General features: G+C 40.8%; 1 protein-coding gene across 4 annotated transcripts; it reads right to left on the bottom strand.

The window, feature by feature from the left end:
• Positions 1–20,576: 20,576 nt before the first annotated feature.
• Positions 20,577–121,114, bottom strand: LOC110493827 (CSC1-like protein 2). Of its 4 annotated transcripts, none has more exons than XM_021568328.2 (24): positions 120,771–121,114; positions 89,970–90,204; positions 83,702–83,781; positions 77,203–77,241; positions 72,844–72,934; positions 71,697–71,734; positions 67,597–67,739; positions 65,047–65,098; positions 64,701–64,809; positions 64,440–64,510; positions 57,896–57,976; positions 52,255–52,378; positions 52,013–52,146; positions 51,686–51,823; positions 35,244–35,397; positions 34,123–34,229; positions 30,224–30,310; positions 29,262–29,327; positions 28,816–28,978; positions 28,627–28,732; positions 26,997–27,164; positions 26,583–26,719; positions 26,357–26,443; positions 20,577–24,164 (listed from the first exon to the last, which is right to left on the bottom strand). In XM_021568328.2, the coding sequence occupies exons 2-24, from the start codon at positions 90,141–90,143 to the stop codon at positions 23,982–23,984; spliced, it is 2,532 nt and encodes an 843-aa protein (XP_021424003.1). In that variant the 5' UTR covers positions 90,144–90,204; positions 120,771–121,114; the 3' UTR covers positions 20,577–23,981. The 4 variants fall into 4 exon arrangements, with proteins under 4 accessions (XP_021424003.1, XP_021424004.1, XP_036805698.1 ...); XM_021568329.2 differs by having other exon boundaries at positions 26,604–26,719; XM_036949803.1 differs by having other exon boundaries at positions 121,051–121,094.
• Between the last annotated feature and the right edge of the window lie 2,521 nt (positions 121,115–123,635).

Raw genomic sequence — 123,635 nt, 5'->3', positions numbered from 1 at the left:
AGTTTCTAGGCAACTTTTGAAATGTTTTGTAGTGACGTTGTGTTTTGGAAAGCTGTTTTTTTCCGGATCAAACCTGCTTTATAAATGGACATTTTGGCTATACATGGACTGAATTAATCGAAAAAAAGGACCAATTGTGATATTTATGGGACATATTGGAGTGCCAACAAAGAAGCTCGTCAAAGGTAATGCATGTTTTATATTTTATTTCAGCGCTTGGTGTAGCGCCTGCTAACGCTAGTTCTTTTTTTTACAACTGGTTCAGCTGGTTCAGGGGGGTGCATGTTATCAGATAATAGCTTCTCATGCTTTCGCCGAAAAGCATTTTTAATATCTGACATGTTGGCTGGATTCACAACGAGTGTAGCTTTAATTGAGTACCCTGCATGTGTGATTTAATGAAAGTTTGAGTTTTATCGCGTTTTATTTGAATTTGGCGCTATGCATTTCCCGAGGCTATTGGCCACTTGAGACGCTAGCGTCTCACTATCCCCAAGAGTTAACAGAGATGGGAAAGGGGCGGAGCCCAGGTAAAGTTGGAATGGACTGGACCAAAAGTAACTGGCTGGGAGAGAGAAGCTGACAGATGTAATACCAACCACAGTTGCAGTCGGCCGGCAGCCCACTCGCCTGGACCAGTCATACACACAGGACTTGGTCATTTTTATTTAGCGGGGGCGGGGGTTATTTATATTTTGCGTGGCATCGGTCCCAATTGTCAAGCGGCCCACTGGGAAAACTCCCGGGGGATCCAGATAGCCTGTCCGTCAGTAGTATACACACCACCATCCCCAACACATCCCACCACCCTGTCGTGTCTTTGGCTATGCTGGATTAAGTATTATGACATGCTATTCTATAAAAATCCTTTCTCTGTAATTAACTAGAAAGTCAGGGCACCACATAATAATATTTATAGAGCTTTTATCTTCCGAATAAACTCTTAAAGACCTAGTAATATTTCACATCAATAGTAGTCAATCGTCACCTTATTTCAGTCTCATCTGAAAGTTGTAAATTCTTGGTTATCTTCACGAACCCTGGCTATCAAGTTGAATCAGCAATGCAAAATTGGGTTTAATTATTTATTTACTAAATACCTAACTAATCACACAGAATTACATATGCACAGAATGAATCATACCTTCATCACAAATTAGGTCATAAAGGAAAACGTCCCTAGCGGGTGGAACAGATATGACAGCTGGTTACGCAAAGAAAATGGGCTGGGTTTGAGTGAAAGAGCGGGACGACTGAGGAACAAAGGGAGAAGTGATGTCTCTATCGTTAATACAGTATCTTATGCATTGTAATTACCGCCCATTTGGAAAAGGAAAAATGCAATAAATATTTACTTCGGTAGGTTGGTGGTAGATGTAGGGTCTTGTTGCCCAACCAAGTCCTTTGAAGAATGTTTCTGGTGGTAAATTGGATACGTTGTAGTAACGTTGCTGTGTGGTAGACGGGATACTCTGTCTGTTCTTTCCTAGCCCACGTTTGCAGCTGCTGTTGCTAACTCAACGGCAATGAGGTACCACTTCTGTAGTGAATAAGAGTTCAAAGTTCATACCATTCGCAACCAAAGCTCACGCTGAGGTTGGCTTAGTTCTGTAGTTGACATGTTAGTCCTTTTAACGTATGGACCGTCGTCCTCACATCGTCGGAACAGGAGGTTACATTTTCGTCAAGGCTTTATATAGTGGAGCGAGAAGGGTGTGTTTAAAAAGTTTTATAACGCTTGTCTCTTCACAGGGGCGGGCCACTGATTGAGCAGAGCCCTAACCTTATGAAAACCCAAATCTCTCATTTGGAAGCTAAAATTACATTTAATCTTTTCACCAATAATTTTATATTCAACCATTTAAATTGAACAACAGTTCAATGTGAATCCGATAACTACAATGTGCAGACTTTCCACTGTAGACTTTATGTCATCCTATCATTGATGAGAATGTCTCAGATGACAACCGAACTGAAATGTCACATCAGTAGGGTAGAGAGAGGAAAAAGGGGGGTAGAGGTATTTATGACTGTCATAAACCTACCCCGAAGCCAACGTCATGACAACCCCTTCCCACTACTTTGGCCCTAACAGATTCTACTGCAGACCATCGGACTTGGAGGCTAGAATCCCTTCTCTCAAAACCCACTGTTGTTCTTCTGCACTTAAAATCTCTGATACCCAAATACATCTCTGCTGCTGATAATCCTCAACTTCAGCCGATCCACCTCAACACGCCACCCAAGTTATCGCTCCTTTCAGAGGTGCTGTGCTCCGGAGAGCAAAGCAGGACACAGATCTCGTCCCGATTTGTAAAACACGTAGCCCCCTCTCCCTTTGAGCAGCAGACACAAAAAAAAAATCAGCAAGTCTGCTTCTGGATACTTTTACCGAATTGACAGAGCCCAATGCTTCCCTTCCTTTTCACCCAGCCTGATACCACAAATGGATCTGCCAAAAGGCATGGATCCACTATCTCCAAGAATCATACTCCCACTAGGCCAGAGATATCTCTGGCATTTTCCTGATCATTGGGGTGAGGCTCAGAAGCCTTCACCTCACCTATTGGCACAGGTTCTTCCTCTTCACTTGTCAGGTAACATTTCTGAGAGTTCACTATCTGTCGACTGCTCAGGGTTTTCAGGAGCGTAACATGTAATTACAGTATCCGTCCTGAATTTGACTCAAAGGAGAAAGTACTCAACTTGATTCCGCAGATGTCGGTTTGGGTTTGAACCTCGTGCTCTTCTTTCTGCCTCTCTTCATTTCGCCATCCACCGTCTTCCTTGCCCGGACCTTCGACATTAATTCCATCTTCCCTATGCTAACCTAACCAGATGACAGTGATTATTTCCTGTAACAAATTCCACATCAGCTTATCAAAGATCTTAAACTTTGTATCCACCAACCAATGGTATTTCTTAAAATAGATCAACTTGGCCATCAGAGGGATATTTTAAACCTCCAAATTCAAGGTTTAATTTTGTTCCACTAGGTCCCAATACTGGATGATGCATCTTTGACTAGGCTACTAGCTACTAACGTTAAGACAAAATTCAAAAGGAACGTTTTCTCAAATATGACAAAAACCTAAAATGCTGCCTATCTGTTTCACACACTGTGATAAAGATGTAGAAGGAATATACAACGTGTACGTTTATATTTTTTACATATCTTAAACAAAAAAAGTTTAAGATACTCGTGGTCATGTGAAATAGCTGTAGTTTACCTCTTACTGTTAACCGTAATTGGTGGCGTAATCCACTAAGAAGTGGCGAGATATGACGGCCGTCAGTTTCAAGCCCGCGTCGAGGCAAGGTTCAAAAGTCAAATAACGCATATGTGACCAAGAAGATTAATATAAGAATTCTGATAAAACGTTGCAGGCTTACATTTAGGTGTGCACGTCCATGTAACAGCCTATGCAATATGACTGAGGCCATAGCAGTGTGTTTGTCCGCAAGGCTGAAGGAAGACGTAGCTCCTTATTAAATTCAGTCTTAATCTTCATTTTCAAGCTGTTGGCAGCACTTCACTACTCAACATACAAACACAATAAATGCAATTCTACATTTCAAAGAAAGAAACAAAATTATGTGGGATTTGTCGCACAAACTGCAACAAATACAAGGTAGGCACTCTACACTTTGAGCTATACAAATCCCATTGACACACTATTGAGTCAATAGGATCCAATCTAAATAACATAGTTTAAAAATCCCCATAAAAATCTGTCAGTTTAAGATCTGTTTTTTTTGTTGCATGGGCTGAGTCTCAAAACACCGCATTCACCTATGTCGCCCTTCTGCATCTGCGGTGGTGCATCGCGCAGACAGAAACAAACATCTTTCTGGTAAGAAGAGGGGCGGGGGCGTATGCCTTATGGCTAACGTGACATGGTGTGATGAAAGAAACATACAGGAACTCAAATCCTTCTGTTCAACTGATTTAGAATTCCTCACAATCAAATGTAGACCGCATTATCTACCAAGAGAATTATCTTCGATCATAATCACAGCCGTATATATCCCCCCCCAAGCAGACACATCGATGGCTCTGAATGAACTTTATTTGACTCTTTGCAAACTGGAAACCATTTATCCGGAGGCTGCATTCATTGTAGCTGGGGATTTTAACAAGGCTAATCTGAAAACAAGACTCCCTAAATTTTATCAGCATATCGATTGCGCAACCAGGGGTGGAAAGACCTTGGATCATTGTTACTCTAACTTCCGCGACGCATATAAGGCCCTGCCTCGCCCCCCTTTCGGAAAAGCTGACCACGACTCCATTTTGTTGATCCCTGCCTACAGACAGAAACTAAAACAAGAGGCTCCCACGCTGAGGTCTGTCCAACGCTGGTCCGACCAAGCTGACTCCACACTCCAAGACTGCTTCCATCACGTGGACTGGGACATGTTTCGTATTGCGTCAGACAACAACATTGACGAATACGCTGATTCGGTGTGCGAGTTCATTAGAACGTGCGTTGAAGATGTCGTTCCCATAGCAACGATTAAAACATTCCCTAACCAGAAACCGTGGATTGATGGCAGCATTTGCGTGAAACTGAAAGCGCGAACCACTGCTTTTAATCAGGGCAAGGTGTCTGGTAACATGACCGAATACAAACAGTGCAGCTATTCCCTCCGCAAGGCTATCAAACAAGCTAAGCGTCAGTACAGAGACAAAGTAGAATCTCAATTCAACGGCTCAGACACAAGAGGCATGTGGCAGGGTCTACAGTCAATCACGGACTACAGGAAGAAATCCAGCCCAGTCACGGACCAGGATGTCCTGCTCCCAGGCAGACTAAATAACTTTTTTGCCCGCTTTGAGGACAATACAGTGCCACTGACACGGCCTGCAACGAAAACATGCGGTCTCTCCTTCACTGAAGCCGAGGTGAGTAAGACATTTAAACGTGTTAACCCTCGCAAGGCTGCAGGCCCAGACGGCATCCCCAGCCGCGCCCTCAGAGCATGCGCAGACCAGCTGGTCGGTGTGTTTACGGACATATTCAATCAATCCCTATACCAGTCTGCTGTTCCCACATGCTTCAAGAGGGCTACCATTGTTCCTGTTCCCAAGAAAGCTAAGGTAACGGAGCTAAACGACTACCGCCCCGTAGCACTCACTTCCGTCATCATGAAGTGCTTTGAGAGACTAGTCAAGGACCATATCACCTCCGCCCTACCTGACACCCTAGACCCACTCCAATTTGCTTACCGCCCAAATAGGTCCACAGACAATGCAATCTCAACCACACTGCACACTGCCCTAACCCATCTGGACAAGAGGAATACCTATGTGAGAATGCTGTTCATTGACTACAGCTCGGCATTCAACACCATAGTACCCTCCAAGCTCGTCATCAAGCTCGAGACCCTGGGTCTCGACCCCGCCCTGTGCAACTGGGTACTGGACTTCCTGACGGGCCGCCCCCAGGTGGTGAGGGTAGGCAACAACATCTCCTCCCCGCTGATCCTCAACACTGGGGCCCACAAGGGTGCGTTCTGAGCCCTCTCCTGTACTCCCTGTTCACCCACGACTGCGTGGCCACGCACGCCTCCAACTCAATCATCAAGTTTGCGGACGACACAACAGTGGTAGGCTTGATTACCAACAACGACGAGACGGCCTACAGGGAGGAGGTGAGGGCCCTCGGAGTGTGGTGTCAGGAAAATAAACTCACACTCAACGTCAACAAAACTAAGGAGATGATTGTGGACTTCAGGAAACAGCAGAGGGAACACCCCCCTATCCACATCGATGGAACAGTAGTGGAGAGGGTAGCAAGTTTTAAGTTCCTGGGCATACACATCACAGACAAACTGAATTGGTCCACTCACACAGACAGCATTGTGAAGAAGGCGCAGCAGCGCCTCTTCAACCTCAGGAGGCTGAAGAAATTCGGCTTGTCACCAAAAGCACTCACAAACTTCTACAGATGCACAATCGAGAGCATCCTGGCGGGCTGTATCACTGCCTGGTACGGCAACTGCTCCGCCCTCAACCGTAAGGCTCTCCAGAGGGTAGTGAGGTCTGCACAACGCATCACCGGGGGCAAACTACCTGCCCTCCAGGACACCTACACCACCCGATGTCACAAGAAGGCCATAAAGATCATCAAGGACATCAACCACCCGAGCCACTGCCTGTTCACCCCGCTATCATCCAGAAGGCGAGGTCAGTACAGGTGCATCAAAGCTGGGACCGAGAGACTGAAAAACAGCTTCTATCTCAAGGCCATCAGACTGTTAAACAGCCACCACTAACATTGAGTGGCTGCTGCCAACACACTGACACTGACTCAACTCCAGCCACTTTAATAATGGGAATTGATGGGAAATGATGTAAATATATCACTAGCCACTTTAAACAATGCTACCTTATATAATGTTACTTACCCTACATTATTCATCTCATATGCACACTGTACTCTATATCATCGACTGTATCCTTATGTAATACATGTATCACTAGCCACTTTAACTATGCCACTTTGTTTACATACTGTACTCGATACCATCTACTGTATCTTGCCTATGCTGCTCTGTACCATCACTCATTCATATATCCTTATGTACATATTCTTTATCCCCTTACACTGTGTACAAGACAGTAGTTTTGGAATTGTTAGTTAGATTACTTGTTGGTTATTACTGCATTGTCGGAACTAGAAGCACAAGCATTTCGCTACACTCGCATTAACATCTGCTAACCATGTGTATGTGACAAATAAAATTTGATTTGATTTGGAAAGTTGCAGAGCAACAGCACTGTTTGTCAGTCCAGGACACATCCCGAAAATGTCTCCTCTCACAAAAACGTCTGTAGCATCAGAATGTCTGTAGCATTGCACTCCATGGAAAGATGAGACTCTCACGATGTTGTTCTCCGTTTTTTGCTCTATGACGCCCACAAGTGTCACGGGACTCGTAACCCATACAAATGAATGGAAGTACAGAGGTCATTTTTGCCCCAAAAAATAAGGGTTTAAATATGTGTAAAAAATATATACAGTACCAGTCAAAAGTTTGGACACACCTGTTTCTATATTTTTACTATTTTACACATTGTAGAATAATAGTGAAGACTTCAAAAATATGAAATAACACATATGGAATCATATAGTAGCCAAAAAAGTGTTAAACAAATCAAACTATATTTTATATTTGAGATTCTTCATAGTAGTCACCATTTGCCTTGATGACAGCTTTGCACACTCTTGGCATTCTCTCAACCAGCTTCATGATGTAGTCACTTGGAAACCATTTCAATTCAAGTGTGCATTGTTAAAAGTTAATTTGTGGAATTTCTTTCCTTCTTAATGCGTTTGAGCCAATCAGTTGTGTTGTGACAAGGTAGAAGTGGTATACAGAAGATAACCCTATATGGTTAAAGACTAAGTACATATTATGGCAAGAACAGCTCAAATAAGCAAAGATAAACAACACTCCATCATTACTTTAAGACATGAAGGTCAGTCAATACAGAAAATGAAGAACTTTGAAATGTGAAATGTGGTCGCAAAAAAACATCAAGCCCTATGATGAAACTGTCTCTCATGAGGACTGCCACAGGAAAGGAAGACCCAGAGTTACCTCTGCTGCAGAGGATAAGTTCATTAGAATTACCAGCCTCAGAAATTGCAGCCAAAATAAATCATTTACGGAGTTCAAGTAACAGACACATCTCAACATCAACTGTTCAGAGGAGTATGCGTGAATCAGGCCTTCATGGTCGAATTGCTGCAAAGACATCACTACTAAAGCACACCAATGAGAAGAAGAGACTTGCTTGGGCCAAGAAACACAAGCAATGGATATTAGACAGGTGGAAATCTGTCCTTTGGTCTGATGAGTCAAATGTTGAGATATTTGGTTCCAATCGGCGTGTCTTTGTGAAATGCAGAGTAGGTGAACGGATGATCTCCGCATGTATGGTTCCCACCGTGAACTATGGAGGTGTGGGGTTGCTTTGCTGGTGACACTGTGATTTATTTAGAATTCAAGGCGCACTTAACCAGCATGGCTACCTCAGAATTCTGCATTGATATGTCATCCGTCTGGTTTGCATTTAGTGGAACTATCATTTGTTTTTCAACAGGACAATGACCCAACACAACTTCAGGCTGTGTAAGAGCTATTTGACTTAGAAGGAGAGTGATGTAGTGCTGCATCAGATGACCTCTCCTCCACAATCACCCAACCTCAACCCAATTGAGATGGTTTGGGATGAGTTGGACCACAGAGTGAAGGAAAAGCAGCCAACAAGTGCTCCGCATGTGGGAACTCCTTCAAGACCGTTGGAAAAGCATTCCATGTGAAGCTGGTTGACAGAATGCCAAGAGTATGCAAAGCTGTCATCGAGATTAAGGGTGGCTACTTTGAAGGATATAAAATCAAAAGTAGATTTGGATTTGTTTAACACTTTTTTGATTACTACATGATTCCATGTGTGTTACTTCATAGTTTTGATGTGTTCACTATTATTCTACAATGTAGAAAATAGTACAAATAAAGAAAAAGCCTTGAATGAGTAGGTGTCCAAACTTTTGGCTCATACTGTATATATTTCCTGAGCTTTCTTGCGTCTCCTAGATAACAGACATCTCATAACTTTATTCCTTTTGATTTACATTTTTTACTGTCTTTTTAACGTGTTATTCAATGCTTTTCTACAGGCTATAGTAGTAAAGGCCAAATTAAATATTTTATCAAATATCGGATAAAATGGCTTAGACGTTTAAGAAATAACCAACACATGTAATGTACAGTAGTTGCTTTGGTTAACAGAATGTGCCGTTGGACTTCTGTTAAATAACCTGTTAGTTCATCTGCCCTATGCCCGTGATATGTACGCCTAAAGGCCGAATAAATTCAACCACACCTTTGTTTCATCACAAAACCAGAGAGCAAGCTCTGTCCAGTAAACTCCACAAAGCTTATAAGCAAGTTAATGTTTCCAACATTTTCAGACCACTTAACAGCTATTGATTTAGAACCACGTAGAGGTACCGCAAGTCACAAAGAAAACAGGAGCTGCCTCCACTATACCAGCACCATTTCAATGTTATCAAATAACTTATGCCTAGTCTAATACAGTGACAACTAAAAGATACCAAAAACGATTTAGTCCAATCAACGTAAGATAAATATGATGTGGATGTCCATGGTTCTGATTTCTGAGTGTGTGTGTGTGCATGTGCATTCGTGCAAGTAGAAAAAACATGGAGACTCCCCCTATTGTAGAGAAACGCCAATGCCATCCTCATCTCTTTCCTGTTGACGAAACGGTCTATCACTACACACTTTTATTTTTTGTTGTCTTAGACTACCAGGCTCAAATGCTTGCTCGCTAGACTAACTTCCTTTCATGGGCAACGTTAGCTAGTTAACATTAGCCATCTACATCTAGCTATATATTGAACTTACATCCTCTCATGCACGGGGGCAAGCATTTATTATTTAACAGATTGGATCAGAATTGCCATTATAATCATTGGCCAGTAGGGAGAATTAATTAAAACTACTATTCCAAATCCTATATCTATCCATGGCTAATTTAGGAAAGGGACGATTTTAGCTAGCCACTGGAGGACAACAACACAATGAGATACAACAATTCAAGTTGCTTCACTTTACACTTTTTTTGTGGTGCGCCAGGACCATTCAGAGTTGAGCTCACTCAGTTTGGCTCAATGCTGATTGTCTATTTTATACTTCTTTTTTTAATCAATGAGGCCAAATGCTCACTTGCTTCCCTTGTAGTCAATGCTACGGGCTGCAACAATGTCATATTCTTTTCTTTTCTTTTTAGCGTATTGAAGGAAAATTATGAAACACAGCGAGACGAAAGTCATTTTTTTGGGGAGGCCTGACTTCCCTTCCACATATTCTTACGTTACAACCTTATTCTAAAATGGATTAAACCATTTTTCTCCTCATCAATCTACACACAACACCCCATAATGAGCAAAAACAGGTTCTTAGACATTTTTGCAAATGTATTAAAAATAAACAGATACCTTATTTACATAAGTATTCAGACCCTTTGCTATATGACTTAAAAATGAGCTCAGGTGCATCCTGTTTCCATTGATCATCCTTGAGATGTTTCTACAACTTCATTGGAGTCCACCAGTGGTAAATTCGATTGATTGGACATGATTTAGAAAGGCACACACTGTTGATAGTGCATGTCAGAGCAAAAACCAAGCTATGAGGTCAAAGGAATTGTCCGTCGAGCTCCGAGACAGGATTGTGTCGAGGCATAGATCTGGGGAAGGGTACCAAAACATTTCTGCAGCATTGAAGGTCCCCAAGAACACATTGGTCTCCATCGTTCTTAAATGGAAGAAGTTTGGAACCACCAAGACTCTTCCTAGAGCTGGCCGCCCGGCCAAACTGGGCATTCGGGGGAGAAAGGCCTTGGTCAGAGAGGTGACAAAGAACCCAATGGTCACTCTGACAGAGCTCCAGAGTTCCTCTGTGGAGATGGGAGAACCTTCCAGAAGGGCAACCATCTTTGCAGCACTCCAACAATGATGTCTTTATGGTAGAGTTGCCAGACAGTAACCACTCCTCAGTAAAAGGCATATGACAGCCCGCTTGGAGTTTGCAAAAATGCTTCTTGAGGACTCTCGGACCATGAGAAACAAGGTTCTCTGGTTTGATGAAACCAAGATTGAACTCTTTGACCATGCCAAACGTCACGTCTGGAGGAAACCTGGCACCATCCCTACGGTGATGCATGGTGGTGGCAACATGATGCCGTGGGAATGTTTTTCAATGGCAGGAACTGGGAGACTAGTCAGGATCGAGGCAAAGATGAACTGAGCAAAGTACAGAGAGATCTTTGATGAAAACCTGCTCCAGGGTGATCAGGACCTCAGACTGGGGCAAAGGTTCGCCTTTCAACGGGACAACGACCCTAAGCACACAGCCAATACAACGCAGGAGTGGCTTCAGGACAAGTCTCTGAATGTCCTTGAGTGGCCCAGCCAGAGCCCGGAATTGAACCCGATTGGACATCTCTGGAGAAATCTGAAAGAGGGGAGAAACTCCCCAAATACAGTGGAACCAAGCTTGTAGCGTCATACCAAAGAAGACTCAAGGCTGTAATCGCTGTCAAAGGTTCTTCAACAAAGTACTGAGTAAAGTGTCTGAATTCTCATGTAAATGTTATATTTCAGTTTAATTTTTTAATACATTTGCAAAAACAATGTTTTTGTTTTGTCATTATGGGGTATTGTGTGTAGATTGATGAGGGGAAAAAAACAATTTAATCTATTTTAGAATAAGGTTGTAAAGTAACAAATGTGGAAAAAGCCATTAGGTCTGAATATTTGTGGGTCCATACCTGCAAACATTAGAAAAATATACACTTTTTCGTTGTCTCAAAATGTGCATCAGCCAACTTAAGTCATTGATGTCGTTGCATGTGATGCAACGCTACATGTTAGCTGTTCCCAGTACATAACATGAAACATTTAGCCCTATGCTTACTTGACCATTTGGCAGTGATTATGTCTGGTTACAAATTCTGCATCAGGCAATTATAAATGTTGGTGTAGATGAACTTGATGGAACACTTTTCCATGAGAACGTCCTTAATTAACAGAAGTCAAATGACACGATCTGCTATTCACATAATTTCATCTGGACCAATAGCTCAGTAGTGAGCATTACTCCTAGTAATTTTCTCTGTTTGCGGCAAGTTCAAATCCCAGGTGAGATCGTTTTTGTAGAATTACATTTATTGTAATAGTGTGTTGTGAAGGGAAGTGCAACCAATACCTTGTAAATGAAGATTAAATATATTTGTAATGAGGAGCTTCTTGGAGTCCCTCTTGCAGACTGACACCTTTGATGCTTTCCATTGAGACTTTCCCCCACATTTTTTATTGTAAGCTCTAGTGTTATTGTGTCCTCTTTCATTTACTTGTTTCGACGTCTCACGAGTGGAATTCATCAGAATCCCCTGAGTAGCTTGAAGAACCAACCATACACGTCTGTCGGAGACAGAACGGTCGATTGGCGAATGAGGGAGCCCCTCACCTCACAAAAGAGCCACCCGCCTGCCCTCTGATCATTGTTGTGCCTCTTCCTCACAGACGAGTTATACTTAGCTCTCCTCAGTAGGACTTGATCTGTTTTCCTGTCTAACTGTTCACTGGTGTGCGGTCAAGATTACACCGCCAAGCGCAGGGTTTATCATCTTTTGTGTTGGGTGACTTTACCAAAAGGAAAAGTTTCCGCTTTGGGTAAGAATTAGCTTCACCGCTTTTCTCCCATTGTCTCCTTTTGTGGCTAGTGCCACACGGCTAGCTGCAGAGTCTTAGCTAGCTTAGCTGCAAGGCTTAACTAACCTGGCTATCACGCCACAAGGCTAGCTATCCTACCAACTGGTTATTCTACCTGGAAGGGTAGAATTACTAGTTCACTCTTATTTAGCTTTAACCACTACCGCCGTTGACTAGACCGACTGTCCTAGTGTCACTGCCTATCGGTCAGGAACCGCACTTTTGTTCGTCACAAGACCAACATAGCATTAGTTTCCTTTGGATAACTTTGTGCTAACTAGCTAGGCTATTAGCCCACGTGGTGAACGCTCACTATGTTCACATTGTTAAAGGACTAGCTGTTTTTTGGAGCCATAGAACCGGCTAGCTAGGCCCAGGGGGCAACAAGCTAGGCCCCGGCTTTTTGCTACTAACACATTGCGTCGGAGAGTACACAGAGCAGCCCAATGTGGTTTGTCGCCACGCTTAACTTGAGCCCTCGTGGACCGATGTCTTGTATGTCTAACCCGAGGACCTTCATCCACTTTTTCAGGGCTTGGCCCCAGAATAGTCATCATTGAGGACGATGGTAAGGGTATGTCCAACCTCCTCCAGGCTGCCAAGCAGGAAGAGGACGAGGAGGTGAAAACGGGGCATCAACGGTAGATAACAGAAATTTGCTCATTAACGACTTCAAACGGGCAGCGACCATACACAGAGTGGCCCGAACCCGTGGGGGGTGGCAACGCAGAAAGGGACTGGTACGACGGGGGAAGCTTCCCTTTTGCAACATCCCAGGCAGACAACTTCTCCCAGCCATCCCAGTTTACATGGTGGAAACCAAACTTTTTGTCAACATGAATGTCAAAGACATGGAGGAGCTGGCCAACCACCTCAACCCCAGTGCCTCGTCAATGACAGGCACTTCTCTCCCTGTTAAGGCAGACTACTTCTCCATGTCTATCACCCAAAAGGTGTACATGTCTCCTGCACATTCTGTATGGTTGTTGAACATTACGTCCCTACTACTGGCGTACCAGGCTGATTTGATGTTGGAGGTGCACAGTCTCCTATCGATTGGCAAGCCTAACCCAGACATTTGGCCTTTTTTTGCCTTTACCTCCCTTATCTCACCTCATTTGCTCACATCGTATATAGACTTGTTTATACTCTATTGTTGACTGTATGTTTGTTTTACTCCATGTGTAACTCTGTGTATTTGTATGTGTCAAACTGCTTTGCTTTATCTTGGCCAGGTCGCAATTGTAAATGAGAACTTGTTCTCAACTTGCCTACCTGGTTAAATAAAGGTGGGAAAAAAATGAAAAAGAAATTGGGATGAGATGTTTTGTCACAGACCTTAACCGCTGAGTCTCCAGAGGCACCATTGAAGGTTGTGGCCATGACATGAGCCTTGCAGTGGAAGGGGAGAGGGCCCTGTGGCTCAACCTGTCCAGCCTGTCAGACAGAGAAAGCAGATTTCCTTGACTCTCCTGTCGAGCTGAAGGAACTGTTTGGGCTGGCTGTCGCCGCCATGCAAACTTCAAAAGAAGAAGGGCGAAGCCTTCAACTTCTGTCTGACCCGTAGACCTGGAAATCATGGCTACCCAGCCTATCCAACCACAAGCCAGGGCTTCGTGGCAGGGATAGGCCAATTCGCGTGGGAGGCCTCCAGCGACAAAGTGGGCATCGAACCCACAGTTCGTACCCAGGGGTACGCCCCCTGTGGCAGAGAGGGGCAGCCAACAGTTTACTCCATGGCCTGCCTCCTCTCGGGTGGAGCACAGACTCTCCCCACCTAGGCTTAATGGTGAAATCACTCTTACACCAGGCGACACTCTTGGAAGACCGCATTGAGTTATTCCAACAGTGTCTCTCCCTCTTCCGTCTGGGGTGCTCGGTCACATTCAGGATGTGCCTACGAGTTCTGCGGTTGATGGTGTCCACATTCTCAGTAGTACCCCTTGGCCCACTGAGGATGAGAGACTTCCTGCGCGGGGTGTTTGTCCAACTCCTGTGTACACGGCATCGTCTCCATCGCCAGATAGAGGTAACTTCCGCACATCTCTCAGCTCTCCATTCTGGAAGAGTCCCTCAATCTTCATTCATGGCATTTCCCCGTGGGGTTAATGCCATTGCAGTTCACAAGGGAAATGCAATAAACAGAGTATGGATCCCACAACTCCGCATTGCTCACATAAATGACCTAGAATTTCTGACAGGGTTGCTTTGACTGAAACATTTTCTACCCCCCCTTTCGGAATTGTCACGTCTTCATCAGAATGGACAATACGACGGTAGTGCCAGGATGGCACTCGCTCCCTGCGCTTACACAGACTATACGTCAGGATTATTATGTGGAGCACACCTAGTGTCCATAAGCACGACTCAAGTCCTGGGCGTAATGAACGTAGGAGCGGACTTATTGTCCAGAGGAAATCCCCATCTTAGGGACTGGAGACTACTTCCCCAAGTGGAGAAACAGATCTGGGAGATATACTGTCTTCGCATAGCAAGAAAACGTGCGTCTGTTGTTCTTAGCACTAGCAGGAGATGCACCACTGTTGGTGGATGCGCTGGCACACCCTTGGCAGAAGATGTTGCTTTACGCTGTTCCTCCTCTCAGCCTCAAACTTCCCACTCTGGCCAGAGTGAGGGAGAAGGCTTATCCCTCATCTCTGGATATAGGATATCACTTTCCTGTTATACACCGAGCCTTGCTAACTCCTTGAGAGGTTAAATCTGGATGCGACTGGCTTGCCTCTTGGAGCCATTGAGACAATCCAGAGTGCTAGGGCCCGTTAACACGCTCACTGTATGAAAATAAGTGCTGCGTTTTTGAGAAGTGATGTGAACGAAAACAGATAATTCCATACCAATGATCTGAATCTGAGATGTTATGCTTCTTGCAGGATCTCTCGAACCGAGGGAAGGCTTTCTCCACTGTTAAGGTTTATGTAGAGCAATCTTGGCCTGTCATATAGGCTTTGACGAGAACACGGTGGGAAAACACCCCGTCATGAAGGGGGTACATTGCTTACTTCCAGTTGAAAAGCCTTTAACCACATCATAGGATTTGTCTATTGTGTTTGGGGCTAATTCACAGCAACCTTTGGAGATGAAAGCATGGAGATAAATAATCTCTCCCTTAAAACCGCTTTACTGTTTGCCCTTCCCTCTGCAAAATGTACAAGTGGCTACATGCACTGTCAGTTTACCATTCGTGCCTGCAGTTTGCCCAGGGCTTTTCCAAGGTCACCTTGTTGTCTAACCCCGCCTTAATGCACAAGATTAGTGTCAAATACAATTGACTCATCTTGGAGCTTGTGGCTTTTTCACCCACCACCTTTCTTTTCTATGGAAGAGGAGCGGTTACACCATTTGGGTTCGTTATGCGCGTAGTGCATATACATGGATAGGACGAGAGCATTGCACAAGAGCAACCAACTCTTTTGTGTCCTGGGCTCGTCCACAGTTATCACATTGGATTGTGGAAGCTATTATATCGGCATATAATAGCAATAGCCTACGGGCTCACTCCACCAGAGGTATGGCTACCTCTTGGGCACTCTTCAATGGCATGTCCTTGCAGGAGATTTGCAATGCAGCTTGTTGGGCATCGCCTCATACTTTTATGAGGTTCTACTGATGAGACGTCACTGTTCTTAGTGTCAGGACCTCCGAGGTTTGATATTAAGACTGCCTGGCTTCAGAGAGCGTGTGCGATACGGGAGTTGGCCATATCCCACTATTGAGAAGTCAAAATGAATCATTGAAAGAGAACTCAAGGTTACTTGCAAAAACCCGGTTCTCTGATTTTATGAGTGAGACATCAACACATTCCCGTACTCGCAAGACAATGAGGAAGTTCGGGCAGGCAATGGCTCTTTAGCATGAGGGGAGGGGCTCCCTTAAGTTTCCATCAGGAGTGTGACACTAAAGACTCGTGGCGAGCAGAATTAACCACCTTTGCATCATTCAAGACTTTTGCTTTGTGAGGTGTTAAGGTTAGCCATTGTTATGTAAATGAGTTAAGTAGTACACAGGGCCATGGCCCATGGCATGCATAGATGGACACAGTCTGAGCCTTTTGGGTAAAACACAGGTAAGGTCTTCAATGGAAATGCACCATATGCTACTGCTACATGGGGGTGTAGCAAAGATACTGGTAACGAGCTTCTATCTGTGGGTTAAGTGCTGCCGGATCAAAGTTTGGATCAAGCTGAATCAATGTCTCTCAAGATCACTTAATTTGTATTTTAAATAGGCTTAACATAATGAATATACATAGCATAAGGTTACCTTTAGACCAAAAATACCACTTAATTTCTTATGTAGGCTACACTTACTGTACATGTACAACCTTTTATTTGCATTATTATAATCATCCACTTTGTCACATATGCGTTATTTGAATCGAGCATCAGCACTGAAGTTTTTTCCGCAACAAAAAAGCTTGGCACGGTGCAAGCTTGAACCCGTGCTTAATGTGTTTTACGTCTTTTACGATGTACAATAAACTTGCACGCTGTAAGGACCTCATTTATATTTTTTCCTTAAAAACACTGATGTGTGAAACGGATAAGCAAAAATGTGGGATTTTGTCACATATATGAAAATGTGCCTTTTTGAATATTGCACTAGTAGCAAGTGACCTAGTAAAGGATGCATCATGCAATATTGGCAAACTACATTTCTTTACAAATTGGAACAAAAGTAAACCTTGAATTTGGAGGATAAAAATATCCCACTGGTGGCCAAATTGACCTATTTTAAGAAATGCCGTTGGTTGGTGGATATAAAGTCTAAGATCTTGATAGGAATTTGTTAGTCACTGGCCAACTCGTCAGGTTAGCTTAGGGCTAAATGTGCCAGGTGATCTTATGGGAACAGCTATACATGTAGCGTTATACCAAGTGCCACAACGTCTGATTTTAAAATGTCTGATGTGGATTTTGAGACAGAGAAAAATATTCAACTGGAGGCTCTATTCAATCGATCACTGAAGCGTTACAGATTGCGGAGCTCTTTGTGGGCTATACTCGGCCTTGTCTCAGGATGGTAAGTTGGTGGTTGAAGATATCCCTCTAGTGGTGTGGGGGCTGTGCTTTGGCAAAGTGGGTGGGGTTATATCCTGTCTGTTTGGCCCTGTCCGGGGGTATCATCGGATGGGGCCACAGTGTCTCCTGACCCCTCCCGTCTCAGCCTCCAGTATTTATGCTGCAGTAGTTTGTGTCGGGGGGCTAGGGTCAGTCTGTTATATCTGGAGTATTTCTCCTGTCTTATCCGGTGTCCTGTGTGAATTTAAGTATGCTCTCTCTAATTCTCTCTTTCTTTCTTTCTTTTTCTCAGAGGACCTAAGCCCTAGGACCATGCCTCAGGACTACCTGGCATGATGACTCCTTGCTGTCCCAAGTCCACCTGGCCGTGCTGCTGCTCCAGTTTCAACTGTTCTGCCTGCGGCTATGGAACCCTGACCTGTTCACCAGACGTGCTACCTGTCCCAGACCTGCTGTTTTCAGCTCTCTAGAGACAGCAGGAGCGGTAGAGATACTCTCAATGACATTTACTCCCGAGGGTGCTGACTTGTTGCACCCTCGACAACTACTGTGATTATTATTATTTGACCATGCTGGTCATTTATGAACATTTGAACATCTTGGCCATGTTCTGTTATAATCTCCACCCGGCACAGCCAGCAGAGGACTGGCCACCCCTCATAGCCTGGTTCTTCTCTAGGTTTCTTCCTAGGTTTTGGCCTTTCTAGGGAGTTTTTCCTAGCCACTGTGCTTCTACACCTGCATTGCTTGCGGTTTGGGGTTTTAGGCTGGGTTTCTGTACAGCACTTTGATATATCAGCTGATGTTAGAAGGGCCATATAAATACATTTGATTTGAATGGGAATCCAATCTCCTACAAAACCTAACTGGAACAGTATTATGTCAAAAGACATGGAATCTCTGCTACCACAGGGGATCGCTCCTCAATCATGTTCTTATAAACCAACATGAAGGATGAATGCCAATTTTATTGATCAAGGAACAGATAATGACAAATGCTTCACCATACAGACCATTGGACAAAAGTAAAAAATAAATAGTACACACAACCTGACAAATCTACAGCCTCAAATTAAACTTTCCTTAGTCGTCTTAGTGAAGGGAACCAGCATGAATGTTAGTAGAGACTGAAAAGCAAACAAACGTGTGACCATTTGCTGTGTTTATATGTAGCCCTACCCTTACTCATGTTTTATAGAAACTGTAGATTATGTACTTCATAACACTACCATAACTTAATAGGGAATTTATGGCTATTTACAAAAACATATCTACACTACCATTCAAAAGTTTGGGGTCACTTAGAAATGTCCTTGTTTTTAAAAGAAAAGTCAATTAAAATAACATCAAATTGATCAGAAATACAGTGTAGACATTGTTAATGACTATTGTAGCTAGAAACTGTAGATATTCCATTAAAAATCATCTTAGGCATACCAAGGTTCATTATCAGCAACCATGACTCCTGTTAGTGATAGAATCCTATCAAGGCATGTTTATTTTTCAGATCACATTCTTTTCATAACTTAAATCCTTAGCAACAATGATAAATAAATCCCAATACATGTAACGGCATCGTCACACATAATACATAATACAGTTCCTTTTGCGATTTACAAAAATATCTCAAAAGCCTTTTTTCGTCACTGTAGAATAGTGTTATTGTAAAGTAACTTCATTTCCATTGAGAAATAGACTGTCCTTTAGCAAGCAAGCCTCTTAAAATATTTATTATATCAGGAAAATGTACTTCCACTGGATAGTTGTTAGTCTTGTGTTAGCGTGCATACAATCATGAACAGAGTGTTAAGTGCACACCAACTTAAAAGGGAAACAGACGTTACAGAACAGCGTAGACACAGAAAAGCTACAATATCTCCAGCATGTAGCTGTGGTTTTTAAACAGGGACAAACCACAATACAATGGTAATTTCAGTGTGTCTACAGAGGAAACTGTGCTGCTAATAACAAGACAACCACGGTACATGTTTTTATTTTCCTACCTGATAGAATGTTACCAATAGCCACAGCTTTCATAGATTAGCTTCATCAACAGATCGAAATGCTTAAAGTTGCAAACTAATACAATGCAAAAAAAACAAACAGATGTACTTTTTAAAAAAAAACAAGTACACCTGAGACTTGAACATTTCCTTAAGTCACTGCTCTAGTTCTATTTCTTTGCTGCATGTCAGGCTTGCTACTGCATGTTCCTGATGCAAATTGGTAAAACATCCTTTTTTTGTTACAACAAATCATTTTGCACAGAGACGATTCGTCCCGTTCCAAAACATGATAATAATAGTAATACAAAAACACAGGTATACAGTGACCTCTAGCAGATCTTCACTATCAGTGCACCTCATTTGTTGGACTAGTCAGTGGAGCCATACGCTTGGGCCTGGTTAATTTTTGGTCCCTAGTCTTTTCCATTTGGACCCATCCCTATGGTGTTCACAGATCTGAAAGAACTGGCTAGGTTTATGAAGAAATACTTAGAATGCTCCACTTAAAAGTATTAGGGAGATATAGTCAATGAACGGTAGTGATGGCTCTTCTTACCCAGTGATTTTAGTTATCTATTTCTCCCTTTGTTCTGTTATCCACTTTTTTTCTGTTTTGGACTGGATTATTTCATGAAATTGTGTTAGCTAATCCAAGTTCCTCATTTTAAAAGGCTAATTGGTCATTTGAAAACCCTTTTGCAATTATGTTATTTTATCTTTATTTAACTAGGCAAGTCAGTTAAGATCAAATTCTTATTTTCAATGACAGCGTAGGAACAGTGGGTTAACTGCCTTGTTCAGGGGCAGAACGACAGATTTTTACCTTGTCAGCTCGGGGATTCGATCTTGCAACCTTTCGGTTACCAGTCCGCTCCGTTGGCACAGCTGAAAACGGTTGTCCTGATTAAGAAAGCAATAAAACGGGCCTTCTTTAGACTAGTTGAGTATCTGGAGCATCAGCAATTGTGGGTTCGATTAGTTTTATTGCTTCTTTAATAGGAAAAACAGTTTCCAGCTGTGCTAACATAATTGCAAAAGGGTTTTGTAATGATCAATTAGCCTTTTAAAATGATAAACTTGGATTAGTTAACAATATGCCATTGGAACACAGGAGTGATGGTTGCTGATAATGGGCCTACGCCTATGTAGATATTCCATAAAGAAATCTGCCGTTTCCAGCTACAATACTCATTTACAACATCAACACTGTCTACACAGTATTTCTGATCAATTTGATGTTATTTTAATGGACTTTTCTTTCAAAAACAAGGACATTTCTAAGTGACCCCAAACTTTTGAATGTTAGTGTATATAGAAATCTAATCATAAACTTTTAGCAAACCATTCCCGATCCCGAATCCTTCTATCAAGGCATGTTTATTTTCATAACTTAAATCCTTAGCAACAGTTATAAAATAAAAAGTCTGTTCATGATAAATAAAAAAATCACAATAAATGTAACGGCATCGTCACAGCTTTCAACATAATACATAATCGGTATCACATCTGGAATAGGCTGTATCACTGAAAACAGTTCCTCTTGCGATTTACAAAAATATCTCAAAGCCTTTTTTCGTCACTGTAGAATAGTGTTATTGTAAAGTAACTTCATTTCCATTGAGAAATACTGTCCTTTAGCAAGCAAGCCTCTTAAAATATTTATTATACTGTCAGGAAAATGTACTTCCACTGGATAGTTGTTAGTCTTGTGTTAGCGTGCATACAATCATGAACAGAGTGTTAAGTGCACACCAACTTAAAAGGGAAACAGACGTTACAGAACAGAGTAGACACAGAAAAGCTACAATATCTCCAGCATGTAGCTATGGTTTTTAAACAGGGACAAACCACAATACAATGGTAATTTCAGTGTCTACAGAGGAAACTGTACTGCTAATAACAAGACAACCACAGTACATGTTTTTATTTTCCTACCTGATAGAATGTTACCAATAGCCACAGCTTTCATAGATTAGCTTCATCAACAGATCGAAATGCTTAAAGTTGAAAACAACTATCACAATGTAAAAAAAACAGATGTAAACATTTTTTTTTTTTTTTTTTTTTTAAACAAGTACACCTGAGACTTGAACATTTCCTTAAGTCACTGCTCTAGTTCTATTTCTTTGCTGCATGTCAGGCTTGCTATTGCATGTTCCTGATGCAAATTGGTAAAACATCCTTTTTTTGTTACAACAAATCATTTTGCACAGAGACGATTCGTCTCGTTCCAAAACATGATAATAATAGTAATACAAAAACACAGGTATACAGTGACCTCTAGCAGATCTTCACTATCAGTGCACCTCATTTGTTGGACTAGTCAGTGGAGCCACACTCTTGGGCCTGGTACATTTTTTGGTCCATTTGGCCAAATCCCTATGGTGTTCACAGATCTGAAAGGACTGGCTAGGTTTATAAAGAAATACTTAGAATGCTCCACTTAAAAGTATTAGGGAGATAGAGCCATCACTACTGTATATTGACAATACTTACCCAGTGATTTAATACTTCAGGAAAGTTACATTTAATTCTGCCTAATGTACCGGTTATCCACTTTTTTTTTGTTTTGGACTGGATTATTTCAAATTCATGAAATTGTGGTAATTTAAGATATATATGAAATGATATACATAGTTGTGCGTTCATTTATTTCTACCCAGTGCCTTTTATGGAAGTATTTGATTGCGTTTTCATGTGTTTTGTGCTTGAAGTGCATTAAGAAAAGAACTTGCACACTGCCTTTGAAATGTCATCACAATTTCCCAGGGTACAACTGTGAACACCAAATGGGGAAGTTGCTATGCGGGCTGAGAAAAGAATCCGAGAGCCAATTTGCATCAGACAGACGACACCTGGCTGATTGCACTTCAAATCAGAGACACACACTGCACCCAAACTGATGTGACAAAAATAAATGGAAGCATCGCTATTCATTGGTGCTGTATATCTGAACAATTACCTTCCATAGGTATGACTCCTGAAGAGCAAAAATACTACATTTTTAATCTACACATCATTTCTATTCCTTCAGAGAAAGCATAGAAAAACAGCTAATGCATTGGGACTTGGCTTTTCCAGAGATGCATATATCGTACTTCTGACTGGAGGATTTTAAGGGTAGAGAGTACTTGAGGCAAGACCAGTTTCTTCATGTCTCCCAGCTTTTCCCTGGATCTACAACATAGGCTAAACTATTGTACTATTGTGTACATGTTGAAGTTCTCCAAGGTGAACGGAACCCAGTTAGAGTAGAAGTTGCCTATTTGAACTATGCACCGACAAGAAAATGTGCTTCCTATTTCAGGTGTATATGTTCATATGTTTAAGGTGGTAGAGGTAAAATAAAAAATAAAAAGACAAAATAAAAACTGTACAACGTTAGTGGCTGCAAGAGTCACCAAGCCATCCATGACTGACCCTTTGGAAACTGAGATGGACAGGATGGAGGGGAGCAGCAAGACCAGGTGACTGACAGGGCATCACAGGCAGGAGGACAGTAGACAAATGCCATGGCAACACAAGTCACACCAGAAACCCCACAATCCATCTGAGCGGAACCCTGGTCTGCTTGGCATGCCATGCCCACTGCCGCCTTTGGAATATCGATGACACAACAGAGGGCCGATGTGATGGCCCTGATATCCTCCAACAGTGCCCATTCAGTGACGTGAGACACATGAAGTAAAAAAAATAAAAATAATAATACACAAACTTGACAGTGACTGCATCATGTTTTTATACGTCATGTTAAGATGGTGTCTCCAACCACATGGCTAGGATGTTCAGTGGCAGAGTGAATATCTTAGGACGAACATAAGATATCAAAGAAAAAAGGGGCAAGCAAAGTCCTTTTGTTCATAAGCTATGAGAAAGAAGACCTAATGCAGGGTGCTTTGCACATTGACAAGAATGAACCAAGTTTAGTTTGAGTACGAGTCTGTAGACCCATAAAAGTGAAATGGGACCTGTGCTTAGAGCAGGATTTCATTAGAGGCTTTGTAGCCTAATTTTCATGACCTCTCCACCAGTCCTGAGCCACACTGATGGGGATTTAGTAAGGAAACATGGATGAAAAGAAACCCAAACCAGGCACAATTTTGACCCCCTCTTTCAAATAAGAGACACAAAAACAGTTGGCATATTTTGGGATATGTACAAAGTCTAGGCTATTGTATGGTTTCTTTCCTGGGACTCCATCTTTTTGGATTGGATGAAAACCAGTGTTGGACTTGTGCTCCATAGAAGCTCCATAAAAGTGTAGGACTCCAGTAGATAAATAAATAAAACAAGGGGCGTCAACACCCAGATTCATATCGCGCTGATAGGTGTTCAAAATACACAGAGGGGACTTTGAAGAATCCGCAGAGACAAGCTCCAAATTATACTTAACAAAACCATTCACAATTACACTGTGTGTGTGTGTGTGTGTGGTGATGTAACTGGCATTTTCTGGTAATGCCAATGTGCAGAGGCACAATTGAAAAAAAATGGGGGAGGAATGACTGCAAATTGTTTTAGAATCCAAAGTGAAGTTGGTGGTTTGTTGTTCGTGTCTGGGATTCATCCTCTCCAAAATCCCTCTCTCACCATCTTTCGCTCTTTCCCCTTCTCCGCTGGTAGTGTTACTGGTGGACCTCGTTGGCTATGAGGCTGTCTTCACCGGACTGGAAGTCAGCTTCATTGAGACTATTCCCAGTGTTGATCATCTCCTCATCCTGTGAGGACCCCCGATCTTCCTCCCCACTGCCTGTGCAAGCATCATCCATGATTGGGTCCTGTAAAACCTGGGCAATGTACGTTGGTTGCTAAGGAGAAAAGAAACAAACATTCAATGTTATGAAGGATCCTGCACGTCACCATTAATATGTTTATAAATGGCATTGTGAGAAGTTAAAGGTGTTTGAATTTGTACTGATAATTTCAACTTCCACTTGTTTTTGAAAGAATACTCCTTAGCTTTGTATTGCTTCATACTTCATCATAACACACACACACACACACACACACACACACACACACACACACACACACATACATACATACATACATACATACATACATACATACATACATACATACATACATACATACAATGGTTGAGTTCCTGCCTGACTACATTGCAGATCAATGCCAGCTCTTACAAGCCCTGGATAGGTATTTAACATATCAGTTAAACACATCATATGATATAGCAAAAGGATGCCTGACTGCGTAGTCGACAACCATTGGTTGATGCAATACAACGCCTGCGCATCTAGTCGGGCAGAAAATCGCCCATTCTATGCGAGAAATGTTCACATGTTCAACTGCCAAGAATGTGAACCAATAGTAAATCAGCAAGACACTGCTGTTTGTTTACATTGAATATGATCAGAATGACTAGTGAACAAGCAACTTCAAAGTTCTTTATCTTTCTCTTATTCTTTCTTCTCTCTTTTTCTCTATTACAGATATTATAATTGACATTAAGACCTATTTAAAAGGGCTGCTGACTCCAAACCATCACTGGGACAGGGAATACACAGGGAGCAAATTGTCAAAAGTCTATAATAATGATGGATTGGATTTGTATTGCCCCTTTCAACCAACTTCGGTACTCAAAGCGCTTTACATCATAAGGGGGAAACTCACCTCATCCACCACCAATGTGTGGCACCCACCTGGGTAATGCACAGCAACCATTTTGTGCCAGAACCCTCACCACACATCAGCTAGCATGGTGGAGAGGTGAAGAGTGAAATATGCCAATTAGGGGATGATTAGTTGGCCATGATGGAATTTAGCCAGGACACCCCTACTCTTGCGATAAGTGCTGTGGGACTTTTAACAACCACAGAGTTAGGACACCCATTTAAAGTCCCATCTGAAAGATGCAAGCCTAAGCAGTGCAATGTCCCCTTCACTGCCCTGGGGTATTGGGATTTGATCTTAAGACCCGAGGTGAAGTGTCCCATACTGGCCCTCCAACACCTCTTCCAGTAGCATCTAGTCTCCCATCCAATCCAGGGATCGACCAGGGCCGACCCTGCTTAGCTTCAGAAGCAAGACAGAAGTGGGATGCAGAGTGGTATGCTGCTGATGAAAAGCTGACAGGGAGATGGTACGTAGTTGCATTGACAAGGAGACAAACATTTATATACAGCCAAGTCGGGCATCAGAACCCGACTCGTCAGAATTTCTACTATAACACAAGCAATTTAGCACTTGCAAACATAGCGTGATAGCAGGTCGAGCTGGTGATTTTCATGTCATGTAAAATTAAAGGAACATTTCATATTCATCATTTTCAGCACCTCCCCAACATCAGCATATATAATAATATATTCTATTTAGCTGACGCTTTTATCCAAAGCAACTTAGTCATGTGTGCATACATTTCACGTACGTGTGCTCTTGGGAAACGAACCCACATGAAAATGGTGTGTATCTATGTTTCGTACTCAAAAAGATAAAGAGGAAGAAAAGTATTTCCGATGACATGATCCGAAAACACTTGACATGGGCCGCGTTCGGGAGCATCAAAACCGTGATGCATCATTGTGACTAACTGATCTACAAATAATATTGAGTAGTTATTCATGATGCAAGCTGATTTGTAGATCAGTCAACTTGCTTTTCAAAGTCGGCTGCAATGTCAAAGTACTGTATAGCTTCAAAAAAAATATTAAAGCTATAACTTTGATCTCACAGACGGTTTGTCCTTGCACCGATAGCTCGGTCTATGAATTTGAGTGGTTACATTTCTCCAGTCTCATCTTTTTTTCATTTTCCAAAACAATGGCGGGTGGCTGCTTTGTTGTTTTTTTGAATCCCAGATTTGGACCAAAGTCAGATTGTTTGTCAAGGGAGCAAACAAACACACGTTCGTTGGAACACTGGACAAAATTACGCATTGCGATAACGTTGGGCCAATCTCACTGTGCCATCTGGACAGTTCCATTCTAGTCCCCCACAATTCAACAGCTTGGAATACAAAAAAAAAAAATTATCTGCTTACCTGAGACTTATTAGAAGGAGAGGAGAAGGTGCGGACTGGAGGGCGGCCATTTTCAACCACGTCAACATCTGTTTCCTTGGTGTCAATCTGTTTAAGGCCAGAGGAGGGAAGAAAAGGGGGAAAGAAGGGGAAAGAGCTGTCAGAGAGTCTCCTCTATGGTACTACTTGGCCTAAGTCTGCTACCTGAATTGAAGGACTGGACACTTGGCGTGTTGGTGAGCCGTACCTTGAGCACAGTGACCCGTACCTTGTAGTTGTGAGCGCTGAGGTACTTGAAGTGGCCGAAGCAGACGTGCGACAGGCATACCACAATGGTGATGATTAGGACCACCAAAGTGAACATGGACGTGGGGGTTACAAAGCCTGGGTTTTAAAAAAGTGCAAAGAGATGGTAATTTACTTTAATTTACTGTAATTTAATTTGTTTGACTTCAGGACTCACCCTCTGAAAAAGGTACTAACACATTATCTCACATTGTATATAGACTTATTTTTCTATTGTATCATTGACTGTATGTTTGTTTTACTCCATGTGAAACTCTGTGTTGTTGTATGAATAAATACACATTTAAACAATCCAAATTACCACTAATTCAGGAAAGAAAAAGCCCCCCCCCCCCCCCCAGCCCCTTACCCTTACCTGTGCGCATGGTGGAAAAGAATAGCAGCCAAAAAAGACAGAGGATGGGAGCTGCCACCACCTGATTGACAGCCCCGGAGTGGATTTTCTTGTCCAGTTTCGAGGGAAGGTAAGCGTAATACATGTTGTATCTATCCACCAGGTGCTTCAGCAGCATGTACATCAGACCTAGAAAGAGGGAGAAATTGTTTTGTTTGAGAACTGTTGTTTAAACGGTATAACTACTGAACATATACCTCCCCCCACCCATTTTAAGTATTTGCTGGAGACAACTGACATCAAATCAAATTGTATTTGTCACATGCGCCGAAAACAACAGGTGTAGACCTTACAGTGAAATGCTTACTTACAAGCTTACCAACAATGCCGTTTTAAGAAAATACCTAATAAAAAAAGTAAGAGATAAGAAAAACAAATGAAATAGCTGTACTACAGTGTACAGTGTAGTTACTCCACAAAACTAACCTAATTGACAGAGTGAAAAGAAGGAAGCAATTCACTTTTTGCCATGAATACAAAGTGTTATGTTTGGGGCAAATCCAATACATTACCGAGTTCCAATCTCCATATTTACAAGCATAGTGGTGGCAGCGTCATGTTATGTGTATGCTTGTAATCATTAAGGACTGGAGTTTTTCAAGATAAAAAAGAAACGGGATGGAGCTCAGCACAGGGAAAATCTTAAAGGAAAAGCTGGTTCAGTCTGCTTTCCACCAGACAGTAGGAGATTAATTAACTTTCAGCAGGACAATAACCTAAAACACAAGGCGAAATCTACACTGGAGTTGTTAGCCAAAACGACAGTGAATGTTCCTGAGTGGCCGTGTTACAGTTTTGACTTAAATCTACTTGAAAATCTATGGCAAGACCTGAAAGCGGTAATATCTAACAACATATACCCAATACATACAAATCTAAGTAGGAAAGAATTAACTATATATGGACGAGCGATGTCAGAGCGGAACTGACTACAACCAATTTGACAGAGCTTGAAGAATTTTGAAAATAATAAATGGGCAAATGTTGCACAATCCAGGTGTTGAAAGCTCTTAGAGACTTACCCAGAAAGACTCACAGCTGTATTCACTGCCAAAGGTGCTTCTACAAACTACTGACTCAGGGGTGGGAATACTTATGTAAATTAGATATTTATCTATTTAATTTTCCATACATTTGCAAAAATGTTTAAAAACATGTTTTCACTTTGTCATCATGGTGTATTACGTGTAGATGGGTGAGAAAACACATATGTACTTAAACCATTTTGAATTCAGGCTGTAACAACAAAATGTGGAATAAGTCAAGGGTTATGAATAAGGGTATGTCTTAGTAAAGATGCATTGCATATTGTACCTATACAGTGCTTTAACATAGAGATGCACAGTAGTAATGTATTAATACTGTATGTACACACCAGGAGTGGGTCAGCCTGTTCTAGGCATAACGCAGAGTTTAGTTTTCCCTAATTTCCTTGGTGATTCATTCTGACGCATACAAAGAACTACCAATAGGTGACCCAAGAGAGGGGAGAGTAGTCCTCTCTCTCCCCAGTCTCTCTTCCCCTACTCAATCTCTCCCCACTCTCTCCCTCTTACCCCTTTCCTCTCTGGGGAGAGGCGGGCTGACTCACCAAAGGGGACGATGATTGGACAGGTGATGCTGTATGTCATAACTACAGTGAAGACGGACATCATCCAGGCGTAGGCCGCTCCAAACTGGAATTCAAACGCTTGATGCTGTAGACACGAAAACATTCAGCATTGAAAAGTCAATTGAACTTGAGCACGGCAGTGGCAATATATTCCTTAAGGACTCCTACCCTCTTTACGTTGCGCCTCTCTGCAGAGGAACGGGCCAGGGACAGTCGGATCATATACATGAGCAAGCCTGGAATCCGCAGCAGGTCCATGGCGTTACCGATAAACGCTGAGGCGATGACATAGTTGACAAAGAAGGCTCCGTTGTCAGGGAGGAAGACACACCTTATACAGGGGGAGGCACCACCAGTGTGATTAGATAGCATTTACCATAGTACTGTAAATACATTTCACTGGTATTTACGAGTAATGGCCTGACAAATCACACAGTAACTATGCTTTGGTTTCATTGAGAGAAACGCTGTTATGTACCAGGTAATTAGCAATTGTGTTGAAAGTACAGTACCAGGACGTCCTACATATTTTCCCCATAATACCAGGCAAATACCAGCTGTAACAGCAATGGATCTTAACTATATTCCTCTTCTATAAAAATAGAAATACTTACTCAAATCTGACAGTGGCGTCAGCAAGGAATTTCTTATCAAACAGCCAGCGGAAGAAGACATCCAAACTGTATTAAAAGCAACAATAACAAAAATGAAATCAAATTAGCTTTCCTGGGCAGGTCATAATTTGGTTGATATCTGTAGGCAGATATTGGTTGATTATTCATGTGCCATTTATTTGATAAACTAATTTGGCAAATACAGAGCAAAACCAATCTCTACAAGGCATTTGGGCCAGGGTGGACTTGCACAGCCAGGCACTGTAACTTCCTACCTAGGGCCAAGGGGAACTACTGTACTTCACCTGCTGATTTCTACAGCTAAACCTCAATCTCTTTCCAGGTGCCAGGCATAAGATATGCCCCTACATTTACGATTTCATGTAGTTATATTTCAAAAAGTCTTCTATGATGGCAAAATAAATATAGCAACAGCTTAGGTTTTTGGGGTTATTAATGACATTGTCCAGGACTTTTGCAAACTTTTTAGCCAGTAGTTCTGAAAGTAGCGCTCATGAGCCATAAATGGATCCCCGAAAATGGCGTACTATGTCACATAAGTGCAGATATGTGCACCATGTCATTGCGCTCTCTTGCTAGCTGTCACTCAAATGGCGAGGGGCTGAAACTCATTGGCAAAAGTCTAATTGCTAGGGGACTGACCCACGTGGGGGAAAATTTTGGGAAAATGGTGCAGCACAGTTTCCAGAAGAACAGTCACTTTCATACTGGGGATTTCGTGGCTAATTGAGGGAAGACAGTAATTCTGCTCATCGATTATGCATAAACTACACATTGACACATCCAAAGTGGTAGGTTTAAAAAATAAGTTCTAGAGCATGTCTTTAAGGGATTTCATAAGGGATATTAGTTAAAAAAGTACAGGGCATATTACCTTAGTTGAAATAACCAACGACCTGCAAGAAATGTTTTGCGACTTTAAAACACAGTTTAACAGGTACCTGCTAAGGCCCAGTGAAGGCAGCAAGAGGACCATGAAGATAAGGAAGGTGTAGCACTTGTGCATGGTGGTCCGGTTCTCCCCCGACCTGCCCATTAAAAAAAAAGAGAAAAAGGCCAATGTCACTGATGGAGCATTAAATCACTTACATGATGATAATGGTCTATTTCATTTAGTTTCACGTATACTATGGCAGTTAAAAGCTGAATTACAGTAACATATACAAGAAACACATTTAAATTAATAAGATGAGATACAACCAATTTCAAATCAAAATGTCAGGGAGTTGAGGCAAGAAGGAAGGTTGAATGGTCTGAGTGGTGGAGGGAGCATCTTGATCACAGTCACAGCCAGGGAGCTCAGTGGTTTTACCAAGAGTCAGAGACGGGTCCGCAGCCATCAGCACACCTCGCTGTCGCCGACGTCTTCAGCCTCTCCTTGTGGACTCTGTAGGTAGCTACTCCTCTTCACTACTAATTTGTAGCACCCACTTGGGTGATGCCGCGAGCGCCAGACAGCCATCGGTAATCAGAGTAGCTGTCCTCATCTCTACAATTATACTAATTTAAGTGTGTGTGATCTTTAGAAAACCCCAAATCAAGTGGAAATAACATAGGTCAACTGTAAGAAACCCCTCCCATAAAATGTTGGTGATTCCCCATTGTCAACATCACATCTGCACAAAGAGCTGTTGGAATTAAAGATCTCTCAGAACATAACTTTAATGGCCACATGTACTCTTAAAGGTCCAATGTGGTTGTTTTTATCTCAATACCAAATCATTTCTGGGGAACAGTTAAGTAACTTACTGTGATTGTTTAAAATAAAATGATCAAAAAGAAACAAAAAACAGCTTCTCTGCGGTCACAGATTTTTGAGCAATCATTACAAGATGAGGGGAAAGCAGCACAAGTATTTTGATCAACTATTTTGAACTGGAATAAATGCTGCACTATTATCAATTACCAACACAATTCCAGTCAAAATAGAATGTTGTAAGAAATACTGAAGCCTACCATTGCTATATCCAACCCAACTGTTTGTTGCCACTATCATCCCAGTGGTTTTCAAACTTTTTGACCCGCGACCCCCAAAAAGGAGTGGTGCATTCCCCCACGCACACACATGCATGCACACGTAAACATGCATCCACAATCGCGCCACAAGTGTAGCCCGTCATTACAGCCATAAACGGTGACGCATAAACTGCTCTTTACACCTGCATGGATCGGAAGGTCATTCATTTTAGTAGCCAATATCAACAAGGGATATATCATGTCACTACTCTGGAGTCAACGCAGTTGGCTTGTGGTTAGTGTCTGACCTGAGATTGGAAGGTTGTGAGTTCAATCCCTGGCTGAGTTAAACAAAATAGGGTAAAAAAAGGGACCTGATGCATCTCTGCTTGGCACTCAGCATTAAGATGCTGTAGATTGGGGGTAAGGCCCTGTGCTAGACTAGCGCCCTGTCCAGACTCGCGCTACAGAAACAGGAGTTTGGCTCCTACCCTATGAGCCGCTACGGCTCGCATAAGCTTGTGCAAGGCTACATCTGCATTGTTTGGGGTTTTAGGCTGGGTTTCTGTATAGCACTTTGTGACATCGGCTGATGTAAAAAGGGCTTTATAAATACATTTGATTGACTGATTACTTACTCTGGAGTCCAGACAGAGCAAGCTAAATGATATGGCCTACTGGAGGTCATTTGCAGGGCTCTGGCAGTGCTCCTCCTGCTCCTCCTTGCACAAAGGCGGAGGTAGCGATGCTGCTGCTGGGTTGTTGCCCTCCTACGGCCTCCTCCACGTCTCCTGATGTACTGGCCTGTCTCCTGGTAGCGCCTCCATGCTCTGGACACTACGCTGACAGACACAGCAAACCTTCTTGCCACAGCTCGCATTGATGTGCCATCCTGGATGAGCTGCACTACCTGAGCCACTTGTGTGGGTTGTAGAATCCGTCTCATGCTACCACTAGAGTGAAAGCACCGCCAGCATTCAAAAGTGACCAAAACATCAGCCAGGAAGCATAGGAACTGAGAAGTGGTCTGTGGTCACCACCTGCAGAACAACTCCTTTATTGGGGGTGTCTTGCTAATTGCCTATAATTTCCACCTGTTGTCTATTCCATTTGCACAACAGCATGTGACATTTATTGTCAATCAGTGTTGCTTCCTAAGTGGACAGTTTTATTTCACAGAAGTGTGATTGACTTGGAGTTACATTGTGTTGTTTAAGTGTTCCCTTTATTTTTTTGAGCAGTGTATGTGAAATTCTTCAAATAGCCACCCTTTGCCTTGACAGCTTTGCACACTCTTGGCATTCTCTTAACCAGCTTCACCTGGAATGCATTTCCAACAGTCTTGAAGGAGTTCCCACATATGCTGAGCACTTGTTGGCTGCTTTTTCTTCAGTCTGAGGTCCGACTCATCCCAAACCATCTCAATTTGGTTGAGGTCGAGGGATTGTGGAGGCCAGGTCATCTGATACAGCACTCCACCACTCTCCTTGTTGGTAAAATAGCCCTTACACAGCCTGGAGGCGTGTTGGGTCAGTGTTCTGTTGAAAAACAAATGATAGTCCCACTAAGCGCAAACCAGATGGGATGGCGTATCACTGCAGAATGCTGTGGTAGCCATGCTGGTTAAGTGTGCCTTGAATTCTAAATAAATCACAGACAGTGTCACCATAACACCTCCTCCTCCATGCTTTACAGTGGGAAATACATTGGTTCACCCACACCGCGTCTCACAAAGACACCGCAGTTGGAAACCAAAAATCTCCAATTTGGACTCCAGACCAAAGAACACATTTCCACCAGTCTAATGTCCATTGCTCGTGTTTCTTGGCCGAAGCAAGTCTCTTCTTCTCATTGGTGTCCTTTAGTAGTGGTTTCTTTGCAGCAATTTGAGCATGAAGGCCTGATTCACACAGTCTCCTCTGAACAGTTGATGTTGAGATGTGTCTGTTAGTTGAACTCTGTGAAGCATTTATTTGGGCTGCAATCTGAGGTGCAGTTAACTCTAATGAACTTAGCCTATGCAGCAGAGGTAACTCTGGGTCTTCCTTTCATGTGGCAGTCATCACGGGGCGGCAGGGTAGCCTAGTGGTTAGAGCGTTGGACTAGTAACCGGAAGGTTGTGAGTTCAAACCCCCGAGCTGACAAGGTACAAATCTGTCGTTCTGCCCCTGAACAGGCAGTTAACCCACTGTTCCCAGGCCGTCATTGAAAATAAGAATTTGTTCTTAACTGACTTGCCTGGTTAAATAAAGGTAAAAAAAATAAAAAAAAAAATAAAAAAAATAAATAAAAAAAATAAAAATAAAAAAAAATCACAGCCAGTTTCATCATAGCACTTGATGGCTTTTACGACTGTACTTTAAGAAACTTGAAAAGTTCTTGACCTTTTCTGGATTGACTGACCATGTCTTAAAGTAATGATGGACTGTCGTTCCTCTTTGCTCATTTGAGCTGTTCTTGCCATTATATGGACTTGGTATTTTACCAAATAGGGCTATATTCTGTATTCCCCCCTTACCTTGTCACAACACAATCGATTGGCTTAAACGCATTAAGAAAAGAAATTCCACAAGTTAACTTTTAACAAGGAACACCTGTTAATTGAAATGCATTCCAGGTGACTACCTCATGAAGCTGTTTGAGATACTGCCAAGAATGTGCAAAGCTGTCGTCAAGGCAATGGGTGGCTATTTGAAGGATCTCAAATATAAAACACTTTTTTGGTTACTACATGATTCCACATGTGTTATTTCATCGTTTTGATGTCTTCACTATTATTCTACAATGTAGAAAATAGTAAAAAAATAAACAAAAACCCTTGAATGAGTAGGTGTTCTAAAACTTTTGACCGGTAGTGTAGTTAGGATAGGAAAGTGAACAGTACCTCGTCCAGTGTTTCTCGAAGAAAGCAGAGTAGTAGACAATGGTGGGCAGCAGGGCAGAGAAAGCCCACAGGAGCAAAGTAGGGAAGAACTGGGTGATGATGGGGTTCTGGAGAAAAATTACAGGGGAACAGAAGACAGACATTTCCTTAAGTGTCAACAAAGCCTTGCTCCGCAAAGGCCCTCAGATTCAGCTCTGTACCAAAAAGCATTCGATTCTGGTCCAACTGCAATCTATAACGCCATGCTAAGAACAATGACTGAATTCTCACTGACCAAAGTACTAAGGCAGGGCAGGGTATGACTATTAAATTACGTCAGAAGCTTTGCTGGTTTTGATTTTTACCCTCTAATCAAGGACTGAATCAGACCTGGGAAAGCAGGGTTGTGTTCATTAAATGAATGAAATTAAATGGAAAGGGACTACCAAGAATTCACCAATAACAATAGTCATTTTCCATTTTCCTCTGCAAAACATTTAAAATGTTATTTTGTGGTCTACCCTAATAGTGTTTATTCAAACCTCTCCTCGGGGATCCCCAGACTTTTCAAAATCTTTGGATAATCCTGAACTAGCTCTCACCTAAATGACATAGTCAAAGGCTTGATGATTATTGACAAGTTGAATCAGGTTTGCAAGCTCTGGAATATATCAAATACATGGAACGGCTGGGGGTTTAAGAACCACTGCCCTAATAAACACAACCCAGATTAACTCTGGTCAATCAATGACATTCAATTAACGAACAAGTAGAAAAGAAAACTAGCAGTGATATGGCTTTCTAGGGCTGGAATAAATTGCCCTGTACAAGGGCGTACTAGCAAATTCACAGTGCATAATTTTCTTTCATTATGTCAACGTATAATCAATTTAAGTTTCAGTTGACGAAGCCTTTTTAAAAAAAATACATATTTTAAAGGTATTTTCAGATTGAACATATAGTGGGAGAGAACAACATTGGGGAAAGATAGAGAAAGGTTGTATCAAAGGGCAGAAGGCTGGATTCGAACCCATGCCGATACTGAGGACCTGTGTAGCAGAGGCTGCTAGACCAGCCAGGCCACAACAAAACCTTTGATATGTAGTGAAATACATTGGGGGGGATATTGAAGATGTCCTTACATTGAGATACTCCACAGGCTTGGTGACATTAAACTTGTCCATCGTGGAGATAATGATGGCGGGGGTGGTGAGAAAGAAGAGCAGGAGGAAAAGGATGCAGTTGATGATGAAGCAGCGAATCCACCAGGAAACCCCCCCCAACGATAAGTGCTCCCTGTCAGAGAGAAGTTGATATACACAGAGATCATTTGTAAATCATCCAACATTTAAACAAGTCATCCCAATCTGAACATTAAAGTGTTACCTTCATATCAGACTTAATACAATACCTTCTGATAAGGTAATATAAATATAAAAGAAAAATAGAACACTAGTTTTGGTGTTCATCACTTAAAAGATGTCAATACAATCATAAGATTTGTTGATATCAAATCTACGGATATCAAATTTATCGACCAAAATTCACACCTGTGTGCACACACACATACTATTATTCTGTTTTATGGGCCCTGACCAATTGTGCTATTATTATTATTATTAGATTTTTTTGCTGATTTTAACTTTTTGGTAGATGATGTTACCGCCATCGTTTCCTATGACCGAAAGAGCTTCTGGGTATCAGAACAACGATCCTCGATTTGGAGGAGGATTTCTACTTCAATGAGTCGCTGACGAAGGACCAAACCCCAGACATTCGAAAAAGGAAGAGGCCGCGTTAGAGACTGGCACGAGTGGATAAACCACCTCTACTCTCGGTTCTATTGGCGAATGTGCAATCACTGGAGAAAAAAAAAACTGGACAAGCTACGTTCGAGACGATCATATCAACATGATCTGAAGAAACCTAATATCCTATGTTTCTCCGAGTCGTGGATATTTTTTTCTATATAATCGTCAGGACATAACTGCAGTGTTGGGTAAATTCAAGGAGGGTGTTAACAGCTGATGCGCAATCTATATTATTAAGGAAGTTGAGGTTTTGCTCGCCTGAATGAGTATACCTCATGATAAGCTGTAGACCAGGTATTCCCAAACTGGAGAACGTCAAATAAAAACGTCAAATAAAAGAGATTTAAATAATTTAAAATACGTAATACACACACAAAAATTAGCCATTTTTTTATATTTTTCTTCCTTCACATTTTCAAACAGTGCATTTATATTTTCCAACGGGGAAATACATGAGTGAGGTGTTTTTCCCCCTCGCCTGAGTAGCCTCATTTCACTGCCAAAAATAAAAATAAACCATCTAGTGTTCAGCGAAATAACAAATGTGAAATAGAGGTAGCCTAGTCAAATAATTAACATTCAAATCACATTAACCCTTACTCTCTTGCGGGAATTGCATGTATGTAGCCAAACGTAGCTCCTGCTCATGTTATTATCTGTACTGATGGTGCAAAAGCCATAACAGGGAGACATAGTGAAGTAGTAACGCGCGTGCAAGCAGTTGCTCCTGACGCCACTTGGGTATACTACAGAATCCACCTACACTGCAGCATCCACCGAGAGACTCTTGCTGCTAAGGGAATGACTGACAGCTTGAAAGACGTTTTGGACACTACAGTGAAAAATGGTTAACTTTGTTAAAGCAATTTTCTGCACTATGCAATGATATGGGCAGCGTCCATGTAAAGCTTTTACAACATACATATGTGTGCTAGTTATCAAGGGGCAAAGTATTGACACTATTTTTTTAAATTGAGAAACGAGCTTAAAGTTGATTATACTGACCATCATTTTCACTTGTCTGACGGCTTTCAAGATTCTCACATGACTGGCCCATCTGGGTGATGTTTTTTCTCGCCTAAATGACCTGAATGTAGGATTACAAGGACTCTCTGCAACTATTTTCAATGTGCGGGACAAAACTGAGGCTATGATTAAGAAGTTGGAGCCCTTCTCTGTCTGCATTAACAAGGACGACACACAGGTCTTTCCATCATTGCATGATTTTTTGAGACTCATCGAAATTGTAACAAGCGGTTCTGTGAAAATTGAATTTAATCAGAAGCCACTGCAGGATTTCTGGATTGGGCTGCGCTCAAAGTATCCTGCCGTGGCAAATCGTGCTGTTAAGATACAGATGGCCTTTGCAACCACGTACCTATGTGAGAGTGGATTCTCGGCCCTCACTGGCATGAAAACTAAATACAGGCACAGACTGTGTGTGGAAAATGAATTAAAACAGACTCTCTCCAATACAACATTGCAGAGTTGTGTATCCTTTCAAGCATACCCTTCTTATTAACCTGTGGGGAGTTATTCACAATTTGATGAACAAATAAGGTTTATATGTAAGGATGGTTAAATAAAGAGCAAAATGATTGATGATTATTTGTGCCCTGGTCCTATAAAAGCACTTTGTCACTTCCCACAAGCCGGGTTGTGACAAAAACTCACTAATTCTTATGTTTAATAAATGTATTGTATAGTGTGTGTGCGTGGCAGGCTTACAATCATGTCAAAAAAACAAAATTTGAGAGTGTGCTGACCCTGGTGCTTAGACGGGGTATACAGCTGGAGGTTGAATGTTTGAAGGGGTACGGGACTATAAAAAGCTTGGGAACCACTTTTATGATCTATATATTTAGAATCTATTTACCACCACAAACTGATGCTGGCTGGCACTAAAACCACACTCAACGAGCTGTATAGGGCCATAAGCAAACAAGAAAATGCTCATCCAGAGGCGGCGCTCCTAGTGGCCGGTGATTTTAATGGAGGAATACTGAAATTAGTCTTACCTCATTTTTACCAGCAAGTCACCGGTTACTCCACACACAGAGACACATACAAAGCTCTCCCTCACCCTCCATTTGGCAAATCTATATCCTCCTGATTCCTGCTTACAAGCAAGACTTTAAATCAGGAAGTTCAGGTGAAGCACTTAATACAGAAGTGGTCTGATGAAGCAGATGCTAAGTTACAGGACTGTTTCACTAGCACACAGCGGAATATGTCCCGGGATTCTTTCGATGGCATTGAAGAGTTTACCACAGTCATCACCTTCATTAATAAGTGAATCTACAACGACATCCTCACCAGTGGAGGCTGGTGGGAGGAGCTATAGGAGGTCAGGGCTCATTGTAATGACTGGAATTAATGAATTGGAATGGAATCAAACAAATGCTTCTTGATACCGTTCCATTCCAGCCATTACAAGGAGCCGGTCCTCATTTAGCTCCTCCCACCAGCCTCCTCTGGTCCTCAGAGTGACCATGCGTACCTATCCCAATCAGAAGCCATGGATTTCAGCCAACATCCACACCGAGCTACAGGCAACAGTCGCCGCTTTCTAGGAGCGGGACACTAATCTGCACGTTTATAAGAAATCCTGCTACGCCCCCCTCCGTAGCCAATGCACTGGCCGTTTCACTGTCCATATCAGGGGATATCTTTAAATGACACATTTATATTCTAGAGAATAAAGACCATTTCCCAAGTATATTTTGAGTTTTGTGGATATGTACCATATCCTGAAAAAGTCTGAATCCAGATGTGGCTATTTGACACATGATATTGGGATTACGCTGCATATCACACATGGACATTTCCTATGGACTCATTCAATTTCCTGAAATATGTGACATCCTATTTTCTCTCTTCATTTTGACAAATACTGGCTGTATACATTGCATATCTGTTTTCTCAGCACATTCAAAATATGAAGATATATTGATTCCAGATATGCTTCTCTTGGCTGAGGTGATTTGATTTGCTACAGTATGATTTCTGATGCATTTGAGTTTTAAGCACATGCTCAATAATTTGATGAATATGAAATCCATATTTCTTTCACGCACAAATAATGTTTAGATTCCCTCCGGATATCATAAATGGTATGGCAGGATATTGACTCATTAGATATCCTGAGATAGGCCTGTGGATATCTTATTTTCTCTATATGATGACAAATATTGACAGTAGGCCTGCAAAGCATATTTTCTCAGTACATACAATGCATATGCTCTTGACTGAGGTCCATATCAGGATCTTGCTATGCATTTTACTATGCTAAATAAGGAACATTTCTGATGCATATTTGAGGACTTGCTCAATAATTGGACAAATATTAAACTATATCATTCTTTCAGAAACCAGCTATAATTTTGATATTGCCTCTTGATAAAGGCGCGTATAAACTGCAGGCTAAAAGCAATAACTGGTAGCCTAGCAACAAGTTCCAACTGTCATTTTGGAATTTGGGCACCACAAATAAGTGTGTTAACAGTGTGGTCAAACTGACAACTGGATAAATAAAGAAGTGAGAAGCTGTTCCAAAAATACCCCAAAGAAGTTAAAGCTAGTGAGTATCTAATTTAGGATGTTTTGTTATCTTAGTAACTAGAATCAGGAACGTTAGCTAAATTTGGCCAGCAGCAGTAGCTAGCTAGGCGGGAAATGTAAACTCACCCCATTCTGTACAAATGTGCGCAACCGCAACATTCAAACGAGGCTACAAGGAAAACTAATGGGACTGTAGCGACTGTGTTGACTTCAAAATCTGGGGTGTGAACTACGTTTCTATTCAAGCGTTGATCGACATGGTAATGGCTCTATAGTATTGGAGAAAAGTTGAAAAAAAACGGACCCTCCGTTACATCGTGACGTGTCATTCCATAACATACAGCACGCATAAAGCAACTATTTCTGTCTTACAATCTCTCTCCACCAGGTGTAGCACTTCTCTCATTTTAAAACAAGAAATGGACAGTGACGGGGGTAAAGGGGTGTACCTCATAATTTTTGGCGTCATCACTGCACGCAATCATTGTCAAATAGGTATGTAATGACACATTATATAAACTCTTTATAGTCTTTTATTTACTTTTTAGAGGCGATAAGGTGATAAGTTGGACAGATCGAGTGAAAAAAATCTATTTTCCCACACAACATCTCTCCTTCTCACTATAACGCATTAGTTTCGCTTCCCCACCCGCCATTTTTAAAAAGACCCGACGGGGCTCATTGCCTTCTTGAGTCATGCAGAAACGGGCAGCGTGGGGGTCATGTAATTGATTCTGTTGGAAAGGGGAGAAATGGTGCTTTACAACGGTATTGACAATACAGTTGATCTGGAAGTATTACGTTTTTGGGGCGCTAAAATAAGGTAAATTGTACGGACCAAGGTGATGTACAAAAGTGAGTGAGTTTACGTTAAAAGCTAACCGGTAGCCAAGCCAGCTAACAAATAACAAAATTGCCTTCCCTTCAGGGATTTTTTTTTATCCTCATCAAGCCTCAAGTTGACAGCTAACATTTTAAAATGTTTAGGCAGATTTTGTATTACAAAATAAGCTAGCAACTTGGCTAGTTAGCTTGTTCCAGTTAATCTTCTCGTAAAGAATGAAGCAGGTAAAGTAGCTACCTTGTGGTATGGTTATGTGAAAGGACAATATGTTCTTGCAACATTGACAATTTTGATTAATGATTTATGCATTGACAGTTTGGAGTTTGGAGTGGATTACAAACCAATACAACCACCATGTTGTGTCTGGACTTTGAGGGACCACAGCTGGTGACCCAATCTGCACCCATCGTCCATATCAAAACAGGGCAGGCAGGAGTATTGAGGGCGTTTTATTACTTACTTATTATTTACGTTTTAACAAACATTTAGCAAAGATTGGCCTACGTTTGCATCTTTCCAGAAAATACAATATGTGTTGTGATTGGAGCTCTGGATTTGCTATGCAGATTTTTTTTTTTTTTTACAGAAATAACAGAGATATGCTTTGGAAATAGCAACTTGGATGAAATATGACAATGTTTGCCTTTCTGTGTCTTGTATAGTCTACTACTGAATATGGTGCAAATGAATGCTCAGATATGTCACCTTCTTGTGAAGAACCACACTGATTTATAATTTGGGCGCTGGACATGTCATGAGGCGGATTTAGCCCAGGTTCGATACTAGGATGAATATTACATATTATGCAAGGAAATGTATTTAAATCGTTTTTTAAAATATAAATGGCAAGCAAATGATCTGGTAATGACTACAGATATTAGGCTTAGGCGATATCCAGATTGTCATACCTTCATACCGACCGTGTCCCATTATGGGTTATTATGTAATACTGGCACTGAACACAAGGGGCGCTATTGTAATCTAACGGTTAGCAATGCTAACAAGTACATGTAACATCCCATAGAGAATGCTAACTACATGCTAATGAGCGCTTTGCGGAAATTGTATCGTCTCTGACGTAAAGTTATTGTAGGACAGACATCTCAGCTCATGAAGTTACACAACTAACTAAAACATGCTACTCACAGTTTGCTGCATGCACAAAACAAATATCAGACTTCCAGGAGGGTAGGGGATTCTCTGTTACCAAGCTTAACTTGATTTTGAAAGAAGCTAACCACTTAGATCCCTAGATAGCTACTAAATTAGCAAACCAAATGCACAACTGCAGAACATTTAGCACATTTTAGACAGTTAATAGTTATAGGATATTTAACTTCTAACTTTTCAATTCCATACTGTTACTATACTGAACAAAAATATTAATGCAACATGTAAAATCTTGGTCCCATTTTTCATGAGCTGAAATAAAAGATCCCAGAAATGTTCCATATGCACAAAAAGGTTACTTCTCACAAATGTTGTGCACAGATGTGTTTACATCCTTGTTAGTGAGCCTTTTTCTTTTGCCTAAATAATTGGCCCAGCGTCGCTCAGGTTAGGGGAGGGTTTGGCCGGCAGGTATGTCTTTGTCTCCTCGTGGACTAGCGACTCCTGTGGCGGGCTGGGGGCAGTGCACACTGACACGGTCGCCAGATGTACAGTGTTTCCTTCCACACATTGGTGCAGCTGGAATCCGGGTTAAGCATTGTGTCAAGAAGCAGTGCGGCTTGTTTGGTTGTGTTTTGGAGGACACACGGCTCTCAACCTTCGCCTCTCCTGAGTCCATACGGGAGTTGCAGCGATGAGACAAGACTATAACTACCAATTGGATACCACAAATTGGAGAGGAGAAAAAGGGGTAAAAAAAATAATAGTAATAAGATTAGGTGCCTCATTTATTTCAATTAATTGATTTCCTTATATGAATTGTAACTCAGTAAAACCGTTGCATATTAAGTTCATATTTTTGTTAAGTATATATCACCTGGCATGTGCTGCACAACAGTGAGTGACCCACAAGGCTCAGGTCTGTCATAGTTGTAAACAACCGGGACTACCGGTAAACTTTATCATGCAAAATGATGTGATAGGTCAAATGAAGAATGCAATCTTTATCACCTAACTTATTTCACAAGATGACTCCAGGTATTTACTTCAAAAGTGGCAACAAATATTACTATTTTTTAAAAAACTAAGAAATTGTTTTGAAAAACCATCCTGTGGCTATTTCCAAATACCCCAATAAACGGTGTTAACGGTATACCGCCCAAGCCTAATAGATATGATACATTTCAGAAAATATGTGGATTCCTTCATGCCTTAGTATAAAGGCTTAGACACAGTATGTCAGTATGGTGACACATACCCTTTCCGGAGTATATTCTACAAGAGGATATTGCATGGAATTCTGGGGAAAGGCTGTTTGCTGATCAAGTTCTGTAACAATTTTGGCCTAAAATAAACTTCACGAGTTAAAAATACATATTTGACCTCAATCGGACTGACAACGAGTAAGGATAAATATTCAAGTGAAAACGGCATCGAAGAGAAGCTAAACACGGTGAACGTAGCAGATTAAGTCGCTCACCGAGCCCAACTCCACGAGGTGTTAGAGTTCGCCATCACAGCCGAAACAGAGATGGCCGGAGATTCATCTCTCATGGCAGAATTGAAGTTGTTTAGACGAGAAACAGCCACCTCCCTATGCAAAATGCAAATCTCTATCAATGGCATGAAGGCTACTCTAGAGAAAAATGATAAACGGGTAATACATTACCAGGCTATTAGCTACCTGATGGGCCAGTTAGGAATTAGAAAAGGAGACTTGTTGGAAAACTTTTTCGTCGTAATAATATTAGAACTTTTGGGGTCAAAACCAATGCAGAAAGGGGGCAGAAAATGTCTACAAGATGCTAAGGGAGGGTTTTGGACATCGATACTGCTACACCTTTGGTCATAGAGAGGACCCACAGAACTACACCTGCAGCCCAGAGCAGGCCCAGAGAGGAGACACAGAGGCCCAGCGCTATCACCGTGCGCCTTGTCAACTTCGAAAACAAAACAGGATATAATGTAGCTGTCGAGAACCAAGGGAGACCTATTCTACAAAGACAAACGCATATCTATCTTCAATGACTATTCTTCAGAGCTATTGCAAAAGAGAAAATATTACAACAGAATCAAGAGAGAATTGGCAGCCAAAAACATCACGTACTCTCTGATGTTCCCTGCGACGCTGCGCGTCACCCACATCTTTGATTCTGTGCCTGCCGAGTCCTTCCTGCACTCCATTGGGATTACACCACCTTCCAGAGCCGAGGACAGGGTCCGGAAAAATTTGCAGACTACGTGGCAAATGGTTGGGCCCAGAAGGAGTGAGAGAGAAGGACTCAAGGCCGAAGAAGTAGCCTAAATCTACCGCGGAACACTGTCCTGTCCACATTGACTACTGAAGCAACCCCTTCTTCTTAAGGACTTGAAACTACCTGGATTTATGCTCATAACTGGGATCATACTGCTGGACTAATTCATCAATCTTTGACCTACAGTTTGCTGGGATGGAGGTAATTATTCAATCTGGAATAAACAGAATAGCCTGATTTTCTCATTCCCACTTTCTCTTTTAATAGGCTAAAGAGTAAAGATTATCAATGTTTTACGTTGTTTATGGCAATTACATATAGGCTACCCAAGTATAGGTTAGTCAAAATATTAACAAAAAGTGCTAATCCTTTATTTATTTATTTATACAATGCTTTTGGATGCATTATTTGTTTTTTTCCAGCCTTTAACCCTTACTGTTTAGGAAAGCCTGCTTTGGAAGGAGAGACAGTCAGCCTGCCCACATTTGCTTGTATAATGTATTTATTATTTATTTTCTTAATGATTTATTTTTGCGTTTTCTTATCGACTAATATTATTTGAGTTGGGAAAACATTTAATAGGCTACGGGGCTATATTTCATAGTTTATAATGGAGTGCAGGCAATTTCTGTAAGCTGTCATTGTAAATAAGAATTTGTTCTTAACTGACTTGCCTAGTTAAGTAAAGGTAAAAAATAAATAAATGAGGGTTTGTTTATGGGCCCCTCCCCTTTTTTGTCCCCTTTTTTGCATCCAGGCTACTCTTAAATGGTAGGTCGCTGAAGTGAAATTGTCAAGTGATAAATATTAGGTCAGATATACTATAGGCCGAAATATCACATAGTTTCTACAATTGCCCCGGTACTGAGTCTCGTGAAGAACCCCCCTTGTTTAAAGAACACCACCAAGATCTGCAACCCAGGAATGTAGCAGTCTTATGTGTTCTACTTTTAATTTCACTGTTCAGGCTCCCTTCGCTCTAGTGGAGACACTGGTTTTTGTGTGGACGTTCTTGTTGTTTCTGTGTGTTTTGTATTGAAATTAAAAACAAGGGAACATTTCTTTCTACAAATATGGGTACAAGGAAAAGGTCAATTCAAATCAAGGTCTGTAGGTCTATATTGACACTTTATACTGACAATGAAGTCACTTAACATTTTGATTTATAACGCGAAGGGCTTAAACCATGTGATTAAACAGAAAAAAATATTGACACAGCTAAAACAAATGGATTGTGACATTGCCCTCCTCCAGGAGACACACTTATCAGATAAGGAGCACAAAAAGCTTAAACAGGAATGGGTAGGTCAGACTTTTTTCTCCTCTCACTCTTCCACAAAAATAATAGGTGTTTGTATTAGGGCTAGTCCCCTTTTTCTCAACTTCCTGCCTGAATGACGTGCCCAAAGTAAACTGCCTGTAGCTCAGGCCCTGAAGCCAGGATATGCATATAATTGGTACCATTGGAAAGAAAACACTTAAGTCTGAAGAAATGTTAAATAATGTAGGAGAATATAACAATAGATGGTAGGAGAAAATCCAAAAGAAAAAGCAACCTGATTTTATTTTTTGGAGAGAGACCATCCTCTTAGAAATGCAAGAGAAAGGTCATATTGTAAATTAAATCCCTGGATGCAATTCCTATGGCTTCCACATGGTGTCAGCAGTCTATGTTCAAGGTTTCAGGCTTGTAACTTCAAAAACGAATAAGAAATAACACTTTTAGTAGAGGGACACAGTCTTGGAAATTCGTGTTTGCGCAGAATAAAGTCATTAGCACCTACTAAAATCGGTTTCCTATTGAACATACTTCTTTCCAAAATAAATATTATAGTTTGATTACATTTTAGGTTATCTGAGGAGTAAATAGTAATGTATTTTGACTTGTTGAAACAAAGTTTAGGGGTAGATTTTCGGATTCCTTTCTCTGCAAGTTGAACGAGTGGATTACTCAAATCGATGGCACCAACTAAACAGACTTTAAGGGATATAAAGAAGGATTTTATCAAACAAAACGACACTACATGTTATAGCTGGGACCCTTTGGATGATAAATCAGAGGAAGATTTTCAAAAAGTAGGTGAATATTTAATTGTTATACGTGAATGTATGAAAACTGTGCCGGTGGAAAATTGTTTGTTGTAATAGCTACTGTAAATCGGACAGTGCCGTTAGATTAACAAGAATTTAAGCTTTCAGCCGATATAAGACACTTCTATTTACCTAAATGTTTAAAATCCATAATATTTATGATTATTTATTTGAATTGCATGCCCTCCAACCGATCCTTAATAAGAAGTTTAATAAGAGGCTGTCTTTTACAGTGAAAAATCAGGTAACTGGGTTCAGAGGGTAAGTTTGTTATTGTTCAGTGCCTATTATTTGGCATAAATGTTACTTTTGAAAATTTGTACACATCAACTTATGATTCCCCACAATTTATTAATAGATGTTTCTTAAAGATTGCTAAGCATTCAAATACACATTGTATAGTTGGAGGTGGCTTTAATTGCATATTATCTCCAAATTTGTAAAAGTCACAACCAGGTGGTCCCATATTAAACCATGTCTAGAGCAGTTCAATTTCACTGTGAAGATCAAGGGCTTATTGATATTTAGAGAAAGTTCAAACAACAAAAGATTGTACTTTCTTTTTAAATCCTCATGGCACTTACACTAGGATATACTTTCTTATCACTCAAACCTTAGCTCATCAGGTAGAACACTGTATTTTTAATAACATCACCATCTCAGATCATAGTCCGGTGTCCCTAAAACTAAAGTTCAAATACCGACAACCTGATACATACAGGTGGAGGATAAACACTTCTCTTCTTGGAGAAACTCATTTTCAAAAAGGTTATTCAAGCTGAACTTAATGTTTTTGGAATTTAACTCAACAGAAGGTGTCAGCCCAACTCTTTATAGGAGAGTGCTAAAGCATATCTTAGGGTTCAAATCATAACCTTTTCATCTCTGCAAAAAAAGTATGTATACAAAAACAAGAGAAGATGGAGAGAGAAATTAGAAGACAGACATAAGAAACAAGGGGATGGGGACACTAATTCTGTTGACTGCATTGAAAGGGGAGCTTAATACGCTTCTTACTTATAAAGCAGTGGGTTCTATACGATTTGCCCAAAATAAATACTATACTCAGGGAGAAAAAAAACTGGGAAACTTATTGCACTACAACTTAAAAAGGATGCAGCTGAATGTATTCTCATTATCAGAACTGTGCAGGGCAAAGTTACTTATTAGTGAGTACTACGAGACCCTATATAAGAAATCTAAAGATGTTTCCTCTCAAGAGGACTTTCTCACACACATTTGAAGCTGCCAGAACTATCGTGTGAAGATAGGGAAATGATAGACGCCCCCATTGACTCTGAGATTGAAGCAGCCATCAGATGCATGCAAAATGGGAAGTGCCCGGGTCCCGATGGGTTCCCCTGTGAGTTCTATAAAACTTTCAGTAAGGAAATAATACCGCTGATCAGAGGGGTTCTTCATGAGGTTAGAGTGAAATAAATATTCAGATACTTGGTGTGAAGCAAATCACCACCCTGTAAAGAAGCCAGGTAAAGACCCACTAGACTGTGGTTCCCATAGACCAGTACGTTTATTAGATTGTGACTAAAATTCTTACTAATATAAAAAAAACTGAATTGAGGTAGTAACAAAATGATTAATTCCAGATCAAACCGGGTTCATTAAAGGACGTCACTCAACGTTGAATATAAGATGACTTCTGAATATTACCAACTCAAACAAACAGTTATACTATCTCTCAATGCTGAAAATGCATTTGACCGCGTCGACTGGGTCTTTCTTTTAGCAACGTTAAAGAAATTTAGTTTTGGAAATGGATATAACTGATATATTCAAGTCCCAAATCATCTGTTAGAACTAATGGGAATATGTCGCATTCCTTTTCGCTTCAATGAGGAAATCATCAAGGAGAATGTCTCTCGCCAATTTGATTTGCCCTTAGTATAGAACCTCTGGCGGTAGCTATTTGAAATGCCATAAACATTCATGGTCTGCAGGTGGGACCAAATGAACCAAGATATCTCTGTATGCAGACGATGTCATCCTGTACATAACAGATGCTGAGACAACGATTCCAAACATATTCAAATGAATAGGTTAATATGGTTCTACATCAGCATATAACATTAACGTTGGTAAAACTATTGCTATGGTGACATTTAGTGATGCACCCTCAAGTATCAAAGACAACTACGCATTTAAGTGGACTGATACAAGCATGCATTACTTGGGCTTTCATATTTCGTCAGACTATGGGAAACTATATGCTTTGAACTACCCCCCCTGTGATTAGTCAAATCACTGAAGATCTAGACCATTGGATGCCCCTCCCTATATCTCTAGCAGGTCAGGTTGCTTCAGTGAAAATGAACGTCTTACCAAGACTGGTTTATCCGTTTTCAATGCATCCTGTTAAAATCCCTGCTAAAACCTTTACTTGACTAAATGCAGCAATAGGCACATTTTTAAGGGAAAATAAGGAGGCTAGTATTAGTTATAAAAAACTACAGCTGTTCAAAAACTGGGTGGGCTTGACCTTCCTAACATTAAATCATATTACTGGGCAGCGCAACTTAATCACATAGCATCATGGATTCAACAACCCATGGATTTGTCATGGATTGAAACTGAGAGTCAATATTGTGATATGCCTTTACATTGTCATCTCTTTATAGCAGACCCTATTTCTATTGACAGGATTAAACAAAACCCAATTATTACTCTTACATTGAGGACATGGAGAGTGGTTCAATGCCAATATAAACTGAGTAATGACATTTCTAGACACTCGCGAATATTCCACAACCCAGCCTTTCTTCCTGCTACCATGTCCCAAGGATTTAGGGAATGGGACGAGAGAGAGAGCTTTGTCGAGTCTCAACTATTCAAAGGCTCAATTTTTTAAAATCAATTCAAGAAATCCAGGTGGAATTCACAATATCCCCCAAAAAGTTTTATAGGTACCTTCAAGTAAGGCAATTCATTGTTAAAAAAAGGATTGTTACAAAAAATGACTGAGCCAATTACGCCTATTGACGAGATGATTGAATTACTTCATCAAGAGGAAAACATTGGAACCGTTTAACATTTTTATCACAATATACCTAACATGCAAATATAATCTTTAGATAATCTTAGGAACACGTGGTAGGTTGAATTACTGGTGCAGATATTAGTGGAAAGCTGGGAGAGCCACTACATGTAAACAAACAAGGGAGTTTCAATTCAAAGTACTACATTGTTATTTTTTTGAGACCTGATAAAAACTTAACGTGAAAAAATGAATATCCGCTAAGTGTTGGAGGCAGTGTGGACAAATAGGTACTTTCTCACATATATTTAGGCAAATGTCCAAAAATCCAGTATTTCTGGTCTGAAATTCTCCATGTTATTCAGGACATCATAGGTATTATTATTCAACCAGACCCATGTCATCTCCTTCGAGGTATTGTTCCTGTGGATATACTCCAATACTCTCAACTTAAATGTATAGATTATCTTTTAGCAGCAGCAAGGAAATGTGTAACAAAATGCTGGAAAAATGAACATTCACTCTCAAAAGATATGTGGTTAGGTCGATGCGGAGAACTTGCTGACATGGAAAGAATTACATCAATCTTGCAACATAGACAGCATAGGTATGAAGGTGTCTGGTCAGAGCTCCTGACATATTGTACAGGTCTTATTCTGTCATTTCTGGGCTTTTTGTTTGTTTCTGTTTTTGTGTGGCTTAATCCAACTTGTATACTTATTCAGACTTGAAATATTCGCTCTATACAGCCAAAATGTATCCTTTAGATGGGAATGTAATTACGCTCTTTAGTAAAGACAGCAAAGATAAGTTGTGTATGTATGGTACATGTTCTTTATGTGCTCTTGAATAAAAATGAATGTAAAATAAAATAAAAACAATAGAATATTCAACAAATATGTAAGCGGGTGCACAAGCATCAGGTGTGTGTCTTGAACGTTGGGATTGGATGATTGTAGAAACCTTCCCATTACGGAGGATATCCTAGCTCCGTATATGAACTGAAGAACATGCGTATGTGGAGCATGTCTACTCCTTATATCTAATAAAATGTCAGATACCTGGAAATATATAGATAAAGATATCCCCTGATGTGGACCCTTTTTGTCCAGTGACGTGAGTAAGACCCTGAAACAGGTTAACATACAAGGCCACAGGGCCAGACGGATTACCAGGACACATACTCAGAGAAGCTGACAAGTGTCTTCCCTGACATTTTCAACCTCTCCCTAACCCAGTCTGGAATACCAACATGTTTCAAGAAGACCACCATAATCCCTGTGCCCAAGAACGCCAAGATAACTCGTCTAAAAGACTATGTGTAGCCCTCACATCTGTAGCCATGATACACTTTGAAAGGCTGGTCATGGCTCACATCATCCCAGACACCCTGGACCCACTCCAATTTGCATATCGTCCCAACAGATTCACAGATTACTCAATCTCTATTGCGCTCCACACTGCCCTTTCCCACGTGGAGAATAGGAACACCTACGTGAAAATTGCTGTTCATTGACTACAGCTCAGCATTCAACACCCTAGTGCCCTCCAAGCTCGTCACTAAGCTAAGGAACATGCGACTGAACACCACCCACTGAAACTGGATCCTGGACTTCCTGACGGGCCACCCCCATGTGGTGAGGGTAGGCAACAACACATCCACCACACTGACCCTCAACACGGGGGCCTTTCAGGGGTGCGTGCTTAGTCTCCTCCTGTACTCCCTGTTCACCCACGGCCTTCGCAACAGCTAATGGGGATCCTAATAAAATACCAACATACAGTCTATGCACACTTACTGGACTCATGGACACATACTACACTAACATTCCAACACACACACATGCATATTGATGCCACACACACACTTTCACATACGCTACTGTTACGCTGTTTATTATCTATCCTGATTGCCTAGTCACTTTTACACCGACCTACATGTACATATTACCTCAACTACTTCAACTACCTCGTACCCCTGAACATTGACTCGGTAACAGTACTTCTTTTATATAACCTTGTACTTGTTATTTTATTGTGTCACCATTATTGTATTTTTTTGTAATTCGCAAAAAGTTCTTACTTTTAACTCCGCAATGTTGGGAAAGGGCTTGTAAGTAAGCATTTGGCCCATGTGACAAATAACGTTTGATTTCATTTGATGGGGAGCCAACTAAGCATGGGCGGAGACTGAGTGGGTTAAGTTATTGGCAAGCATTCAGTAAGCCGCAAAGCTACAAAGTCAGGGGTTTAGGAAAAGAGCTGACTGGAGGTCATGGGGGCCTGAGGATCACTAATGACAAATACCCGTCATCACCCCATCCCAACCATCCATAGCCACATTTTGTAATTGGGTGCAAAGGTGTGGAGTGCAGTCGCTCATGCAGGAAGGCCAAAAAGATCATCAAGGACCACAACCACCCGAACCACTGCCTGTTCACTCCGCTACCATCCAGAAGGCGAGTTCAGTACAGGTGCATCAAAGCTGGGACCGAGAGACTGAAAAACAGCTTCTATCTCAAGGCCATCAGACTGTTAAACAGCCATCACTAACACAGAGAGAATGTATCACTAGTCACTTTAATAATGTTTATATGTAATAATTCTTATTCAATTCCTTTATTTAGACTTGTGTGTATTAGGTAGTTGTTGAGGAATTATTAGATTACATGTTAGATATTGCTGCACTTGTCAGAACTAGAAGCACAAGCATTTCTCTTCATTCGCAATAAAATCTGCTAACCATGTGTATGCGACCAATAAAATTTGATTTGACGAGAGTCCATTTTAGCCTCTCTTGCTGCCCCCTTTGTTCTACCTCAACATCATAGTTGGTGTTAGCCACTTAGAAATATAATTAGTAGTTCTCTAAATTATATTTCTATGGCTGGCCCACCCTGCACAAGACACCGTCTCTTACCAGCGCACGTTTTGAGGGTCAGGAGCATAGCTCACACTCCAGTTGTAGATGTGGAGACTTTCACTGAACTGGGATGACTTGGGCTCTTGGCGACATGTGCAGCCATGGCATTGGCAGGCATTGAAGTCCTTTAGGATTCTATGAAAAGTGGTAAATGGTAGGGAAATTGAGCAAGCTAAAAAAGCTTTTATTACATATGGCATTTGGTGATGGCACTGATCTACTGAGGCGTTTTGAAAGACCATCCTGGTCAGATATAGCAGAGCATGCATGCACAAACAAATACATACACCACAAAAACATCAACTTATGTTGAGATCGACTCACATTGCAGTCATTGCCTCATTCTGGAAAGTGACGAACGCCATGCCAAGAGGTTTAGTGTTGACCTTCTCTTTCTCCTTTCTGTACTCCTCCTTCAATTTGGCCTCCCGCTTAGTATAGAAGCTCACCGCCTCTTCCTGAAATACAATGAACGATTATACTTTACATAACATAGCACAGAAGTCTAATTTGCAAATGCCTAAAGGCACAGCCTAATAAATGTGATGGTTTTCTGGGTGTCTAACCTGCTCACAGCCTTTGATGACACAGCAGCAGAGGTGGCCACAGGGTTTCGGGTTGACCATGGTGGGCATGTGCTCTTTGGCCATGAGATCTGTGAAGAACTTTAAACTGCGCTCTGTCTTCTTCCTGTGAGGCGACACACACACACACACACACAAATCATATTGAAAGCTCTACACATGGTGCACAAAACACACAATCCTGCACAAATGCATGGTGACATACAGTATGTCCACACAATCCCATCAGAGCAGTACATACACTCGCAAACAGGCATATACAGTTAAAGACAGAAGTTTACATACACCTTAGTCAAATACATTTAAACTCAGTTTTCACAATTCATGACATTTAATCCTAGTAAAAATTCAATCTCTTAGGTCAGTTAGGATCACCACTTTATTTTAAGAATGTGAAATGTCAGAATAATAGTAGAGAAAATTATTTATTTCAGCTTGTATTTCTTTCATCACATTCCCAGTGGGTCAGAAGTTTACATGCACTCACTTAGTATTTGGTAGCATTGCCTTTAAATTGTTTAACTTGGGTCACACATTTCTGGTACAGTTCCACAAGCTTCCCACAATAAGTTTGGTGAATTTTGGCCCATTCCTCCTGACAGAGCTGGTGGAACTGAGTCAGGTTTGTAGGCCTCCTTGCTCTCACACACTTTTCCAGTTCTGCCCACATATTTTCTATAGGAATGAGGTAGGGAATTTGTGATATCCACTCCAATACCTTGACTTTGTTGTCCTTAGGCCATTTTGCCACAACTTTGGAAGAATGTTTGGGGTCATTGTCCATTTGGAAGACCCATTTGCGACCAAGCTTTAACTTCCTGACTGATGTCTTGAGATGCTGCTTCAATATATCCACATAATTTTCCTCCCACGTGATGCCATCTATTTTGTGAAGTGCACCAGTCTTTCCTGCAGCAAAGCACCACCACAAAATGATGCTGCCACCCCCATGCTTCACGGTTGGGATGGTGTCTTTGGCTTGCAACCCTCCCCCTTTTTCCTCCAAACACAAGGATGGTCATTATGGCCAAAAAGGTTATATTTTTGTTTCATCAGACCAAATCAAATCGAATGTATTTATATAGCCCTTCGTACATCAGCTGATATCTCAAAGTGCTGTACAGAAACCCAGCCTAAAACCCCAAACAGCAAGCAATGCATGTGTAGAAGCACAGTGGCTAGGAAAAACTCCCTAGAAAGGCCAAAACCTAGGAAGAAACCTAGAGAATAACCAGGCTATGTGGGGTGGCCAGTCCTCTTCTGGCTGTGCCGGAGGACATATCTCCAAAAAGTATGATCTTTGTCCCCATGTGCAGTTGCAAACCATAGTCTGGCTTTTTTATGGCGGTTTTAAAGCAGTGGCTTCTTCCTTACTGAGCGGCCTTTCAGGTTATGTCGATATAGGACTCGTTTTATTGTGGATAAAGATGCTTTTGTACCTGTTTCCTCCAGCATCTTCACAAGGTCCTTTGCTGTTGTTCTGGGATTGATTTGCACTTTTCGCACCAAAGTACGTTCATCTCTAGGAGACAGAACACGTCTCCTTCCTGAGCGGTATGATGGCTGCGTGGTCCCATGGTGTTTATACTTGCATACTATTGTTTGTACAGATGAACGTGGTACCTTCAGGCGTTTGGAAATTGCTCCCAAGGATGAACCAGACCAGAATTTATTTTCGGAGGTCATGGCTGATTTCTTTTGATTTCCCCATGATGTCAAGCAAAGAGTCACTGAGTTTGAAGGTAGGCCTTGAAATACATCCACAGGTACACCTCCAATTGACTCAAATGTCAATTAGCCTATCAGAAGCTTCTAAAGCCATGACATCATTTTCGGGAATTTTCCAAGCTGTTTAAAGGCACAGTCAATGTAAACTTCTGACCCACTGGAATTGTGATACAGTGAATTATAAGGGAAATAATCTCCAAACAATTGTTGGAAAAATTACTTGTGGAAAAATTACATGCACAGAGTACATGTCCTAACCAATTTGCCAAACCTATAGTTTGTTAACAAGAAATTTGTGGAGTGGTTGAAAAAGAGTTTTAATGACTCCAACCTAAGTGTATGTAAACTTCCGACGTCAACTGTACACGCTCACACATACAGTACCAGTCAAAAGTTAGGAAACACCTACTCATTCAAGGGTTTTCTTTATTTGTACTAATTTCAACATTGTCGAATAATAGTAAAGACATCAAAACTATAAAATAACACATATGGAATCATGTAGTAACCAAAAAAAACATCCACCCTTTGCATTCTCTCAACCAGGTTCACCTGGAATGCTTTTCCAACAGTCCTAAAGGAGTTCCCACATAAGCTGAGCACTTGTTGACTGCTTTTCCTTCACTCTACGGTCCAACTCATACCAAACCATCTTGATTGGGTTGAGGTCGGGTGATTGTGGAGGCCAGGTCATCTGATGCAGCACTCCATCACTCTCCATGGTCAAATAGCCCTTACACAGCCTGGAAGTATGTTTTGGGCCATTGTCCTGTTGAAAAACAAATGATACTCCCACTAAGCCCAAACAAGAAGGGCTGGTGTATCACTGCAGAATGCTGTGGTAGCCATGCTAGTTATGTGTGCCTTGAATTCAAATTAAATCAGAGTGTCACCAGCAAAGCAGCCCCACACCATCACACCTCCTCCATGCTTCATGGTAGGAACTACACAAGTGGAGATCATCCATTCACCTACTCTGTGTTTCACAAAGACCAAAAATCTCAAATTTGGACTCATCAGACCAAAGGACAAGTTTCCACCGGTCAGAGGTCCATTGCTTGTGTTTCTTGGCCCAAGCAAGTCTCTTCTTATTGGTGTCCTTTAGTAGTGGTTTCTTTGCAGCAATTCGACCATGAAGGTCTGATTCATGCAGTCTCCTCTGAACAGTTGATGTTGAGATGTCTCTGTTACTTGAACTCTGTGAAAAAAATTGGGGTCTGCAATCTGAGGTGCAGTTAACTCTGGGTCTTCCTTTCCTGTGGCGGTCATCATAGACAGTTTCATCATAGCACTTGATGGCTTTTACGACTGCACTTTAAGAAACTTGAAATGTTCTTGACATTTTCCGGATTGACTGACCATGACTTAAAGTAATGATGGACTGTCATTTCTCTTTGCTTATTTGAGCTGTTCTTCCCATAATATGGACTTGGTCTTTTACCAAATAGGGCCATCTTCTGTATTCCCCCCTTACCTTGTCACAACACAATCGATTGGCTTAAACGCATTAAGAATGAAAGAAATTCCACAAGTTAATTTTTAACAAGGCACACCTGTTAATTGAAATGTATTCCAGGTGACTACCTCATGAAGCTGGTTGAGAGAATGCCAATACTGTGCAAAGGGTGGCTGATTTGAAGAATTAGTTTAACACTTTTTTGGTTACTACATGATTTCATGTGTGTTATTTCATAGTTTGTGTCTTCACTATTATTCTACAATGTAGAAAATAGTACAAATAAAGAAAACCCTGGAATGAGTAGGTCTGTCCAAACTTTTGACTGGTACTGTACAACACACAAAGTAAGGCTCAAGTCTTCGGGTAAGTGGATTCCGACCCATAAATTTGGCAATCAATTCCAGTAGCATGGAAGATTTCTCCAGCCACTGGAGATCAATAGTGTTTAGCTCCAGTGGGCGAGTAGGAGGAGATCAAGATGGCCACTGCTGAGTCATCAAGGGCTACTTCTGTCATCAGAACTCACGGACCTAAAAAACAAGGCCCTCTCCTGCGATATCGTATAGGTCACACAGATAACATGTCTTAGTCACAGTTATGGACACTTTTGCAAACTTTAAACAAAAGTGGTTCGTCTACAGGGTTGGGTAGGTTATTTTATCAACGTAATCATTTACAGTTACTAGTTACCTAACCAAAAATATAAATCAGTAAAGTAACTTTTGTGATTACTCAAACTCCGTAAAGTAATCTAAGTTTAGGCATTAACTCAGAATTCTTAAAGTTACGCATTAACTCTGAATGGTTAAGGTAATGGTTAGGAATATACTTAAAACAAAAATATCAAAAACAACTTTGTAATCGATGGATTCGAACATGCAACCTCTGGGACCAGAGACAGAAGCCCATCCACCATCCCCATTCACAACACCCTAGCAAAACCAAAGCCTACTTGATGGTAACAGCACTCACAGTTTCCCCTAGCTGCTGGTTTCCATGTTATCTCCCAACGTCCTCAGAAATGGATAGATGTTGAATACTGACTTGTAGTTGACATGTGATACCTTTTCAAGATATAGGATTTTCAAGAAGCAAAGCAAAACTTTCCACTTTTGGGTGTCAGGGAAAATGTATGAAGTAAAAAGTAATTTTAAGTATTTTTACACCACTATTTTACACCCCACTCTGAATGGTTATAGTAAGGGTTAAGGTTTAGTTACTCCCCATGTAGTTACTCCTCAACCCTGCGTCTCCATATCCAATTCAAACACTATTTTATGGACCTTAAACTTGCCTTGACCCATTTGTTGAGAGTGAGGAGGTAATGAGTTTAATTAATGTATTATCTCTATGTCTGGTCAACAACAAAAAAATATGGGGGGGGGGGGCTTTTCTTCCCTTCAAAAATGGCAGGAATAAATTCCACCTGGAGTTGTTCTGCAGTAACTACAGATCATCTTAGTTAGACCTGTATTGTCGCAGCAAAATAATCCTGCAGAAACAGGATTTGTCCATTTAGTCCATCATGTTGCTTGATCGCTGGTCAAAATGAGGCTACATGTAAAGTGGAATACTGATAATATAACCATGGGTTTTAAGTTAAATTATGTAAATCAATCATCTGCATTGCTGTGCAGGAAAATCTCAGCAACAAAAGAGTGATCAAATTAAAAGTGAAGTAATATTTAACATAGGCTATATAATAGATACCTCACATGTGACCCGTGATAAAACTATGTAATTAGCCTATTAAAATGTTATTGACTCCATAAAGATGATTTAACAATACTCAACAAATTATAGTTGAGTTACAGTAATAGGTTTTCAAGAAAGGTCTGAGTTGTCTATCAAAGGCAAAAATATGTAATATTATTGTAAAATAAATGATAAAATCATACAAGGCATAACCTTAAGATACAAGGCCTTATCCTAGGTATGATCAGACCGGGAACGAGAGAGAAGTCATGGCTTGTGCCATGTCCCATAGCTTTTGGGGGAGAGAGAGGTAGAAAGACTGTGTATATTTCACCAACGCAGGTCAGGAACAAAAGAGAAAGAGAATGAATCTAAGAGTTAAAAAAAAATAAGTATCTGACTTGTTTGGATTCCAAATCTGAGTTGTTGACCAATAGCATTACTGTTGAGTTAACTTCCCATCAGATATCAGACCCGCATGATATAAAGACGACAGAATGAGGGATGTGGAGAGCAACACAGAGAAGGCTGAATTCTTAAGACAACACAAAGGAAATGTTTGCATACAGTGTAAAGAGTCACTTCAGGGGCAGTCCTACAATCATACATCTGTACAATTTTGTCAAGCGATGCCATTTTATGTAGTGAGGGTTTGATATGTTGGGGGCTGAAATTGTGATGACGCATTCTAAAGGAAAGTGAGAATGAACATAATTGGTGAACAGCAGGTAAAGGTCTCACCTCTCAGCATTCAGGGACATGAGTTTGGCTACGTTGTAGCAGATTCGAGCATCAAGAACAGTGCAGTTCTCATAGGCTTGTCTGTGTGACAATGGAGAGAAAAGAAAACAATTACCATACTATAATGAGAGTTGATAAAGTCAGTGATCTTAAAATGGCAGTGCCATTTTTTATATTAAGAAAACCAGATGGCACGATTATCTTGTTTTTTTTATTTACAGATTGCCAGGGGAACACTCCCAACACTCAGACATCATTTACAAATGAAGCATTTGTGTTTAGTGAGTCTGCCAGATCAGAGGCGTAGAGATGGTCTCTTGATAAGTGTGTGAATTATATAATTTTCCTGTGTTAGGTTCTAAATAACAGGGTAAAAGCTGACAGACAACTATGAAAAGCTCAAACCAAGTTGATTCACCCAATGGGTCAGACAGCTGAACAGACAAAGACATTCACACAAGCACTGGTATGTAACTCTTCCTCCTATGCAGAGTCTCCTCCTTACATATCTGAACAGCCAATACACCTCTGTTGCTAGACAAAACTTGAGTGATCTGTTCTTCCTCACTTCATCTGACCACAGCCCAAATTCCTCACTCCTCCCTAACTCATAGCTGTCCTGTTGACTTGTACCAGACTGTGGCACTTCTCCTTTCCATAGGATCCCTGATGTCTAACAATAACATATTGTGACAATGTAAATGTTCTACATTCCTCTTTCTCTCTCAGTGACATGAAAAAGGATGTTTCATGTTTTCAAGTTTAGGAGTCAGAACCATTCAAAATGTAATAAGTACTTTTGGGTATCAGGGAAAATGTATGGAATAAAAAGTACACTATTTTATTTAGGAATGTAATGGAGTAAAAGTAGAAAAAAATATAAATAGTAAAGTACATACATTTGAAGTTGGAAGTTTACATACACCTTAGCCAAATACATTTCAACACAATTCCTGACAATTAATCCTAGTAAAAATTCCCGTCTTAGGTCAGTTAGGATCACCATTTCATTTTAAGAATGTGAAATGTCAGAATAATAGTAGAGAGAATTATTAATTTCAGCTTTTATTTCTTTCATCACATTCCCAGTGGGTCAGAAGTTTACATACACAATTAGTATTTGGTAGCATTGCCTTTAAATTGCTTAAGCTTGGCCAAACGTTTCAGGTAGCCTTCCATAAGCTTCCCACAATAAGTTGTGTGAATTTTGGCCCATTCCTCCTGACAGAGCTGGTGTAACTGAGTCAGGTTTGTAGGCCTCCTTGCTCGCACACGCCTTTTCAGTTCTAACCACAAATTTTCTATAGGATTGAGGTCAGGGCTTTGTGATAGCCACTCCAATACTTTGACTTTGTTGTCCTTAAACCATTTTGCCACAACTTGGATGTATGCTTGGGGTCAATGTCCCTTTTGCGACCAAGCTTTAACTTCCTGACTGATATCTTGAGATGTTGCTTCAATATATCCACATCATTTTCCTGCCTCATGATGCCATCTATTTTGTGAAGTGCACCAGTCCCTCCTGCAGCAAAGCACTCCCGCAACATGATGCTGCCACCCCGGTGCTTCACGGTTGGGATGGGGTTCTTCGGCTCGACAAAATGGTCATTATGGCCAAAAGGTTATATTTTTGTTTCATCAGACCAGAGGACATTTCTACAAAAAGTACGATCTTTGTCCCCATGTGCAGTTGCAAACCGTAGTCTGGCTTTTTTTAGGGCGGTTTTAAAGCAGTGGCTTCTTCCTTGCTGAGCGGCCATTCAGGTTATGTCGATATAGGACTCGTTTTACTGTGGATATAGATACTTTTGTACCCATTTCCTCCAGCATCTTCACAAGGTCCTTTGCTGTTGTTCTGGGATTGATTTGCACTTTTCACACCAAAGTACGTTCATCTCTAGGAGACAGAACGCGTCTCCTTCCTGAGCGGAATGGCAGATGCGTGGTCCCATGGTGTTTATCCTTGCGTACTATTTGTACAGATTCACGTGGCCCATCAGGTGTTTGGAAGTTGCTCCCAATGTTTAACCAGACTTGTGGAGGTCTACAATTTATTTTCGGAGGTCTTGGCTGATTTCTTTTGATTTCCCCATGATGTCAAGGCACCAAGTTTGAAGGTAGGCCATGAAATACATCCACAGGTACACCTCCAATTGACTCAAATTATGTCAATTAGCCTATCAGAAGCTTCTAAAGCCATGACATCATTTTCGGGAATTTTCCAAGCTGTTTAAAGAAACAGTCAATGTCGTGTATGTAAACTTCTGACACACTGGAATTGTGATAGTGAATAATAAGTGAAATAATCTGTCAGTAAACAATTGTTGGAAAAATTACTTGTGTCATGCACAAAGTAGATGTCCGAACTGACTTGCCAAAACTATAGTTGGTTTGTGGTTGAAAAACAAGTTTTATTGACTCCAACCTAAGTGTATGTAAACTTCCGACTTCAACTGTATACCCCAAAAAAACTACTTAAAACCTGTAGTACTTTAAAGTATTTTTACTTAAGTACTTTACATCACTGATCTTCACCCAATTCCCACATAGTGCCTTCAGAAAGTATTCATACCCCTTGGCTTATTCCACATGTTGTTGCATTACAGCCTGAATTCAAAATGGATTTAAAGAAAAATTCTCACCCATCTATCTACACACAATAATAACCCATAATGACAAAGTGAAAACAGGTTTGCAAATGTATTAATACATCTAATTTACATAAGAATTCACACCCGAGTCAATACTTTGTAGAAGCACCTTTGGCCATGACTACAGCTTTGAGTCGTCTTGTATCAGCTTTGCACATCTGGATTTGGGGATTTTCTCCCATTCTTCGTTGCATATTTTCTCAAGCTCCGATAAATCAGATGGGTAGCGGCATTGAACAGTAAAATGAAAGTATTTCCACAGATGTTCAATAGTATTCAAGTCTGGGCTTTGCCTGGGACACTCAAGGACGTTCACATTCTTGTTCTAAAGCCATTCCAGCATTGCTTTGGCTGTATGCTTGGGGTCATTGTCCTGTTGGAACGTAAATCTTCGCACCGGTTTTAATTCTCAAGCATTTGCATGTATTTGGTTCTATTCTTTGTTTCCTCTATCCTTACCAGTCTCACAGTCCCTGCCGCTATAACACATCCCCAAAGCAAGCTGCTGCCACCCTCATGCTTCCCAGTAGGGATGGTGTTAACCAGCCACAGCTAAACCCCTGTCTTTCTCCAGACATTGTGTTGTGCATTCAGGCCAAGTAGTTCAATTTTGGTCTCGTCAGACCACAGAATATTTTGCCTTATGCTTATGGACAGCCAGCTGGGTAGTTCCATATGATGGGAAATTGCTCTTGGGAACTTTCAACACTGTAGAAATTGTTTTCGATCTTTTGTAGTGGAAATGTTTAGCGTCCTCTGTGTCTGCAAATGTGTGACTACATGTAGCGTGTTGTTTCTTGTTATTGTGTTAGGATGTTCTGCTCTCAGGGAAGGGACTGATTGAAGAACAGAAAGAAGGGAACACATTGTTACTTTGGCCCAACGCCTAGAAACTGTGTGTGCAAGGTCATGATCAGCCTATTGCACCCTGAGAGCAGAGACGCCCAGTTTGTGCACGAGTATAAAGAGTGCTGAAGGGAGAGCATCCCTTCAGAGCGTCTGACAGACTTGTATTTTGAGTATTAAGTTTGTTGTAACCTCTCCGGCCGTGATAATACATCTGTTCATTAACTTTGAGTCCTTAGTGGGTAATTTCCTCGACACCTTCCCCAGATATACTGTATGCTTCATCACAATTCAATCTCATATCTACGGGCAGCTCCTTGGACATCATGGCATGATTTCTGCTCTGACATGCATTGTCAACTGTGGGACCTTATATAGTCAGGTGTGTTTCTATCTAAATTTGGTCCAAACAATTGAATCAGCCACAGGTGGACTCCAATCAGGTTGTAGTAACAGTTCAAGGATGACCGAAGGAAATTGGATGCGCCTGAGCTCAATTTGGAGCGTCATAGCAACGGGGTGTGAATACCTACGTTAATGAGATTTCAATACATTTGCAAATCTTTCTAAAAACATGTTCTCACTGTCAATTATGGGGTATTGTGTGTGGATGGGTGAGATTTATTTTATTTTAATCCATTTTGAATTAATACCATATCACAACAAAATGTGGAATAAGTCAAAGGGTATGAATACTTTCTGAAGGCACATTTAGTGGGGTCTGGAATTATTGACCCCCTTGATAAAGATGAGCAATAATGACTGTAGAAAATAAACAATAAAAAAAAACTGAGCTATATATTTTGCTAAAAAATGTGGGAAATTATGTTGTTATTTGTATTTATTAAGGATCCCCATTAGCTACTGCCAGGGCACCAGCTACTCTTCCTGGGGTCCAGCAACATTTAGGCAGTTATAGACAATTTAAAATATTACATGACATTACATTTCATAACACTTCACTCCATACATTTAGTGTGTTCCCTCAGGCCACTACTCCACTGTCACAATACAACATCCATGTGTACATGTTGTAGAGTGTGTGTCTTATGTGTATGTATGTCTGTGCCTGTGTGTGTGTCGCTTCACAGTCCCTGCTGTTCCATAAGGTGTATTTTTATTCTGTTTTTTTAATAATCTGATTCTACTGCTTGCATCAGTTACCTGATGTGGAATAGAGTTCCATAGAGCCATGGCTACATGTAGTTCTGTGCACCTCCCATAGTCTGTTCTTGACTTTGACATTGTGAAGAGACCTTTGGTGGCATGTCTTGTGGGGTATGCATGGGTGTCCGAGCTGTGGGCTAGTATTTTAAATAGACAGCTCGGTACCTTCAGCTTGTTAACACCTCTTACAAAAATAGGTAGTGATGAAGTCAATCGCTCTTCCACTTTGAGCCATGAGAGATTTACATGTACACTACCATTCAAAAAAGTTTGGGGTCACTTAGAAATGTCCTTGTTTTTGAAAGAAAAGTCAATTAAAATAACTTCAAATAGATCAGAAAAACAGGGTAGACATTGTTCATTTTGTAAATGACTATCGTAGCTGGAAACAGCAGATTTTTTATGGAATATCTACATAGGCATACAGAGAGCCATTATCAGCAACCATCACTCCTGTGTTCCAATGGCACGTTGTGTTAGCTAATCAAAGTTTATAATTTTAAAAGGCTAATTGTTCAATAGAAACCCCTTTTGCAATTATGTTAGCACAGCTGAAAACTGTTGTCCTGATGAAAGAAGGAATAAAACTGGCCTTTTTTAGACTAGTTGAGTATCTGGAGCATCAGCATTTGCGGGTTCGATTACAAGCTCAAAATGGCCAGAAACAAAGAACTTTCTTCTGAAACTCGTCAGTCTATTCTTATTCTGAGAAATAAAGGCTATTCCTAGCGAGAAATTGCCAAGAAACTGAAGATCTCGTACAACGCTGTGTACTACTCCCTTCACAAAACAGCGCAAACTGGCACTAACCAGAATAGAAAGAGGAGTGGGAGGCCCCAGTGCACAACTGAGCAACAGGACAAGTACATTTGTCTAGTTTGAAAAACAGACGCCTCACAAGTCCTCAACTGGCAGCTTCATTAAAATAGTACCCGCAAAACACGAGTCTCAACGTCAACAGTGAAGAGGCGACTCCGGGATGCTGGCCTTCTAGACAGAGTTCCTCTGTCCAGTGTCTGTTCTTTTGTCCATCTTAATCTTTTATTTTTATTGGTCAGTCTGAGATAAGGCTTTGTTGTAACTCTGCCTAGAAGGCCAGCATCCTGGAGTCGCCTCTTCACTGTTGACATTGAGACTGGTGTTTCGTTTTTTTGTGTTTAAGATTATTTTATGCCAAATATAAATGAAATGGTAAATTATGTACTGTGTCATTTTGGAGTCACTTTTATTGTAAATAAGAATATATTTTTCTAAACACTTCCACAATAATGTGGAAGCTAACGTGTTTACAGATAATCCTGAATGGATCGTGAATAATGATGAGTGAGAAAGTTTGAGGTTCAAAGATCATACCCCAAAGAAATGCTAACCTTCCCATTTAATGGTAATGTTTAGAAACATATGCTTAGAAACATCTATTCTTATTTACAATAAAAGTGACGACAAAATGACAATACATCACTTACCATTAATTTATATTGGGCACAACACAATCTGAAATGCATCCATAAAGTTGGTAGGGTCACAAGCTTGATGTAGTTCACTGCATGCTAGGAATATGGGATCACATACTAAACTTTTGACTAGCTTATTTATAAAATAGTCTTTATGGGTGTATATCATGTTGACCCCTTCCTTTTTTCAGCAAAAAAATATTGCTTGTTAATGCAATTGTTCAGAGAAAGAGATTTTGTTTAAGTATAATATAAGTTCCCATTTTTGTTTGCATACAGTATTTGAATGATTTATTTTACAGTCATTATTGTTCATCTTTATCAATGATGTCAATCAATTCTGACCCCCACAGTAGAATGTACCACACATGCAGGCGCAAGCCAATGCTGATGTCTGACAATAAATGAAACCAGAGAAATGCTTACTGAAAGTGTTGTTTTATGTGGACCTCTTCGGCATATTTGGAGATCCCATTGATAAATAAAGTACGTTTCACCTGGAAAAGAGCATATGCTTTGATTTATGACTGCTGAAAAAAACACATCTGTTAACCAGATGTTGCCATGTACTGTACTTCATAACTGTTACATTCCAAATGTTTCTATAGTAGCCCATGATTAAGTGGACATTGCAGTCATCTGAATTTGACGATGGATAAATAAATAAATAAATCCAATAAACTTTACCAGGTCGTCCTCCTTGTAATGCATCTTGGACGTGTGTCGTCTCATGCTGTACACAGTCAGAAGCAGGTATATGAATGCAAACGAAGTGTGGAGCCACAAGAGGTTAGTCCTGAGAAAACGCAGAAGAGATTTGATAAATATGTTGTTTAAAAGATGTCTAAAAACATTACAACCAGTATACAGTCATCTGATCATGATGTACCAAAATAATTAATAATAAAGTCATTGCAACCAGTTTTGCCTCCTGGGATTTTCCGTAACTACCCATCATTCCTTCTTTTCAAATAATGCCATTGGTTTAATATCCAACAAAATAACAAAAGCGTGTTATAAAAAATGTACCTACCCAGACTTCAGGTTTGCTATAGTGGTCCGCCCAAAGCTGTATGCATTATTTTCTGGTGACAAAAAGAGAACAATGTATATAGACATTGTCTTGTGACATTTCCTTTAAGTATTTATATTATCTGTACTTAGTCTGTTAGTCAACTTAAATAAACTTTATTGTAGCAATTTAGCTATGATAGTCAACTAAAATAAAGTAGTCTGCCTCAGAATACAACCTAACAGATTTCGTTCCAAAATCATGGGCATTAACATGGACTTCCTTTGCTGCTATAACAGCCTCCACTCTTCTGGAAAGGCTTTCCATTAGATGTTGGAACATTGTGTCGGGGACTTGCTTCCATTCAGCCACTGATGTTGGGCCATTAGGTCTGGCTCGCAGTCGGCGTTCCAATTTATCCCAAAGGTGTTTGATGGGTTTGAGGTCATGGCTCTGCAGGCCAGTCAAGTTATTCCACACCGATCACGACAAACCCTTTCTGTATGGACCTCGCTTTGTGCACGGGGGCATTATCATGCTGAAACAGGAAAGGGCCTTCCCCAAACTTTTGCCACAAAGTTGGAATGTAATTGTATGCTGTAGCGTTAAGATCTCCCTTCACTGGAACTAAGGGGCCTAGCCCGAACCATGAAAAAACACCCCAGACCATTATTCCTCATCCACCAAACTTAACAGTTGGCACTACGCATTTGGGCAGGTAGCGTTCTCCTGGCACCTGCCAAACACAGATTAGTCTGTCGGCCTGCCAGATGATGAAGCGTGATTCATTGCTCCAGAGAGCATGTTTTCACTGCTCCAGAGTCCAATGGCGGCGAGCTTTACATCACTCCAGCCGACGCTTGGCATTGTGCATGGTGATCTTAGGCTTGTGTGTCGGCTGCTCGGCTATGGAAACCCATTTCATGAAGCTCCCAACGAACAGTTATTGTACTGACATTGCTTCCAGAGGCAGTTTGGAACTCGGTAGCGACAACAAGAAGGAAACAGTACAGAATAAAAATATCACAAAACATGCATCCTGTTTGCAATAAGGAACTAAAGTAACACTGCAAAAAAATGTGGCAAAGAAATTAACTTTCGCAGTGCTGAGGTGTCACTACAGCCTTGGGTTCAATCCCAGGCTGTCATAGCCAGCCGTGACTGGGAGACCCATGAGGCAGCACGCAATTGGCCCAGCGTCGTCCGGGAATGGCCGGTCTGGATTTCCTTGTCTCATCGTGCTCTAGCGACTCCTTGTGGCGGGCTGGGCGCCTGCAAGCTGACTTTCGGTTGTCAGTTGTACGGTGTTTCCTCCGATAGATTGGTGCAGCTGGCAAGAAGCAGGGTGGCTTGGTAGGGTCGTGTTTCGGGGGATGCATGTTTCTTGACCTTCGCCTCTCCTGAGTCCATAGGGGAGTTGCAGCAATGAGACAAGACTAACTACCAATTGGATATCACGAAATTAGGGAGAAAAGGGGGTAAAAGGAAAACAATTGTTTTTTAAATAACTTCATGTACTGAATACAAAAGTGTTGCGTTGGGTAGAATTTGCCCCAAACATATCACTGATTACCACTTCATATTTCCAAGAATTGTGGTGGCTGCATCATGTTATGGGTATTTTTTTCATCAGCGAGGGAGTTTTTTTTATGATAAAAATAAACGTAATAGAGCTAAGCACCGATCAAATCCTAGAGAAAAACCTAGTTCAGTGCTTTCCAAAAGACACTGGGAGACAAATTCACCTTACAGTAGGACAATAACCTAAAACACAAGGCCAAATATATAATGGAATTGCTTACCAAGATGATGTTGAATGTTCCTCAGTGGCCTAGTTACAGTTTGGACTTTAATTGGCTTATGGCTATGGCAAGACTTGAAAATGGCCGACTAGCAAGGATCAACAATAAACTCGGGAGAGCTTGAAGAATTAAAAAAATGTGCAAATAATGTACAATACAACTGTGCAAAGCTCTTAGAGACGTACCCAGAAAGACTCACAGCTGTAATGGCTGCCAAATGTGATTCTAACATATATTGACTCAGGGGTGTGAATAATTCTGTATTTAATTTTCAATACATTAGAAAAATGTTTTAGAAAAATGTTTTACAGATATGTTTTCCCTTTTTCATTATGGGGTAGTGTGTATAGATGGGATTCCATTTTGAATTCAGGCTGTAACAACAAAATGTGAAGTAAGTCAAGGGGTATGAATACTTTTTGAAGGCACTGCAAATGCCTTAATGGGCCGTTTTGGCATATCAAAACCCAAAACAAGGACCGATTGGTCCATTGGTGTTTTTGTTGTCATAGGAGATTTTGTAAACGAACTGTACAATGGAGAGCAGATATGCTACTTCTATGTGCAAATCTGATGGAATACGTCTTCATGTTGTACCATTGTTTATTTCTTTGTTGAAGTCACATTAATTGGCAAAGTCTCACATGACCGACAACAAAAACAATGTAGTGTGTCTAACTTAAGGTGATCTCATAAAATAAGGGATTTATAAAGGTAAACAAGAGGTACATTTCATTAATAGAAATTAATGGAAATCTGGCATACTCACCCAAAAGGTCTCCAGAAAAGTTGACCGGCAGGACGATGCCCACAGACAGAACCCCAACAACCACCAGCTGGCCGATGATGTGGCGCTGGAAGGAAAGGTAGTGCACGGCGTCCTCACCACACTTCTCCCGGATCTCCTCGTCCCTAGGTGGGGTGAGGGCAGGAGAAGTGGGTTCACTTTTGGAATATAAGTTGAGACCCATTTACACAGAGACAAGAACCTTATTTTTAAACGTTTTGACCTTATTTTTGGTGAAAGGGGTAGGAGGTACATTTTTTACATTTTAATTAAAACCACTTAAAGCCCAGCATGAGACCTAGTTATGTGCAAACCTGGGATAACTAGTTTTAAACTATGCTTTGTGTAAAGTAACAATTTTTGGGAAGGAACAAATAGTTTGTTTGGCGGTGACAACAATAAATGGCATGGCTGTGTCTGGAACTGCATGTTGCAGATAGAAATATAATGAATAGAGCACACAATTTCTTATACTTTTCCACTATCCGACAGCAAATCATATTTGATCTACACAATTCATTATATGAAAATTCGGTAAAATGTCCATTCTTCGGAATGTCCATTGCCTCAGGTGTAGATAATCAAGTCAAACCAATTAACTAATAATATTTTTTTACAGATAAGTATAACCAAGTTGTGACGCTCAACTACTATGACTATCAACATGCCACTGAAAAGGTCGAAAGCTGCTGATTTTATGATACCTGAAAATACTGCAGAGACATTCAAAGCCATTTGCAAACAGCAAGTTGGATGCTTAGAAAAAACAATTTAGAAACATTTTTTTTTCTTCATCTGAGGGTAAGTGCTCTCGTTTCAAACACACACTATACCATCTTTAAAAAGACAGTTTACACAGAGTACAAACTAACATGTTCAACCTACCTAGGTTAATTCAAGAAGGCTGTTATTAAATGTGTTCCCTTTCGACATTTAATAGCCATATTTTGTTAACATTAAACTGTTCTTATGGCTGTGTAATAAAACTAATTACTTTGAGCAACATTTTATTAGCATGTTGTTAAATAACATTTTGATAATTGCATTTTATTTGCATAGCAATGAGCTGAGAGTATTTATAAGTATGGTATTACTCTATTATGCAATTATAAAACAATTACCAAAGTTCTATGTAACACCAATGTTGCTATTGTAATAATCAAAGAAATTACAGATGTATAAGAACTTGATGTCAAGTGTTACTATATTACCTTATTTCTCACTCATTGTGAAAATATATTTGTTAGTCATTTAGAAATACTCTAATTTTGAGATATGTCCCTCATACAGGTTATTTCTAGGATATAGATTAAGATTCATATCTGAGAGCCCTCCAAACCATGTGCTAACGATCATACACTGAACAAAAATAAACACAACATGCAACAATTTCAAAGATTTTACTGAGTTGCAGTTCATAAGGAAATTAGTTAATTGAAATAAATTCACAAAACGTGAGAGAAATAACTATTTTGTGCGTATGGAAAATGTATTGGACGTTTTAATTGAGCTCATGAAACATGGGACCAACAATTTACATGTGTTCATATTTTTGTTCAGTATATATTTAGACTAATTCAACTAAAGGTTGACCGATTAATCGGAATGGCCGAATTAAGGCCGATTTCAAGTTTTCATAACAATCGGAAATAGGTATTTTTGGATACCAATTTGGCAGATGATTATTATTTTATTTTTTACACCTTTATTTAATCTTTGTTTAACTAGGCAAGTCAGTTAAGAACACATTCTTATTTTCAACGACGGCCTAGAGGTGGGTTAACTGCCTCGTTCAGGGGCAGTTAACGACAGATTTTTACCTTGTCAGCTCGGGGGATTCAATCTTGCAACCTTACAGTTAACTAGTCCAACGCTCTAACCACCTGATTACATTGCACTCCATGAGGAGACTGCCTGTTATGCAAATGCAGTAAGCCAAGGATAGTTGCTAGCTAACATTAAACTTCTCTTATAAAAAACAATCAATCAATCATAATCACTAGTTAACTACACATGGTTGATGATATTACTAGTTTATCTAGCGTGTCCTGCGTTGCATATAATCGATGCGGTGCGTATCGTTGCTCCAATGTGTACCTAACCATAAACATCAATGCCTTTCTTAAAATCAATACACAGAAGTATATATTTTTAAACCTGCATATTTAGCTAAAAGAAATCCAGGTTAGCAGGCAATATTAACCAGGTGAAATTCTTTCACTTCTCTTGCGTTCATTGCACGCAGAGTTAGTGTATATGCAACATTTTGGGCCGCCTAATTTACCAGAATTTGACGTAATTATTACATAAGGTTGAAGGTTGTGCAATGTAACAAGAATATTTAGACTTATGGATGCCACTCGTTAGATAAAATACAGAATGGTTCTGTATTTCACTGAAAGAATAAACGTCTTGTTTTCGAGATGATAGTTTCCGGATTCGGCCATATTAATGACCTAAGGCTCGTATTTCTGTGTGTTATTATCATGTTATAACTGTCTATGATTTGATAGAGCAGTCTGACTGAGCGATGGTAGGCAGCAGCAGGCTCGTAAGCATTCATTCAAACAGCACTTTCGTGCATTTGGCATTAGAGCGACTGCTGCCAATTCACTCCATTCACCCAATTCACTTCAGCTGTTTATGACTTCAAGCCTATCAACTCCTGATATTAGGCTGGTGTAACCGATGTGAAATTGCTAGCTAGTTAGCGGGGTGCGCGCTAATACCGTTTCAAACGTCACTCGCTCAGACTTGGAGTGGTTGTTCCCCTTGCTCTGCATGGGTAACGCTGCTTCGAGGGTGGCCGTTGTCGTTGTGTTCCTGATTCGAGCCCAGGTAGGAGCAAGTAATTATTTTCAAAACACCATCAATAGATACATATTATGTTAGATCTGTAGTAGTTTTTAAAGGAAAAGGTTCACACATCCGAGTTATTGGGGTTCAAGCAGACAGAAATCCGGCCAGTATGACGTAGAACTGATTAAGTTGCTCTCACTACACTGGAAGTTAACAGGAATATGACATTTAGGATTGCAAAAACGTCTATCGTACAGGTCATATTTCAATACTGGCCGATGTCAAAACTCAGGAGGGTGTCTTCTCTTGAATGAGCCATTGATTTTATTTTTGTGATATTCCTACCTCGAGAAATGTGTAATTTAACGGAGGGTCTAGCACATTTTCTGCCTTTTTAGTCCGGGGTGAATTGTATGGTGCCGTTGTCAGAGATATTATAGAAAGGAGATAGGAATCCAAGGAATCTAATGAATAATGGAAAGTATAAACCCCACCCAGCAGACTGTCGACTAATCGCATTCACATTGTCATGCTGCGTCACACGGTTGCTAAACTAATCGTCACACAATCCCTTCTCAAAGTCAGTATATATGTCGAGGAATGTGCCTATTGTCCTCGAAAGTACGCAATGTAACGAGCTATACGATATTACAGATAGCAAGTTAATTATCGCACATCTCGGAAAAGATTTGTAATGTTGTACTTCTTTTTGACAAAATTCGTGTTGGGTTTTGAGCTAGCGCCCAACAGACTCCCATTCACTCTTTGCAGAAGAGTGCGCCTTCACCCAGAATGCACTGCGCGGCCCATTGCCGCAGGCAACGTTTACCATCTCCTCAAATGTTAAACCCCACCCTGAGGCGCATTATTCACAGGTTGAACATGGTGAGATTGGAGACTCCTAAATTGATAGCTGTAAAATTGCCTAAAAGAAGTTGCACTAACTAGCCACTTGACATGCTAATATTGTATTTGGGATGCAGCAGAGATGGTGCTATGTCCTGGTCTAAAAAACAGACCGGTGAACATTCTTTATATATTTCATAGATAAGAAAGATTGTAGCTGAGAATTAATCAAGGATTCTAATATTTTTGAGAGGCAAGAATGTTTTGAAATAGGGCCATAGTTATTTATCACCGTTTCTTCCGATCAGAGGTGACCTTTAGCACATTAGCATTACTATTCATTCAGTAGCACATTTTTGTGGCAACTTGATGTGCATGATCTCTAGCTTTTTCCCAATCAAGTATTTACATAGAACGTTGATAACAGACTCACTTACTTTATTCTGAAGATGGCAGTTAACCAGGAACAGAAGCCCTGCAGTGTAGACATGCACAATGACAATCAGACATTTGAAAAATATGCAGTTTAAAACAAAAAAAATTGCAGTTGAAAACAGTCGCTTTTCAACAGATGGAGATAAAAAAATAAAAAAATGAAATTCCACACAATCAAATAATTTGACAGTGGTGATGCATTATAAAGTGTTTTCGTTTTTAGGCCCCAATTCAATCAATTGCAGATAAATAAAAAACAATGCTGGTTTATTCTGTATCAGAGGTGTTAAATCCAACATGCTATTCTCATGGTTATTGGATGTTGATGTGAAACCTAAACTCAAAACATAGTGTAAACATTTAGAATTAAACTACAGTGTTCCTTTATCTGCAATTTTTTTAATTGGGGTGCAAGTACTGTATGATCAGAGAGGGCAATAAACAGGGGACTGTCTGGGGTAAAACCAACATGATCAGGACAGCTATAGCAGTGGCCCAATCGTGATGTGAGTTTTAGTGAACAGACAGGGAGAGTGGAGGCAGAGCCTTAGCCTACCAGCTGGGATTAAAAGGCTAGGAGGTAGAAAGAGATAACGTGGACTGAATTTACCTACTAGGGTGATTACAGTGCTACACATGACTCGGGGATATCGTATGGAGTTCCATAGAATGTTCTTGAGTGACATTGGTGTTTGGATAACTGACTGGTTTAGCTTATATTTCTGTAAAAGTCACAAGTTTTAAAATATGTATGAGTGTCTGTTCCACGCACTGGGGCATTTCATCTTAAGGATATTAAATTCAAACTATCACCACATAAAATACTGTGTTGCATTACTTGGAAGAGTCAAGAGAGATAAGGAGATAAGTCTCCCTTATGATAAAACATCTATGTACTGAATCGATAAGGGGTGGGAAGTCTCTATCAGGAGTCACCAAGTGAAACTCTGTGTCTGACGGACCTGACTCCACCCACATCCAAGGCTGGCAGCCAGCGGCTTTACAGTCCTCTACTTATCTTGCATTATTTAACAGGGATGGGAGGCAAAGCAAATGGAGTCGATTAAAGAGATGCACGTGTGACCAGTAGGAGACAACCTCAGTGGTGGGGAAACATTCGGAGGGAGGGAGTAGGGAGGGATTTCTCACGTTATCCCGTTGATCGAAGTCGACAGAGCTGGAGACTGAAGTGAGACGTTCATAGCGGTCTGGCGTTTCAGAATGCAGAGCTGAGGCAACACTGGAAACAGAGGACAAGTGTCAGGCTTTGATGGAGGCATGGAGAACAAGGCAGGACCGGGTGCTGCAACTGTGGTTTAGTTTGTTAATTTGTGGTTTGAAACAGAATGGAATTGAGGCTAGAGGAAAAGCTAATGAGGTCGATTCCATTTTAATTCCATCAATTCAGAAAGTAAACAGAAAATTGGAATGTCAGTTTACTTCCTGAATTTACAACATTTAAATATAATTTGACCCCAACCCACATGTTTCACTGCTGCATATTTATCATCAAAAATTTCAATTTATTAATGAAACCATAACAGTTACTCAACAATGTCTGTAGAACCATGCAATTCTGTGTATATTTTATAGTCAGTTTGATAAACTCTCCATCTCTCGGAGGGTCTAACATGACACATTCAAGATCCCATCATCCCTCAGCGGAATTACTGGCCAATCAAGCATTGCTGACTTGGTACGTACAGAGGCGTCAATCAGAAAACAGTTAATTTAGTCATTGTCACATGAGATAATCCTACATTTGACTTTTTACTGTAGATACTATGCACTAACAAAATCACACAACATTTCACTTGAACTCCCCACACCAAGGTCAACATCAACAAGGCTGCTATGTGAATGACATAATAGATGTCCAGCTCCACGAGTTCAACATTTGTAACTACACAAACATCAAACTCGTGGGGCTGGATAGATGTCTAGATTATGGTTTGTGTCATGACTGTAAAGTCTGGTAGAATCAGCCAACAGTGTAATGACGGTTTATGACATCTGCCTTGTCAGGGAGGTATCAAGTAAAGGGTTACCCCTCACTCTATAGGACAAGAGACATACACAGTGTGCAACTCAGACCAACACAACTCTGGCTGAGGGTGCCCCAAGTATGCCAAGCATCCAGACATTAAGGTAGGCATCATTGAGGGTACCCTCAAGCCAAATATTGGTTGTGTGCTAGCAGTATAATTTTTTAGACTGAAGAAAGGCTTTGAACTATCTATGTTGGCCACCATTGCATTGTGCTGCCTATCATGCCTGAAGAAATACTCTATATATACAAAAGTATGTGGACTCACCTTCACATTAGTGGATTTGACCATTTCAGCCACACCCATTGCTGACAGGTGTATAACTTCGAGCACATAGCCATGCAATCTCCAGACAAATATTGGCAGTAGAATGGCCTTACTGAAGAGCTCAGTGACTTTCAACGTGGCACCGTCATAAGATGACACCTTTCCAACAAGTAAATTTGTCAAATTTCTTCCCTGCTAGAGCTGCCCCCCGGTCAACTGTAAATATTGTGGAAATGTCTAGGAGCAACAACGGCTCAGCCGTGAAGCGGTAGGCCACAAGCTCACAGAACGGGACAGCAGAGTGCTGAAGAGCAACAATCACTACAGAGTTCCAAACTGCCTCTGGAAGCAACGTCAACACAAGAACTGTTCGTCGGGAGCTTCATGAAATGGGTTTCCATGGCCGACCAGCCGCACACAAGCCTAAGATCACCATGTGCAATGCCAAGCGTCGGATGGAGTGGTGTAAAGGTCACCACCATTGGACTCCAGAGCAGTGGAAACGCATTCTCACGAGTGATGAAGCACGCGTCACCATCTGGCAATCCGACGGACAAATCTGGGTTTGGCGGATACCAGGCGAACGCTCCTTGCCTCAATGCATAGTGCCAACTGTAAAGTTTGGTGAAGGAGGAGTAGTTTCCAACCTCACTAAATGCTTGTGGCTGAATGGAAGCAAGATCCCGCAGCAATGTTCCAACATCTAGTGGAAAACCTTCCTAGAAGAGTGGAGGCTGTTATAGCAGCAAAGGGAGAGACCAACTCCATATTATTACCCATGATTTTGGAATGAGATGTTCGATGAGCAGGTGTCCACATACTTTGGTCATGTAGTGTATCATCTTTGATATGCATAATCTCATTTTGTGATTAGAGCTCCACTGAGCAATGGACATGCATTGTCTTATGCTTTAAACGCCAAGGGCCATATTCAATTCAACCTATTAACTGTCTTCTCATCATGAGCAATTGTTTTTTTTACGCTATAAGAAAGCCTGTTTTGGGTTATGTATGTTAAAACAAAAAACTGCAACTCAAGGCCAGGCACTACGGGCAAATGTTTTGTGTTTATTTTACCTTTATTTAGCTAGGCAAGTCAGTTAAGAACAAATTCTTATTTTCAATGACGGCCTAACTGCCTTGTTCAGGGGTTCAGGGGTAGAATGTCAGCTCGGGGATTCGATCTTGCAACCTTCTGGTTACTAGTCCAACGCTCTAACCACTAGGCTACCTGCCGCCCCTAATGACTGACAATGACAGTTTCCAGAAAAATTGATTTACAGGATATGCAAATATTTGCATATTTAATTAAATATAGAGTACCACAGTATGAGTCATAATACCCATAAAACCTAGGAGGTCAAACAGGGAAATGGTTCCAATAATTATTCCACCATAGATCTTTCCCATAGGGGATTTAGAAACGCTTCAAATAAGGGCTGTGTTTCGTGTAGGCTTACCCTGGCGTGAAGTTTGGATAACCATGTAAATCTTTCTAGGACAAGGTGACTTTGATCAATATATTTGCCTGTATTTACCCCCCCTAAAATGAAATGCTAATTAGCTGCTAATGTGGCTATCATAAAGAACTGCAAATGCCATGATGATCTGAACGAGACTGCCGAATCAAGGCAAAGGTCATCTCTGGATTAACCATCTAACATTAGCTAAATGTAGTAATGAATAAATTGGCTACATTTCTTTAAAACTGACAGTTCTGTGAACTGTCTTGTGCAAGTTTTAAATTTACACAATACTTTTTAGTAAAGGTGTCAGCTAGAGATGATGTGCAGAACCTTGCAGGGATTTGTAGTTTTGCATGATGTCTACTTTGATGCTAATTTGCATTTTCGAATCCGAGAGTAAATGATAAAATAGTATATTGATAAAATCACATTGACCGAGAGAGAATTACATGGTTATCAAAACTTCACGCCAGGGTAAGCCTACATGAAACACATCCCTTGTTTTAAGTATTTCTAAAATCCCCTGTGGGAAAAATGGTTTTAAAAAAATGATTGGAACCATTTCCCTGTTTGACTGCTAGGTTTTAAGGGTATTATGACACCTCCAGAGTGGGGCTCTACAGCCTAGGTGATTGTGATTAAGGGGGGGGGGGGGCATCAGTGTGGTGCCTGGCCTCAACAACAACAGTATTACTCCATAATTTCTTGAAGGGTAGGATTTGTTTTTGACCTATTCCGGAAAGACAGTTAGCGATTTTGAATAGGGCCCAAAGTCTACAAATAGGTTGTTATAGATGCAGCACTGGGTGTGTATTGTAATCTCCCACTCTTACATCCTACAACAGAAGATCTACCACGGTCCAACAATAAACTTAGTCCAATGACGACATGTACAGAAATGGGGGCATTTATCCGTCAGGACAGAAGACCACATTCCACTTTCTAGCTGGATTCCAATCTGAAAACACTCCTTTCCTCTGCCTTTATTGACCCCTTCATAGCCCTGAATGTACAGAGGGGAAGGGGTCATTTTTTGACTGAGAACCCAGCCTGTGAGAACTTGGCTTCTTATCGTCTAATAAAGGGTCCACTCGGGAGGTGCTATCATCACAGCTAATGTCACAAGGATTCACAAAGACGCCACAGCAAGAGGGCCTAGGGAAGTTCACATCCACCCTGATTCACCGTTTACCTTGTATTATTTGCTCTCAGTGTATCATAGTTACCCTTTTCTCTTCTCCGACTATGTTATATTCAAATATGTAAAAAGGAAGCATGCATGTCAAAAGATTAATATGTTAGGTGACAGTCAAAAGCATCAGAAGCCATGGCAGATACACTGGTGGAAGTCAACAGTATGGTTAATGGCACACAAGGCACTTATGGTGGGTTAACCAAAGTCAGAGTCGACACCCAATAAAAACCACAGCAAAAAGCAGTGACGGAGCCCTCACACCAAACCATCTTGCTTGTTAATAAGATAGATACACATAAACCTTTCTCACACACACACCAACCCACAGGACACCCCAATTGGAGTTGATTGCAGTACATTATAGAATTGGAATGCAAGCACACACACACACACACACCTGAAAGGAAAAAAGAGAGTGTTAGTCCACCAGTGAGCAGGACAAGAACAGTTAGGACAGTAAAGCAACCAGGGAAGAGAGAAGACGACATTGGAAAACCAGGAGATAATCAAAACGTGTTTAAAAACAACATACTATTCCCGCTCCTCCAATCCGTTGAAACGCTTCTTCGATCTTCACAGTGAAACAAACAAAAAAAACAGGAAAAATGAGCATAATCGGCATGAAAAGGAGTACACATTTACTTCATTAAGGTTAGTCCTGGATAGAAATCCTGAAGTGTCAACAAATTAGATGTTACACAATGTATAGGAGCAGGACAGGTTTATGAGAGCCATAGGTGGGGTGAGGTTGAGGGGCGATCCATCACATCACATGGGCCCTGATCAAATGTCACCCCACAATCCTCACCACACACACAGACATACAACTCCCACACTGGTGACCCCTGCTTCATCACAGCTCTGAAAGAACCCCTGAAAGCAAGAAAACAGCTGTGTGTGTGAGTGCGTCTGTTAGTGCTGACCAATTAACAAAAATGTGGGCCCGGTTTACTCATTGACCAACGTTTTTATCTGAACTCACCACGCTGTTTCTCTAGAGAGAAATCAAATCCAGTAAAAACTGTGGGAAGTTCAACATAGTTTAGTGCAGAAAATGTGGTAATTAAGTACATTGACAACAATCCACCCTTGCAGACAGCTGCCCGTTCTTGCCTGGGCATACACGGAGACAAAAGGGTGCGTTTTTCTCCATCTAGGCGCAGGAGCAGTTAGTATAGCATTAGGTGCTTGCCTCTCTTTCCCGCCCAAAAATGTGTTTGCTTGTAGAGCAGCTTTGCTGTGCAAGCCAGACGGTGGAAAGTTACAACAGCGCTGTGCAGTACGTGACCATATGGCTGACGCAGGCAGTGGCTCCACTTCTGTCAGCAGCGTAATTTTTGGGAAAGCTGGGAAACTTTTTTGGACTATGAACCGGCAACGAATGAATTAAGTGATAGGCAGTAATATTGGCAGTCACTACCTTCATGGGGCTTTTATTAGCTAATTGTTTTATTATGTGTAGTTACAGAAGAAAAACAAAAATCTTACCAATATTGAAGACCGTGACTATTTTTCAAAAACCGAACCGTAACCAAATCATCCTCAAAAAACATGAAATCACTCAGCACTAGTGTGTGTGTGTAGGGAGTGACAAGGGAGATGGAGCGGGACAGACAAGAAAACAGGAAGTATGTGGCACAAAAGAGATTGTTCAGTCAGCTGTGGGACTATAGCAGGAAACGGTTCGCCCCTCTCTCTCTCTGTCCTTTAAATTAATGGGAGGAAAGAACGATTTCAAAGAAAATGAAGCACTTAGAAATCTCATACATCATATCCATGAGCAGACCCAGGTCACTTTAAAGTAACCAAATAAGTCTTCAACTATTATTGTACTTATAAGGGGCCATCCAGGATTGGTACACAGTAAATCAAGGAGAGTTGAAATCACGGTGTAAAAATTGTTAGGGTTAAATTGACTCCACTTGAGTTATTTTAACCCTCAGCGTGATACGCTCTCTGGAGTTAGTTGGGTCGGAGTACTTTTGACTCAATTAAGAATAAAACAGAGACAGGGAGTTAAATCTACAGTGCCTTGCGAAAGTATTCGGCCCCCTTGAACTTTGCGACCTTTTACCACATTTCAGGCTTCAAACATAAAGATATAAAACTGTATTTTTTTGTGAAGAATCAACAACAAGTGGGACACAATCATGAAGTGGAACGACATTTATTGGATATTTCAAACTTTTTTAACAAATCATAAACTGAAAAATTGGGCGTGCAAAACTATTCAGCCCCCTTAAGTTAATACTTTGTAGCGCCACCTTTTGCTGCGATTACAGCTGTAAGTCGCTTGGGGTATGTCTCTATCAGTTTTGCACATCGAGAGACTGACATTTTTTCCCATTCCTCCTTGCAAAACAGCTCGAGCTCAGTGAGGTTGGATGGAGAGCATTTGTGAACAGCAGTTTTCAGTTCTTTCCACAGATTCTCGATTGGATTCAGGTCTGGACTTTGACTTGGCCATTCTAACACCTGGATATGTTTATTTTTGAACCATTCCATTGTAGATGTTGCTTTATGTTTTGGATCATTGTCTTGTTGGAAGACAAATCTCCGTCCCAGTCTCAGGTCTTTTGCAGACTCCATCAGGTTTTCTTCCAGAATGGTCCTGTATTTGGCTCCATCCATCTTCCCATCAATTTTAACCATCTTCCCTGTCCCTGCTGAAGAAAAGCAGGCCCAAACCATGATGCTGCCACCACCATGTTTGACAGTGGGGATGGTGTGTTCAGCTGTGTTGCTTTTACGCCAAACATAACGTTTTGCATTGTTGCCAAAAAGTTCAATTTTGGTTTCATCTGACCAGAGCACCTTCTTCCACATGTTTGGTGTGTCTCCCAGGTGGCTTGTGGCAAACTTTAAACAACACTTTTTATGGATATCTTTAATGGCTTTCTTCTTGCCATTCTTCCATAAAGGCCAGATTTGTGCAATATACGACTGATTGTTGTCCTATGGACAGAGTCTCCCACCTCAGCTGTAGATCTCTGCAGTTCATCCAGAGTGATCATGGGCCTCTTGGCTGCATCTCTGATCAGTCTTCTCCTTGTATGAGCTGAAAGTTTAGAGGGACGGCCAGGTCTTGGTAGATTTGCAGTGGTCTGATACTCCTTCCATTTCAATATTATCGCTTGCACAGTGCTCCTTGGGATGTTTAAAGCTTGGGAAATATTTTTGTATCCAAATTCGGCTTTAAACTTCTTCACAACAGTATCTCGGACCTGCCTGATGTGTTCCTTGTTCTTCATGATGCTCTCTGCGCTTTTAACGGACCTCTGAGACTATCACAGTGCAGGTGCATTTATACGGAGACTTGATTACACACAGATGGATTGTATTTATCATCATTAGTCATTTAGGTCAACATTGGATCATTCAGAGATCCTCACTGAACTTCTGGAGAGAGTTTGCTGCACTGAAGGTAAAGGGGCTGAATAATTTTGCACGCCCAATTTTTCAGTTTTTGATTTGTTAAAAAAGTTTGAAATATCCAATAAATGTCGTTCCACTTCATGATTGTGTCCCACTTGTTGTTGATTCTTCACAAAAAAATACAGTTTTATATCTTTATGTTTGAAGCCTGAAATGTGGCAAAAGGTCGCAAAGTTCAAGGGGGCCGAATACTTTCGCAAGGCACTGTATGGAGTATCCACAGGTGTGGGAGGGGCCTCTCATATTTCCCAGCATGCTCCGTTGCAGGTAGATTTTTTTTTTGCGTTTATTTTAATACCTGTCTTTTTGCATGTACATTGATTGTTTATAATCCTTTGTTTTTTACTTTCTGCTCCGACAGGCTTTCTGAATGCAAGTCGTGATATCTTCCCTTGAGTTGGATACCAACAGGAATTGGATATTACTTTGCTAGTTACCATAACGTGACACATTAAGATATGCAAATAAGGCATCACCCTTACACTTCAGAAGATGTAAACTGATGGAGTTGACTGTTAATTCAAAACCCAGATAAGTGTAAAATTGCAAGAGTATACTAAAACGACACTAAAAAGAGTAATCAACTATTAGAGTTGGATATTTACTCTATTAGTGTAAAAAATAATTATAATGAAAAACAGCCTGGCATCAAAGACTAGACGTAACATAGTAAATGTAAAGATGAGACTCAAAATAGTGTGATATGTTACATTTTGTATGATTACAAAAAGACAGGTTACTTAACCCTTTACACACATGGGAATGTACCTACTTGGATCAGGCTTAATTAAAATGTTTCTTCCAGAAGAAATATGAAAAGTATATGTATAAGCAATTGAAAGGGAACAGTGTGGATACATTGGAAAAATTATTAGGTCAAAATTGAGGACACAGCAGTTCACCTGTTGTTAGTGTTGATTGTATGTCCAGTTTACATTTACTGTACTTTTCACTGTATTTGTTGGAACAAAATCTGAAAATACTCTGGATACAGTCAGTAACACAAAAATACTTTTGGAAAAGGTGGGGTAGGTGCAACATTACAAAAAAATTACAAGGGTTTGACTGAGAGGACTAACATGTGTCTCCAAGTGGCCAAAGCCCCCTCCAAAGTGTGCATAGTTCCTAAGTAATTTCAATGCAGTTTTATGACTCAAAGAAGAGTTCAACTATAAGGTGTTATTTTTGTTTGTTCTCCTAGCTGTGCCCTTGAGGAAGTAGGGCAGGGACACTGGTAGTTGTTTGGTTTGGAACATAACTCTGCATCACCCACCACACCAATTACTGTTGTTTACGACTAGCTAAGTTCTAAAATATAATCTTAAGTGTTAGGCTTTCACAGGGCAATTCAGAGAAACAGATTGTAATTTTTGATGCTCATAGAAAGCAGTCATGAGTGCATTCAGGTGCGTGTCCCATTGCAAATTTTCTTCACAATAGACAAACATAGGCTTATTCTGTTCAGAACAACCCAGTCATCTTGTAACTGTGCATCAAAAACACTGTTTATGAAAATGTGATATGGAAATGTGAAGTGCACATTTTGGACTTACAGGTGTTTGAGTTGCTACAGTAGTATGACATCAAATTGGTATGTATTATAATCCTCAATGTCTCATCTTTCAAAATTCATTGAGTCCTCTTAAATTTACAGCATTTCCCTCACTCAAACAAAAAATGTGCAAAAGTTGCCCAATTAGCAGGAGGGATGGGGGCAACTTCTTGATGCGTTTGGTGCTCAGGTTCAGGACGACTGTCAGTCAAAACCCATGCAGCGCAAAGCCTGAGCTCTGATGCCATTTATATCATGTTACTGTACAGCCACTGTGTTCCATTTTAGGTGCTTAAGTGCCAAAATCTGCTATTTTCAACCTGTATACATACGGGTACGAGCGTAAAGGGCTACAGGTACACTCAGTGATATGACGTAGGTGCACAAATGAAACAGCATAGTGGGTCAATTTCCGCAACAACCTAAGAGCGTAGAAGCGCAAGGCTAAACTTCCTCACTGTTTTGCTCCCGTACCTACCACGCAAAAAATGTAATCCCGTAGTTGACCAAATTACACGAGATTAGACTGCTCTAAGGAGTGACCTCAAACTACAATTTGGTTTTCGTAGAAACAAAACACTTATGTTAGCATTTTCAGACCAAAAATTGTATTTCACTCAGAAAAGAGTGTGTATGAATTGACACATTACAATATTAAACAGCTTTGGAATAAAATGTTCAATATATTTTCTTAAACATCCTCTGTACCGTGTGCTTATTGCTTAACCATTAATATGTTCTTGGGTCATTTTGAGACCTTATGGAGCATCAGGTACTGCTGGAATGTCTACTATGGCATGTGCATCTTTTTGTGAAATTACAATGTATACTCAAAACATTTACGAATTATTTATAAAGTATAAATAGCCCACACTTTAGATGAGGCCAAGCAAATAGACCTACTTTAAAAAGTTGTTTATAAATGCGTGAATAACTAGGTTACTAACATTTACAAATGTGGGAGTAATGATTAATAAACTATTAACGAATACATTATAAATGCTTTATTATGTGGAGTTATTATAAAAAAGTGCTACCGAATATTTTTCCAAACTAATTTGTTGTGGCAGTTTTGAAAATCTTGCATAAGCCTGTGTCTGGTTGGGCAAGGCCAACTCTCAATATTCCCCTAATAGGACATAAAGCCCAAAAGGACAACTGACAGAAAGTTTGCCTACATCGTCATAACAGAGTGCAAGTATACACTGGATTACCTGGACAAGTCTCTTAAGTATACGCTTGTTTTATGGAACAAATTGGTTGACGAAATTCATGAATTGATGATCACTGATGTATAATATGACGGTCAACTTTTAATGTCAGATAGCTAACCCTGTAAAAATAAGATGGAGGCAGAAAGCTAACCCTTTCATTTTGCCTTTTGACCATGTCCAAAGTATGTATGTGCATGTGTCTGCATGGGGAAATGCCTGGAGGAGAAATAATGAGGTCGATATGAGCAGAGCGACCATGACAAGACCCAGTTCTCAGTGAATGACTGATTCAGTACTCAAGGAGTTCAAAACGTGTTATTTCTCTTCTTAATGCACTGCACCAGATCATGTACATTCAAGGTGATCGATTTGATACAACAGTAAAATACAGTAAGTATGCTAACTAGTTAGAAATTATTTCCATTATAATTACCAACATACCCAAACCATACATTAATCATAATTGATTAATAAGTATCCCAATGGGTTACGATAATAAACTGGTGAAAATATTCCCTATTTTGTTGCTCTGCTATGTGAGCAAACCCTGCAGCCCAGACAGTCGTTGTTCAGCTCCAGAAATTAGTAGTATGTAAGTGACAGTGAGTCATTCAGTCTCCCTGAATGACTTGCAAACCAATAATCCTGAGGGAAGAGGTAGGAAGGAATGGTGATGGGGTTACTTAAGGCACACAGTCATAACAGGCAAGTCATTCTCACAATTCAACGGACAAGGGCTAATGACCAGTAGGACTACATCAGGGCAGTATACGTGTGTGCGCGTGCATGTGCGTACCATGTAACACCTCAGAGTCATTTGTTAGGCCTACCTGTCAGCATCTGTCACCAATGCCAGGCGTCCATAATCCCAGGCCACTTTCCGCAGTACAGAGAAGACAAAGAGAAGCACCTGAAAGCACAGAGGAAAGTAATGTGATATGATTTCCTCATCATTGGTGTTTTTTGGGTGAGCCCCAAGAACATCTGTGTATCATTCAATATGTCACTGTTATTCTAAAAAAAAACAAATTGTAGGACCAGTAAGCACTTAGTGGGCTCCGAAATTATTGACACCCTTGATAAAGATGAACAATAATGATGGGGGAAAAAAATGAACAAATATGAAGCTATATTGTACGCTCCAAAAAATTGGAAAGATAGAGAAGAAGAAAAAGTAGGGGTCAAAATTGACACACCAAAATATTCTTATTAATAAAGTAGTCAAAAGATTAGTATTTGGTCCCATATTCCTAGTATGCAATGACTACATCAAGCTTGACACTACAAAACTTATTGGATGCCTTCACGGTTCGTTTTGCCTCCATTTTAGATTATTTTGTGCCCAATAGAAATGGTAAATTATCTATTGTGGTCATTTTGGAGACATTGAAAATAAGAATAGAATAATGTGTTTCTAAACACTTCTACATGAATGTGAGTGAGAAATGTAGAAGGTCAAAGATCATACCCCTCAAGACATGCTAACCTCTCACCATTACAAAAACCAGGGGAAGTTAGCATGTCTTGGGGGGTATGATCTTTGACCCTCTAAATTTCTCACTCACATTCATGTAGAGGTGTTTAGACACACATTCTATTCACAATAAAAGTGACTCAAATGACAATACATTTACCATTCATTTCTACTCTGCACAAAATCTGAAACACAACCAAAACAAAACTTGACCCCTTTACTTATAATCAAATCGAAATTGTATTTGTCACATGCCCTGAATAGAACAGGTGTAGGTAGACCTTACTGTGAAATGCTTACTTACAAGCCCTTAACCAACAATGCAGCTCAAGAGGAGTTAAGAAAATATTTACTAAAACTCAAGTAAAAATAGTCAAATAAAAATGAGGCTATATACAGGGGGTACCGGGTCAATGTGTGGGGTTACAGGTTAGGTAAGCTATTTTGTACATGTAGGTATGGGTAAAATGACTATGCATATGTGATAAACAGCGAGTAGCAGCAGGGTAGATAGTCTGGGTGGCCATTTGATTCATTGTTCAGCAGTCTTATAGCTTGGGGGTAGAAGCTGTTAAGGAGCCTTTTGGACTTTGACTTATAAGAATCTTTAGGGATGTCAATTTTGACCCCTACCTATGAGAATTTTTTTTTTTACATGTTAAACAAAATCTTTCTCTGAGAAATTGTATCAGTATAAAATATAATTTAGTATTTGAATTACGTATTTTATACAGTCATTATTGCTTATCTTTATCAAGGGTGTCAATCATTTCAGACCCCACTTCATATTATAGGAGGTAAATGTAGTACGATTAGAGGATGACAATAGAAAGGAGCAACATTGGTGCTTAATTCTAAAGGGTATTTTAAAAAATGTCAAAGTATAAAAAGGCCAACACTCACATCACTCAGTTCAGATTCCAAAAATTATTGAGTTTTGCATATACAGTGGGGCAAGAAAGTATTTAGTCAGCCACCAATTGTGCAAGTTCTCCCACTTAAAAAGATGAGAGGCCTGTAATGTTCATCATAGGTACACTTCAACTATGACAGACAAAATGAGAAAAAAAAATCCAGAAAATCACATTGTAGGATTTTTAATGAATTTATTTGCTAATTATGGTGTAAAATAAGTATTTGGTCAATAACAAAAGTTTCTCAATACTTTGTTATATACCCTTTGTTGGCAATGACAGAGGTTAAACGTTTTCTGTAAGTCTTCACAAGGTTTTCACACACTGTTGCTGGTATTTTGGCCCATTCCTCCATGCAGATCTCCTCTAGAGCAGTGATGTTTTGGGGCTGTTGCTGGGCAACACGGACTTTTAACTCCCTCCAAAAAAAATCTTTGGGGTTGAGATCTGGAGACTGGCTAGGCCACTCCAGGACCTTGAAATGCTTCTTACGAAGCCACTCCTTCGTTGCCCGGGCTGGGTGTTTGGGATCATTGTCATGCTGAAAGACACAGCCAGCCATGTTTCATCTTCAATGCCCTTGCTGATGGAAGGCGGTTTTCACTCAAAATCTCACGATACATGGCCCCATTCATTCTTTCCTTTACACAGATCAGTCGTCCTGGTCCCTTTGCAGAAAAACAGCCCCAAAGCATGAGGTTTCCACCCCCATGCTTCACAGTAGGTATGGTGTTCTTTGGGTGCAACTCAGCATTCTTTGTCCTCCAAACACGACGAGTTGAGTTTTTACCAAAAAGTTATAATTTGGTTTCATCTGACCATATGACATTCTCCCAATCTTCTTCTGGATCATCCAAATGCTCTCTAGCAAACTTCACTGCAGGATTTGAGTCCCTGGCGGCATAGTGTGTTACTGATGGTAGGCTTTGTTACTTTGGTCCCAGCTCTCTGCAGGTCATTCACTAGGTCCCCCCGTGTGGTTCTGGGATTTTTGCTCACCGTTCTTGTGATCATTTTGACCTCACGGGGTGAAATCTTGCGTGGAGCCCCAGATCAAGGGAGATTATCAGTGGTCTTGTATGTCTTCCATTTCCTAATAATTGCTCCCACAGTTGATTTCTTCAAACCAAGCTGCTTACCTATTGCAGATTCAGTCTTCCCAGCCTGGTGCAGGTCTACAATTTTGTTTCGGTTGTCCTTTGACAGCTCTTTGGTCTTGGCCATAGTGGAGTTTGGAGTGTGACTGTTTGAGGTTGTGGACAGGTGCATTTTATACTGATAACAAGTTCAAACAGGTGCCGTTAATACAGGTAACGAGTGGAGGACAGAGGAGCCTCTTAAAGAAGAAGTTACAGGTCTGTGAGAGCCAGAAATCCTGATTGTTTGTAGATGACCAAATACTTATTTTCCACCATAATTTGCAAATAAATTCATTAAAAATCCTACAATGTGATTTTCTGGATTTTTTCCTCATTTTGTCTGTCATAGTTGAAGTGTACCTATGATGAAATTTACAGACCTCTCTCATATTTTTAAGTGGGAGAACTTGCACAATTGGTGGCTGACTAAATACTTTTTTGCCCCACTGTACATTTCACATTTTCTTTACGCTGACAAAGATGTGATTAATAATATGAAATAAATTGACTAAACAAGCCTTTTCATCTGTCCATTGTGTTATGATATCATGTCCATGTTGTTAGTATATTTTATTTAACCTTTATTTAACCAGGAACAGACAGAAACCTGTTTTGGGAGGGGGACCTGCTATATGCTGCTTTATGAGCGTCAAAGTTGACATTGTCCTAAGAAACAAAATCATTGAGAGACAGGGATCTTTGAGGGCACACATTACGAAATGTCTTCGGAACATTCATTTGGTCACCAGACCCTGTCATTTTGGGTGAAAACGCATTCTGGACACATATATAGTTATTGATAATGCTTACCAAGGCACAGCCATAACCCATCACTTTGTGACCTTTGCTGCCCAGTAACATTTTACAATATATTTGAGGAGATGAGCATGTGGCCATGTGAATGTAGCATACATGAAAAGACAACAGGAGATGAGGTGACCCCCCCAATGACAATACAGCTTCATTTGAATAACACCACTGCCAGACAGTCAGCCACTATGTAGGTCAATCCATTGTTCCCATGGTCACAAAGCACTATGGATGCTACCATCAATTATTCCTGAACAGGAGCATCCTGTTCCACACCAGCACTACAGCCAAACCATTAGGACTGGTCAAAAAAAAGTGGTACCATTGAACTCACTGACCGACTTGTCCAATTAGAAATCCATAGTTTTGTAAAGTTTCTAAAGGAATTTAATAAGACTCAATAAGATTTGTCAAACCATACACTTCATCCCCTGTAAATCTGGGACTGATTCAGACCTAAAATGACAAGGACACAAGGTTGAATGGACTCAGACCAATCAATGATATCAATAAACATCCAGGGAGAAAAGAAAATCAACACTAATGACGGACTTACTGGTCCGGATTTGAATATCCTAGCCCTGTTCACCTTATGTAGGCCCGTCCAATTGACCTGAGCCATTTCGAACGAATTTGTCTTTCAACTTCCTGCGCATTAACACACAAGCAAACCACGGGAGAAGTCATTAAATATGAATTACATGTGTCAAAACTATTACATAACATGTACAGAGTTTGAAAGATATGGTAGTTATCTGGTGAGAAAAAAATGAACCTGTGTTTTCGTGTAGTATAAGCACTCAGAAACCGACGTTAGTATTCCCAAAAACTTAACATAGCAGGGTAGTTAGCTAGCTTATTAGACTATCAAATAGCCATAAATCCATACAGGATTTATCCCTTTTTAATGAAAGAATTGAAAGGGCATTGTTGTTGGACAATGACAAAATATTAAATGTTTTAATGTAGATAACATTAGGATATTTGCTATCTGTTGTGGCACAAAGCTAACCCACCATTTTAAGTCTAATATTGCCGTCTCCAAAACGGAAAGGTGCCTCAAGCAGTGTTAACTTCCAGTCAATTCAAAAATATATAAATAAATATAATGATGACAAAGCAAAAACTGGTTTCAAGAAATATTTACTAATTTATTTAAAAAAATAACTAAACTGAAATATTACATTAACATAACTATTCAGACACTTTACTCAGTACTTTGTTGAAGCACATTTGGCAGTGATTACAGCATTGAGTCTTCTTGGGTATGACACTACAAGCTTGACACACCTGTATTTAAAGGACTTTCTCCCATTCTTCTCTGAATATCCTCTCAAGCTCTGTCAGGTTGGATGGGGAGAGCTGTTGGACAGCTATTTGCAGGTCTCTCCAGAGATGTTAGATTGGGTTCAAGTCCAGACCACTCAAGGACATTCAGAGATTTATCCTGAAGCCACTACTGCATTGTCTTGACTGTGTGCTTATGGTCGTTGTCCTGTTAGAAGGTGAACCTTTGCCCCAGTCTGAGGTCCTGGAGCAGGTTTTCATCAAGGATCTCTGTACTTTGCCTCGATCCTGACAAGTCTCCCAGTCCCTGCCACTGAAAAACATCCCCACAGCATGATGCTGCCACCACTATACTTCACTGTAGGGATGGTGCCAGGTTTCCTCCAGTTGTGATGCTTGGCATTCAGTTTCATCAGACCAGAGAATCTTGCTTCTCATGGTCTGAGAGTCTTTAGGTACCTTTTGGCAAACTCCAAGCGGGCTATCAGGTGCCTTTTATTGAGGAGTGGCTTCTGTCTGGCCACTCCACCATAAAGGCTTTATTGCGCTGCAGATATGGTTGTCCTTCTGGAAGATTCTCCACAGATGAACTTTAGAGCTATGTCAGAGTGACCATCGGGTTCTTGGTCACCTCCCTGAACAAGGCCCTTCTCCCACGATTGCTCAGTTTGACCAGGCAGCCAGCACTAGGGAGAGTCTTGATGGTTCAAAATGTATTCCATTTAAGAATGATGGAGGCCAATGTGTTCTTGGGGACCTTCAATGCCGCAGACATTTTTTGGTACCCTTCCTCAGATCTGTACCTCGACACAATCCTGTCTCTGGGCTCTACGGACAATTCCTTCAACCTCAAGGTTTGGTTTTTGCTCTGACATGCACTATCAATTGTGGGATGTTATATAGACCGGTGTGTGTCTTTCCAAATCATGTCCAATCAATTTAATTTACCACAGTTGTAGAAACATCAAGGATGGTCAATGGAAACAGGACGCATCTGAGCTCAATTTGGAGTCTCATAGCAATGGGTCTGAATAGTATACGTTTTAAAAAATATATATATTTGCAAAACATTCTGTTTCGCTTTGTCATCATGGGGTATTGTATATGATTGTTGAGGAAAAATGTTTATTTAATCCATTTTAGAATAAGGCTGTAATGTTACAAAATGTTGAAAAAGTCAAGGGGTCTGAATATTTTCCAAAGGTACTGTACACACACACATAGAAACTGTATACCTATGTGATCATTGCAGGTTAGCATAACGTCACTAGGACCCCTTTTCTCAAATCCGCACCTTCAGGTCAGAAGTATTGTTGTACACAGACCTGGGATCCCAGGTAAGTAGAATCTCTGGCCAATGAATCAGTGACAAATCAATAAATTAACTACAGGGGAGCGAGAAACCTGCAGCACTGGAATGGGAGCTAGGAATCTATTTGAAATACAGGCAAGACAGATCTCTAGGCAGACTCACCAGGAAGCACATGAAGTCCAGCGCAAGAACTGTGGGGACCCCTCCAAAGGGTAGGCCCTGAAGCACGGTGCTGCGGATACGGGCTGAGTAACAGTAGTCTTTGGACTCATTGTTGGCAGAGCAGTTCTCCTGGCCTGCAATGCAGGCCCGGACACCCCCCGGCCATATCCCCATGGTCACGATCAGGTGAAGACCCACAGGATCAGCAAGCTCACAGCCGCATCTTCCTGGAAACCTATCATGGAAGGAAGAAGGAAAAGGATGGTGAAACCACCGATTTCAGATATCCAGATAAACCACTTACGGCAACGAAAAACACCTAAACATCATCACTTAGGGAGAGGAATTGTGCACTTTATATAGAAATCTCAAAACTCCAATCTTTGTAAATTACAGTTTCTAAAACTAGAACTTGTTGTGAAGGCAATTCAATAAATAGAGCAAGTGTTTTGCCGCTAAGGACCATTTCACAAAGCAGAATCAGTGTTGGGGCACCTCACAGTAACAGAATGACACAGACTCAGATTTTTCACTTTACAAGTATGCCAAAACAAAAAAAAAACATTGATTGCAAAGTTAAACAAACCATAGAACTCTATGCACAAGGACTACTTTTAACGATTTCCCCAGAAAAATGTACAAAAACACATTTACTCGAACAGTGCATATGTAAAGTTTGGTAACAGAATGACAGTAAAATCTGTTTTTTGGTGTGACCACGTTTTCCAAAAAAATCTTAAATCCAAATCAAAGAGCGACTGAATCAAAAAAGCAAATTCTCCTTTTGAAAATGGCCAATGTGGCCATTATGGTATTGATATCATATTCTAGTTTCAAAATGTACTACAAAGTGATAATAGTACCATTTTAATCATGAAGTCCGTCTCGTCTAAAATGTTTTGAGAGTTCATCACGACTTACATGAGGGTTGGGTTTGGATTACAATTATGTCAACTAGAGGTCGACCGATTAATCGAAATGGACGATTTAATTAGGGCCGATTTCAAGTTTTAATAACAAATCGGTAATCTGCATTTTTGGACATCGATTATGGCCGATTACATTGCACTCCACGAGGAGACTGCGTGGCAGGCTGACTACCTGTTATGCGAGTGCAGCAAGGAGCCAAGGTAAGTTGCTAGCTAGAATTAAACGTATCTTAACATAAATCACTAGTTAACTACACATGGTTGATGATATTACTAGTTTATCTAGCTTGTCCTGCGTTGCATTTAATCGATGCAGTGCCTGTTGAAGTGATTTAGCAAGCGCATTCGCGAAAAAAGTTGCACCAATGTGTATCTAATTATAAACATCAATGCCTTTCTTAAAATCAATACACAAGTATATATATTTGTTTAACCTGCATATTTAGTTAATATTGCCCTTCTAACATGAATTTATTTTAACTTCTTATGGCTGCAGGGGCAGTATTGAGTAGATGGATGAAAGGTGCCCAGAGGTGCCCAGAGTAAACGGCCTGCTCCTCAGTCCCAGTTGCTAATATATGCATAGTAGTATTAGTATTGGATAGAAAACACTCTGAAGTTTCTAAAACTGTTTGAATGATGTCCGAGTATAACATAACTCATATGGCAGGCAAAAACCTGAGAAGAAATCCAAACAGTTATTACAAACAGGAAGTGGGAAATCTGAGGTTGGTCAATTTTCAACCCAGCCCCTATTGAATACACAGTGGGATATTGGTTATGTTGCACTTCTAAGGCTTCCACTAGATGTCAACCGTCTTTAGAAACTTGTTTGAGGATTCTACTGTGAAGTGGGGGCTCATAAGGGCTGTTTGAGCCAGGTGTCTGGCAGATTGCCACAGGCTCTAAGGCGCGGTCACGAGAGAGTTAGCTCTCGTTCCGTTGCTTTTCTACAGACATACGAATTCTCCGGTTGAAAAATTATTGAAGTTTAATGTTAAAAACATCCTAAATATTGATTCCATACATCGTTTGACATGTTTCTACGGACAGTAACGGAACTTTTTGACATTTCGTCTGCAACTAGGGAACGCGCTTCATGACCTTGGATTTTGGATAAATTGACATTATCGAACTAAATCAAACATTTAATGTGGAACGGGGATTCCTGTGAGTGCATTCTGATGAAGATCATCAAAGGTAAGTGAATATTTATTATACTATTTATGACTAATGTTGACTACCCAATATGGTGGATATCTTTTTGGCTGCTTTGCTGTCTGAAAGCTGTACTCAGATTATTGCAAGGTTTGCTTTTTCCGTAAAGTTTCTTTGAAATCTGACACAGCGGTTGCATTAACCTGTTGATCCTACTTGAGACGCAGACGTCTCAAGTAGGCACCTGGAAATGCAAATGCGCTACGCTAAATGCTAAATGTACTCGTTAAAACTCAAACGTTCATTAAAACACACATACGGGGTATTGAATTAAAGCTACACTTGTTGTGAATCTAGCCAACAAGTCAGATTTTTAAAATGCTTTTTGGCGAAAGCATGAGAAGCTATTATCTGATAGCATGCAACACCCCAAAATGCCTGAAGGCGACGTAAACAAAATAATTAGCGTAGCCGGCGCTACACAAAGAAGCAGAAATAAAATATAAAACATTCATTACCTTTGACAAGCTTCTTTCTTGGCACTCCTATATGCCCCATAAACATCACTATTGGGTCTTTTTTTCGATTAAATCGGTCCATATATACCCAAAATAGCCATCTATGGAAACTGTGTAATTCAGAAAAAACATTGTTTCAAAACGTTGCGTCATTTTTTTAAATTAAAAAAGTTGACGATAAACTTTCACAAAACACTTCGAAATACTTTTGTAATCCAACTTTAGGTATTAGTAAACGTTTATAATCTATCAAAATGATCACGGGGCGATGTGTATTCAATAGCTCCATGTCTTCAAATCATGGTTGAAAATCTCGACTCCAAAACATCCTGTCGGAGACCGGAAGAAATGGAATGTCTTTCCTTTGTTTGACTAAGAAATAACTCTCAGGAAAATGACGACAATGGCGACATCGTGTGGAATCTGTTAATTTGGTGTCCTTTAAACAATACATGAAAGTGGCGCATGGATATTATTTTCAGCTTTCAGTGACCAGTTCTTCTTGCGCTTTTCGATGAAACACAGGCTCTGTTATAGTCACAGCCGTAATTTAACCAGTTCTAGAAACTTCAGAGTGTTTTCTATCCACACATACTAATCATATGCATATACTATATTCCTGGCATGAGTAGCAGGACGCTGAAATGTTGCGCGATTTTTAACAGAATGTTCGAAAAAGGAGGGGGTAGACTTAAGGAGAAGTGTATCTATATTTCCATGTCTAACACTTGTATTTTCATCGACATTTATAATTAGTATTTCTGTAAAATGATGTGGCTCTCTGCAATATCACCGGATGTTTTTGGAACTAGTGAACATAACGTGCCAATGTAAAATGAGATTTTTGGATATAAATATGCACTTTATCGAACAAAACATAACGTGAAGTCCTATGTGTCATCTGAAGAAGATCATCAAAGGTTAGTGATTAATTTTATCTCTATTTGTGCTTTTTGTGACTCCTCTCTTTGGCAGGAAAAATGGCAGAATTTTTCTGTGACTTGGCGGTGACCTAACATAATTGTTTGTGGTGCTTTCGCTGTAAAGCCCATTTGAAATCGGACACTTTGGTGGGATTAACAACAAGATTACCTTTAAAATGGTATAAGATACATGTATGTTTGTGGAATTATAATTAAGATTTCTGTTGTTTGAATTTGGCGCTCTGCACATTCACTGGCTGTTGTCATATCAATCCCGTTAACGGGATTGCAGCCCTAAGAAGTTTTTAACTAGGGAAATTGTGTCACTTCTCTTGGGTTCTGTGCAAGCAGAGTTAGGGTATATGCAGCAGTTTGGGCCACCTGGCTCGTTGCAAACTGTGTGAAGACCATTTCTTCCTAACAAAGACTGGAATTAATTTGCCAGAATTGTACATAATTATGACATAACATTGAAGGTTGTGCAATGTAACAGCAATATTTAGACCTAGGGATGCCACCCGTTAGATAAAATAATGTAACGGTTCCGTATTTCACTGAAAGAATAAACATTTTGTTTTCGAAATTATAGTTTCCGGATTTGACCATATTAATGAGCTAAGGCTCGTATTTCTGTGCGTTATTATATTATAAGTAAGTCTATGATTTGATAGCGCAGTCTGACTGAGCGGTGGTAGGCAGCAGCAGGCTCGTAAGAGTTCATTCAAAACAGCACTTTCCCGCATTTGCCAGCAGCTCTTCGCTGTGCTTCAAGCATTGTGCTGTTTATGACTTCAAGCCTATCAACTCCCGAGATTAGGCTGGCAATAATATAGTGCCTATAAGAACATCCAATAGTCAAAGGTTACTGAAATACAAATGGTATAGAGAGAAATAGTCCTATAATTCCTATAATAACTACAACCTAAAACTTCTTACCTGGGAATATTGAAGACTCATGTTAAAAGGAACCACCAGCTGTTCTCATGTTCTGAGCAAGGTACTTAAACGTTAGCTTCTTTACATGGCAAATTTTGCACTTTTACTTTATTCTCCAACAATTTGTTTATGCATTATTTATTTGAGACTAAATAGATTGATGTATTATATTAAGTTAAAATAAGTGTTCATTCAGTACTGTTGTAATCGTCATTATTACAAATATATATACACACATACATATATACACACATACATATACATATATACACACACACACACACACACACACACACACACGTATATACACACACACATTGGTCAATTAAATCTGCTTTTTTTGGTCCTCCAATAAATCGGTATTGGCGTTGAAAAATCATAAATGGTCGACCTCTAATGTCAACATACATGCCCCCTTTTTGCCTATTAACACATGGTGTCAACGCCAAGGGAGAATTGCCACTACTCTTGCTCAACTAAAAATGTAATCTGTCTAATCACAATTTAAGTCACTCAAAAAAAGTTGAGTTGAACGCTCTTTGAGAGGAGTATTTCGCTTGCATTGAACACAAAACAACAAGCCGACTAGGGAAATGGATAAACTATTCTACTATGGGGTAGTCTGTTTTTTCTATGAATTACTTGTTTTGTTTGTAGAGGGAAAGTAAATGTAAACGGTCTTAGCATCTTCAAAGTGCACCTCTGCAGATGTATATTTTCTGCAGATATATATTTTCATGTTCCATATTTTTGGGATGTTGCTTCAATCATTTTGAAACACTGGTGTAGTACAGAGATGAGGTAGTCATTAAAAAATATTGTTAAATATTGTGCACACAGAGTGAATCCATGCAACTTAAGTACATTTTTACAGCTGAACTGATTTAGAATTGCCATAACAAAAGGGTTGAATACTTATTGACTCAAGACATTACAGCTTTAAAATGTCATTTGTAAAAATGTCTAAAAATATAATTCCACTTTGACATTAGTGTAGTGTGTGTTGGCCAGGTTCACAAAAACAAAATGGAATACATTTTAAATTCAGGCTGTAACAACAAAACGTGGGGAAAAAAAAGGTAATGGGGTATGAGTACTTTGAGGTCTACTTTTACTTGTTACTTCTGTGAACTTTCATTATCCTTCCTCCTCATGAGGGAGAGAAATTCGAAAAAAAAAAGAAAAAAAACTTTACGATATGTGAGTTTTTGGTAATGAAATTACAAGGCCTTTATCCAAATCCAGATAGCTGATGTTCTGAAAGAGCTGCAAAATCTGGACCCCTACAAATCAGCCGGGCTAGACAATCTGGACCCTCTCTTTCTAAAATTATCTGCCGAAATTGTTGCAACCCCTATTACTAGCCTGTTCAAACTCTTTCGTATCGTCTGAGATTCCCAAAGATTGGAAAGCTGCCGCGGTCATCCCCCTCTTCAAAGGGGGTGACACTCTAGACCCAAACTGCTACAGACCTATATCTATCCTAACCTGTCTTTCTAAGGTCTTTGAAAGCCAAGTTAACAAAAAGATTACTGACCATTTCGAATCCCACCATACCTTCTCCGCTATGCAATCTGGTTTCAGAGCTGGTCATGGGTGCACATCAGCCACGCTCAAGGTTCTAAACGACATCATAACCGCCATCGATAAGAGACATTACTGTGCAGCCGTATTCATCGACCTGGCCAAGGCTTTCGACTCAACATTCTTATTGGCAGACTCGACAGCCTTGGTTTCTCAAATGATTGCCTCGCCTGGTTTACCAACTACTTCTCTTAGAGTTCAGTGTGTCAAATCGGAGGGACTGCTGTCCGGACCTCTGACAGTCTTGCTGCTGGTGATTCTCTGCACCACCTCTACGCAGACGACACCATTCTGTATACTTCTGGCCCTTCCTTGGACACCTCCATACGAGCTTCAATGCCATACAATTCTCCTTCCGTGGCCTCCAACTGCTCTTAAAGGCAAGTAAAACTAAATGCATGCTATTCAATCGATCACTGCCCGCACCTGCTCGCCTGTCCAGCATCACTACCCTGGACGGCTCTGACTTAGAATACGTGGACAACTACAAATACCTGGGTGTCTGGTTAGACTTTAAACTCTCCTTCCAGACTCACATTAAGCATCTCCAATCCAAACTTAAATCTAGAATCGGCTTCGTATATCAAAGCATCCTTCACTCATGCTGCCAAACATACTCACGTAAAACTGACCATCCTACCGATCCTCGACTTCGGGGATGTCATCTATAAAATAGCCTCCAATACCCTACTCAACAAATTGGATGCAGTCTATCACAGTGCCATCCGTTTTGTCACCAAAGCCCCATACACTACCCACCATTGCCACCTGTACGCTCTCGTTGGTTGGCCCTCGCTTCATACTCGTCGCCAAATCCACTGGCTACAGGTTATCTACAAGACTCTGCTAGGTAAAGCCCCGCCTTATCTCAGCTCACTGGTCACCATAGCAGCACCCACTCGTAGCACACGCTCCAGCAGGTATATCTCACTGGTCACCCCCAAAGCCAATTCCTCCTTTGGTCATCTTTCCTTCCAGTTCTCTGCTGCCCATGACTGGAACGAATTGCAAAAATCTCTGAAGCTGGAGACTCGCATCTCCCTCACTAGCTTTAAGCACCAGCTGTCAGAGCAGCTTACAGATCTCTGCACCTGTACATAGCCCATCTGTAAACAGCCCATCTACAGTGCCTTGCGAAAGTATTCGGCCCCCTTGAACTTTGCGACCTTTTGCCACATTTCAGGCTTCAAACATAAAGATATAAAACTGTATTTTTTTGTGAAGAATCAACAACAAGTGGGACACAATCATGAAGTGGAACGACATTTATTGGATATTTCAAACTTTTTTAACAAATCAAAAACTGAAAAATTGGGCGTGCAAAATTATTCAGCCCCCTTAAGTTAATACTTTGTAGCGCCACCTTTTGCTGCAATTACAGCTGTAAGTCGCTTGGGGTATGTCTCTATCAGTTTTGCACATCGAGAGACTGACATTTTTTCCCATTCCTCCTTGCAAAACAGCTCGAGCTCAGTGAGGTTGGATGGAGAACATTTGTGAACAGCAGTTTTCAGTTCTTTCCACAGATTCTCAATTGGATTCAGGTCTGGACTTTGACTTGGCCATTCTAACACCTGGATATGTTTTTTTTTTAACTATTCCATTGTAGATGTTGCTTTATGTTTTGGATCATTGTCTTGTTGGAAGACAAATCTCCGTCCCAGTCTCAGGTCTTTTGCAGACTCCATCAGGTTTTCTTCCAGAATGGTCCTGTATTTGGCTCCATCCATCTTCCCATCAATTTTAACCATCTTCCATGTCCCTGCTGAAGAAAAGCAGGCCCAAACCATGATGCTGCCACCACCATGTTTGACAGTGGGGATGGTGTGTTCAGCTGTGTTGCTTTTACGCCAAACATAACGTTTTGCATTGTTGCCAAAAAGTTCAATTTTGGTTTCATCTGACCAGAGCACCTTCTTCCACATGTTTGGTGTGTCTCCCAGGTGGCTTGTGGCAAACTTTAAACAACACTTTTTATGGATATCTTTAATGGCTTTCTTCTTGCCATTCTTCCATAAAGGCCAGATTTGTGCAATATACGACTGATTGTTGTCCTATGGACAGAGTCTCCCACCTCAGCTGTAGATCTCTGCAGTTCATCCAGAGTGATCATGGGCCTCTTGGCTGCATCTCTGATCAGTCTTCTCCTTGTATGAGCTGAAAGTTTAGAGGGACGGCCAGGTCTTGGTAGATTTGCAGTGGTCTGATACTCCTTCCATTTCAATATTATCGCTTGCACAGTGCTCCTTGGGATGTTTAAAGCTTGGGAAATATTTTTGTATCCAAATTCGGCTTTAAACTTCTTCACAACAGTATCTCGGACCTGCCTGATGTGTTCCTTGTTCTTCATGATGCTCTCTGCGCTTTTAACGGACCTCTGAGACTATCACAGTGCAGGTGCATTTATACGGAGACTTGATTACACACAGATGGATTGTATTTATCATCATTAGTCATTTAGGTCAACATTGGATCATTCAGAGATCCTCACTGAACTTCTGGAGAGAGTTTGCTGCACTGAAAGTAAAGGGGCTGAATAATTTTGCACGCCCAATTTTTCAGTTTTTGATTTGTTAAAAAAGTTTGAAATATCCAATAAATGTCGTTCCACTTCATGATTGTGTCCCACTTGTTGTTGATTCTTCACAAAAAAATACAGTTTTATATCTTTATGTTTGAAGCCTGAAATGTGGCAAAAGGTCGCAAAGTTCAAGGGGGCCGAATACTTTCGCAAGGCACTGTATCTACCTACCTCATCCCCATACTGGTATTTATTCATTTTGCTCCTTTGCACCCCAGTATCTCTACCTGCATCTTCTGCCAATCTACCATTCCAGTGTTTAATTGCTATATTGTAATTACTTCGCCACCATGGCCTATTTATTTCCTAACTTACCTCATTTGCACTCACTGTATATAGACTTTTGTTTTCTTTTGTTCTACTGTATTATTGACTGTATGTTTTGTTTATTCCATGTGTAACTCTCTGTTGTTGTATGTGTCGAATTGCTACGCTTCATCTTGGCCAGGTCGCAGTTGCAAATGAGAACTTGTTCTCAACTAGCCTACCTGGTTAAATAAAGGTGAAATAAATAAATACATAAATAAATAAATTTTTAAAAAGGCACATGCCAATGTAGTTAAACTTGCAGAAGGCAAATCATTTCTCCAAAACGAAATACAAGTGCTGATATTAGGTTGGGGTCATTACTTCAACATTAGTGTTTTAATGTATTTCTAGACTTTCTGGTAGATGTTTTCCATGACCCTTTTCTATCTTTTGACCACAAATATTTTTATAGCACAGTTATGGAGTGGCTTCTTCTATCAAGTGTCTGTCTGATGTAACGGAGCACTGGAATTACATCCAAAGCTTTTCATCTTCGGTTGGGAAACAGTGTTTCCCCTCATATTAGTCCAAACCCAGTGTGGGTCTTCACCTGCTTTGTGAACTAGTGTCCACAAACAGCCAATAACAGAAAAATCCTCCCAGAGACCGACAATGCCAACAGAAGGTGACAGAGACATGGTAAGCAGACACTGGCAAAGACATCCATCAATCAAACTCAAAGAGCAATGACATTTCAAGAAGAGCCAGACACAAAGGAAATGTCATGTACTGGCTTCAATGATCTCAACTGTCTCTTGTCACAGAGAAAAAGGTAACATTATCATATGAAGGCATTATAAATGTATTACACATGTGCTTCATCCATTATGAAGAGTGAATTCATAGGATGTGTAAACCAAAAAGGAAGGTTTGCTCTTTCCTGTGGGTGTCAAACTCATTCCATGGAGGGCCGAGAGTATACTGGTTTTCATTAGTTCCATTCAATGTGTGAAATTAACCTTTTCACAAGGTGACAAGGTGACAAACAGGTGACATCATTCTACAGTGGTCCCTGCAGCATAAGCTCAAACCGGTGTGATTAGAATGGTTATTTAGAACGTCTAGTTAGTTAACCTTCAAAAAGTTATTTTACACACGCACACACACACACACACACACACACAGTGTCCATTACAATCTATGCAATAATCGGAATGCATTATTTGTCACCAGAACTTGAAAACATGTGAATAAAACTGTAAATACATTATGCTCCATACATACATGTATGCTACAGTAGAAACATGATATAAAGAAAGTAATAGGAACGCACACATGTCCAACGTTATTATTTGTAAGGAAAATAGCGTGAGCGCCAGCCAGAAAATGTGCCAGTTCCTGCAAGACTGCGCAAATGTCAACATACTTGATGTGCGGGAAAAATGGTTTGTCCAGCTCAGTTAAGCCTCAAATATAAATTGTCCGCAACAGTGAAATGGGCTACTTCTATGTGAACGAATGAGGAGGTGGAACACACCTTGTTTCAAAAATGTTGTTAGAAAATAATTTCACATTGGCAAGTTGAAACATAGCCTATAGATAATTAGGAGGCAGCGCGTGTTAACTGTTCTGTTGTGTAAATCACATTTTGGAACAGTGAGTGCATTCTGACATCATGTGCATGAAACAACTTACGATCGGGGCGACAGTTAGAGATATTTGGAACTCATGTGAAAAGATTACCCAGGTTTTTTATTTATTTTACCTTTATTTAACTAGGCAAGTCAGTTAAGAACAAATTCTTATTTTCAATGACGGCCTAGTGGGTTAACTGCCTTGTTCAGGGGCAGAATGACAGATTTGTACCTTGTCAGCTTGGGGATTTGAACCTGCAGCCTTTCGGTTACTAGTCCAACGCTCTAACCACTAGGCTACCCTGCAGCCCCTGGTGAGGGAAGTTCCTAACCAATCAGTGACCTAATTGATCAATCAAGTACAAGGGAGGAGCGAAAACTCGCAGACACTTGGCCCTCCATGGAATGAGTTTGACACGTGCTCTAACCATTGTCCTCGACCTTTGTCCCTGTTTCCAAGAACTCCAAGGTAACCTCACATCTGTAATTATGAAGTATTTTGAAAGGCTGGTCATGACACACATCAACACCATCATCCCAGACACCCTGGACCCACTCAAATTCGCATACCGTCCAAACCGATCCATAGATGACGTAATCTCAACTGCACTTCACAATGCCCCCTTCCACCTGGACAAGAGGGGAAATAACTGTGAGAATGCTGTGCATAGACTACAGCTCAGCGTTCAACACCAAGCTGCGGATCTTGGGACTGAACACCTCCCTCTGTAACTAGATCCTGGACTTCCTGACGGGACCAGGTCGTGAAGGTAGGCAACACCACCACGCTGATCCTCAATATGGGGGCCTCGTCAGGGGTGTGTGCTTAACCCCCTCCTGTACTCCCTGTTCACCTACGACTGTGGCCACGCACGACTCCAACACCATCGGTCACAACGTGGTAGAACTGATCACCGACAGCGATGAGACAGCCTACAGGATGGAAGTCAGAGACTTTGGTTGTGTGGTGCCATGACAACAACCTCTCCCTCAACGTCAGCAAGACCAACGAGCTGATCATGGACTACAGTAGAAAGAGGGTAAACTTACCTCACCTCAAAAAGCACTAATCGCTCCACACATTCACATAAACTACATATGCACATACAAATGCATACCAACAACACAAAACACACACATTTTTTACAATCATATCTATCCTGATGCCTAGCCACTTTACCCTGCCTTCATGTACATATCTACCTCATTCCCCTGCACATTGATGAATGCATTTTTACTTTGAATCAGTAAAAGGCACATGACAGCCCGCTTGGAGCTTGCCAAAAGGCACCTAAAGGACTCTCAGACCATGAGAAACAAGATTCTCTGGTCTGAATGCCCAGCGTCACGTCTGGAGGAAACTTGCCACCATACCCACGGTGAAGCATGGTGGTAGCATCATGCTGTGAGGATGTTTTTCAGTGGCAGGGACTGGGAGACTAGTCAGGATTGAGGCAAAGATTAACTGAACAAAGTACAGAGGGATCCTTCATGAAAACCTGCTCTAGTGTGCTCAGGACCTCCGACTAGGGCAAAGGTTCACCATCCAACAGGACAACGACCCTAAGCACACAGCAAAGACATAGCAGGAGTGGATTCAGGACAAGTCTCGGAATGTCCTTGAGTGGCCCAACCAGAGCTCGGACTTGAACCCGCCACAATCAGAATGGGGGCAAGATCTGGACAAAGGGCCCATGACAGTTATAAACAGAGCTATTGATTCATTCATTGTCTGAGTAGTAACACAGTGTAGCCTGTTTCAGAGTTCCTAGCACTTGTACAGTCATGCCCTAGATTGACTGAGCAATAAACAAATTCAGGTTGGATCAGTATGAACTGTGCAATCGGTCTTGATGTTGTTGAGGGATAAGATTAAAAGGGTTTGGCCTATTTGCGTTCCCCGAAAGATGGCATGTCTGCTTGCTTCAGAGTTCTCAGCTTAGAAATGAAGGACTTTCAATGAGTCTTGCAGCTGCCACTCCCCAGGGCTAGCATTGACATCAGCCTTACTACTCGGTGACGGCATTCCCTTTATGGTTACGGTGAGGTGTTCCCAACCTATTTTTCACACCTAAAATCATCCCACTTTCTCTTATCAAAAGAGAATTTAATGCTTTTTTCCCTCTTCGCTTGTGTGTCCGATCAGAGTAGAGAAGCAAAAAAAAAAAAAAAAATAAGAGAGAAAATGAAAATGAGCCAAGATAGTGATGAGTGTGGAGTTCTGGCAGCTGAATTCTAGCTGATCAACAGGAATTCTATGCAAAGATCTTACCGACAACATTGAACTTCCCAACGACTAAATAAGGATGTGGACTCAATAGGGAAAATCTGACAGAAAATATGTTGTTGTACCTCCTACGCAGCCTTGATAATGATCACTGTGATTCGTCTGTGGTGATTGAAGAACACGGCTCAGAAACACTTAATACCTTAGCCTACTACCTCCTTATCTTATCAACAAACAAAAAAATTGCGGGGTTGTGAAGTAGTGTTATATAAATGTTTTCAACTTCAAAAGTAACCACAGGTTCAATTGTGGGTGTGCCATTGTAGCGACCTTCGTACAAAACCTAGTAACTTGACTGGTTTGAGCCTTTTCGCAATGACTAAGGCGTCTGACCGACAGTTGCAAAGACCCATGACTGAGTTCCAGTCAGGCTATTCCCAAATTAGCTGCATTGGTGTCAGAAGTTGAATGCTTCTGACACCAATTCTTTACAAAGTAAGGGGTATTTTAAGTAGAAAGTAACTTGTACAACTAAGAACAAAGTAGGAACCTCGCCACGAGGTTTGAGCCTCTTGGGGGTAATGACTAAGGTGTTGGACTGAGTCACAGAGACATGGGTTCAATTCTAGATCAGAATACACCCCCCCCCCCAAAAAAAAAAATTCACATCTACATGTTACCATTGAATCCTAGCAGAGGAAAGAGGGGCATTGTTCAGGTGCACTGCAGTCAACAACACAACTAAGGCCAGGTGCACAGCTTTGTTTCATACAGGGCTCTTTTACTACTCTTGGTATGAAAAAGTGTCCTTTTTCTGTTTGACATGGCTTCATAGCTGTATCTGAACATAGTGTTAAGCAGCCATCTAACTATCCTAATGAAAAGCCCATGTCTTATAAGTACAAATGTGATTACTTTACTTTCATTATTATTGAAAAAGGACAATTCTCCTACAAGATCAATTCCATGTCAGTATAAGAGTTACACCTTATAATTTTACACGCCCAATTTTTCAGTTTTTGATTTGTTAAAAAAGTTTGAAATATCCAATAAATGTCGTTCCACTTCATGATTGTTTCCCACTTGTGGTTGATTCTTCACAAAAAAATACAGTTTTATATCTTTATGTTTGAAGCCTGAAATGTGGCAAAAGGTCGCAAAGTTCAAGGGGGCCGAATACTTTTGCAAGGCACTGTACAAATCTAAAATGATCCATCTGATTGAATTTCCTTGGTCTGCAGGGAGGAATCATGCTACAATCACGGGTTTGTAATAAAGTCAGACAGTGTGAGTGAGATACAGCTGGGATATAATGTGTGCGGTGTCTTTAAGGAAAGATAATGAGCGCCCTCTCTCTCGCTCATAAGAATGAAGAGCTAGAGAGGGGGCGGGGCTTAAGCTGAATTTAAACACAATTCAGTCGGGAAAACAAAAGCGTCAACTTATAACAGCCCGGCACTTGCAATTTGTAAAAAAAAAAAAAAAAAATGCCCCGGCCAAACCAAACGACGCTGGGGCAATTGTGCACGGACTCTCAATCACGGCCAGGTGTGATTCAGCCTGAATTCGAACCAGGGACTGTAGTGACACCTCTAGCACTGAGATGCAGTGCCTTAGAACGCTGCGCCACTCGGGACCCCTCAACATATCTTCCTTCAGACCCAAGTTTGTTCTCTTATTTCTGTATTTGATGTGAACTTTTGTAATTCAGGGCTCATCTGTAAAATAGACTTTGGTCTCAATCAACATTCAGGGCCATATGGATTACCAGCACGTGTACTGCAAGCATAAGCTGACCAACTGGCAAGTGTCTTCACTGACATTTTCAACCTCTCCCTGTCCGAGTCTGTAATACCAACATGTTTTAAGCAGACCACCATAGTCCCTGTGCCATGAACACCAAGGTAACCTGCCTAAATGACTACCGAACCATAGCACCTACTGCTTTGAAAGGCAGGCCATGGCGCACATCACCATTACCCCAGAAACACTCCAATTTGCATACCGCTCTAACAGATCCTGCAATCTCGATTGCATTCCACACTGCCCTTTCTAACCTGGACAAAAGGAACACCAATGTGAGAATGCTATTCATTGACTACAGCTCAGCATTCAACACTATAGTGCCCTCAAAGCTCATCACTAAGCTAAGGACCCTGGGACTAAAGAACTCCCTCTGCAAATGGATCCTGGACTTCCTGACGGGCCAACCCCCAGGTGGTAAGGGTAGGTAACAACACATCTGCCAGGCTGATCCTCAACCCAGGGGCCCCTCAGGCATGCGTGCTCAGTCCCCTACTGTACTCCCTGTTCACCCATGACTGCATGGCCAGGCACGACTCCAACAACATCATTAAGTTTGCCGATGACACAACAGTGGTAAGCCAGATCACCGACAACGACGAGACAGCCTATAGGTAGGAGGTCAGACCTGGCCGTGTGGTGCCAGGACAACAACCTCTCTCTCAACATGATCAAGACAAAGGAGATGATTGTGGACTATGGGAAAAGGAGGACCGAGCACACCCCCATTCTCATCGACAGTGCTGAAGTGGAGCAGGTTGAGAGCTTCAAGTTTCTGAGTGTCCACATCAACAAACTAACATGGTCCAAGCACACCAAGACAGTCCTGAAGAGGGCACGACAAAACCTATTCCCCCTCAGGAGACTGAAAAGATTTGGCATGGGTCCTCAGATCCTCAAAAGGTTCTTCAGCTGCACCATCGAGAGCATCCTGACGGGTTGCATCACTGCCTGGTATGGCAAATGCTTGGCCTCCGACCGCAAGGCACTACAGAAGGTTGTGCATATGGCCCAGTACATCACTGGGGCCAAGCTTCCTGCCATACAGGACCGCTATACCAGGCGGTGACAGAGGAAGGCCCTAAAAATTGTCAAAGACTCCAGCCACCCCACATAGACTGTTCTCTCTGCGACAGCACGGCAGGCGGTACCAGAGTGCCAAGTCTAGAACCAAGAGGCTTCTAAACAGCTTCTACCCCAAAGCCATAAGACTCCTGAACATCTAATCAAATGTCTACCAAGACTATTTGCATTGCCCACCCCCTCTTTTACGCTGCTGCTACTCTGTTATTAGCTATGCATAATCACTTTAATAACTCTACCTATATGTACATATTACCTCAATTACCTCGACTAACCGGTGCCCCCACACATTGACTCTGTATCGGTACCCCCCTGTATATAGTCTCGCTATTGTTATTTTACTGCTGCTCTTTAATTACTTGTTCCTTTTATTTCTTATTCATATTTCTGAAACTGCATTGTTGGTTAGGGGCTTGTAAGTAAGCATTTCACTGTACGGTCTACACCTGTTGTATTTGGTGCATGTGACTAACATTTGATTTGAGTAGGACTCCCTGATAAAATAAAAGTTAGATCAAATAAATACATTGGTCCAAGTTATGGTCACCTGCGGCGTGCACAAATGCAGCGTGATAGCAGGTCGGCAGACAAAAAATAACATTCTGGGTAAAAATGCATCCGACTCGAGGCCAGACTGCCCAAACTCTTATTCACACAAGTGACAATTTTTTTTTTTAATCATCCCACTCTGTTTTAATATGAATGGACCTTTCGTCTTTGTCACTGCAGACCAGCAAAATCCCTGTTACCCACAGGCCTTTGTTTTCTCTCCGCACCTCAACACACTCTCCCTCCCTCTTTCTTTAACTCCCCAATACAACACTCTCACAGATGTAACAATGAACACTCAATGGGCTGCCAGGGTGCAGTGGAAACATGTGACTCATGGTGGAGGACATGGAAAGCCCTCTGCACTTCCTGACATGGAAACCCCTCAGCCCATCCCAACATTGTCACCCCCCTCCCCCCCGTCCGGACTGTGTGAGAACAAAGTTCTGTAAACTAAAGAATTATCCTAGTCCATTCATATAGGGAAGCTTCAGATACCATTCAAACCATTTCTGATTGATTTAACTGCCAAGCAGAATATATTATGCAATAAAATAGCCTACCGGGATAGACTTTATTCAACAATAATTTTATTGAGTCAAAAGGCAAGACGTGGCAGAATACCATAATGAAGTCTATTTCTTACATCACTACTCCACAGTGAAACTCTTAACGTCTAATTTGGGCACATAAGTTACATAATATTATAAATTGTGGATAAATACACAGAACCAAAATATAAACGCAGTATGTAAAGTTTTGGTCCCATGTTTCCTGAGCTGAAATAAAAGCTCCCAGAAAATGTTCCACAAAATGTAAAAAAAAATGTTTTTTACATTCCTATCAGTGAGCATTTCTCCTTTGCCAAGATAATCCATCCACCTGACAGGTGTGGCATATCAAAAAGCTGATTAACAGCATGATCATTACACAAGTGCACCTTGTGCTGGAGACAATAAAATGCCACTAAAATGTGCAGTTGTGTCACACAATACAATGCCACAGGCATCTCATGATGAGGGAGCGTGCAATTGGCATGCTGACTACAGGAATGTCTACCAGAGCTGTTGACAGATAATTAAATGTTAACTCCTCTACCATAAGCCACCTCCTATGTCATCTAAGAGAATTTGGCAATACGTCCAAGCAGCCTACATGTATGGCGTTGTTTGGGCGAGCGGTTTGCTGTTGTCAAAGTTCCGTATGGGCAGGCATAAACTACGGACAACGAACACAATTGCATTTTATTGATGGCAATTTGAATGCACAGAGATACCGTGACGAGATCCCGAGACCCATTGTCGTGCCATTCATCCTCCGCCTTCACCTCACGTTTCAGTATGATAATGCATGGCACCATGTTGCAAGGATCTGTACACAATTCCTGGAAGCTGAAAATGTCCCAGTTCTTCCATGGACTGCACACTCACCAGACATGTCACCCATTGAGCAAGTTTGCAATGCTCTGGATCGACATGTACGACAGCATGTTCCAGTTCCCACCAATATCCAGCAACTTCACACAGCCATTGAAAAGAAGTGAAACATTCCACGGGCCACAATCAGCAGCCTGATAATCTCTATGCGAAGGAGATGTGGTCACCCTGGATCTATGACCGGTTTTCTGATCCACGCCTCTATCTTTTAATTTAAAAAAAAAAATCTTTATTCCCAGTCATGTGAAAATGAATAGATTAGGGGCTAATGAATTTATTTCAATTGACTGATTTCCTTATATGAACTGTAACTCAAAATCTTTGAAACCGAATGTTGCGTTTATATTTTTGTTCAGTAATAGTATGGTGTAAACAACTGTCCAGTGATTCAGTCAATAAAAAAAAAAACACTTTCCTCCACCACAACAGCAGACCTTAAGAAATTTGCAGGAACTCACCAAGAAATACTCGGTTGTTTTGGAATTGCCAGTAGCATGGAGCATAAACAATATTGAGCGATAACCAACAGATTAATGATCTATTTACGGATATATAAATAATAATTCACTTCTCTAGCCCATGTAGACAGCCAGTAAATATGAAATATATAGAAGGGCATCACATGGATAGCAAGTCGTAAATTCCCCATGTCATTGCTGACAACTATGTTCCTATTATTAACACAGACCTGGTGCCTTGCGTCATGGCAAACTGTCAGGGTACAGCGGCGAAATACAAACCCCATTATTCACCAACATCCAAGGTTAGTTAGTGCGTGTGTCCTGCATCACAACCCATATGTCTAGGTTTGTGTGTGTCTGTGTGTGAGTTTTGTCCCATACTTCACTGACAACACTGCCAGGTTCAGCACGAATTTCTGAAGGACTGGCTGCTAGTGCTAACCCTCGGCCTACAGACACAAATACTATTGATCGCCATACTTTCAACTGGAACATCTTGTCGTCTTCACTCACCATACCAAGCAGCTCCACTGTGGTCACAAACATATTAAATATTCAAGAGTGAAAGTCCCTTGTCTACATGCCATTGTTTATTAAACAAAAAGCAAGAAACCAACACTTCAATCATGGTTCATTATAGTTGTCAAACGATCCATCGCTTCAATTTGGGGATGGTCAAAAACACAAACAATGTAAATAGATACATTAATTCACATAAAACATTTGTGTGCATATTGAGCCATGTTCAAGGAGTTGGGTTGCACCTGAGAAGTCTGTGCTGAACTTGTCCAAAGCTGGCCAAACACCTCAGCCATGTCTTGTTCAAACAAGAGAGCCAATCGATCTTTCTGCTCCATAACAGAGCCAACAGCTACAGAGATCACATTTAATGTCAAATGGAAATAAGGCCGAACAATTATGATTTTTCAACGCAGATACCGATTATTGGAGGTCCAAAAAAAGCCAATACCGATTAATTGGACGAGATTAGAGAGATAGATGACAATTACAACAATACTGAATGAACACTTATTTTAACTTAATATAACACATAAATAAAATCAACTTAGTCTCAAATAAATAATGAAACATGTTCAATTTGGTTTAAATAATGCAAAAACACAGCTAACGTTTAAGTTCCTTGCTCAAAACATGAGAAAGCTGGTGGTTCCTTTTAACATGAGTCTTCAATATTCCCAGGTAAGAAGTTTTAGGTTGTAGTTATTATAGCACTCTCTCGCTATACCATTTGTATTTCATATACCTTTGACTATTGGATGTTCTTATAGGCACTATAGTATTGCCAGCCTAATCTCAGGAGTTGAAAGGCTTGAAGTCATAAACAGCGCTGTGCTTCAAGCCTTGCGAAGAGCTGCTGGCAAACGCAGGAAAGTGCTGTTTGAATTCATGCTTACAAGCCTGCTGCTGCCTACCACCGCTCAGTTAGACTGCTCTATCAAATCATAGACTTAATTATAATATAATAAACACACAGAAATACGAGCCGTAGGTCATTAATATGGTCAATCTGGAAACTATCATTTCGAAAACCAAACGTTTTTTTCAGTGAAATACAGAACCGTTCCGGATTTTATCGAACGGGTAGCAACCCTAAGTCCAAATATTTATGTTACATTACACAGCCTCATGTCATAATTAAGTACAATTCTGGCAAATTAATTACGGTCTTTGCTAGGAAGAAACGGTCTTCACACAGTTCGCAACGAGCCAGGCAGCCCAAACCGTTGCATATACCCTGACGCGAATGTGCTTTTGTTAAATCATCACCCATTTGGCAAAGTAGGCTGTGATTTGATGATAAATTAACAGGCACCACATTGACTTTATCCAACGCAGGACAAGCTAGTAATATCATCAACCATGTGTAGTTAACTAGTGATTATGTTAAGATTGATTGTTTTTTATAAGATAAGTTTAATACTACTTGGCGACTTACCTTGTCTCCTTGCTGCACTCGCGTAACAGGTAGCCAGCCTGCCACGGAGTCTCCTCGTGGATTGCAATGTAATCAAAAATAAAGATTACCGATTGTTATGAAAACTTGAAAATCGGCCCTAATTAAAAATCGGCCATTGCGATTAATCTGTCGATCTCTAAAAATAATAACCAACAGCAACCATTGATAATTCTATATGCCGGAATGTGCTACCAAGCACCGAATCAAAACCTATCAGTCAGTATCGCTTTTTAATGTGCAGATCGACGAACATCTGACGTACATGATTCATACACTGCATCAGAAACCCTCATGTCATACTGCAAATCAAGACATCAGAACAGCTGAAGAGTAGAGCTTTCTCAATACAACAATAGGTACACACCCATTAAGGTGTACAGAGTCGGTGTATCCCTGACTAAGAGTGCCATAACATTGTTGGCTGACACTCGTACATGACCAAATTGAACGTTTGCATTTAGTCTGGTCAACAGAGCGCATGAGGTTCTTATGACCAACCTGCCTCTGGCCAGTGTTTGGTTTGTGGGTTGGGGGGGGGGGGGGGGGGGGGGGGGTATGCTGTCAACAACACTGCAATGGAACAGGACACATAACACTGCATCAAACAGCAGTAGATTTCACATCATAACAAATTACAATCATAAACATTTATGAATACTAGAATCCACTATACTCCATCCATATAAAATATACTTCATTTTTGAATGTATAATTTTGAATTCTAGAAGTACTTTGTATCCATTTGTTTAGGCCAAAACAAGAACTCTATTCCAGTGGTATGTATACAAGCCAATTCTTTTTACAATCATAGCAATTTCTCAAAGGGAAACTGATGTGGATCGTCATATAGCAGGCTGCTCATTATCACATATCTGCACTGAACATGTTCTTCTGCGAGAGTGAGATTATCTGCTCCAAACAGAGAGCAAGTGTGCAACAAGGGGAAAAGGAGCAGAGAGAGGCGAAAAAAAATGTCTAGGTAGCCTATAAGAACGCACCCGCTTAACATGAGTGCAGTGCTTATCAACAAACACAGAAACATCTCGTAGAAGTCCCATGACTGTCCATGTATTTGTTACCACTTACATAGCCTGTTTGTACATTGGTCGTATGTATCCGTATCGTAAACCTGAGTTAAAGACTTAGATTATAAATATACAATTCTGCCCTAAAAACAAGGTAAAGCTGACCCAGCCTAATCAATGGGAAGGACATGCTGTAGTGAAGTTGAACAAGTGCTGTGTTATGACTCCGCACCCCTCTCTCTCTCGGACACAGAACTCTTATCTTCGCTCATTAGCTGCAGTTGATTGGGTCCCATGCAGGAGCTCTCTCACTGAATTTCAAACACTGTGTCCATTACACAGACCCAAGGTAACCAGTAAATGTACTTGAAAGGTAGATACAGAGAGAGAGAAAAAACAGGAGATAGTGAGAGAAAATGAGAGAATGAGAGAGTGAAAGAATGACTGACTTTAAAGATATTAAATATAAAATATTAGAACCACCCCACCCCACAAGATAATGACTCTCTCTCCAATACTTCCATGTCAGAAAACACAGAGCCATTGGAAATATGGATTGGGTGGTATCCAAATTAGTAGCCTTCTGAAAATCATACCTTTAAAAGAATTGGAAATCGGTATTGGTATGGTATTGGAAATCATACCTGGCATATTTCAAAATACCCTGGGACATTGTAATGCACGTGTCAAACTCATTCCATGGAGGGCCGAGTGTCTGAGGGATATCGCACCACCCTTGTGTGAATTAAGGTCACTTCCCTCATCTTGTTGTCTAGGTCTGAATTGAAAAAAACACTGCAGACACTTGGCCCTCCGTGGAATGAGTTTGACACCCCTGATCTAATGGGAAGGGACTTTATCTAGATTGAAGAGTTGCATGCACTCCCCAAAAGACAATGGGGTAAATGGATGATGATCAACATCAGACTACAAAATATAGAATCTAGTTATAATTTTGACAGAAAAGCTATGGACAGCAAACAATTTCAATACCTTATTATTTTGTAAGGAGGTCCTCATCAAATTTAATTGACAAATTTTTCATGAAAAAAGACATATATATATATATATATATATATATATATATATTTTTTTTTTTACACAACTGGGATATGACAATAAAGTCAGACTTGTTTCCAAATCATCCCAACTCCATGAAACTTGAAAAATGTGCGTGTCTGTGGCAGACTCTGCAAGATACTTTCACACCTCTATCAATAGTGGTTGTGCAGAATTATAGTGGGTACATGCTGAAAGTCTCCACAGAAAATTAAGGTTGCATAATTGTGTTACCATCTGGGTTTGAACCCAGGTTGTCTGCATGCCATTAGCATTACCTCTTATACAATAGTTAGTGCAGCAGGAACCTAACCCATGACCCTAAAGGCATCTATATCGGTCCGTTAATACAAGGCCCAGTGCACTGCTTTTCAGAATTTGTATTTTTATTTATTTTTTTATGTATTTGAATGTTTACCAGCATTTGTAATTGGCGTCTGATAATTATCGGTACAAAACAGTTATTCTGATAATACTTGAGGAATATAAAAATTACTTGCTTGATATAAGTTTTCCAGATTCTTGAAATACTTTGCAAATGCAACTTATGTGAAAACAGAAATCGTCTATTCATTCCTTTTCCATTTTAGTAGGCACTCTTATCCAGAGCAACTTACAGTAGTGAGTTTACATTTACATACTGGTCCCCCCGTAGAAATCGAACCCACAACCCTAGCATTACAAGCGCCATGCTCTACCAACTGAGCCACATCACATCATCACAAAACACTTGATGTCTCAATGTACTCAAACACTGTATTGGTCATTGTTTTTCTTCATGGTGATGGAAAGCCTACAGGTACAAACCTAGATGACCAGCCTATATACAATACAATAATGTTCATTTACATTAAGTGGTTTGTAAGGATGGTAAATTAATACAGCACAAAAAGTATTTCATATTTAAGAAAAATATTTTATTTGATGTGGATGTCTCATGTCTTTGCCCATAACTTTGCATCTTTTGATGTACATTTTTTGAGGACAGGATTTTGTTCTTTATGGATTCCATTAAAATGACAACAGAGAAAGGGACAGAGCAAAAACTCTTACAATTCCAACTATTGAATTCGGCATTAATTAGAAAACTACCTTTTTTGTCAACGCTAAGATGCTTTAAAAAATAAATTAAGTAAAAACTGGCTTGCGCAACCGACATCTATAACGGTCTGCTGGCCCAGACGGCATCTCAAAGCATGCGCAGAACAGCTGGCTGGTGTGTTTACGGACACATTCAATCGCTCCCTATCCCTATCTGTTGTCCCCACATGCTTTAAAATGGCTACCATTGTTCCTGTACCCAAGAAGGCAAACTTAACTAAATGACTACCGCCTCGTAGCACTCACTTCTGTCATCATGAAGTGCTTTGAGAGACTAGTCAAGGATCATATCACCTCCACCTTACCGGCCACTCCAGACCCACTTCAGTTTGCATACCACCCCAACAGGTCCACAGACAACGCAATCACCATCACACTGCCCTAACCCATCTGGACAAAGGAATACCTATGTAAGAATGCTGTTCATTGACTACAGCTCAGAATTCAACACCATAGTACCCTCCAAGCTCATCATCAAGCTGGAGACCCTGGGTCTCGACCACGCCCTGTGCAATTGGGTCCTGGGCTTTCTGACGGGCCGCCACCAGGTGGTGAAGGTAGGAAACAACATCTCCACTTCGCTGACCCTCAACACTGGGGCCCCACAAAGGTGCATGCTCAGCCCTCTCTTGTGCTCCCTGTTCACCCACGACTGTGTGGATATGCACGTCTCCAACTCAATCATCAAGTTTGCAGACGACAACAGTAGTGGGCTTGATTACCAACAACGACGAGACAGCCTACAGGGAGGAGGTGAGGGCACTCAGTGTGGTGTCAGGAAAACAACCTCTCACTCAACATCAACAAAACAAAGATGATCGTGGACTTCAGGAAACAGCAGAGGGAGCACCACCCATCCACATCGAAGGGACAGCAGTGGAGAAGGTGGAAAGTTCTAAGTTCCTTGGCGTACACATCAGACAAACTGAAAAGGTTCACCCACACAGACACTGTGGTGAAGAAGGCGCAACAGTGCCTCTTCAACCTCAGGAGGCTGAAGAAATTTGGCTTGTCACCCAAAACCCTGACAAACTTTTACAGATGCACAATCGAGAGCATCCTGTCGGGCTGTATCCCAGCCTGGTACTGCAACTGCCCCGCCCTCAACCGCAAGGCTCTCCAGAGGGTGGTGCTGCTGCTGTCAAACTACCTGCCCTCCATGACACCTACAGCACCCAATGTCACAGGAAGGCCAAAAAGATCATCAAGGGCATCAACCACCCGAGCCACTGCCAGTTCACACCTCTACCATCCAGAAGGCGGGACCAGTACTGGTACATCAAAGCTGGGACCAAGACACTGAAAAACAGCTCTCTCTCTCTCAATGCCATCAGACTGCTAAACAGCAATCACTAACTCAGAGGCTGCTGCCTACATTGAGACCCAACCACTGGCCACAAATGGCTCACTAGTCACTTTATACAACGCACTCTAAATAATGCCACTTTAATAATGTTTACATATCTTCCATGTATATACTGTATTTTATACCATCTATTGCACCTTGCTTATGCCGCTCGGCCATCGCTCATCCATATATGTATATGTACATATTCTCATTCACCCCTTCAGATGTGTGTATTAGGTAGTTGTTGGGGAATTGTTAGATTACTTAGTGCAGTAATAATATGTAACATCAGAACTAGAAGCACAAGCATTTCGCTACACTCGCATGAACATTTTCTAACCATGTCTATGTGACAAATACAATTTCATTTGATTAGTAAAGGCCCAGTGCACTACCTGTGATTTTAAATTAAACAAATAGTAATATATTATTATCACCCTCAGCACCCTTACTTTCCGCGGCTAAGGGATATTACACTTTTAGTAAAACACAACGGCCCAGTGGTGCAGTGGAAGCTATACACCCGGTATAAGCCATATACACACACCTTTTTCTTTCTTCTTCAGTTGGCATTGCATAAACTCACTTCTTAATTCCTACTGATGTGTATCAAAGTAGCGTAGTGGAGGTATAAGGCTTATAAATTATGTAGTACAATAGAGAAATCATGCACAAAGTAGCCTACACACATCGCAAAACACATGAAATACTGTATATTCACGAGCGCCACACACATAGCCTAGTTTCAGCAGAATATCATCTGCAGGTAGCAAGAGCGCACAGCACTCAACTGGCTTTGGTTAGGAGCAGCTCACGGAAGAATGACATCGGTAGCCGGTAGGGTAGGAAAGATCTCCCCCAGTAAATGCTAACTAAGGCAACAATGGATATGAAAACCAGGTATTGAAAAAGTTTGATCCGAAGTGTTTGTTAGTAGGTCATTTATGATGCCCAATTGTCATGCGCTGTTTGCATCAGGGGCATAGGCATGGGTGGACACAGGCCCCACCCACTGGGGAGCCAGGCCCACCCAATCAGATTGATGTTGCTTAAACATTGTTGTGGACTTACAACATCACCAGTGAAACATAGGATTTCACACACAGGGCGCCTTTCCCACTTCTCCAGGCACCACTACACAGGGCCGATAAAAAGACAGCAGTCACACACAGCATGGTGTTAAAGGATAAGCAGTCCATTCACGCTGACATTTTTACGTTTAGCACACAAAGTAAGCGGTGACCTAAAGTTGAAATGCAACAATGCTTCACGCTATCAGCAGCAGGTGTGCTGCATTAAAAAAAACAGTTCCAGTCACCAGATGATTATTTAAAACTGGACTTCCTGTTGGAAGTTAGTCTTCAAAGGGGAGAAGCTAACAAATGAGCAACAACACATGCTGCAGCCTCCGCAAACTAGCCAACAACACAAGCTAGCTAGCTAGACCATGGGGGAAAGCTACTGCTCGCTATTGTGACCCGTTGGCCTTCGAGAAGGCAGAAGTTTCCATATGTTTTTGTTAAAACTGTCCAAATGTGATAGGTTGATTTCACTGTCACTTTTGCCATAATACAGGTGAATGGCAGATGCCTTCTATACAGCTTCTGATGGCCTAGCCAATAGTTGACTTGTCTAGCTAGATTTACTGTATATCCCCAGAGACAAGCAAATACAAATGCTGATTGGATCTTTTTTTCCTTTCTTTTCAATTTTTAATTAATCTTCTCTGAAGGCTTAGAAGACCCATTCTTCCTCACTATGTCTGGGTTAATAATCATTTGTAGAGCAGCTCTATTTTCCCTCAGCATACATTTTTTCACTTCTGAATGGCTAAAGAATCCATATGTTGTTCAGAAATACTGGACATTTTGAACTCTTATTATGGTGGCGATTTGACATAATTACAATCATGGTCTTGAATTTGATGTTTTTCTGGTCTCGGTCTTGGACCCATTGTTCGGTCTTGAATCAGTCTTGCTTTAGGTGGTCTCGAACACAAGAAACTCAAGAAAGAAGTCAATACAATTGTTAGATGCGACCACCCACCTCTAATTTAAAACCAAACATAGATGGATTCAATGTTGTTTTCACTATCCGGGCACACACCTGTCTGTTTCACACCTGAGGTGTAATCCATGAGGGGGTTTGATTAATCTAGCCTGGGCAGCCGTGTTTTGCATAGACTAAAAGTTGATTGCATTCAATTTGGAAACGGGCTGCCTCCCGGTGGTGAGCCAGGTACCCCCGCTCGGTCTGATAGTGAAGTCTGCTCCAAACAAAAGTGACATAATTAAGCAATTACTTGGGATCTGTGTTTTCCCATGCAAAGGTGATTTGTTTCGATAATTTTTATCTGCCTTCCCAATGAAAACTGCCTTGAAAAATGTTACATTTATTTTATGTTAAAGCGATGTGTGTTTCTGGACGATGTACTATGCTGCATCTTTGACAACATGGATGAGCAGATTACTGTTCGATTTGAGAAGGGCGCTCCTCCCTCCACACTTTCACCCGATGGGCCAAACAGTTCTAAAACTCAAGTTTTGCAATTAAAACAATGATATTTTGGAAAACAATGATATTTTGCTTCCGTGTAGTAGTCCTTTCAACTCTACAGCCAGTCATCCTTGTCATTGACAAGCGCCTAACTCAAAAGGAGTCGGTGTTCTGAAAGATGAGACATTGAGGATTATAACAAAGACCGCTTTGATGTCACCCAAGCAAACCACACACCCATGAGTCCAAAATGTGCACTTCACCATTTCCATATTTGAAAATGTAAAATGACAATCCTTTTGTCTGACATGTTTGTCTGACAAATCTTAACACTAAGATTGTATTTTATAATTTAGCTAGCTGTGCTGGCAATAGAATAAGCTTTCACGATACCCACCTGACCCAGATTGTGATTCATAATGAAAAGTTTTTGGATTGCAAAAACAGCCATTTTGTTTCAAACAAAAAGCCACAAGCATGTTTGCTTCAGTTCCTCAAATGGCAAAGCAGGAAGACCTTAATTTTAAAAAATTTAAAATTAAAAAGAACCTTCATAGTTGAAGGCTCTTTCCTTGAGTCATAAAACTGCATTGAAATTACTTAGGAACTGTGCAGTTTGGAAAGGTGTGTGGCCACCTGGATACACCAGTTAGACCTCTCACTCAAACCCTTGTAATTGTTTTTTCTTATCTTGCCCCTACTCCAAAATGTAAATGAATATTCTTACATCACTGAATGTATTCAGAGTATTTTCAGATTGAGTTATTGAAAAGTGAAGTAAATGTAAAATGCACCAAAATAAAGAGCGTAATTGTTTGGGTTCTTGTGTCAGGTGAAAATGTTGTGTCCTCACTATTGGTCTGATAACTTTGGAGATGATTGGGAAATTTTTCTTTCACTTGCCACCATGGTCATGCATACAGTACATTTTGAAAATATTCAGACCCCTTGACTTTTCACATTTTGTTCAGTTACAGCATTATTCTAAAATGGATTAAACTGTTTTTCCCCCTCATCAATCTACACACAATACTCCATAATGGCAAAGAAAAAACAGAAGCATTCCATTGATGATCCTTAAGATGTTTCTACAACTTGGAGTCCACCTTTGGCAAATTCAATTGATTGGACTTGATTTGGAAAGACACACCGGTCTATATAACATCCCACAGTAGACAGTGCATGTCAGAGCAAAAACCAAGTCATGAGGTCGAAGGAATTGTCCGTAGAGCTCCGAGACAGGATTGTGTCGAGGTACAGATCTGGGGAAGGGTATCCCCCAAAATATATATATATAACAAAAATAAAAGAAAGTCTGCAGCATTGAAGGTCCCCAAGAACACAGTCATTCTTAAATGGAAGAAGTTTGGAAACACCAATCATTTTCCTAGAGCTGGCCATCTGGCCAAACTGGGCAAACAGGGGAGAAAGGCCTTGGTCAGGGAGGTGACCAAGAAACCGATGGTCACTCTGACAGAACTCGAGTTCCTCTGTGGATATGGAAAAACCTTCCAGAAGGACAAATATCTCTGCAGCACTCCACCAATCAGACCTTTATGTTAGAGTGGCCAGACGGAAGCCACTCCTCAGTAAAAGGCACATGACAGCCCGCTTGGAGTTTGCCAAAAGGCACCTAAAGGACTCTCAGACCATGAGAAACAAGATTAAAGTGTCAAGTCTGGAAGAATCCTGGAACCATCCCTACTGTGAAGCACAGTGGTGGCAACATCATACTGTGGGGATGTTTTTCAGCGGCAGGGACTGGGAGACTAGTCAAGAACGAGGAAAAGATGAACGGAGGCAAGTACAGAGAGAGATCCTTGTTGAAAACCTGCTCACTCAGGACCTCAGACTGGTGTGAAGGTTTACCTTCCAACAGGACAACAACCATAAGCACACAGCCAAGACAACACAGGAATGGCTTCGGGACAAGCCTCTGAATGTCCTTGAGTGGCCCAGCCAGAGCCCGGACTTGAACATCCCTGGAGAGACCTGGGAATAGCTGTGCAGCGACACTCCCGACCCAACAGGCTTGAAAGGATCTGCAGAGAAGGATGGGAGAAACTTCCCAAATACAGGTGTGCCAAGCTTGTAGCGTCACACCCAAGAAGACTCGAGGCTGTAATCGCTCCAAAGGTGCTTCAACAAAGTACTGAGTAAAGGGTCTGAACACTGAAATGTCACATGTACATTTTTTGGCAAAATTTCTAAAAAAAATTGCTTTGTCATTATGGGGTATTGTGTGTAGATAGATGAGTGGGAAATAAACAATTGAACACATTTTAGAACAAGGTAACATAACAAAATGTGGAATAAGTCAAGGGGTCTGAATACACTAATCTATCTACATATATTGAACAAAAACACAACCTATTAGTGAGCATTTCTCCTTTGCCAAGATAATTCATTCACCTGACACGTGTGACATATCAAGAAGCTGATTAAACAACATGAACATTACACAGGTGCACCTTGTGCTGGGGACAATAAAAGGCCACTAAATGTGCAGTTTTGTCACACAACACAATGCCACAAATGTCAAGTTGAGTGAGCGTGCATTTGGCATGCTGACTGCAGGAATGTCCACCAGACATGTTGCGATTTCTCTACCATAAGCCACCTCCAACATAATTTTAGAGAAATTGATAGTACGTCCAAACGGCTTCACAACCACAGACCACGTGTAACCACACCAGCCCAGGACCTCAACATATGGCTTCTTCACCTGTCAGATCGTCTGAGACCAGCCACCCGAAAAGCTGATGAAACTGAGGAATATGTGTGTCTGTAATAAAACCCTTTGAGGGGAAAAACTCATTCTGGTTGTCTGGGCCTGGCACTCAAGTGGGTGGGCCTATGCCCTCCCAGGCCCACCATTTGCTGCACCACCTCACAGTCAAGTGATATCCATACATTAAGTCCTACTGAATTTATTTCAATTGACTGATTTCCTTATATGAACTGTAACTTTGAAAAATTGCTTATATATCTTTGTTCTCTATATCACACAAACACAGTACCAGTCAAAAGTATGGACACTTACTAATTTTTCTTTATTTTTTACATTGTAGAATAATAGTAAAAATAAAGAAAAACTCTGGAATGAGTAGGTAGTACTATATAGTAATTTATTTTTCTAAATGATTACATATTAGATCAATTTACCTCAGAATAGTTCTGTTAGTGAGTTAAAAAAATGTAGATTAGATAGATTACATTTTTAGTTTAACTCGAGTAGTGGCAGCCAGGAAAAGTGTTACAAATTAGTTTCTGTGAGAATTACAGAAGGGTCAGTTACCCCACGTTACCCTATGCTGCTAGATGGAGATTACAATATCTGTCTAGAAACTGGGCTAGACTCAAGACCGTTCCTCTCACTGGATCCTACAAAGTCTTTCTGCAAAGACAGCTCAGCGCAAAATTATTTTAAATGCGGTTCTTAGGACGTCAATTAGATCATACGACACGACGCTGTTTGGTTTTGAAATAATTATTCAAATGGTCTAGGCTACTATAAAATTATATAAAGTAGGTTATCCCTCAACTAGCCTATAGGCGTGACAGGCCCAGAGCACAATAGTGCGAATGCGATTCTGCATGATTGCTGCGCTGCGTCAACATTTTTAAACACGTGAACCCTCGCAATAGTATATATTGTATGTAGGTCTTTACCTTCTGGCCATAATGTCAAAACAAATTAAATGAAGCCGCATCGTATTTTACCTGGCAATCCAATTTGAATTTCTGTTTGCGTCTTCTCTTGCTCCAATGGCAATATCCCAAACGAGAGAGGCTAAATATATCGTTACAAATCCACCACCAAGGTGACAAGGTCTGGAAACCAAGCAATCAGCCTCACGAGAGAAAGCTACTGAGAAGCGTCAGAAACATATTCGAAATCCATTATGGGCTTTTTGTTGCAAAAGTTAAAAAAGCGGCGAATTGCTTCACAGTCCCTTTGAACGACACCGAAAATGGACGTGAACGCTAGGAAAATAATTACCGGCAATTGGAAGCCCGACATATTCCATTGTGAGCCTCTCTCCCAACAACAACCACTAGGTGGCGACAAAGTAACACTTCCGTTAGGTTTTCAGAATAAAAGTCCCTTTATCCAAAAACGCATGCAAGTAATTTTGCAAAGTGTGACTGTCAGTGCCCACAGGCATTTTGTAAAGTGTTATTTTATTTATTTCCTATTCCTAAATGAACCATTATGATCATTTTTACACTCATCCATATTAGGCTACCAGAAGACTGCTGTTTTTGAAAATATTGTAGCAAATTCAGGGCTAAGCCCAATTCGGGACTCTGCCACTTCTTGATGAGGTCACTAGTTGTTGTACAAAGGTCTCTACATGCTTACTGTCTGCTACTGCCATCCCCATGGTTCTCTCACAAGTCCCTTGGGACACACTTCTAGTTCTAACACCAGCATAGCAAATATGTAGCCCGACCAAGACACAAACCCAGGTTACTGCTACTGTGAGTCCAAAACTTAAATTGTTACACCAAGAGGTTTGAACTTTCTGATGAGATATTAAAAGGTTATTTATTGTGTGTCCCTTTTGGGAAATGTGTCTTGCATCTCGACAAACAACAGCACAGCATCACCAATAAGTGGGGTGGCAGGTAGCCGAGTGGTTAGGTCTTTGGACTAGTAACCGGAAGGTTGCAAGATTGAGTCCCTGAGCTGACAAGGTAAAAATCTGTTGTTGCACGTAACCCACTGTTCCTAGGCCATCATTGAAAATAAGAATTTGTTCTTAACTGACTTGCCTAGTAAAATACATAAATCACAAGCAATAACTACAGCAGACATGTTCATCAATTCAGGTGGGGGGTGAGTAGTTATTTATACTGGGGGGAATGAATGATCTCTGGGCTCTGGCGGTGTTGTAAAGATGGACTCTGCATCGGCGGTATGAGCTTGTACTCCTGGTTGAGTGGGTGTGTCAGATCAGTGGCAATTCTCGCTCCTGCCCTCATTACTCTCTCTAAGAAGTTCTGAGATGAACTCCTGATATGTAATTAATCTCTTCATGAAAGACAGTCGTTGTTGTCCCTTTTTGTACATCTGTTTTGTGTTTGCAGTCCAGGAGAGTTTTGAGTCAATTATAGTTCCAAGATATTTGTGTTGCTCAACTGTTTCTATTTGCTTATTTAGTCAATGTGAATGGGCCCGTGATCATCTTTTAAAGTTCTGAAGTTTATTGTCATTTCCTTGTTGTTGTTTTTTCACATAGAAATGAGTCTGTTTTCGTTCCACCATTGGGATAAATGTGTTCTTTCTGTCCTGTAGTCATCCTTGGAACCCCAGGTGTGTTCCTAGGTTTGTACAATATGCTTTCTGAATGCTACTAATGGCTGTGCACACCCAAAAGCCTTGTTTTCACCTTCATTATCTGATCAAGATGATCCAAACAAGTTCTGTCACGTTTACACATGGTAATAAAATGTCTGTTATCTGTTTACTGTGTCCGCATTGTGACCATATTTCCCTATGATATCTATCTGCAGTCTGCAGTAACTACAAGGAACAGTTCAGTGTTGTAGTAATCAAGAACACATATTGAGTGTCTTGGTCTGGTTTCAGTGTCTGATACGTTTTTACTCGGTCTTGACTCGGTCTCAGACAATGAGGACTCATCATTTCTTCCAGAGACCAGGCGAGACCAGCAGAGTAAAAAACTCATAATTGCAGTGGTCGCGTTCCACTGGTTAGATGTTGCATGCATCAACCAATGGTTTGTGCCACGTCATTGAATGTGTCATCTACAGACAGATTGCTATAAGATATGACGTAAGATCTGGCTACGTCTATCAGTACATTTCCACATAACACAATAATTCCAATAGCCATTCTAGCTTTGCCTTCGTGTGGGAGCTAGCAAGCAGCTGAGGTAGTGCTAGGTATCAACAGCCAATCCAGTAGGGGCTGGAAGCTATAGTGAGCTTCAATTGGTCAATAGCGTCGCGTTATCGTACAGTATTTGCATAAAGTTCAGCTTTCTCCAACTTTGGTCCTGCTCTGTTCACTCTTTCTCGCATCGCCCAATGGTCCCCCATCCACTTTGCTTCCCTCCACTGAAAATGAATGGGGCTCTGTTGTTTCATCACCCCCATAGTGTTATGTGGAAATGCACTGTGAGCAGAGGAACATGACCAGTATCAGCTTCCATTCCAGGCTTCGCCAGGTCAAATATCCACACTCCTTTCATGACACATTAATACCTTATCGCCTATTGAAACATGGGCTTCCTACTGTTCCCAATAGTTACCTTCCGTCCTTTACATTCGTTGAACAACTTGCAAACTTTGTGGCATTCTAATGCCAATGTTTGTCCATGGAGATTGCATGGCGGTGTGCCTGATTTTGTACACCTGTCAGCTGAAATAGCAGAATCCACTAATTTGAAGAGTGTCCACATACTTTTGTATATGTAGCGAATACTGTATATTCACCAAATCTATGCAAATTGGTATTCTTCCTCAAGACAAGAATTGTCAAAGTTATCTCCCTCTATAAATCGGAATTTCATTGATTTGCTGGTAGGCAAGAGTGGGAGAAATTGTTTGAAAGTTGCA

The sequence above is a fragment of the Oncorhynchus mykiss genome, chromosome 17 (assembly GCF_013265735.2).
Source record: "Oncorhynchus mykiss isolate Arlee chromosome 17, USDA_OmykA_1.1, whole genome shotgun sequence".
NCBI lineage: Eukaryota > Metazoa > Chordata > Actinopteri > Salmoniformes > Salmonidae > Oncorhynchus > Oncorhynchus mykiss.
Note: the sequence above shows the minus strand (reverse complement) of the source record. Positions and strands in the feature narration are given on the sequence as shown.

What these genes read in the sequence shown, in the direction of transcription:
- LOC110493827 (XM_021568328.2), bottom strand. Translation starts at nt 90,143, where the DNA reads ATGGGGATATGGCCGGGGGGTGTCCGGGCCTGCATTGCAGGCCAGGAG. An exon ending in TTGGTGACAGATGCTGACAG is followed by an intron (nt 77,242 to 83,701) that starts GTAGGCCTAACA and finishes TTCACTGTGAAG; the next exon opens with ATCGAAGAAGCGTTTCAACG. An exon ending in AGCCTGTGGAGTATCTCAAT is followed by an intron (nt 34,230 to 35,243) that starts GTAAGGACATCT and finishes ATTTTTCTCCAG; the next exon opens with AACCCCATCATCACCCAGTT.